Source organism: Mytilus edulis, chromosome 12, assembly GCF_963676685.1.
Source record: "Mytilus edulis chromosome 12, xbMytEdul2.2, whole genome shotgun sequence".
NCBI lineage: Eukaryota > Metazoa > Mollusca > Bivalvia > Mytilida > Mytilidae > Mytilus > Mytilus edulis.
This window is the reverse complement of record NC_092355.1, coordinates 62078949-62223127: the sequence shown is the minus strand read 5'-3', so window position 1 is coordinate 62223127 and position 144179 is coordinate 62078949. Positions and strand designations below refer to the sequence as shown.

The 144179-nt window shown below is 33.4% G+C and overlaps 1 protein-coding gene across 1 annotated transcript; it reads left to right on the top strand.

Moving 5' to 3' along the window:
• The first annotated feature begins 28671 nt into the window (after nucleotides 1-28671).
• On the top strand, nucleotides 28672-134131 carry LOC139498901 (uncharacterized). The gene is made up of 14 exons (XM_071287491.1): nucleotides 28672-28764; nucleotides 29098-29196; nucleotides 29818-29925; nucleotides 33103-33174; nucleotides 48667-48718; nucleotides 74002-74244; nucleotides 83266-83754; nucleotides 88951-89057; nucleotides 91303-91756; nucleotides 94342-95117; nucleotides 102806-102836; nucleotides 106130-106401; nucleotides 131695-131722; nucleotides 133152-134131. Exons 1-14 carry the CDS (start codon nucleotides 28687-28689, stop codon nucleotides 133568-133570), a joined length of 3228 nt encoding a protein of 1075 aa, XP_071143592.1. The 5' UTR covers nucleotides 28672-28686; the 3' UTR covers nucleotides 133571-134131.
• The last annotated feature ends 10048 nt before the right edge of the window (nucleotides 134132-144179 follow it).

Genomic DNA, 144179 nt, shown 5'->3' with positions numbered 1-144179 from the left:
TATGACTATATAACATTTTGAAAATTTTCACTATTCCGAATCAACATTTACATGATTTACTAGTCTGGGGCATAGGACTAGTAACTTACGGTGCAGACTGGCAGATAAATCTTTTTTGGTGATCCCAGTTAAATTGATGTAATGTTTATGAGACTTCGGTTTGCATACTTGTTTTTATACGCCCGTTTACAGGACGTATTATGGTATACCGTTGTCCGTCTGTCCGTCCGTCGTCAACATGTGGGACATTAACCAGGGATCTCCATGACCTGTTTAATGATGGCGCCCCGCCATCGTTCAAATGTCTTGCGCCATCGACAAATGACTTGCTCCATCGTTCAAATGTCTTGCGCCATCGTCAAATGACTTGCGCCATCGTTCAAAACTGTGATCGTTTTAATAGCCTGACACCATTTTTTTTTTAGCAATTATAATCAAATGCATTTAATTGCATAACCTTCAGGCTTTCTTTATTAGTATAATCCAGTTCTAACGCCTGAGGGATATCCGGATTAAGATTGCTAATCACTTGTACCTGAGCTTGTACAGGTAGATCAACAAAGCAGACAGGAGAATATTATCTGAAGATATACGATTCATTTGTCGAATTATTTAATTAAGTTTCCGCAAATGCTTATGATAATTCAGATTAAATAAATAAATTAATAGTCCAGTTACAAAGTTTAACAAGTAAAACACGTGCTTTTATTTTCACTTACGCAATCAGCATCCCCCTTTTTAAGAAGTACAAAATCAGACGTAGAACAGAAATTATTATTTCATCGCAAATAATTCGAGTACTGCTGTATTGTAACAATAATATAGAATTAGTTTAAAAGTTAAAAAGTAAAAACTTTTAATATTTCCTGTAAATAAATATCGAATCATAATTCCGAATTCATTTCGTAGTTTACAATCAAATTGATACATCCGCGTTTCCGGTTTCTATTCAGACTCAAAAGATGCATGTTGCATATAGCATCGATTTGCTAGTTAAAGTCATTAAAAACCTTTTCATTTGACAACGTTCGCTTTACAAATCTTTTTAACCTTTTACATAACTTGTACGACTTGTTTTGTCGTTGCTGCAAACCAGCCATATCTGTAATGGGTTCATGAATTCTGAATTTGACAATTTGACTATAGTATGTCCGTGAAAAATAACCTCCACATGAATTTTAACCCCCATTACAATTACCAAAAATAGCAAAAAAACTACATTGGGACCTTCTTGATAGCTATTGGTCATTCTCAACTAAGGGAAAGGGAGGGGGCATGAGGGCTTAGCCTTTGAAGGGTTACAAACGGCAATTATTGAAAATAAATATAATTATATATAGTATTTATAATGAAAATTCAAATAAATATAATTTAAATAAGCAATGAATTAGCATGTTCACCTATCCTTATGTGGAGGGATGAAATACTTTCGATCGCGCTACACTGTACGGCGTATATACGGTTTATGATGGTGAAAGTTCCTCCATCGTTCAATTTTCATCCATGGAGATCCCTGATTAACTCAAAAAAGCTTTAACCAATTTGCATAAAACTTGGGTGAATTGTTTATATCTATGGACGTGAGCTCCCTTTTGTTTTTTTTTAAATTTTAGATTTTACGTTTTCGAGTTATGGGGTTTTATTCATTAAAAAAAGGGGGATTTTCCAGTTTTCAGACAATAACTCAAGAATGCTTTCACCAACTTGCAAGAAATTGTGGTGAATAGTTTATATCTATTGACATGAGCTCCCATTCGATTTTTATAAATTTTAGATTTTAGGTTTCTGAGTTACAGGGTTTTATTGTCGAGCCTGCAACTTTTGTTGCAGAAAGCTCGACATAGGGATAGTGATCCGGCGGCGGCGGCGGCGGTGTTAGCTCACTTCTTAAAAGCTATATATTTTAGAAGGTGGAAGACCTGGATGCTTCATATTTTGTATATAGATGCCTCATGTTACGAAGTTTCCGTCAGTCACATGTCCATTGTCCTTGACCTCATTTTTATGGTTCAGTGACCACTTGAAAAAAAAGTTCAGATTTTTTGCAATGTTAAATTCTCTCTTACTGAAAGTAATAGGATAACTATATTTAGTATGTGCGTACCTTGCAAGGTCCTCATGCCCGTCAGACAGTTTTCACTTGACCTCAACCTCATTTCATGGATCAGTGAACAAGGTTAAGTTTTGGTGGTCAAGTCCATATCTCAGATACTATAAGCAATAGGTCTAGTATATTCGGTGTATGGAAGGACTGTAAGGTGTACATGTCCAACTGGCAGGTGTCATCTGACCTTGACCTCATTTTCATGGTTCAGTGGTTATAGTTAAGTTTTTGTGTTTTGGTCTGTTTCTCTCATACTTTATGCAATAGGTCTACTATATTTGTTGTATGGAATGATTGTAAGATGTACATGTCTAGCGGGCAGATGTCATCTGACCTTGACCTCATTTTCATGGTTCAGTTGTTATAGTTAAGTTTTTGTGTTTTGGTCTGTTTTTCTCATACTTTATGCACTAGGTTTACTATGTTTGTTGTATGGAATGATTGTAAGATGTACATGTTTAGCGGAAAGATGTCATCTGACCTTGACCTCATTTTCATGGTTCAGTGGTCAAAGTTAAGGTTTTGAGTTTTGGTCTTTTTATCTAATACTATATGTCATAGGTCAACTATATTTTGTGTATGGAAATATTTTATGAGCTATATGTCAGTTGTGCAGGTTTTATTTGACCTTGACCTGGTTTTCAAGGTTCATTGCTCAGTGTTAAGTTTTTGTGTTTTGGTCTATTTTTTAAACTATAAGCAATAGGTCAACTATATTTGTTGTATGGAAGCATTGTTAGCTGTACATGTCTGCTTGGCATATGGTTCAACTGACCTTGACCTCATTTTCATGATTCGTGTTATGTCTATGTGACAGTCGTAATAAAGCTTTAGATTTAGGAGTATCAACATAATATCAATGATTAGTAAAGAAGGCGAGACATTTCTGTGTGTGCACTCTTGTTCATAAAAAAAGTCTGATTTTCCAGTTTTCAGACAAAAACTAAAAAATGCTTTCAGCAGTTCTTATGAAACTTTGGTGAATTATTTATATCTATTAATGTAAGTTCCCTTTAGAATTTTATAAATTTTACATTTTACATTTCTGAGTTATGGGGTTTTATTCATTAAAAAAGGGGGGATTTTCCAGTTTTCGGACAATAACTCAGCAATTATCATGAAACTTTGGTGAATTGTTTATATCTATTGATGTAAGCTCACTTTTGATCTTCATAAATTTCTAATATGACTGAGATTTAATTGAACTTTATTTGTTTATAGTCTGACAACAGATTTACTAAGTATTGCGCAACAGCACATTGTATTGCACAACAGCAAAAAAATCTTTAATTGAATATAAATTCAATTCATATAACCAATTTCAAGTTCTTTGACTACATTTATTCTGAAACCTATAATATGTAAAATATTTAATTACATTCCAAATTCAGACCTGTATCAAGCTTGAATATTGTGTCCATTTTGCCCCGACTGTTAAGGGTTGGACCTCTGCAGGCGTATCCAGCTGGGCTCAACGAAGCAGTTTTATTAGTTCACCTTGACGTCTGTCATTGTCTGTTAACTTGTACAAAAATCTTCTCTGAAATTACTGGGCCAAATTTAACCAAACTTGGCCACAATCATCATTGGGGTATCTAATTTTAAAAAAATGTGTCCTATGACCCCAACTGCCAACCAAGGCGGGACGAAATGGCTAAAAATAGAACATAGGTTTTTTTTTTGTCTTTTATTTTGAAAACCATTTTCAATAGAGAAAATCTGACTGGAGTTAAAATGTACAAATTATTAAACCCTACCAATTGTTCATATATACATCAAAACTGTCAGACAACTTCTTACAGGAGTTACAGGGGTTCAGTTTAACAATTGGTACCGTACTGGAAGGTCCAGGACCTTTGACACTCCAAACTGAAAGGTCCACAATCTGAATTCCAGGCACAGGGACTTGTTTCTATCCATAGGAAGGTCGACTATCCATATAAATAGAATTTATATGGATAGTCGACCTTCCTATGGATAGAAACAAGTGCTTATATGGATAGTCGACCTTCCTATGGATAGAAACAAGTGCCTGTGATTCCAGGCCCTACTTTTACTTGAAATATTTCTTAACTCAAGGCCATAAAAAAGAATTGTGTTTGTTTGCCCTAACCCTACATTGTAATTTAAAGTATACCTACCCAGAAAAAAGGTGCCTTCTCAAAATCTTTTATTGTCCTGATGTGAAAAAGTTTTTTTTTTAATGATATAGGCATGAAGACTAACATGACTAAAGAACATCTGACACTTCATTTTATCTTTGCCGAAAAAAAAAAGCCTACCTACCTACCCACAGTCTCTACCTTGGGTAGGGTTTGGGCAAACCAAAATATTTTTTTTAAGTGTGGCCTTATAAGATACAAAATTAATGTGTTTTTGATGAAAGGTTAGCTTCATGGTTTCATGTCAGTGTCACTGTTGTACATGTTGTATAACATGTTTAATAATAAATGTAATTGTCTTGTATATTTTGAATTCACATAATTTTTTTTTTTGTAATGGGGAGGGTGTTGCTGTTGGTGTTGTAGTGTTTGTTGAGCCTGCGATTTTGTCACAGAAAGCTCTATATACGGATAGTGATCCGTAAAAAAAATTACTGTCTAATTTTATTGGATTTTGGAATGAAAATTTGTGAACTAAAAGTAATTTTGAGTTTCTGTATAAAATATTTCCTGCTTTGTCTTTCTTTTCCATATAACTTTTGGTTTTCATATTTGAATTATTATTTCATCATCAAAGATGAATTTTGTCACCTGCCTGGATTTTTTTTATTGTATTTGATCAGCAAATCCGGAATTAACCATTATCATGATTATCCAACCCTGGAATCTGATCCGGTATTGTAATTGTCTTCATTTCTGGTATATGCATCCATTGTTTTTGTCAAGCCTGCGACTTTTGTCGCAGAAAGCTCGACATAGGGATAGTGATCCGGCTGCGGCGGCGTTAGCTAACTTCTTAAAAGATTTATATTTTAGAAGATGGAAGACCTGGATGCTTCATACTTTGTTTATAGATGCCTCATGTAACGAAGTTTCCGTCAGTCACATGTCCAATGTCCTTGACCTCATTTTCATGGTTCAGTGACTACTTGAAAAAAAAGTTAAGATTTTTTGTAATGTTAAATTCTCTCTTATTATGAGTAATCATGGTAATAGGATAACTACATTTGGTATGTGCATACCTTGCAAGGTCCTCATACCCGTCAGACAGTTTTCATTTGACCTTGACCTCATTTCATGGATCAGTGAACAAGGTTAAGTTTTGGTGGTCAAGTCCATATTTCAGATACTATAAGCAATAGGTCTAGTACATGTATATTCAGTGTATGGAAGGACTGCAAGGTGTACATGTCCAACTGGCAGGTATCATTTGTCCTTGACCTCATTTTCATGGTTATAGTTAAGTTTTTGTGTTTTTGTGTTTTGTACTGTATGCAATAGGTCTTCTATATTTGGTGTATGGTATGATTGTAAGGTGTACATGTGTCATCTGACCTTGACCTCATTTTCATGATTTAGTTGTCAAAGTTAAGTTTTTGGGTTTTGGTCTATTTTTCTAATGCTATATGCATTTGGTCAACTATATTTGGTGTATGGAAATATTTTATGATTTATGTCAGTTTTGCATGTTTTATTTGACCGTGACCTCATTTTCACAGTTCATTCATTGCTCGTTGTTATAAAGTTTGTGTGTTTTGGTCTGTTTTTCTTAAACTATAAGCAATAGGTCAACTATATTTGTTGTATGAAAGAATTGTTAGCTGTACATTTCTGTCTGCCATGGTTCATCTGACCATGACCTCATTTTCATGGTTCATTGGTCAATGTTTAGTTTACACGTATGTGACAGTTGTAATAAAGGTTTATATTGAGGACTATCAACATAATATCAATGATCAGTAAAGATGGCGAGACATTTCAGAGTGTGCACTCTTGTTCAATGTTGTGTTTGTCAGTCAGATACGATTTTACTCGGATTTACACATTACTTATTGGCCATTTTCGGTTTAAAGCTAACGGTCGATTGAACAAAATGAACATCGCTGTCATGAATAATAACGATGAAAATAAAGTTTGAGATCGTTAGGAAATTTTGGTTTATTGAAAAGGTTGGCAAAGTTAATTTTTATTTTCTTTTAAATTGAAGGTCCATCGGGCGTAGCTAGTAACCAATACAAAAGTCCGATTGCAATAGTGAAAGGTCGCGGACCTCGGACCAATGCTAATTTAAACCCCTGAGTTATTGTCCTTAAATGACAAATTTTAACATTTCTTTTCTTTTTTATGCCCCACCTACGATAGTATAGGGGCATTATGTTTTCTGGTCTGCCTCCGTCCGTCCCTTCGTCCGTCCGTGTGTCTGTTAGCTTAAGGTTAAAGTTTTTGGTCAAGGTAGATTTTGATGAAGTTGAAGTCCAATCAACTTGAAACTTAGTACACATGTTCCCCATGATATGATCTTTCTAATTTTAATGCCAAATTATAGTTTTGACCCCAATTTCATGGTCCACTGAACATAGAAAATGATAGTGCGAAGTTCAGGTTAAAATTTCTGGTGGTGGCGGCAACAATGTACTAGTTTGTGAATAGGTCTAGTTTACCGTGAACCATTAGTGGTTACTTAAGGATATTTGGTATGCAGTTGTATTAGCATTGCCATTGGCACATTTCATTTCCATGCAGATTACTTGGCCATGCCCCCTCAGTAATGGTCTACGTACGGTGACCTATAGTTGTTAATGTCTGTGTCATTTTGGTCTTTTGTGGATAGTTGTCTCTTTGGCAATCATACCACATCTTCTTTTTTATATTGACGAAAACTTTTGCTTAGTTTAACTTTACATGTATCAGTTTGTGATTTGGTCAGTTCAAGAGGAACCATAAGTGGTAGGCCAATGTTTAATGGAATGCATATATATATATTATATAAGCCTTAGCACATCTCATTTACATTGAAAATATTTGGCCCTGTAACTTGTGTTAATCTTCTTGACTTGACACAGACACATGTCTAATGTGTTTATAAAGGGGGCAACTATTTTATTTTAGAATTGAAACTGGGACTAGATTTGTTATTTTTCAACACAAAAAGAATATTATTTAGATACTCTTTTTTTTTAGGTCTAAAACATAGTGATCGAATGCTGAAGAAAAGAGAACAGAAATATAAAAACAATAATGTCCTGTTAGATATATATATATGTGGCCTACATAGATCTGTTATATAGAAAGAAGGAAAGTGATTCAGGTAAATTGTGCAGTTAATTCAGAATATTATGAAACTTTAAATTATGTAAACAGTATTTATTTACATAAATAAATATATACATCAGTCAGGGGACTTACTGAAATAAGTGATTTTTAAATCACTTATTTGAGTAGCAAATTTGAAGTTTTGACACAAATTGTGATTTTGTATTTTTATCAAAACTTTAAAAACATATGTTTAAATAATACCTTTTTATTAATAAAATTGAATAAAAATGAACTTTTTGCTTCTTTTATGTAGCAAGGTTTATGCCTTTGATGCTATCATTTATCTGCAAATTATATTTTAGTTGAAAAAAATGCTATAATAATGTCTTTACATAATGAACTGATACTTTCTTAACAGATTTTTCCCAGCAGTGGGAGTATTTTTCCTGTAAAGTTCAAAGTTTCATCTTTCAGATTATGTAATAAAATTCTACTGTTCACGATAAAATTTTCACTGTTCAAATTTTCACTGTTCGGGGGTGTTGAAATTAGTGGGGGTTATTAAAATAATGATACTTAAATAAGTGATTTTCGGGAAGGAAATTGAGGTATGATACTTCAACAAGTGATTTTAATGTCATTATCCTAGATTCAGTACAAGGTCATCACCTGAAATGACCTGGTCATCCTAGACAACACAGATGTTGGTTCTGATAATTTTAGAATCATAATTAGTCTCTGGATCATTAGTATTCTATATTTAAAGCTATAATAAAATTAAATCACTTCTTTTAGTGATTGATTTGTTCTACTGAAATAGGTGATTATTAAAGAAAGACAACTCTTACTTCCAATCTTAATGGAAATAATGTTACTTAAATCAGTGATTTAGAAAATCACTCATTTAAGTAAGTCCCCTGACTGTACATATTAGCTATAATAGGGTTTTCTGTCTAGCATAAAGCAATACATTATTTCATATCCATGTTGTTGAAATATTCATACACTGTAGCTGTAAACTCATAGCAGAGAAACTGTAAATGTGATGAATTACTAAATGTAGTTTATTAGGCAATAGACAAATATCATATTAAATGTGATGAGTACATTCACTACAAACTAACAGCTCAGAGTCTGAAAAGTCCATTTTTTTGCTCAACCAGTAATGTTGAGTACAGATTTTAATTGACATACTAAATGCCCCAACTGTTCAGGGTTTGACCTCTGTGGTCGTATAAAGTTTAAAGGTGACTTGTGTTTAAATGTGTCAATCTCTCTGAAATTATACTGCAAGGTATCATAACAGGCAGGAATTGAGTTTGGGGGTAATTACTCCAAGGGGGGTTAAAAGAAAAAAAATTGGGGGGGGGGGGGGGGGTTTCTTCATAATTTTTGGACTTTTATACTGATCAGTCAGGGGCGTTACTTAAACAAGTTATTTTTTTTAGTTACTTATATAAGTAATTTTTGTTTTTAAAAATAATAAAATTTTTGTTTTTAAAAATAATAAAATTACTTAATAGAGTTATTTTAATTTTCAATAGAAACATAGACTAAATGTAGTTTTCATGATTTTAAACAACATTTTATATCATAAAATAAAGAATTTATCAGATTTGAGAGGAGTATAGAGATAAAGGGTTACTTTAAGAATAATGACAAAAATATTACTTGAATAAATTATTTTATACATTTTTGAAAAAAAATAGCAATGACACTTATCTAAGGCACATATGTAATTGATTTGGGTTACACATTATAAATAACTTCAGGTCTTAATTAATTCACAAGTATCTATCTATTTATATCAGTCTACCTTCAAGATTTTAGAAGAAAATGATAATTTGATAGTCCCAAGAGACCAATCTTTGTGTCAGAAAGTTAATTAGTGTTTAGGAAGAATTTGTTTTTATATATCAAGGGAAGAATAACCACATGACTGTGAAAATTATTTAAAGCTAGTAAAATCTGTATTATTGGACACCTATAAAAATAATATTCAGAAAAAATAACTTATATAAGTTATATTTAAATTAGCCTCTTGTATAGGTAATTTGAATTGTTACTTGTTTAAGTAATGCCCCTGACTGCTGATATGGCAGGAGATACACACCAAACAAGATGTGTAAATAATAAACTATTATATTATATTAAGTATTGTGCAATAGCATAGGATACAGAATGACTTCATGCTATAATGAATATATCCTAAAAACTTTTCCACTAATTAGCTTTGTATGGTACATGTACCTTTTCTTTTTTAATTCATGACAGGTACATAAAATTTCAGGGAAAGTTTTACCAATATTTATATAAACGTGAAACAAACTGAAATTGAGCTACATGTATTTTTTTATATTTTCAGTTTGAAGATCTACTATTAGTATTTATTGATTCAAGGTCCAGTCAAGTTATTGCTATCTATAGATCAGTGAACATTACATTGATATTGTATTGGAACGTTTAATGATTTTTTTATCAAATGAAAATCAGAAATATATTGAAATTGTAAATGTGAATTAAAGGGGAGATAATCCAGAGCTATAGGATTCATTCTAAATAGTACTAGACCAGTGTTTGTATTAAAGGGGAGATAATCCAGAGCTATAGGATTCATTCTAAATAGCACTAGACCAGTGTTTGTACTAAAGGGGAGATAATCCATAGCTATAGGATTCATTCTAAATAACATTAGACCAGTGTTTGTATTAAAGGGGAGATAATCCAGAGCTATAGGATTCATTCTAAATAGCATTAGACCAGTGTTTGTATTAAAGGGGAGATAATCCAGAGCTATAGGATTCATTCTAAATAACATTAGACCAGTGTTTGTATTAATTCTTTTAGAACAATGTTAAACTTTTGCACTTAGCAACTTTTGTGACTGGATACAAAAAATAAACTGACACAATAACAAAAATTCATGGAAGTTGAAACTTATTAAACATTGCAAGCATTACAAAAAGAGTTGTTAACTTAGAACATGTAGAAATCAAATTGTTCTTTATGATTGTAAGATGGGAGGTCTATGTCAATGAGACAGCAACCAATCAACAAAAGAGGTCAACATTTTATTTAAAAATAGATTAGTGTCTGTAATGTGTTGTTTTTATTTCATTTATATTTTCAGTTTGAACATCTATAATGTCTATTATCATGATTATTGTTTTTTATTTGATAATTGTCCAGTCCTTGTGTTCAATGTCCAGTCCTTGTGACCATTGTCCAGTCAATGTGATCCTTGCCAGTTGACTTCCTATTATAGGTAAGTTAAATTGTATGTGAACTAGATAGAATCATTTACTACTGAAATTTGTTTAAAAAAAGATGCGAATGTAGAATTTTAACTCTGACAGGGGGAGATAATTAACAGATATATTTTACATTCAAAATATCACAACACCAGATTTGTGTAATTTATTTATGTAATAAACAAAACCCTAAAACATCTTGTAAAAGTGAAGGTTTAAAGGTCTATATCAATGAGACAGCATCCAATCAATGAAAGAGGTCAAATTTGTATCAAACAATAGGCAATGATAGACAAGCATCTTTATAATATGTTATAATTATATTTAAACCTGAAATAGAAACATTTATTTTCTCATTTTAAACATATATCATCAGTATTTATTTGATCCCTGTCCAGTCAAGTCAATCCCTGTCCAGTCGATTTGATCTCTGTCCAGTCAAGTTGATCCTTGTCCAGTCAAGTTGATCCTTGTCCAGTGGAGTTGATCCCTGTCCAGTCAAGTTGATCCTTGTCCAGTGGAGTTGATCCCTGTCCAGTCAAGTTGATCCTTGTCCAGTCAAGTTGATCCTTGTCCAGTGGAGTTGATCCCTGTCCAGTCAAGTTGATCCTTGTCCAGTCAAGTTGAACCTTGTCCAGTGGATTTGATCCCTGTCCAGTCAGGCTGTTGTTATAGGTAAGTACATCATATGTGAACTACTACATAGGATCAATTTGATACTGAAATTTGTTTCTAATGTTAAATATTCAAACTCATAAAGGGGAGATAATCAACAAATAGTTTGAACATTCAAAATACCCAAGACCAATATTTTATAGTAAACAAGACACACAAATCAAATTGTATTAAAACGTTTAATGATTTATATTATCAAATGAAACTCAGAAATATATATATTGGAATTTTAATTGTGAAAATTCTTAAAGGTTAGATAATTTAGAACTTAGCTATTGGATTCATTTTTAATAGCATTAGACAAGTGCTTTTTAATCCTTTTAGAACAAAATTAACATTTTGCACTCAGCAACTTTTGTGACGGGATACAAAAAATAAAATGACACAATTACAAAATAAATTACATTTGGGAGTCGAAACTAATTAAACATTGCAAGCATACTTAAAAATAGAGTTGTTAACTAAGAAATCAACTTGTTCTGTATGAACGTAAGATGGGAGGTATATTTCAATGAGACAGCAACCAATCAACAAAAGAGGTCAACGTTGTTTTAAAAAAAAGACAAGTGTCTCTATAACGTGTTGTTTTTATTTCATTTATATTTTCAATTTGAACATCTATTATGTCTATTATTGATTTTTATTTGATAATTGTCCAGTCCTTGTGATCACTGTCCAGTCAATTTAATCATTGTCCAGTCAATTTAATCATTGTCCAGTCAATGTAATCATTGTCCAGTCAATTTAACCCCTGTCCAGTCAATTTGATCCTTGTCCAGTTGAGTTCCTATTAAAAGGTAAGTGTACATTGTATGTGAACTATATAGGCTCATTTACTACTGAAATTTATTTCAAAAGAGACCTGAATGTAGAATTTTAACTCTGACAAGGGGAGAAAATTAACAGATATTATTCACATTCAAAATATCACAAGACCTGTGTTTTTGTAGTAAATAAGACGGTAAAAACAAAGAATGCATCCTGTATGAGTAAAGGTTATGAGGTCACAATCAAAATATCACAAGACCTGTGGTTTTATGTAGTAAACAAGACACTAAAACAAAACATGCATCCTGTATGAGTAAAGGTTTAGAGGCCTATATCAATGACACAGCAACCAATTAATGAAAGAGGTCAAATTTGTATCAAACAATAAACAAGCATCTTTATAACATGTTACATGTCAACATCAAATAGAAACATTTATATTCTCATTTTAAGCATCTGTCATCAGTATTTACTTGATCCCTGTCCAGTCAAGTTGATCCCTGTCCAGCCAAGTTGATCCCTGTCTAGTCAAGTTGATACCTGTCCAGTCAAGTTGATCATTGACCAGTTGTTTTGATCACTGTCCAGTCAAGCTGGTGTTATAGGTAAGTGTTTATTATATGTGAACTATATTTTAATATACCGTAGATACTCGCCTATAAGTCGATCCGACTATAAGTCAGATGCCCTTTTCATCTCCAAATTCTGAGGATTTAGTCTTGACCCTCGTATAAGTCGGACAAAATTTGGACATTTTTTTTTGCAGCTGACAATAAAGATGTATTTATTCCTGTTGTTTTGTTCACTGTTTGATTACAGATTAGACATGTGTTGTTTACGTAATGCATCAATGATTTTGTAGGGTATGACTAACAACCTATTGTTTGAGAAAAGCGAACATAAACCAATATGAACCTGAAAAATTTTAAAGTCAATCAATATTTTCACAGCACTCATAAAGGAGCATGTGCACTTCATAATTCTTATTATATTGTGATGATTAAAGGATTGAAAAAATTAAGTGAAGCTAATCAACTTTATATTAAAATAACTCCCAACTCATTAGTGTCATCTGGTCACCTATCACTGATGTTTTTCACACCTTTAGTGAATACAACTCTTTGTCTCTTAATTAGGGGTTATCAATGGATTATATTGGCTTGCCAATCAATTTTGTAATCTTTGTGTTTACCTGAGACATTTTAATGAATAAAATATTTTGATCTTGGGAATGAATCTTAAAATTATTTTTGATTATTGTATGATTTATAAGTATTGAATTGATATCATGATATCACAATAATGACACAATAGTTCCGCTGAATGCATCCTTTTACATAGTTGGTACATTGTTATCTCGTTTTCATTTTTGGTTCTTGGCTCTTTCTTTTTGGATTTATGCACAAACCATTTGACCATCAATACACAAACCGGAAACAGTCGGAAATTCAACACAAATTGACAGAAAAAGGTTAACAGAGAATAAATAAAACACAAAAACAATATTGTAGTCATTTATTTTCAACAAAAACTTTTAATTTAGGGATTTATGTGGGTTTGGCAATCACCAACGTTGTTTTGACCAGGAAATTCACTCCTGACCACTTTTCTCAAGCTTGGATTTTTCCTCTGGTCGCTGGATCTCGCTAATAAGTCGGTACCCCTCTCTGGATTCTGAATTTTACTCCCAAACTTCCGACTTATAAGCGAGTATCTACAGTATATGATCATTTACTTCTGAAATTTGTTTCAAAAGAGAGACACTTGAAGAATTTTAACTCGACCAGGGGGAGGTAATTGACAGATATGTTTCACATTTTATACACCAAAGACACAAAAACAAAGAATGCATCCTGTGTAAGTGAAAGTTTAGAGGCCTATATCAATGACACAGCAACCAATCAATAAAAGAGGTAAAATTGGAATCAAACAACACACAAGCATCTTTATAACATATTATTATAATTTCAACCTGAAATAAAAACATGTATATTCTCATTTTAAACATCTATCATCAGTATTTATTTAATCCCTGTCCAGTCAAGTTGATCCCTGTCTAGTCAAGTTGACCATTGTCTAGTGGAGTTGATCCCTTTCCAGTCAGGCTTTTGTTAAAAGTTAGTACATCATACATGAACTATCATAGGCACTTGACTCAGAAAAAAAATCCAATATACCTTAAAATAACACAAGGTACTTAACTCAAATTTTTGAAAAATTTCACCTGGTTGTGAAATTCCGTTATATTTCAATTTCTCGGTTGTCAATCTCACTAAAATCTGTTATGCCTTAAATATAAATGGATTTATCTACACAATGATGTATAACACGCCTACCTTTGTTGTCTGAATCATTTTGAGCAGGCCTACCCAAGTATATCAACTGTAATTATTTCGTCTACCAACACCCGATCGGAAATATAAGACTCCAGGTAAAGGATTAATTATAAAAAGTATTTAAGAAAAAACTGTTTGTTTCTGTCTGAATCGAACTTAACATCCAGATAGTAAATTTGTAAAAGATTCTGTGAAAAAAATCCAAATAGTGTTATTTGAGGTATGTGTAATGAGTTACAAGTTTATTTTTTTAAGACTCAAATTTTCCCATTCCATCAATGTCGTTCAGACTCTCTCTGGACTTTACATATAAAATAATATAACTCCAAGAAATATTTATTTTTAGCAAGGGACCTTCCCAAAAAATTTGACTAATCAGAAACCGAGACATATAAAGAGGGTGGAAAGATACCTTTTCCTGCGAGTCAAGCTTCATTCATCTTTATGTCACTATCAACATAAGTAAATCATAAAAAGTGAAGCAGGCAGGACATTTCAGCATGTGCATTCTTGCATTATTAAGAGTAGTGTGTGTTTAAGGAGGGAAAGGGGTCAGTAGGGGGAGAGTCATTTATTGCATGAATTGATAATGTGATTCATATATGTATTCCTTTTTATGCTCCCACCTTAGCAGAGGGGGCATTAAGTTTTACCCTTGTCTGTCCGTCTGTCTGTCCGGCGTAAACATGTCGCACCGTAACTTGAGAATGACTCCTCCAAATTTCATGAAACTTAATATAGTTGTTTCTTATGATGGTCAAATGATCTGTATACTTTTTGGTGAAAATAAGATTAAAACTTTTTGAGTTACAGCACTTTGTAACTAAAACAGGGGTGTGTTTTTTTTCACATGTCGAACCGTATCTAAAAAACGATTCTTGATTATGGCTTAAAACTTTACACACTTCTTTGTTATATTAATCTAAAGATCTGTATACTTTTTGGTGATGATTAAAAATTTTATTTTTGAGTTCTTGAGTATTTTGTATAACAGGGGAGGTTTTTTTTACATGTCACGCGGTATCTCAAAAATAATTTATGATTGTTGTATTAAAACTTTACACACTTTTTTGTTATATTAATCTAAAGATCTGTATACTTTTTGGTTTTGATTCAAAATTTTATTTTAATGATATTTAGTTTAAAAAAAAAAAAAAAACAGGGTGGGGGGTTTCACATGTCCCGCCTTGTCTCAAAAACTATATATGGTTATTGCTTTAAACTTTCTCAGAAACTATTTATGATTATTGCATAAAACTTCCACACAAGACGTCGGCTTATCATGCGCTCATGGCGCAGCTGTTTATTGAATTTAGTATTGATTCAAAAACAAGAATATGTGGTATGATTGCCAATGAGACAACTTTCTAACAGAAAAGTGAATCTCAATGTATGATCTCGAGTCACCAAAATGAGGTAAAACATTACACTCACTTGATTCACAATTTGAAAGGACAATTACATTGTTTTAAATTAAGATATGTGATGAGCTTATGTCACTTATTCAAACTTGGGTTTAAAATTCTGGTATGATAGAAATTTGGTTTAACTATATCAATACTAAATGCTGTAGAAACTATTTCAATTTTTGTCAAGCCTGCGACTTTTGGCAGAGGCCGTGGCTACAGTGGCAGCGTTAGCTAACTTCTTAAAAGCTTTATATTTTAAAAGGTGGAAGATCTGGATACCTCATGTTACGAAGTTTCCATCAGTCACATGTCCAATGTCCTTGACCTCATTTTCATGGTTCAGTGACTACTTGAAAAAGTTAGCTTTTTTGTAATGTTAAATTCTCTCTTATTATAAGTAATAGGATAACTATATTTGGTATACATGTGCGTACCTTGCAAAATCCTCATGACTGACTTGACCTCGACCCCATTTCATGGATCAGTGAACAAGGTTAAGTTTTGGTGGTCAAGTTCATATCTCAAATACTAAAAGCAATAGGTCAAGTATATTCAGTGTATGGATGGACTGTAAGGTGTACATGTCCAACTGGCAGTTGTCATCTGACCTTGACCTCATTTATCATGTTTCAGTGGTCAAAGTATAGAATTTGAGTTTTGGTCTTTTTTCTAATACTATATGCAATAGGTCAACTATATTTGTTGTATGGAAATATTTTATGACCTATGTGTCAGTCACACAGGTTTTATTTGACCTTGACCTCATTTTCACGGTTCATTGGTCAGTTAAGTTTTTATACGACTGCAAAAATTAAAAAAAATTTGGTCGTGTTTATATTGGTATGACGTTGGCCTTTTCGGCGTCGTCGTTTGAAGACATTTGGTTTTCGCTCTATAACTTTAGTATAAGTAAATAGAAATCTATGAAATTTAAGCACAAGGTTTGTGACCACAAAAGGAAGGTTGGGATTGATTTTGGGAGTATTGGTCCCAACAATTTAGGAATTAGAGGCCAAAAGGTTCCAAAATTAAACTTTGTTTGATTTCATCAAAAATTGAATTATTGGGGTTCTTTGATATGCCAAATCTAACCATTTAGATTCTTTATTTTTGGTCCTGTTTTCAAATTGGTCTACATTAAGGTCCAAAAGGTTCAAAATTAAACTTAGTTTGATTTTAACAAAAATTGAATTCTTGGGGATCTTTGATATGTTGAATCTAAACATGTACTTAAATTTTTGATTATGGGCCCAGTTTTCAACTTGGTCCAAATTGGAGTCCAAAATTAAACTTTGTTCCATGTTAACAAAAATTGAATATATAGAGTTCTTTAATATGCTGAATCTAACCATGTATTTATATTTTTAATATTTGGGCCCGGTTATCAAATTGGTCAACATTGAGGTCTAAAGGGTCCAAAATTGAACATTATTTGATTTCATCAAAAATTGAATTCTTGGGGTTCTTTGATATGCTGAATCTAACCATGTATTTAGATTTTGGATATAGGACCATAATAGGTAAATGTCCAATTTAAGTTCATTCATTCTGTGTAAGAAACATATGTTGTGTCAACTATTTAATCACAATCCAAATTCAGAGCTGTATCAAGCTTGAATGTTGTGTCCATACTTGCCCCAACTGTTCAGTGTTTGACCTCTGCGGCCGTATAAAGCTGTGCCCTGCGGAGCATCTGGTTGTGTTTTGGACTTTTTTTTTTGTCTCGCCTTGAAAAAAAAGCGAGACATAAGTATGCAGTTTCCTGCGTCTTTGGTGGCGACGGCGTCAACAATGCATTAATTTGTGATTAGGTCTAGTTTATGGTGAACCACAAGTGGTAGGTCAATCATATTTGGTATGCAGTTGTATAAGCATTTGCACATCTCATTCCCATGGAGAATATTTGGCCCTGCCCCTTCAGTCATGGTCTATTGACTATGAAACTTTTGCTTATTTTACATGTATTAGTTGGTGATTAGGTCAGTTTATAGGGAACCACTAGTGGTAGGTCAATGATATTTGGTATGCAGTTGTATAAGCATTGGCATATCTCATTTCCATGGAGAATATTTGGCCTCACCCCTCAGTCACAGTCTAATGACTTTGAAACTATCTTAGTTTACATGTATTAGTTTATGATTAGATCAGTTTAAGACGAACTGCTAATGTTAAGTCAATGAAATCTAGTATGCAAATTTATTGGTATTTGCAAGTATTGTTTCCATGGAGATTATATAGCCCAAACACCTCTTCATGGTGCATTGACTTTGAAACTTTTACATAGTTTACAAGTTAATGTTTGTGTTTACATGTTCAAAAACAGTATTTGGTTTTCAGTTGCATGTAATAGTAACAATAATGACTCTGACAATAGTTTATAGATATTGTTTTTTTCTATTTTAGGAAATAATGGCAAGTTGGAACTATGTAAGATTTTTTCTTCTTTAAGTCAAAACATTCTAGTGCTTTTTGATAGATAATATAGCATGTGATAATTTGTAGGGATGTCAACTAGTACTCAAATACTCCACACTTCAAAATGATACTTGATTAATCGGTTTTCTGGACCAGCACTTTTGGCTAAAATAAAAAAGAAGATGTGGTATGATTGCCAATGAGACAACTCTTCACAAGAGACCAAATGACACAGAAATTAACATATATAGGTCATCGTACGTCCTTCAAAAAGCCCATACCGCATAGTCAACTATAAAAGGCCAAGAAATAACAAAAATAAAACAATTCAAATGAGGAAAAAAGCGGCTTAATTTATGCACAAAAAAATCAACGATACACAAATATGTAACAGATCAACAAACGACAACCACTGAATTACAGACTCCTGACTTGGGACAGGCACATACATACAGAATGTGGACGGGTTAAACATAAATATGTTTTGTACGTTTCCACAGCAAAGGTTAAATCAGAGCAAATAGTTCGGTTTGTATGGATGTTAATTACAAAGTTGCAAAACAGAATTTACCATAAAACTTTTTGAATACAAACAAATATGTTGCACTCTTCGATATCTCTCAGTGAATAATTGAAATATCAGTGACCAGTCTTTTGTTTACATTGAAAGTATATGTATAACATCTATAAGATTCAGCAGATTGGTGTTATTTCAAAAATTTCCTCTTCAAATTGTAAATTGAAAGTAATTAACTATGACGTCATATACATAACATCGTTTCAGTTATTAGAAAAAACAACAAAAGTGAAGCAAGATGTCTTTTTGATGTTGACAGACTATAAAAAGGTGTGAGGTCAAAATGTAGAACTTGAGCATTATCTTTAAAATTATTTATGTAAATTCAGTTTTTTTTCTTTTAAAATTATTGATGTTTGATTGGTCTGCACGAAAAAGTGACATTAAAAAAATGGTCTCCAGTTGAGCCATGGGATAGAGTAAAATGTCTCCCTTGTATTAACCAATAAAAATCTGTAATTTTAAAGTGTTTGATAAATATTGTCTGGTGTGAAAATCATTTCAGTTACTACACTCTTTACATTCTGTTAAATGTAAACTCTATTTCTTACTTACAGAAACTTATTAAAGCTGCTGAAAAAGGAAGAGTAGAAGAATTGAAGCTTTGCCTAGCGAATGGAGCAAACATTGATTATCAAGTAGGTAAACTTGTAACATTGATTATCAAGAGGTAAAATTGTAACATTGAATATTAAATAGGTAAACTTGTAACATTGAATATTAAATAGGTAAACTTGTAACATTGAATATCAAGAGGTAAAATTGTAACTGAATATTAAATAGGTAAACTTGTAACATTGAATATCAAGAGGGTAAACTTGTAACATTAATTATCAAATAGGTAAACTTGTAACATTGATTATCAAGAGGTAAAATTGTAACATTGAATATTAAATAGGTAAACTTGTAACATTGAATATCAAGTAGGTAAACTTGTAACATTGAATATCAAATAGGTAAACTTGAAACATTGAATATCAAATAGGTAAACTTGTAACATTGAACATCAAATAGGTAAACTTGTAACATTGAATATCAAGAGGGTAAACTTGTAACATTGAATATCAAGTTGGTAAACTTGTAACATTGAATATCAAGAGGGTAAACTTGTAACATTGAATATCAAGTAGGTAAACTTGTAACATTGACTATTAAGTAGGTAAACGTGTAACATTGACTATCAAATAGGTAAACTTATAACATTGAATATCAAGAGGGTAAACTTGTAACATTGAATATCAAATAGGTGAACTTATAACATTGAATATCAAGAGGGTAAACTTGTAACATTGAATATCAAATAGGTGAACTTGTAACATTGAATATCAAGAGGGTAAACTTGTCACATTGAATATCAAATAGGGAAACTTGTAACATTTAATATCAAGTTGGCTAACTTGTAACATTTAATATCAAGTAGGTAAACTGGTAACATTGAATATCAAATAGGTAAGCTTGTAACATTTAATATCAAGTTGGCTAACTTGTAACATTTAATATCAAGTAGGTAAACTGGTAACATTGAATATCAAATAGGTAAACTTGTAACATTGAATATCAAATAGGTAAGCTTGTAGCATTTAATATCAAGGTGGCTAACTTGTAACATTTAATATCAAGTAGGTAAACTGGTAACATTGAATATCAAATAGGTAAACTTGTAACATTGAATATCAAATAGGTAAGCTTGTAACATTGAATATCAAGGTGGCTAACTTGTAACATTGAATATCAAGTAGGTAAACTTGTTACATTGAATATCAAGTAGGTAAACTTGTAACATTGAATATCAAGTAGGTAAACTTGTAACATTCAAGATAACTTTGTTTTAGTACTACAGAACATCAGATAAAAACAAACAACAATACAAACATAGAAGAATGTACATAGGCAGTATAAAATATACAAATACAAGGTATTTCAAAACACAGCAGATTGTACATAACCTGTACAGGACACACAAATGCAGGATACTTAAATAAATAGCTAGGTTTGGTGAATGAGTTTTCTAAATAGTTCAACTACTGTACCACTTTCCTGCCAACACTGATCTTATGAGTTCGAGCATGCACGTGACAGGTATGTTCGACTCTGATTTTAATTGATTAGGATTTCCAGTTTTCTACCAAAAGTCATTGGTTCTCTCTGGGCACTCGACATATAACATGTCATGATGAAACACATCAACACACAGTATTGATGTTCAACAAAAAACACGAGACATGTTGACACAACACTGATGTTCAACACTGAACATGAGATACATCATTACACAACAGTAATGTTCAAAATCATAACACAACATTGATGCTCAACACAAACTATGAGGAACAATATGAGTCAAACACAATACACATCATGACACAACACTTATGTTCAACTCAGAGCTTGAGACACATCATGACACAACAATGAAACATACCTGTAATCAGTTTACAGCACTGAGAACAATACTGCATTTGAAACACCTTTAAATCTAAGCACAACACTGAATATGAAACCAACTTGCAACATAGCACATTAGTTATTGAATTTTAAAACACAAAAGTGGACCTGACTATTCATAGTAAATAGACAAACAAATACAACAACTAACAACACATGGTCTGGACCTGACTACTGAGAGTAAATAGACATACAGATACAACAACTAACAACACATGGTCTGGACCTGACTTCTCAGAGTAAATAGATATACACATACAACAACTAATGACATATTATCTGGACCTGACTAGTAAATAGACAAACAAATACAACTACACACAACACATGGTATGGACCTGATTACTCAGAGTAAATAGACAAACCAATACAACTACACACAACACATGGCCTGGACCTGATTACTCAGAGTAAATAGACAAACAAATACAACTACACACAACACATGGTATGGACCTGACCTGACTACTCAGAGTAAATAGACAAACAAATATAACAACACACAACACACGATCTGGACCTGACCTGACCACTCAGATTAAATAGACAAACAAATATGACAACACACAACACATTGTCTGGACCTGACTACTCAGAGTAAATAGATATACAAATATAACAACACACAACACATGGTCTGGACCTGACTACCCAAAGTAAATAGACAAACAAATACAACAACTAACAACACATGGTTTGGACCTGACTACTTATAGTAAATAGACAAGCAAATACAACAACACACAACACATGGTCTGGACCTGACCTGACTACTCAGAGGAAATAGACATACAAATACAACAACTAACAACACATGGTCTGGACCTGACTTCTTAGAGTAAATAGACAAATAAATACAACAACTAACAACACATGGCCTGGACCTGACCTGACTACTCATAGTAAATAGAAAAACAAATATCACAACTCATGGTCTGGACCTGACCTGACTACTCAGAGTAAATAGACAAACGATTACAACAACTAACAACACATGGTCTGGACCTGACTACTCAGAGTAAATAGACAAACAAATACAACAACTAACAACACATGGTCTGAACCTGACTACTCAGAGTAAATAGACAAACAAATATAACAACTAACAACACATGGTCTGAACCTGACTACTCAGAGTAAATAGACAAACAAATACAACAACTAACAACACACGGTCTGGACCTGACTACTCAGAGTAAATAGACAAACAAATACAACAACTAACAACACACGGTCTGGACCTGACCTGACTACTCAGAGTAAATAGACAAACAAATATAACAACAAACAACACACGGTCTGGACCTTACCTGACAACTCAGAGTAAAGAGATATACAAATATAACAACACACAACACATGGTCTGGACCTGACTACTCAAAGTAAATAGACAAACAAATACAACAACTAACATCACATGGTTTGGACCTGACTACTTATAGTAAATAGACAAGCAAATGCAACAACACACAACACATGGTCTGGACCTGACTTGACTACTCAAAGGAAATAGACAAACAAATACAACAACTAACAACACATGGTCTGGACCTGACTTCCTAGAGTAAATAGACACACCAATACAACAGCTTACAACGCATTGTCTGGATCGGACTACTCAGAGTAAATAGACATACAAATACAAAAACCAACTAACAACACATGGTCTGAACCTGACTTCTCAGAGTAAATAGACAAACAAATATAACAACTAACAACACATGGTCTGGACCTGACTACTCAGAATAAATAGACAAACAAATACAACAACTAACAACACATGGTCTGGACCTGACTACTCAAGAGGAAATAGACAAACACATACAACAACAAATGACACATGGTCCGGACCTGACTACTGAGAGTAAATAGACACAAATACAACAACTAACAACACATGCTTTTGACCTGAATTCTTAGAGTAAATAGACAAACAAATACAACAACACACGACACATGGTCTGGACCTGACCTGACTACTCAGAGGAAATAGACAAACAAATACAACAACTAACAACACATGGTCAGGACCTGACTACTCAAGAGGAAATAGACAGACAGATACAACAACTAACAACACATGCTTTTGACCTGAATTCTTAGAGTAAATAGACAAACAAATACAACAACACACAACACATGGTCTGGACCTGACTACTCAGAGTAAATAGACAAACAAATACAAAACTAACAACACATCGTCTGGACCTGACTACATAGAGTAAATAGACAATCAAATACAACAACCTACAACACATGGTCTGGACCTGACTACTCAGAGTAAATAGACAAACAAATACAACAACTAACAACACATGATCTGGACCTGACCTGACTTCTCAGAGTAAATAGACAAACAAATACAACAACCTACAACACATGGCCTGGACCTGACTACTCAGAGTAAATAGACAAACAAATACAACAACACACAACACATGGTCTGGACCTGACTACTCAGAGGAAATAGACATACAAATACAACAACTAACAACACATGGTCTGGACCTGACTTCCTAGAGTGAATAGACACACCAATACAACAGCTTACAACACATGGTCTGGATCGGACTACTCAGAGTAAATAGACAATTAATATAACAACACCCAACACATGGTCTGGACCTGACTACTCAGAGTAAATAGACTTACAAATACAACAACTAACAACACATTGCCTGGACCTGACTTCTCAGAGTAAATAGGCAAACAAATATAACAACTAACAACACATGATCAGGACCTGACTGCTCAGAGTAAATAGACAAACAAATACAACAACTAACAACACATTGTCTGGATCTGACTACTCAGAGTAAATAGACATACAAATACAACAACTAACAACACATGGCCTGGACCTGACTTCTCAGAGTAAATAGACAAACAAATATAACAACTAATAACACATGGTCTGGACCTAACTACTCAGAATAAATAGACAAACAAATACAACAACTAACAACACATGGTCTGGACCTGACTACTCAAGAGGAAATAGACAAACACAAACAACAACAAACGACACACGGTCTGGACTGACTACTGAGAGTAAATAGACACAGATACAACAACTAACAACACATGGCCTGGACCTGACTTCTCAGAGTAAATAGACAAACAAATATAACAACTAACAACACATGGTCTGGACCTGACTACTCAGAATAAATAGACAAACAAATACAACAACTAACAACACATGGTCAGGACCTGACTACTCAAGAGGACATAGACAGACACAAACAACAACAAACGACACACGGTCTGGACTAACTACTGAGAGTAAATAGACACAAATACAACAACTAACAACACATGCTTTTGACCTGAATTCTTTGAGTAAATAGACAAACAAATACAACAACACACAGCACATGGTCTGGTCCTGACTACTCAAAGTAAATAGACAAACAAATACAACAACTAACAACACATGGCCTGGACCTGACTTCTCAGAGTAAATAGACAAACAAATATAACAACTAACAACACTTGGTCTGGACCTGACTACTCAGAATAAATAGACAAACAAATACAACAACTAACAACACATGGTCTGGACCTGACTACTCAAGAGGAAATAGACAAACACAAACAACAACAAACGACACACGGTCTGGACTGACAACTGAGAGTAAATAGACACAAATACAACAACTAACAACACATGCTTTTGACCTGAATTCTTAGAGTAAATAGACAAACAAATACAACAACACACAACACATGTTCTGGACCTGACTACTCCGAGTAAATAGACAAACAAATACAACAACACACAACACATGGTCTGGACCTGACTACTCAGAGTAAATAGACAAACAAATATAACAACACACAACACATGGTCTGGACCTGACTACTCAGAGTAAATAGACAAACAAATACAACAACCTACAACACATGGTCTGGACCTGACCTGACTACTCAGAGTAATTAGACAAACAAATACAACAACACATGGTCTGGACCTGACCTGACTACTCAGAGTAAATAGACAATCAAATACAACAACCTACAACACATGGTCTGGACCTGACCTGACTACTCAGAGTAATTAGACAAACAAATACAACAACACACAACACATGGTCTGGACCTGACTACTCAGAGTAAATAGACAAACAAACATAACAACACACAACACATGGTCTGGACCTGACTACTCAGAGTAAATAGACAAACAAATACAACAACTAACAACACATTGTCTGGATCTGACTACTCAGAGTAATAGACATACAAACACAACAACTAACAGAACATGGTCTGAACCTGATTTCTCAGAGTAAATAGACATACAAATACAACAACTTACAAGACATGGTCTGGGCCTGACTACTCAGAGTAAATAGACAAACAAATATAACAACACACAACACATGGTCTGGATCTGACTACTCAGAGTAAATAGACAATTAATATAACAACACACAACACAAGGTCTGGACCTGACTACTCAGAGTAAATAGACAATTAATATAACAACACACAACACATGGTCTGGACCTGACTACTCAGAGTAAATATACAAACAAATATAACAACAAACAACACATGGTCTGGATCTGACTACTCACAATAAATAGACAATAAATATAACAACACACAACACATGATCTGGACCTGACTACTCAGAGTAAATAGACAAATAAATATAACAACAAACAACACATGGTCTGGATCTGACTACTCACAGTAAATAGACAATAAATATAACAACACACAACACATGATCTGGATCTGACTACTCAGAGTAAATAGACAAACAAATATAACAACACACAACACATGGTCTGGATCTGACTACTCAGAGTAAATAGACAATTAATATAACAACACACAACACATGGTCTGGACCTGATTACTCAAGAGAAAATATACAAACAAATGTAACAACACACAACACATGATCTGGACCTGACTACTCAGAGTAAATAGACAAACAAATATAACAGCACACAACACATGCTTTGGACCTCACTACTGAGAGTAAATAGACAAACAAATATAACAGCACACAACACATGGTCTTGACCTGACTACTCAGAATAAATAGACAATCAAATATAACAACAAACAACACATGATCTGGACCTGACTATTCACAGTAAATAGACAAATAAATATAACAGCACACAACACATGGTCTTGACATGACTACTCAGAGTAAATAGACAAACAAATATAACAGCAAACAACACATGGTCTGGATATGACTACTCACAGTAAATAGACAAACAAATATAACAGCACACAACACATGGTCTTGACCTGACTACTCAGAGTAAATAGACAAACAAATATAACAGCAAACAACACATGGTCTTGACCTGACTACTCACAGTAAATAGACAAACAAATATAACAGCACACAACAAATGGACCTGACCTGACTACTCAGAGTAAATAGACAATTAATATAACAACACACAACACATGGTCTGGACCTGACTACTCACAGTAAATAGACAAACAAATATAACAGCAAACAACACATGGTCTTGACCTGACTACTCACAGTAAATAGACAAACAAATATAACAGCACACAACACATGGACCTGACCTGACTACTCAGAGTAAATAGACAAACAAATATAACACCAAACAACACATGGTCTTGACCTGACTACTCACAGTAAATAGACAAACAAATATAACAGCACACAACACATGGTCTTGACCTGACTACTCAGAGTAAATAGACAAACAAATATAACAACAAACAACACATGGTCTGAATCTGACTACTCACAGTAAATAGACAATAAATATAACAACACACAACACATGATCTGGACCTGACTACTCAGAGTAAATAGAGAATTAATATAACAACACACAACACATGGTCTGGACCTGACTACTCAGAGTAAATAGAGAATTAATATAACAACACACAACACATGGTCTGGACCTGACTACTCATAGTATATAAACAAACAAATGTAACAACACACCCCACATGGTCTGGACCTGACTACTTATAGTAAATATACAAACAAATATAACAGCACACAAGACATGGTATGGACCTGACTACTCAGAGTAAATAGACACTAAATATAACAACACACATTACATGATCTGGACCTGACTACTCACAGTAAATAGGCAAACAAATATAACAACACACAACACATGGTCTGAATCTGACTACTCACAGTAAATAGGCAAACAAATATAACAGCAAACAACACATGGTCTTGACCTGACTACTCACAGTAAATAGACAATAAATATAACAGCACACAACACATGGTCTGGACCTGACTACTCAGAGTAAATAGAGAATTAATATAACAACACACAACACATGGTCTGGACCTGACTACTCATAGTAAATAGACAAACAAATATAACAACACACAACACATGGTCTTGACCTGACTACTCACAGTAAATAGACAAACAAATATAACAACACACAACACATGGTCTGGACCTGACTACTCAGTAAATAGACAAACAAATATAACAACAAACAACACATGGTCTGGACCTGACTACTCATAGTATATAAACAAACAAATGTAACAACACACAACACATGGTCTGGACCTGACTACTTATAGTAAATATACAAACAAATATAACAGCACACAACACATGGTATGGACCTGACTACTCAGTAAATAGACAAACAAATATAACAACAAACAACACATGGTCCAGATTGTCTGATTTGGTACACGCACAAAATGTGGAGGGGTTAACCCATATTTGCTTTTGTACCATTCTCCCTTGGCATATCTAGACCATTGGTATTAAAAACAAAACACACAATTATAAAACCTGCACTATTCTATTACCATTGGTCTGTATGTTAACTGATACTTAGTCATTATACTGAAACAAGATTAAATCAAAATTCTGAATTAAATTAGACAGTTTTAATGGAAAAATGCATGCATGGTTTGATTTTAAAATATTTCTCTTTTTATTTGAGTTATGGATGGTGAAATTCTTATTTTGCTTCTTGACATGAAACAATTTTTTACACTTATGTTTCACTTGATGTTGTGTTAACAACTTTGGTCAGGTAGTGATTGAATAATAATAATGATAATAATAATAATCTTTATTTAAACATGTTAAAGAGGATCTCAACTTCTTTATGTTGTACTAAATCAGAAAATAAAACTTTTTTCATGCTTTTTTGAATAATTTATTATTAATGGAATCTACACTAAATCCTGTTGTTAATTTATATAGGTTTAATGGACAACTACTATTTGTAATAATTATATAAAGTGGGGTCTCATTTTACTCATAGTATTGTTCTGAATCAGAAAATATAACTTTTTTCATTTTTCTTTGAAAAATTTCTGTTATAAAATTTATGATCATACTGAATCTACACTAAATCCTGTTGTTAATCAGACAGTTTTAATTAATGTGACTATTTATTTTTGTTTATATTTATTACACAACATTGTCCAGTTTATCAGACAAGTTTTGATGTCAGTTGTATTATTCCAGGTTAATGGAGAGACAGCATTAATGTTTGCAGCCAGGGAAGGACATGTGGAAGTGTCTCGACTACTTCTGAAGAACAGATGTAACAAAGATATCACAGATGTATGTTATCTACTAAATCTGATTACATTACTTTTTATCAACACAAAATCATGTTGTTAATTAGACAGGTTTAATGAACAAATATTTGTAAGAATCATATAAAGTGGGGTCTCATTTTACTCATAGTATTGTTCTGAATCAGAAAATATAACTTTTTTCATATTTCTTGGAAAAATTTACTTTTATAAAATTTATGATTTTACTGAATCTACACTAAATCCTGTTGTTAATCAGACAGTTTTAATTAATGTGACTGGTCATTTCTGTTTATATTTATTACACAACATTGTCCAGTTTATCAGACAAGTTTTGATGTCAGTTGTATTATTCCAGTTAGGTGGATGGACAGCATTAATGTTTGCAGCCAGGGAAGGACATGTGGAAGTGTCTCGACTACTTCTGGAGAACAGATGTAACAAAGATATCACAGATGTATGTTATCTACTAAATCTGATCACATTACTTTTAATCAACACTAAATCCTGTTGTTAATTAGACAGGTTTAATGAACAACAAATATTATTTGTTAGAATCATATAAAGTGGGGTCTCATTTTACTTGTCTCCTCGTACTAAATCAGGAAATGTAACTATTTTTCATATTTCTTTGAATTTTTTTTTTTTTAAATTGATCATTATTCTGAACCATGTTAATCAGACAATTTCATTATTATATCAACAAATACTTGCTAGAATTATATAAAGTGAGATCTCAATTATCTCAGTGCATTTTACTGAATCCCTTGATATAAATATTTTATGCATTTCTTGAAAAAAAGGTTAAAATGACATTTCTGATGGAAGTTCTGACATCCCACAAAAAAACTTGTTGTTTATTTGTTGTTTTTGTACAATATGAATACAAGTTTGACTGGTCATTTTGTTCAGTTTTGACCACTGATTCATGTGATATACATTTTGTTTTTATTTATTACACAACATTATCCTGTTTATCAGACAAGTTTTATATCAGTTGTAGGATATGTTGTATACTATTTATATTGGTAACAAAGTAGTATCCATAATATTTACATGTTATTTGGTATAATTATAGAGAGATGGTAAAACAGCTCTACATCTGGCTGCTGAGTTCGGAGAGCTACATGTCACAAGATATCTAGTAGAAGAAGGAGGCATCAGTCCCTTTGTTAAAACGCATAAGGTAATATATCATAGTAAAGGCTCAGTATTCAACTAGTAAATAATGCATCACTAAAATGATGTTTAAGATATTTTTGGTCAAATGGATTTTTTTTCTCAAGGTTATAGTTACACATATGTCATATGATCCTTTAAATTGAACTAAAAATATTAAAGTGTTTTATAGACTTGTATGGCTTAGTTTTACTATAAAACACATGAACATAGATGATCATATAAAAGAAATCCAGGATTTGTTTTCAAAATCTTCAAAAATAAAATGATTTTGTTTATAGACCACTAACACATTTTGGGTGATTAGTTATACTAAAAGGGGATAATTTTATTATTCCATAATTTGTTAGCCAAATTATATGAATATCTCAGTTTTAGGGAAAAGAAGCAATAGTAATAACCTATAAGTAAATGTATAAAATAGTTTTTGATATCAAAAATAATAATTTGTATTGATTCAGAATTAGACCTGGCAATATCATGAATATGGCACTTGTTGTCATTAAACAAAAAGTAAACAAACAAACTGTCAAAAGACCCATACACCAATCTGTTGTCGTGACAATGATAACAAAATTATTAGATAGTATCAAAATAGTCTTAAGCAATACATAAAATAAAGGCAACAGTAGTATACCGCTGTTTGAAATTCATAAATCGATAGAGAAAAAAACAAATCCGAGTTACAAACTAAAACTAAGAGAACTACGACACAACAGAAACACAACATTAAAATGTAACACACACAGCAACGAACTATAATATAACAATGGCAATTTCCCTTACTTGGTACAGAGCATTTTAAAATAAAAATGGTTTTGTGGCATGCCAAACTTCCCACTTTAATGGCGATGTTAATTTTAACATTGAACTGACAACATTACATGACAGGACCACAATACAAAAAAATGGAGAAAATATAGGAGAGAGAAACAAATAAATAATAGCCAACAGAAGATACTAGGTTAAAAATTGAATACGTCAGACGTACAAGTTCATCATATATTTATATATGATAGTTAAAAAAACATTCTATTGTAAAACTTTATCTAAGTTATCTCTCCTTATATCAGAGTAATCTCCTCTTATATGGCAAAGTTTAAAAAAAATAATAAATCTGGTTTTTTGTAAAATATAGCAGTAAATATGATAATTCACATTATTTTCTATATTAACATGAAAAGTCTTACACATAAATTGCAAACAACTTTCGAAATTTGCACATTTTATTATAAAGATCTCGACTGTTTATTGTCTGTTTTTTTCAAAATCCAATATGGAGGAAGACACCACAGCCTCCTTAAGACTGCAAATTTCTTCAAATTCTTGTTTTTAAGCTATAATATAGTTGAAATAGTTGCAGAAAAAACTCTCATCTGTGCCATAAATTATGTATTTCCTTATTTATACGATGTCAGTGATAACACTAAAAACTATGAAATCTGTAAAATAACAATATAGGCCAGCTGAAGGACGCCTCCGGGTGCGGGAATTTCTCGCTACATTGAAGACCTGTTGGTGACCCTCTGCTGTTGTTTTTTATTTGAGCGGGTTGTTGTCTCTTTGACACATTCCCCATTTCCATTCTCAATTTTATAGAAGGGTAATTGGATGTGGTATACAGAATAGAAAATCATGAATGATAGAAAGAAAACTTCAGGAATAGAGAGAATGGGGCAAACAGATGACAAATAGAAAATAATGGGGTGCAAAAATATAAAGAATAAAGAAAAATGGGGTGCTAAAATATATAAAAAAAAAACCTTGAGAATAATGTCCAAAAAATAAAAAATAAATAGTAAAAAAAAAACAAATCCTATAACCCTCATCTAGACATGAGGATTCCTTAACAGATTTTTATACGCCCGTCAAAATTTTGGCGGGACATATTATGGTATACAAATGTCCGGTGTCCGTCCGTCTGTCTGTCTGTCCGTCGTAAACATGTCGCACCGTAACTTGAGAACGACTTATCCAAATTTCATGAAACTTAATATAGTTGTTTCTTATGATGGTCAAATGATCTGTATACTTTTTGGTTAAAATAAGATTTAAACTTTTTGAGTTACGGCACTTTGTTACTAAAACAGGAGTGTTTTTTTTCACATGTCGCACCGTATCTCAAAAAGATTTCTTGATTATTGCTTAAAACTTTACACACTTCTTAGTTATATTAATCTTAATATCTGTATACTTTTTGGTGATGATTCAAAATTCCATTTTTGAGTTTTTTAGTATTTTGTAAAAAAGGGGGAGGTTTTTTTTACATGTCGCGCCGTATCTCAAAAACGATTTATGATTATTGGTTAAAACTTTACACACTTCTTTGTTATATTAATCTAAAGATCTGTATACTTTTTGGTGATGATTCAAAATTTCATTTTTGAGTTATTGAGTATTTTGTAAAAAAGGGGGAGGGGTTTTTTACATGTCGTGCCGTATCTCAAAAACCATTTATGATTATTGCTTAAAACTTTACACACTTCTTTGTTATATTAATCTAAAGATCTGTATACTTTTTGGTGATGACTCAAAATTTTATTTTTGAGTTATTGAGTATTTTGTAAAAAAGGGGAGGTTTTTTTTTACATGTCGCGCCGTATCTCAAAAACAATTTATGATTATTGCTTGAAACTGTACACACTTCTTTGTTATACTAATTTAAAGATCTGTATACTTTTTGGTTTGATTCAAAATTTTATTTTAGTGATATTTGTAAAAAAAAAACAGGGTGTGCGGGGGGGGGGAGGTTTCACATGTCCCGCCGTGTCTCAAAAACAATAAATGGTTATTGCTTAAAACTTCCTCAGAAACTATTTATGATTATTGCATTTAAAACTTCCACACAAGACGTCAGGCGTATCATGCGCTTATGGCGCAGCTGTTTATTTAAAAAAACGCGTAGAAAAAAATACAAAGACTAAATGCTGACAGATTGAGATTATTTCATATGCTTTTAAAAAAAAGTTAAAAGCCTTCTTAAAGGCTACAGAAAAAGTTATTAAAATATTCAGAATGTTGTTCATGAGTTATATTTTATAATTGAAAATAATATGGTTAACACCTGTAAAAACAAAATAACACACCACTCAGCTGCTACTGGTCTTGTTTATTGTATGATATGTGTAACAAAAGTCTTCTTTGTAATAATCAGATAAAGGCAATATAAAGATTTGTATTTCAGGGTAAGACTCCATACGATCTGGCAGCAACAGGATTTTACAGGCAGAATAAAGAAGTGATGGAATACTTACAGGTACAATTACTTTTAATTACAAATGCTTACACTTAGAATAAATCAGGTACAAAACCAGGATACTCTAGGGGACATTCTTTATGTCTTGAAATAAAAATTTCAAATTCTAATGCAATTTATTTGTTATTGCGATTTTGATTGGACAAAATCATATATTTGAGACGCTAAATTCAACGCTTTACCAGCCTTTCACAAAGCTAAGCCACCATTTTGAATTCAGGAAATTATTGGTTTGTGATTTCGTCAATATTAAACAAAATTAGTAGATGTCTTTTATTTCATTCAAGACAGTGGCGGATCCAGAACTTTTCCTAAGGGGGGGCCCGCTCCAGTCATGCTTCAATGATTCCCTATATAATTAACCAAATTTTCCCACGAAAGGGGGGGGCCCTGCCCCCCAGGGCCCCCCTAGATCCGCCTATGCAAGAGTGTTAAGGCGAAAACAAGTTTTGCAAAATTCTATTTGAGATTCTTACACCGACAGTCTGTCTATAACCTTCTTTTCATGTTTAACTAGTCTCATCTCAGATCAGGTTTGGAGTAATTGTAATTTTAATTATTAGTCAGCTATAATTGATTTTAATTTTTTAAGTAATCATTGTAATCATTAATCAACCAAAAATTACAAGTAATTTAATTTAATCAATTACTTTTCAAAACATGTTTTAATCCTGATTTTTTTAACAGTATTACATTCTGATTAAATTGACGAAAAATTCAAAAAAATGCCTTTATTTTCAATATGAAAAAAAAAATATTTCATGTCTTGGACATGTTGGATAAACCTTTTGTTATTCATTTTAAATAAATAGGATAAACTTTATTTAGTATGTGCATACATGTACCTTGTAAGGTCCCCTTGCCTGTCAGACAGTTTTCATGTGACCTCAATCTTATTTCATTGTTCAGTGATCAAGGTTAAGTTTTCATGGTCAAGTCCATATATCAGATACAATAAAAAAAAAATTATACTATAATTGGTGCATGAAATGATTGTAAGGTGTACATGTCCAACTGGCAGGTGTCATCTGACCTTCACCTCATTTTCATGGTTCAGTGGTGTAATTTGATTTTTTGTGTTGTTCTTTTCTTCTAATATTACCGTATATGCAATAGGTCATCTATATTTGGTGTATCGAAGTAAATTACGATTTACATGTCAGTCTTGCAAGTGTATTCGACTTTGACCTCATTTTCATAGTTCATTGCTCATTGTTAAGTTTTTGTGTTTTGGTCTATTTCTCTTGAACTATAATTAAAAGGTCAACTATATTTGGTGTATCGAATGATTGTAAGTTGTATATGTCTGTTTTGTAGGTATCACCTGACCTTGACCTCATGTTCATGGTTGATTGGTCAATATTAAGTTTTCATGGTTAAGTTTCTTTCTTGGATTGTATAGGCAATACTAGGACAACTATATTTGGTGTATCGAATGATTGTAAGTTGTATATGTCTGTTTTGTAAGTATCACCTGACCTTGACCTCATGTTCATGGTTGATTGGTCAATTTTAAGTTTTCATGGTTAAGTTTCTTTCTTGGATTCTATAGGCAATAGGACAACTATATTTCTTGTATCGAATGATTGTAAGTTGTATATGTCTGTTTTGTAGGTATCACCTGACCTTGACCTCATGTTCATGGTTGATTGGTCAATATTAAGTTTTCAAGGTTAAGTTTCTTTCTTGGATTCTATAGGCAATAGGACAACTATATTTGGTGTATCGAATGATTGTAAGTTGTATATGTCTGTTTTGTAGGTATCACCTGACCTTGACCTCATGTTCATGGTTGATTGGTCAATTTTAAGTTTTCATGGTTAAGTTTCTTTCTTGGATTCTATAGGCAATAGGACAACTATATTTGGTGTATCGAATGATTGTAAGTTGTATATGTCTGTTTTGTAGGTATCACCTGACCTTGACCTCATGTTCATGGTTGATTGGTCAATATTAAGTTTTCATGGTTAAGTTTCTTTCTTGGATTCTATAGGCAATAGGACAACTATATTTGGTGTATGGAATGATTGTAAGGTGTATATGTCTGTCTGGCAGGTATGATCTGACCTTGATCTCATTTTTATGGTTAATTAGTAAATGGTCAGGTTTTTTCTTATATACAAAAAGTAATAGGTCAACTATATTTAATGCATATATGCATATACCTATTGTAAGGTGTACATGTCTTGTATAGTTTATCTGACCTTGATCTTCTTTTCATTATTCATTGGTCATTGTTCAGTTTTCCTGATTGATATGTTTCTTAGAAACTATAAGCAATAGGTCAACTATATTTTGTGCCTGAAACGATTGTGATTAGTACATGTATTTTCGGTTTGGTTTATCTGTTCTTGACGAAATTTTCTTGGATCATGTAAAGTGTATGTGATACTTGAAGTAAAGCTTTATATTTAGGAAAAACAACATAAAATCAGTAGCCAGTTAAGGAGGTGAGACATTTCAGCGTGTGCCCTCTTGTTACGTTTTGGTCTGTTTTTCAAATAATTAAAGCAACATAAGCAATGTTAAGTTTTTGTGTTTTGGTCTGTTTTTCAATTACCAAAAATTGTAAGGTTTAAATGTCTGTCTGATAGGATTTATCTGACCTTGACCTCAATTTCATAGATCTTTTGAAATGTTAAGTTTGTGTAATACTTTTAGTTAAATTTTATCTTTTAGACTTTCAGTTAATCAATGGTCAGTAAGGCCACAGTTTTTTAATTTGTAGGTTTACGGATTTTCCCCATGAAAAAGTCGGGTCGGGAAAAAAAAAGAAAAAAAAATATCTTTCAAGACAGAAAAAATATGCAAACTAAACTTATATTTCACCTTTCTAACATTATGTTTGTCATGCTATTTTGTCATCATTTCTTAAATTTTAGTTCGATGAAATATTCTTGCTCAGCTGTAATAAATATCGCATGACATTGTCTAATAATTTCCTGTAAAAAAGGGGCGTGTGCACAGACAAAGACGAAATTAAATCGTCATTTCACAAACAAAAAAAACAAATTCGCGTAGCTCTCAGTCAATTTCAGAAAACTTGGTGAGTAATGATCTTCAAGCACGAATTCAAAACTGATAAAGAAAACAAGTTTCAACACACGTGTCAAAAACGTAATAGACTCCTCCACTGGAAAAACGAGAATATCGGGTTAATCTGGTGTCATGCATTCCTGTTTTTTTATCCAAATGGACGATATTTTTTTATATTATCTATGAAACAAGAAAATTCTAAATGATTTGTTGATATGCAGAACTTTTACTTGGTGTCTTCCACCTGTCCACATTTGGACAAGTCTATTTCTATGAGATTATGCATCTTACGGACTGATGACAAATAAGGGAAACGAACTTATTGTGTAATTGGTTTTAAACACCGATTTTTGTTCCGAAAAATTATTTGCGCAAACAACATTTCAAGCCAAGGTCAGTTATAATTGATTTGTCTATTTTTAGAAACGTAACCTGGAAGTTTTATTTTTCACAACAGAAAGTGTTATCAATTTTGTTAGTGATTAATGCATTTCATTTCTTAAAAAAAGAAGATTTTAATTATTTTTCAGGGATAATGTATTTGCTAGGGTCGGTGGAAATAAAAAAGCATGAAAATCAATTTTATTTTTATTCTGGAAGTCGGCAAAATCGGGTCGGTGGATCCGTAAACCAACAAATTAAAAAATCCTGGCGTAAAGGAGGCAAGACATTTCAGGGTGTGCACTCTTGTTATGTTTTGGTCTGTTTTTCAAATACTTTTAACAATATGAGCAATATGTCAGCTATATTTTGTATATTGAATAATTGTAAGGTTTGCATGTCTGTTTCGCAGGTATAATCTGACCTTGACCTAATTTTCATGCATGGTTTATTGGTCAATGTTAAGTTTGTGTTTTGGTCTGTTTTTCAATTACCATAAGCCAAAAGTCAACTATATTTGGTGTATAAAAAAATGTAAGGTGTATATGTCTGTCTGTTAGAATTTATCTGACCTTGACCTCAATGTCAGATCTTTAATGTTTAATTTGTGTAATACTTATAGTTAAACCTTTATCTGTAAGACTTTCAAGAAATCAATGGTCAGTAAAGGAGGCGAGACATTTCAGCGTGTACACTCTTGTTGAAGACATTTGACCTTTTATTTTTGGAAAAACTTTGTTTTGTTTAAAAGTGATAGATTATTTGCATTTGCGTCAACTCATGCAGCTACAGTCCTGATAATTCTTAATTGATGAGGAAATTGAAGATCTACAAAAAAGTTTTAGATAAATTAAATTATGTTGAGTCCTTTTTTTGTTTGTTTTAGCTATAATAAATAGAGCGATACACATATGATCAACTGCAAGTACTCTAAGATCTGTATTTAGTGTCTTTTTGTTGTTGGGATGTACAAGTACCCAGCCACGTCCACTCTATGTTTTTGTTAAATGCATTTATAATTGTATCCATTTGATGAGTTTAGCTTTTTTCAATTGATTTTTATAGTTCGTTTTTATGTTGAACTGTTACACCACTGTTCCAGGTTATGGGAGGGTTAGGATCAGCTAACATGTTTTACCCCGCCACGTTCTGTATGTATGTGCCTGTCCCAAGTCAGGAGCCTGTAATGCAGTGGTTGTTGTTTGTTGCTGTGTAACATATTTGTTTTTTTGTTTATTTTTTGTACATTAATTAGGCTGTTAGTTTTCTTGTTTGAATTGTTTTACATTTGTCATTTCGTGGCCTTTTATAGCTTACTATGCGGTATGGGCTTTGCTCATTGTTGAAGGCCTTACGTTGCCCTATAATTGTTGATTTATGTGTTCTTTGGTCTCTTGTGAAGAGTTGTCTCATTGGCAATCATACTACATCTTCTTTTTTATAATCATCATAGATACGAGGATAACAAATTTCTACAGCAGTTGCTTTTATCGTCTTCAAAAGACTCATCAGTGATGTTTGAATTAAAAAATATTTAAACAAAATAGATGGGGAATGTGTTCATTGGACACAGATGATGCCCCCTCTTGCATAACATATAAAGTTATAAAGGGACATAACTGAAGAACGGTAATGATGCTAGCTACCCATATTTGTACTTGATCTGAGTTTTGTTGTAATAAATATTGTGTATAAATTTCATATCACTTGGTTGAGGCAAAGTGTAGTTAGAGAACGAAAACGAAAAAATCAACAATTTTTATACGACCGCAAAAATTTTAATTTTTTGGTCGTATATTGCTATCACGTTGGCGTCGTCGTCGTCGTCGTCGTCCGAATACTTTTAGTTTTCGCATTCTAACTTTAGTAAAAGTGAATAGAAATCAATGAAATTTTAACACAAGGTTTATGACCACAAAAGGAAGGTTGGGATTGATTTTGGGAATTTTGGTCCCAACATTTTAGGAAAAAGGGGCCAAAAAGGGCCCAAATAAGCATTTTCTTGGTTTTCGCACTATAACTTTAGTTTATGTGAATAGAAATCTATGAATTTTGACACAAGGTTTATGACCACAAAAGGAAGGTTGGGATTGATTTTGGGAGTTTTGGTTCCAACAGTTTAGGAATTAAGGGCCAAAAAAGGGCCCAAATAAGCATTATTCTTGGTTTTCGCACAATAACTTTAGTATAAGTGAATAGAAATCAATGAAATTTTAACACAAGGTTTACGACCACAAAAGGAAGGTTGGGATTGATTTTTGGAGTAAAGGTCACAACAGTTTATGAATTAAGGGCCAAAAAGGGGCCCAAATAAGCATTATTTTTGGTTTTTGCACCATAACTTTAGTATAAGTAAATAGAAATCTATGAAATTTAAACACAAGGTTTATGACCATAAAAGGAAGTTTGGGAGTTTTGGTCCTAACAGTTTAGGAATAAGGGGCCCAAAGGGTCCAAAATTGAACTTTGTGTGATTTCATCAAAAATTGAATAATTGGGGTTCTTTGATATGCCGAATCTAACTATGTATGTAGATTCTTAATTTTTGGTCCCGTTTTCAAATTGGTCTACATTAAGGTCCAAAGGGTCCAAAATAAAACTTAATATGATTTTAACACCAATTGAATCTTTGGGGTTCTTTGATATGCTGAATTTAAAAATGAACTTAGATTTTTAATTATTGGCCTAGTTTCCAAATGGGGGTCCAAAATTAAACTTTGTTTGATTTCATCAAAAATTGAATAAATGGGTTCTTTGATATGCCAAATCTAACTGTGTATGTAGATTCTTAATTTTTGATCCAGTTTTCAAATTGGTCTACATTAAGGTCCAAAGGGTCCAAAATTAAACTAAGTTTGATTTTAACAAAAATTGAATTCTTTGGCTTATTTGATATGCTTTATCTAAATATGTACTTTGATTTTTGATTATGGGCCCAGTTTTCAAGTTGGTCCAAATCAGGATTCCATATCAAGTATTGTGCAATAGCAAGAAATTTTCAATTTCACAGTATTGCACAATAGGAAGAAATATCTAATTGCACAATATTGTGCAATAGCAATTAATTTTCAATTGGAGTTATCTTTCTTTGTATAGAATAGTAGTTGATAATATATGTTGGAAATTTGCCAGACATGACTATGATGTCATTTTCTATTTTTATTTGCCAATAACTTTATGTAAATAACTTCATTGGAAATTTGCCAATATAAAATGTTGCTGATGAAGCTTTTTTTCCTTATCTTATCTAAAATGTTTTTAGATAATGTATGTTGGACATTGGCCAGACATGACTATGATGTCATTTTCTATTTTTATTTGCCAATAACTTTATGTAAATAACTTCATTGGAAATTTGCCAATATAAAATGTTGCTGATGAAGTTTTTTTTATTGTTTTATACAATAAACAATGTATATTCACTTTTACTACCAACCAATCTTTACCATTCAGTGATAACAAGCACTTTATTTTACATTTTAATATTTTATGATGTATTTAAAAGAGTAGTTATTGTTGCAAACTCCATTAGAAATTTGAATTGATATCAGTTTTGGAAAAAGGGAAACGGGGATGTGAAAAAAAGGGGGGGTTAAATTTTTCTCATTTCAGATTTCATAAATAAAAAGAAAATTTTTTCAAACATTTTTTTTAGAGGATTAATATTCAACAGCATAGTGAATTGCTCAAAGGCAAAAAAAAAAATTCATTAGACCACATTCATTCTGTGTCAGAAACCTATGCTGTGTCAACTATTTAATTTTAGATTTAAATAAGTTTGAAGAAGAAATCTTTAATTGATTTGTAAAATCTTGACATTTGTTTTGTGTAAAAAAAAACATGTAATGTCAAAAATTTGATCACAATCCAAATTCAGAGCTGTATCACGCTTGAATGTTTTGTCCATACTTGACCCAACTGTTCAGGGTTCGACCTCTGCGGTCGTATAAAGCTGCGCCCTGCGGAGCACCTGGTTCCATTTGTAAAGGGGCATAACTCTAGAACAGTAAAAGTAATACCAAAACAATTCAAACTTGCTCTTTATTTTGTGGTACTAAGCATTGTGTATAAGTGTCATAACATTTGGTTCAGGCTAACTTTAGTTACATAACAGAAACGAAAAAAATCAGCAATTTTTACCATTTGCAAAGGGCCATACATGTAACTCTAGATCTATAATAGTGAAAGTGACTAACATTCAAACTTGATCTGTATTTTGTGGTAATAAGCATTCTGCATAAATTTCATAACATTTGGTTGAGGGAAACTAGTTACAGAATGGAAACGAAAAATTCAGCAATTTTTCCATTTGTAAAGGGGTATAACTCTTAATGTGACGCCACCAAAATTCAAACTTGATCTGTATATATTTTGTGGTAATAAGCATTGTGTATAAGTTTTATAACATTTGGTTGAGGCTGGAAACCAAATTTTGGATGTACGGGTGGACACACGGACTGACGAACCGATGAATGAACGGACGGACAAACGGACGAAACGACACACAGACAGATAAACACTTATATAAGTAAAAATTTGTCATTTTATAGGTCAATAACTCCTGTCATTTATTGCTTTTTGTCATATTGTCATATTTGTTACATTTTTGTAGATTATGTACAGCTGACAAGTTTATCAAGTGATTAGTAAGCACTTTTTGTTGACATGAATTATTATTGATATTATGATTATGGTCATAATACTCTAGTTCAGGGAAGCAATGCGCATGTGCAAGATCGATCGTGATTTTGCGTTATCGACTAATTAGATACGAGATTTGATAAACTGGGGGCATTATCAGTTTATTGATTTACCAGATCGGCATCGTTATTACTGTAGTCATATGCATAATTTATTTTCACATGCTATGGCAAACGAAAATATATACAACATATGACAAATAAAAGGCAGCAGAGAACAGAAGTTACAGAGTATATAATAATATTATGACATTATATGTGATCTAATTTTCCAAGCGGCTGCATTTGAATAAATGCATAGTTTTACTGTCAGAGATTTAGAATAAATTATCTAACTTGTGCCGATTTGGCCAAGAATAGTAGAATAAATATAAAATTCTATGCGCACAGATCTTTACGTTGGACATGATAAAACAAAATGATATTCGTCTTCCAAAACATTCATATTGCAACATGATACAAATTCTATTTTCTCTTTGAGTATTCAGATAACGACCAACTTCAACATTTAATCTAAGTGTGCCGCTACGCAATTTTGTTAATATAGATACATTACAATGAAAATCTAAGTATCTTTCAAAACCAAATACTACTTTATATCGTTTATAAATACAAAGTTTGTTACATTCTTCTAAAGCTGAAGATTCCACTGACATATTAAAACAGACTATTTTGACCGTTATGTTAATTAATCTTAATTACAAAACATTTTAAAAGGAACGGTTAGATATATGTCACCTGACTTTGAATGTTACCTTCACGCAAAAATGGACAGATTCATGCTGTGATGTTCACTTAGCAGATCGTCTGTATATTCAAGAAGGTACAGGTGCTATTTCATTACCATATCTGAGGAACTGAGCTTAGGTCATAAAAATAAAAGTCAATCAACACCTAGGCCATATGGTATCATAAAGTTTTACCTTAAACTATTAATCTCACCAGGCGACAGTTAGAGACAATTTATATACCCTTAATAATTGTAATCATGTTCTGACAGTTAGGTACCATTAAAATATATGTTCAAAATGCTAGCCCTGATTGCATGCATGTATTTACATAAATGTTTTGTGCTTAATCGGATATTGACAATTTTTGAAAGGAGGGGGAGATGGGTCGTTCAGCATTTTATTTTGATATATTGTGAAGCATACATAATATTGTATACAGAACATCTAGTTAATTCCAATATATATGTCAGAGTAAAGACATTTATATATCTTATAAGTGGGTGCGGCTTTTTTGCTAAGATTTTAATTCCATATGACGATCTGAAGCTGTTTGATTTTATGGGAACTTTATATTTTTATTATGGTTTGAACAAGGAACGTATATACTGTACCAAGGTTTAACGGTCAGATTATTTATACAATATTGAAAACATAACATTTATGAAGCCATGATGTTTATTTTTTATTGAATACATCGCATAATATCATTCATTACGACTATGTGTTATGACCAGCAACAACTTTTCAAAAAGCTCCGTCTTACATGACAATCATATGGTTTAGATTGTTTATCTATATTCTCCCGAAAAAAGGCTAAAAAAAATAAATTATGTAGTGTCAACATTGTATATGCTATACTGTTTTGGCAATTAATGCCATTACGCCAGCATGTTTTTGGAAATTATTCTCAATCAACAAAAAATTATATTTCTGCACATAAACTTCTTCAAAGATCTTCAAAGTTCTTAACAGCTTCCAGGGACTTAAAGGACCTCGTTCCTTCTTTAACAAACATTTTGTTTTGGCTTTTGCAAGCAGTAATTTCAATTTTCTTTTCCAATTTTCTCCCGTAATTTTTAAACACTATGTCCCGAAATTTTTCAAAATATTACTTATTTTACTTTATTACACATATACATAAACAAACAAAAAACAGATGACACTCAAAGACTTCACAGGTAAACGGGAAAGCGGCAGGCGTCCTAATAAACGCCTATTTAACACCGAATATTGATGTGTACCATATATGACTTTGCCCCCAGTTCAACCAAATCTCGTATATTCTCGCATGAGTTTTAATTAAACGCTTGACCCACTCAGAATTCTAGGTCGCGAACAAGCTTTCCCTGAACTACTGTATTACAAATTAACTGTTTACAAAACTTTCAGTTTTTATGAATACTAAGAATTTTCTACCACAGGAATATAGTTTTAGCTGTATTTGGCAAAAACTCTCGGAACTATGGGTCCTCTATATACTTTTCAACTTTGTACTTTATTTGGCCCTTGTTATGCCCCCTCTGTAGCAGAGGGGGCATTAAGTTTTAGCCTTGTCCGTCTGTATATACGTCCGTCTGTTCGTCCATTTGTTTCCTGCTTCAGATTAAAGTTTTTGGTCAAGGTAGTTTTTTATGAAGTTGAAATCCAATCAACTTGATACTTTTTACACGTTCCCTATGATATGATCTTTCTAATTTTAATGCCAAATAAGAGTTTTGACATAGAAAATGATAGTGCGAGTTGGACATCCGTGTACTATGGACACATTCTTGTTGTCTATTATCTTGAAAACTATTTTAGTTAGATAGAAAATGTTATTTGAAAAAAAAAAGTCAGGCATGCAAGATCAACAAAAACGTCAATACTAACAAAACAATTGGATAACTCCTTAAGCGGTAATAGCCTTAAACAATATTTCTTGACCTATTTTCTTTGTCCATCTAACAATTTTTCAAAGATCATCTCCTCTGAAAAGAATGTCTATCATATTTATTTAAGTTAGGCCTCCCATACAGAAAAAATGATCACTAGGCCAACTGCATTGCTCAACTGGCCGCCAGTTGAGCTATCAGTTGAGGGCCAGTTGAGGGCTAGCTGGCCATCAGTTGAGCAAATAGTTGAGGGCCAGTTGAGGGCAAGCTGGATTTTTGCCATGCAAATTAGGTAGCCCTCAACTATCAATGCTCAACTTTATGCAAATTAGTTGAGCAACGTTGAGAAAATATCATAGTTGAGGGCTAGGTGTCCAACAGTTGAGCAATTAGAGTTGAGGGCTACCTGGCCAACAGTTAAGGACCAGGTCATTAAAAGTTGAGGGCTAGGTGGCCAATAGATGAGGGCCAGGTCATTAAAAGTTGAGGGCTAGGTCTTTAAAAGTTGAGCATTGTGTGGTAATTGCACACTGATGACTACACATTGTAGAAAAAATAATTTTAAATTGTGTATTTTTATAACCAAAACACTGCTGAAAAACCTCAACTCACAACAGACTACATGAATGCTTTATCCTTGCATTTTAGAAGTAATCTAGCAAATAAGAATAGATGTCTAGTTTTATACCAAATTCATTATATTAGAATATTCTTATTTTATTAGTAATACTTTCTTAAACAAATTGTCTTAATAATAAGATAAACATGTCTCCTGTCTTACACATTTTGACAATACATGTACATAAATTAATGCATAAATACATTGTCTCATTTTTTTCTTCACTCTTTAAAGTTTATAAAGAAAACACTTTACATATCACTATTTTGAACTAAAAGAGCATAATTATACACTTATTCAAAATGGTGGAAATCAAATCTAATCCAACATTTTGTCCAATGTACTTACCAAAAGATGTTTCCAGAAATATGTGTTAAAACATCAATCTTCCTAAATCCAAGAGTCATGTCATCAGAAGAATACACTGCACTTATCAATGTCAATACAGTTATTTGTAACTTTTTTTATCTACATTCATTGTAAAATTCATATTTTATTCATGATAACTAGAAGACATCTTTGCTTGCCATGTGCATGCTCAAACCCAGTTCAAATTTTAAATGTTTGAGGTTCTTTTGGGTATTGTGACAGTGTGATCACTTTGAGATTTGCCCCTAATAATAACTGTTAATTACCTCAATCTTGAATATTTGATATCTTATAATAAAAGAAATACTGTTTGTTTTTTATCTTTATGTCAAAGATTTAGTTAAGTTAAAATACAGAAAAATGTATAAAAACATGTGCTTCCCTTAATTTTGCCTCAAACTTTGTGTACATTTATAATAATACTTCCTGTCCATTTGCACTAAAGACAGATAAAACAGATGGCACATAACATTTATATCACCAGGTCATATTTCTAATTGCTCAACTTTTGTTCAACTATAAAAAAAAAAATCAAAGTCTGAACGCTCAACTTTTCCTCAACTACAAAAATTTCAAAGTCTGAATGCTCAACTTTTGCTCAACTACAAAAATTTCAAAGTCTGAATGCTCAACTTTTGCTCAACTATATGAAAACCGAAGATCAATTGCTCAACTTTTCCTCAACTTAATGGCCAGCTTAAGTTGAGGGCCAGTTGAGCGACATCTATCCAACATACACTGCTTGGCCAGGTTTGAGTTGAGCTAAGATGCTCAACACCTAGCCCTCAACTATTTTCCTTAAAACAGCTAGCCCTCAACTGTCCGCCACATGGCCATCAAATGGCCCTCAACTTTTTTTTCTGTAGGGGGGTTGTTAGTTTTCTCAATTGAATATTTCATATTTTTCATGTTATGGCCCTAATTGTAGGTTGCACTTTGTAAATACAGCTGTTTCTCAAAATACGCCTCTTTTGGGGAGAACTTGAATATTCATAGACAATTAATTTTGTTTACATACTGGTTCCCAGTTATGCTCTCTTTGTTCCATCTCACAGAGACATAACTTCGGAATGTTACCAGTAAATTTACATGTGCATATTGTTTACACTGAAATCTGTGGTAACCTTTCTTTTGAGGTAGGGGTAGTTAAGAAAATTACTGTTAGTTTAAACTCTGAGAAGTTCAGGGCATATAAACGTTGAAAATATGCCGCACAGCCCTATATTTTGACCTTTGAAAAAAATTGGGGTTCATATGAAATTTCAATTCTAGGATAAGATTTTTTTCAAAACTTCATAGTAAAAGTGGTACAGTTTTAGCCTTAAAAGGTGTTCCTATGGGAAATTGCATTGTCCATATTTACAGAATTGCAACCTTTATAGCTCACTTTATCATGTTTATGGTACAGGTTTTTATACTACTGCATAAAATGGGTTCGTATAATACTATCATGTCCTGGTGGTTGTCCAAAGACACATTTGGTTTCAAGACAATAACCAGAGGTGGATTTAGAGGAATGCCTGGGGGGCCCAGGCCCCCCTTTTTTGGGAAAATTTTGGTTGATTATATAGGGAATCACTGAAGCATGAGCGGATCGGGCCCCCTCTTAAGCAGTCGGTGGGACCCCATTTATGAAAATTTCTGGGTCCACCACTAATAACTTTAGTTTAAGTAAATGGATCTATATGAAATTTTACCAGAAGATTCAATACCACAAAAGGAAAGTTGGGATTGCTTTTGGGGTTATATTACCGACAGTTTATAAGGAAAAAGGGGCAAAATAGGAGCCAAAAACAAGCATTTTTGTAGTTTTTGGACAATATCTTGTGTGTAAATGTATGGATCTCTCTGAAATTGTACCATAAGCTTCCATATAGCAAAGTGCATGCTGGGATTTAGATGTTTTAAAACACCAACAATCAATCAATCTAATTCTGTTTTGGCAAAGTGCCTAATTTTATTGTATAGTTTATGGGGCAAACATGACAGATGAGCGATATCCAGACACCTTTGAGCCTCTAGCTGGTTTATACCCTAAATACTACGTTAAAGGACAATTTTTATACCCCACGCAACGAAGTTGCGGAGGGTATAATGTTTTTGACCCGTCAGTCCGTCTGTCCGTCAGTCCGTCAGTCCTGTTTCTTGTCATCGCAACTCCTCTCAAACCACACAACAGAATTTCACGAAACCTTTTCAGATAATAAGGACATACTATGTAGTTGTGCATATCGACGGGAAATTGCGATTCAATTTTTTTTCTAGGAGTTACGCTCCTTTGAACTTATTTACTTTAATGTATTACTGCAACAGTTTGTCATCGCAACTCCTCTCAAACCACACAACAGAATTTCACGAAACCTTTTCAGATAATAAGGACATACTATGTAGTTGTGCATATCGACAGGAAATTGCGATTCAATTTTTTTTCTAGGAGTTACACCCCTTTGAACTTATTTACTTTAATGTACTACTGCAACAGTTTGTCATCGCAACTCCTCTCAAACCACACAACAGAATTTCACGAAACCTTTTCAGATAATAAGGACATACTATGTAGTTGTGCATATCGACGGGAAATTGCGATACAATTTTTTTTCTAGGAGTTACGCCCCTTTGAACTTATTTACTTTAATGTATTACTGCAACAGTTTGTCATCGCAACTCCTCTCAAACCACACAACAGAATTTCACGAAACCTTTTAAGATAATAATGACATACTATGTAGTTGTGCATATCGACGGGAAATTGCGATTCAATTTTTTTTCTAGGAGTTATGCCCCTTTGAACTTATTTACTTTAATGTATTACTGCAACAGTTTGTCATCGCAACTCCTCTCAAACCACACAACAGAATTTCATGAAACCTTTTCAGATAATAAGGACATACTATGTAGTTGTGCATATCGACGGGAAATTGCGATTCAATTTTTTTTCTAGGAGTTACGCCCCTTTGAACTTATTTACTTCAATGTACTACTGCAACAGTTTGTCATCGCAACTCCTCTCAAACCACACAACAGAATTTCACGAAACTTTGTAGATAATAAGGAAATACTATGTAGTTGTGCATATCGACGGGAAATTACGGTTCAATTTTTTTCTAGGAGTTATGCCCCTTTGAACTTATTTGCTTCAATGTACTTCTGCAACAGTTTGTCATCGCAACTCCTCTGAAAACACACAACAGAATTTCATGAAACTTTGTAGATAATAAGGACATACTATGTATATTGACAGGAAATTATTATTCAATATTTTTTCTTATACTTATTTAATTTCTCCAATGACAATGTGGGGACCTGGGGTATGTGAGCGTGCTCACTAAGGTTCTTTAATTTTATATGATGGAACATAGGTACTTGATTTACTCGATTTTACATATGCTTAAAATGGAGGTTATCCAAAAGTGAACGGATACATTGTATCAAGACAAATGATAAGTGTGAGATCACTGCAGAATATTGGAAAATTCTACAGTTGGAACAATTCAAAATGCATTCAAAATGCATTTGCAAATCAACATGAAGCAAGTTTATGTCTACAAGGGGATGTTCCAAATTCAAAAACCAACTTTACACTTTAAACTATATATCTCTATTAATGTCTCTTGCCTACCCTTTTTCCTGAAAAATATGAAAATTTGTTCGATATAAATATTATATAATGTGAAACATTTGTTTTATAAAGTATATTTTGGGGGGTTGATATTTTATAATTTTTATAGTGCAACAAGTGACATGAGTAAAGATATATTCACAGTGCATATTCCTAATTTTTTCAGACTGTCATGTCAGAGAAATCTTCAGGTGTGACTGCTGGACTAGGAATAGAAGGTAATTTCATTAGTTTATTATTACTCTAGGAATTGCAAAGTAACAACATTTTTGTCGAGCCTTCGACTTTAGTCGAAAAAGCGAGACTAAGCGATCCTACATTCCGTCGTCGTCGGCGGCGGCGGCGTCCACAAATATTCACTCTGTGGTTAAAGTTTTTGAAATTTTAATAACTTTCTTAAACTATACTGAATTTCTACCAAACTTGGAGAGAAGCTTGTTTATGATCATAAGAAAGTATCCAGAAGTAAATTTTGTAAAAATAAAATTCCATTTTTTCCGTATTTTACTTATTAATGGACTTAGTTTTTCTGCGAGGAAACATTACATTCACTCTGTGGTTAAAGTTTTTAAAATTTTAATAACTTTCATAAACTATCCTTGATTTGTACCAAACTTGGACAGAAGCTTGTTTATGATCATAAGATAGTATCAAGAAGAAAATTTTGTAAAAATAAATTTCCACTTTTCCGTATTTTACTTATAAATGGACTTAGTTTTTTTGCCAGAAACAAACCATTCACTCTGTGGTTTAAGTTTTTAAAATTTTTATAATGTTCTTAAACTATCCTGGATTTCTACCAAACTTAGACAAAAGCTTGTTTCTGATCATAAGATATTATTCGGAAGTAAATTTTGTAAAAAAAAAATCACTTTTTCCGTATTTTACTTATAAATGGACTTAGTTTTTCTTCCAGTTAACATTACATACAGTCTGCAGTTAAAAATTATAAAACATTTATTAGATTCATAAACTATCCTGGATTTTTTACCAAACTTGGAAGCTTCTTTCAATCAAAAGACAGTATCGAGAGGGAAATTTTTATTGATTTTTTTCCTCATTTTTGTTGAGTCTGCGATTAACAGCAAACGTAGGCGAGACACTGGGTTCCGTGGAACCCTTACAAATTTTTTTTTTGTAGGACGTCATGCAATTAACTGCAATGTATTGATGAGATTTATCACTATAAAATAGATAATAACAAACTATAAGCTATATAGTGTTAGCAGCTTTCCAATATATGAAATACACCACATTGTAAGTACCATCACATATATGGTCTTCTGTAGGAAGTTATAGAACATGTTTATCAGTACTTGCAGGCAATATTCTACCTTGCTAGAATTATTTCTCCAAGAAAAGGGGAAGCCATTATAGACTACAGTCTGACATAATATAATGTTAGAATCCATTTATATTTTTTTCTCACCTGTGACAAAAGTCCAATAATGTGAGACGTAGGGATGACAATCCATTCATGATCATGTCATGGATCACTGATCAAGGTACATTTTCCGTTGTCTAGTCAGTATCTCAGCTGCTATAAACAGTAGATCATTTATAAACTATATCCGATTTATATATTTTTTGTAAAGTGAACATGTCTGTTTGGCAGTTTTCACCTGATTTTGACCTGATTTTTATGGTGAATTAGTCAATGTTGAGTTTTTGTGTTTAGATATAAGAAGATGTGGTATGAGTGCCAATGAGACAACTCTCCATCCAAGTCACTATTTGTAAAAGTAAACCATTATACAGTCGTCCGCCATAAGTATTCGTAAAAACAAAATGGCCGCCAGTCAATGTAAATCTGCACCTGAAAAAACTTGGAACTATTTAACAAGTAACAAAATAAAAAAATCCTACCTCAATACTTTGTTATGTTTCCTTTGTTCCTCATTACTCGTAAAATCCTCCTTGGAATGCTGTTATACAACGATTTCAGGAAAGTAACAGTTAATTTCATGAATTTGTCCCATATGTCACGAATTTCACGTTCCAGGTCTTTGGTATTATTTATGTTCTGAGTTCGTTTTTGCAGTTCCCTTTTTAATACCCACCAACAATTCTCTATAATATTGAGGTTGGGACTCTGAGCTGGCCAGTTCATGCTTTTTAGACCCGTTTCCCTACGAAAATCTTGAACAGATCGGGCTCGATGGAGGAGGGCATTATCATCTTGAAAAACGAACTCAGAACATAAATAATACCAAAGACCTGGAACGTGAAATTCATCATTGGGGTATCTAGTTTAAAAAATGTGTGGCGTGACCCGGCCAACCAACCAATTGGTAATTTTAAGGAAATTTTGCTGTTTTTGGTTATTATCTTGAATATTATTATAGATAGAGATAAACTGTAAACAGCAATAATGTTCAGCAAAAAAAGATTTACAAATAAGTCAACATGACCAAAATTGTCAATTGACCCCTTAAGGGGTTATTGTCCTTTAATGGCAATTTTTCACAATTTGTTCATCATATTTGCTAACTTTAAAAAATCTTCTCCTCTGAAACTACTGAATGGATTTGGATGAAACTTAGCATGATTGTTCTTAAGATTATCCTGCACAAAGTGTGTGCTTAGATTTTTGATCCGTCAAAAAACATGGCCACCGTTACTTAAAATAGAACATAGGGGTCAAATGCAGTTTTTGGCTTATATCTCAAAAACGAAAGCATTTAGAGCAAATCTGACATGGGGTAAAAATGTTCATTAGGTCAAGATCTATCAGCCCTGAAATTTTCAGATGAATCAAACAAACCATTGTTGGGTTGCTGCCACTTAATTGGTAATTTTTAGGAAATTTTGCAGTTTTTGGTCATTATCTTGAATATTATTATAGATAAAGATAAACTGTAAACAGCAAAAATGATCAGCAAAGTAAGATCTACAAATAAGTCAATTTGACCAAAATTGTCAATTGACCTCTTAAGGAGTTATTGCCCTTTAAAAACTTTTTTCACAATTTGTTCATCATGTTGACTTACTTTAAAAAATCTTCTCCTTTGAAACTGCTGTATCAATTTCAGCCAAACTTAGGCTAAATGAGTTTCAGAATTTCAGAGTATCTAGTATAAATTTTATATTTCATTTCCTTGTATGTCAAGAAACATAGCTCCTATGGCTAAAATAGAACATAGGAGAATTTTTTTTTTTTTTTGGCTTTTGAAGAGAATAGGACGATTTCAAGAACATTTAAATAAATTGAAAAGCCAAAATAATCATTGATGAGAGATTAAACCAAAAAAATTCAGGTGAGCGATTCAGGCTCTTGAGAGCTTATTGGGTTGCTGCCCCTGAACTGGTAATTTTAGGGAATTTTTGCTGTTTTTGGCTATTATCTTGAATATTATTATAGAAAGAGATAAACTGTAAACAGCAATATTGTTCAGCAAAGTAAGATTTACAAATAAGTCAACATGACCAAAATGGTCAGTTGACCCCTTTAGGAGTTATTGACCTTTATAGTCAATTTTTAACCATTTTTCGTAAATCTTAGTAATCTTTTACAAAAATCTTCTCCTCTAAAACTACAGAGCCAAATTAATCCAAACTTGGCCACAATCATCTTTGGGATATCTAGTTTAAAAAATGTGTGGCGTAACCCGGCCAACCAACCAAGATGGCCGCCATGGCTAAAAATAGAACATAGGGGTAAAATGCAGTTTTTGGCTTATAACTCAGAAACCAAAGCATTTAGAGCAAATCTGATATGCAGTAAAAGTGTTTATCAGGTCAAGATCTATCTGTCCTGAAATTTTCAGATGAATTGGACAACCTGTTCTTGGGTTGCTGCCCCTGAATTGGTAATTTTAAGGAAATTTTGCTGTTTTTGGTTATTATCTTGAATATTATTATAGATAGAGATAAACTGTAAACAGCAATAATGTTCAGCAAAAAAAGATTTACAAATAAGTCAACATGACCAAAATGGTCAGTTGACCCCTGAAGGAGTTATTGCCCTATATAGTAAATTTTTAACCATTTTTTCGTAAATCTTAGTAATCTTTTACAAAAATCTTCTTCTCTGAAACTACTGGGCCAAATTAAACTAAACTTGGCCACAATCATCATTGGGGTAACTTGTTTAAAAAATGTGTGGCGTGACCTGGCCAATCAACCAAAATGGCTGCCACGGCTAATAATAGAACATAGGGGTAAAATGCAGTTTTTGGCTTACAACTCAAAAACCGAAGCATTAAGAGAAAATCTGACAGGGTTTAATTGTTTATCAGGTCAAGATCTATCTGCCCTAATGTTTTCAGATGAATTGGACAATCCGTTGTTGGGTTGCTGCCCCTGAATTGATAATTTTAAGGAAATTTTGCCGTTTTTGGTTATTATCTTGAATATTATTATAGATAGAGATAAACTGTAAACAGCAATAATGTTCAGCAAAAAAAGATTTACAAATAAGTCAACATGACCAAAATGGTCAGTTGACCCCTGAAGGAGTTATTGCCCTATATAGTCAATTTTTAACCATTTTTTCGTAAATCTTAGTAATCTTTTACAAATATCTTCTTCTCTGAAACTACTGGGTTGCTGCCCCTGAATTGATAATTTTAAGGAAATTTTGCCGTTTTTGGTTATTATCTTGAATATTATTATAGATAGAGATAAACTGTAGACAGCAATAATGTTCAGCAAAGTAAGATTTACAAATAAGTCAGCATGACCAAAATGGCCAGTTGACCCCTTAAGGAGTTATTGCCCTTTATAGTTAATTTTTAACATTTTTCATAAATTTTTGTAAATTTTTAGAAAATATTTTCCACTGTAATTACTGGGCCAAGTTCATTATAGATAGAGATAATTGTAGCAACAAGAATGTTCAGTAAAGTAGGATCTACAAACACATCACTATCACCAAAACACAATTATGTCATGAATTTATCCGTGTCCATTGTTTAATATGCACAAGACCAAGGTGAGCGACACAGGCTCTTTAGAGCCTCTAGTTTTTCTTAGTTGTTAGTGGCTTTGAACTAGCTGTCAGTAACTGCGAGTACTCTCAGATCAGTACTTATAGTGTCTTTTTGTTGTTCGGATATACAAGTACCCGCTCACGTCCACTCTATTTTTAGCTCACCTGGCCGAAAGGCCAAGTGAGCTTTTCTCATCACTTGGCGTCCGGCGTCGTCCAGCGTCGTCCGGCGTTAACTTTTACAAAAATCTTTCCTCTGAAACTACTGGGCCAAATTTAACCAAACTTGGCCACAATCATCATTGGGGTATCTAGTTTAAAAAATGTGTGGCGTGACCCGGCCAACCAACCAATTGGTAATTTTAAGGAAATTTTGCTGTTTTTGGTTATTATCTTGAATATTATTATAGATAGAGATAAACTGTAAACAGCAATAATGTTCAGCAAAAAAAGATTTACAAATAAGTCAACATGACCAAAATGGTCAGTTGACCCCTGAAGGAGTTATTGCCCTATATAGTCAATTTTTAACCATTTTTAGCTCACCTGGCCTAAAAGGCCATGTAAGCTTTCTTATCACTTGGCGTCCGTCGTCGTCGTCGTCGTCGTCTGTTGTCGTTAACAATTTTTCAAACATCTTCTCCTCTGAAACTACTGAATGGATTTGAATGAAACTTAGCATGATTGTTTCTTAGAGTATCCTGCACAAAGTGTGCGCTTCGATTTTTGATCCGTCAAAAAACATGGCCGCCGTTACCTAAAATAGAACATAGGGGTCAAATGCAGTTTTTGGCTTATTTCTCGAAAACGAAAGCATTTAGAGCAAATCTGACATGCGGTAAAAATGTTCATTAGGTCAAGATCTATCAGCCCTGAAATTTTCAGATGAATCAAACAAACCATTGTTCGGTTGCTGCCACTTAATTGGTAATTTTAAGGAAATTTTGCAGTTTTTGGTCATTATCTTGATTATTATTGTAGATAAAGATAAACTGTAAACAGCAAAAATGATCAGCAAAGTAAGATCTACAAATAAGTTAATATGACCAAAATTGTCAATTGACCCCTTAAGGGGTTATTGTCCTTTAATGGCAATTTTTCACAATTTGTTCATCATATTTGCTAACTTTAAAAAATCTTCTCCTCTGAAACTACTGAATGGATTTAAATGAAACTTAGCATGATTGTTCCTTAGAGTATCCTGCACAAAGTGTGCGCTTCGATTTTTGATCCGTCAAAAAACATGGCCGCAGTTACCTAAAATAGAACATAGGGGTCAAATGCAGTTTTTGGCTTATATCTCGAAAACGAAAGCATTTAGAGCAAATCTGACATGGGGTAAAAATGTTCATTAGGTCAAGATCTATCAGCCCTGAAATTTTCAGATGAATCAAACCATTGTTGGGTTGCTGCCACTTAATTCGTAATTTTTAGGAAATTTTGCAGTTTTTGGTCATTATCTTGAATATTATTATAGATAAAGATAAACTGTAAACAGCAAAAATGATCAGCAAAGTAAGATCTACAAATAAGTCAATTTGACCAAAATTGTCAATTGACCTCTTAAGGAGTTATTGCCCTTTAAAAACTTTTTTCACAATTTGTTCATCATGTTGACTTACTTTAAAAAATCTTCTCCTTTGAAACTGCTGTATCAATTTCAGCCAAACTTAGGCTAAATGAGTTTCAGAGTTTCAGAGTATCTAGTATAAATTTTATATTTCATTTCCTTGTATGTCAAGAAACATAGCTCCTATGGCTAAAATAGAACATAGGAGAAATTTTTTTTTTTGGCTTTTGAAGAGAATAGGAGGTCCGTGTAACACTTATCAATTCAAAGTTTTAAAAAGTTTTGAAATTTTACATTTTTGGAATTTTGATCAAAGTTTCAAAATATCAAAATTTCAAATTGTGTTAAAGTTTTGAAATTTTGAAATTTTAACCAAAATATTAAAATATTAAAATTCTAAATATCGTTTTTATATTTGATAGTTGAGGAATTTGATCAAATTTTTAAAATACTAAACTAAACGTGCAATTTTGATTATTTCACTTTTTGAAAATTTGATTTTTTAAATTTTTGATTAAAATATCAAAAGTATAAAAGGGGCAAAAAGAGGGATACCTGTAAAAAGAGAAACGAAATAAAAGCGGAACGAAACGAAACAATATGAATTGAAAACATACGTACTGATACTTAAAAGCTTATGTATGAAATAAAACCACAGATGGACAGTTGTAAGTGGTGAAAAATTAGATGACAAAATTAATATTTCTCAAAAGAAGAGAATTCATTTAAAAACCAGACTAACGGCTCTGATATTGACCATTTTACTTGCTGGTTTTACTAGCACCCATATTTTAGGAAAAACAGGAGTTACAGTAAAACCTAAACAACTCGCAGTAGGTCAAATAGTATGGTTAGGTTGAGCATGTATATATATATTTTCTTCTAAACTCTAAGCAATAAAAAGGCTCAATACACGGTGTATTATCTCTTTTGATTTATTTTTTTCTGTTTTGCTCTACGACTTCTTTCTTTCTGCAATCATTTTGGCTAAAGAATATATCATTCCATGTACACTTTGAACGATCATCTTAAACGTTTTAATCTGTTCTTTACATAAGTTGTTGGTCCTAAATATTCAGCTTTGAGCTCGAATGTCGATTAAGAAAAGCGCTTCATGATACTGAATGCATGGTGTCCCAATTAAGGTTGTGCTAGTCCACAATGTGGGAGGTTTTTAATATATATATATATATCTTATTTACGCTGAAATTAAGAGTACTAAGATCCAATATTAGTAAATTGGAGCCAAGATACTGTCACAAGGTATCTACAAAAACTCATCATAGATGGATACCAGGATATAAATTTTGCCGGTTTTTGCGCCAGACGCGCGTTTCGTCTACAAAAGACTTATCACTGACACTCGAACCAAATTAAGTTAAAAAGGCAAATAAAGTATAATAAAATTGAAAAGGCCAAATAAAGTAAACGTTTAAATCCAACTTATAGCTTTGGTTTTGTAAAAGTTGAAACCTTTCATATCATATATAAACGTTATTTTCACGAGTATTCATATTTATGTAATAGTTACCGTTGTACTACATTAAGCGCCCAACTTGCATTCATTTTTATGTAATAGTTGCCGCTATACTACATTAAGCGCACATCTATCTATTTGTAGGTGTCAGCATTTTGAAAGTTGAGAATTGTTTCAAAAGTTTATATCAGCGATAAATGGTAGTCTTCTGGGGAATCCAATATTTAGATAGTCACTTTTTTACTTGATACTACCACTAGGGGCTTCTAAATAAGTACATTAAAATATTCTGATCCCCAATTTGATGATATAATATTATGTACCAGCAGAGGACGAAATTCTCCGCGCCTTAATTTTAGTGTTAAATTTTGAACCAGACAAGTTGATTAATAGCGATGAAAAATTAACTTAATAAAATTGTTAGCGCTTCGACAAAACAACCACACCCCACTTTTAAAGTTAAATGGTTGCTCCCTTATAGACAACGTTTGGACTGGTTATATATCATACACGTAGCTCCATTATGGGTTCTAAATCAACCACTGTTTTTAAATAGTAAATAAAAGGAATAGATTTTTTTGTATTAAGGGATATTATTGTTCCGTATTTGCATTTTGTTATTTGGGCATATTTAAGTTATCGTACGACAATCGACTTTGAGCAAACTAAAAGAACACATGTACATCCAGTCAGAATGGGGCGTGCAAAGAGAAGCCACACTGTCAGCTGCATGATGGATTTTTCCATTTTTGGCCATACACCAATGTTGCTCTCGAAACACCAGTACAATGTAAAACGCTGAATTTTAAGTAAAGAATTCACCTAAGGAACGCTGAAATTTGAAATTCAAGGAAAATAAGAACCGAAACAATTGAAGAGGTGTTTGGCCAAAGTGAAGTTAAAACATATCAAAATCCATCTATAAGAGCTACTTTGTCCTATAGGAAGTTGAATCCTACGTTTCTTCGTAATTTGCATGTAAACAACCTATTTTAAATTATCGATTCTTTTGTTGCCAGTGACAAATATTTCATGAATGTTCCGGAACAAATAAGCAATAAATGCAACAGGGGGAGAGTGTGCATAGATAGTGAAGACATATAACACCTTTCAATAAGTTAAATTAAGGTCTAGAGCTGGCCAATGGCAGTAACTGCTAGACTCATATATAGTGTTAATTTATTATCATTGTCATTTTGATTAGTTTTTTTTATTTCCTATACTGACATAGGACTTGTATTTCATATTCAAGTGCGTTTTACTGTTCGTATTACTGTGTGTTTTTCGTTCTTTATTGGCTAGAGGTATAGAGGAGGGTTGTGATCTCACGAAATATGTTAAACCCCGCCGCATTTGTGCGCCTGTCCCAATCCAGGATCCTCTGTCCTTTTAAGTCTTGTATGGTTTTAATTTGAGTTCATTGTTATATTTCGGAGTTTAGTATTACGTCTATAATCACTGAACCAGTACACTTTTTTGTCTAGAGGCCAGATGAAGCACGCCTAGGCTAGCACAACGTTCATTGCATGCGACGCTATACATTAAGTATTCCTTCTGTATCATTTCTTGGAACTGAAATAAATCATAAATAAAGGCAACATATTATCGTCATGCAATCGATAAAGAAGAAAACAAAACGTTTTAAGTTGCATGCGACCGAAGCGCTTTTTCTGGATCTACCTTCATCCGGAATGTCAAAAAGGCGAATAATACTATTTGGTTTACTGCGAGTTGGTCATTTTTCACTGATACTTCTAAATGTTGGGCACTGGGAACACCAAATAGCTCTGAATTATTCATCTCAAACGCTAACCTTATATAAGAGACTTAAATCAACTTAGTTGATTCCGGTTTGAATAGGTTTAGTTAATTTTTTTTTGATAGATGCACAACCTTAAAATTTCAGGATACTGTTAACCCATGTGATGTCTATTATATGTTTAAAAAAAACCCGACTTTTTCTTTTCATTATTTATTTTGTTATCAAAATTGATTTGAAATATTTCATGCTATTTATTTCTAACTAAGAATGATTCTTACCAGAGCCGTGTTTAAATCAGTGTTTTCAGGTACCCCTCTTTTCGCCCCTTTTCTATTTTTGATATTTTAATCAAAAATTTAAAAATCAAACTTTCAAAAAGTGAAATAATCAAAATTGCACGTTAGGTTTAGTATTTTAAAAGTTTGATCAAATTCCTAAACTATCAAATTTATAAACGATATTTAGAATTTTGAAATTTCAAAATTTCAAAATTTCAAAACTTAAACACAATTTGAAATTTTGATAATTTAAAACTTTGATCAAAATTCCAAAAATGTAAAATTTCAAAACTTTTTAAAACTTTGAATTGATAAGTGTTACACGGACCATAGGACGATTTCAAGAACATTTAAATAAATTGAAAAGCCAAAATAATCATTGATGAGAGATTAAACCAAAAAAATTCAGGTGAGCGATTCAGGCTCTTGAGAGCCTCTTGTTTCGTAAATCTTAGTAATCTTTTACAAAAATCTTCTTCTCTGAAACTACTGGGCCAAATTAAACTAAACTTGGCCACAATCATCATTGGGGTAACTTGTTTAAAAAATGTGTGGCGTGACCTGGCCAATCAACCAAAATGGCTGCCACGGCTAATAATAGAACATAGGGGTAAAATGCAGTTTTGTGGCTTATAACTCAAAAATCAAAGCATTAAGAGCAAATCTGACAGGAAGTAAAATTGTTGATCAGGTCACGATCTATCTGCCCTGGAATTTTCAGATGAATCGGATAATCAGTTGTTAGGTTGCTGCCCCTGAATTGGTAATTTTGAGGAAATTTTGATGTTTTTTTGTTATTATCTTGAATATTATTATAGATAGAGATAAACTGTAAACAGCAATAATGTACAGCAAAGTAAGAACTAAAAATAAGTCAGTATGACCAAAATAGTCAATTGACCCCCTAAGGAGTTATTGCCCTTCATAGTCAATTTTTAACAATTTTCTTAAAATTTGAAGATTTTCAATAACATTTTCCACAGAAAGTACTGTTATAGATAGAGATAATTATAAGCAGCAAGAATGTTTAGTAAAGTAAGATCTGCAAACACATCACCATCACCAAAACACAATTTTGTCATGAATCCATCCGTGTCCATTGTTTAATATTCACATAGACCAAGGTGAGCGACACAGGCTCTTTAGAGCCTCTAGTTTTGTTAGATGTATTTATATTTGTATCCTTCTGATGAGGTAAGCCTTTTACAACTGATTTTCATAGTTCGTTCTTATGTTGTTCTGTTACGCCACTGTCCCAGGTTAGAGGGAGGGTTGATATCCCGCTAACATGTTGAAACCCGTTTTTCAATCGTTTGTCTGTACATAAATTAAGAATGTTTTACGTTTATCATTTCGGGGCCTTCTATAGCTGACTATGGGGTTTTGGCTCTGCTTATTGTTGATGGCCGTTTAGTTGTTAATTTCTGTGGTGTCAGTTTGTCTCTTGTGGAAAGTAGTTTCATTGACAAGCATACCACTTTTTTATATATATATTAACCATGCAGACTGCCAAACAAAGGTAGTAAACGTTTTATTCACCCCCACATAAACTCAGTTTTCATAAGAGATGATAACTTTAAATGAAAATGTTAAACTGGGTCTTGAAAGGGTAAATTTTTCTTATGAAAGTTTATATCTCTATATAAGACTGCTGATCATATTTAGAAGACAAACTAATTGGCGTGCTAAAAAGCTTGTAAAAAAATTGGAATAATTGATGTAAAGTTATGTTAAACACCTACAATGAATTGCTTTAAACTGCATTTTCCATATCTGTTAGATACTTATACATGTAAAATTGCCAAATTCTGAAAATCGATGCCAAAAATGACTCTTACATGACATATATAAGCTAGTGTAGTATATGGCATTTAGGTGTTATAGAAAGCTGACTATTTTATTTTAAAGGTAATTAAGCTTTTTAAAACTGATTATGGACTATAAAGTGGCACCTTGCTAAAGTTCTTCAGTAGGAAATGAACTCGAGGAATATATCATACAAATTTTCCTTTGGTATTTCATTAAATAAACTTTTTATTATTTAACTTACATTTTGCCATTCGCATTTCTTACGACGAACAGAACTAGTTCATTCATTTACCTCTTAGTTTCATCTTTTCCTTACTTATTTCAATTCGTTTTAAATATTGTATACTGCCTTAATGATAACATGACTTTAATTGTTAGCTGGGCATTACTAATTTTGGATTCGGTAATTTCCACCATCAAATCATCACCTTCATCAACAAAAAACGTATAATGTTGTGACCACTTCATATAATGTTGTGAGCACTTCATATAATGTTGTGACCACTGCGTATAATGTTGTGAGCACTTAATATAATGTTGTGAGCACTTAATATAATGTTGTGAGCACTTAATAATGTCTTGATATAATGTTGTGAGCACTTAATATAATGTTGTGAGCACTTAATATAATGTTGTGAGCACTTAATAATGTCTTGATATATTGTGGTGAGCACTTAATATAATGTTGTGAGCACTTAATATAATGTTGTGAGCACTGCGTATAATGTTGTGAGCACTTAATATAATGTTGTGAGCACTTAATATAATGTTGTGAGCACTTAATAATGTCTTGATATAATGTTGTGAGCACTTAATAATGTCTTGATATAATGTGGTGAGCACTTAATATAATGTTGTGAGCACTTAATATAATGTTGTGAGCACTGAGTATAATGTTGTGAGCACTTAATATAATGTTGTGAGCACTTAATAATGTCTTGATATAATGTGGTGAGCACTTAATAATGTCTTGATATAATGTGGTGAGCACTTAATATAATGTTGTGAGCACTTAATATAATGTTGTGAGCACTGCGTATAATGTTGTGAGCACTTAATATAATGTTGTGAGCACTTAATATAATGTTGTGAGCACTTAATCATGTCTTGATATAATGTTGTGAGCACTTAATAATGTCTTGATATAATGTGGTGAGCACTTAATATAATGTTGTGAGCACTTAATATAATGTTGTGAGCACTGCGTATAATGTTGTGAGCACTTAATATAATGTTGTGACCACTGCGTATAATGTTGTGAGCACTTAATATAATGTTGTGAGCACTTAATATAATGTTGTGAGCACTGCATATAATGGTGTGAGCACTGCATATAATGTTGTGAGCACTGCATATAATGCTGATCATTAACATAAGGCAGTCATGGCGTTCCATAATATTTAGTTAATGGAATGAATTTAGGATGTATATACTAACTGTTTGCAGATAGTTGATATTTTCTCTCAAATACTGCAAAACAGAATAACTTCATATTTGGTCAGCAGCTTGTTTTGATAAGTTGTAACATGTTTACACTTTGATTATCTATCAGACACCTACTTCTTGCTTTCCAGTATTTGAATTACGAGCGGAGGTATGCTTAGCACAACAAATCATGTTTTCTTGTTTCATTTTTTAAATATATGGTTTTGTAGAAATGTAAATTGTTTATGGTAATACCAGATTCACATTCAGCTTTTGATTAGAAAATATTTAAGATGATATTTACTTTTTGTCTGGCCTTGACAAATTCATTGAGACAAGACTCTGGCCTGCTTTTGGTGGTGTCAACAATTTGTTAAACTTTGTGATAAGTTCAGGTAATGGTGAACCATAAACGGAAGTTCAGTGATACTTGGAATGCAGTTGTTTCAGCATTGTCACATCAAATTTCCATTGAGTCAATTTGGCCTGCCCCCTCAGTCATGGTCTATTGACTTTGAAATTTGAAATTAGTTTAAAAGTTTAAAGTTTGTGATAAATGTCACTTTAAGAGGGACCCCGTATGGTAAGTAAATGATAATTGGTAATCAGTTTTATTTTGAAAATATTGCTTTTATCCGTTTGGCCAATACACAAATCATGCAAATACAAAGGTCTGACAAAAATATGCCATACTGATGATTCATTTATTTTCGTGGGTACCAAATTTTGTGGATTAAGGAAAACTTCGTGGATATTTTATTTCATGGTTTTGCTGAGGTATGCATACACGCCTATAAAAAAATTGTTATTCGTTGCACATTTAATTTTGTGGTTCACCTGTACCCATGAAATCAACGAAAATTGGTATCCAACGAATAATAAGGAATCCACAGTATATCATATCGGTTAAGGTTTTGATATTAAAATTCCTGCGATCTTACTATTGTGCAGGTATTTAGGTTCATTCCCAGTACAGATTGCGATATTAGTATCACTAAGGCCTAAAAAAAATAATGTTGTGTTTCCAATCACCCCCTTGAAATTTTGAAGGGACGGTAGGTAGGGATTATTTTTTTTTTTTTTTTTTTTTTTGTTTTTTTTTGTTATAATATTATGAAATAAGCTTAAGTTATATAAAACTCAATTTCCAGTTACCAGACAAAAGTTTGGGATTTAATAGAAAGAGATTGATTACCCACTTTAAAAATCTCCCCGAGATAACTTTTAGTTTACCCCTTTTAGAATCCCCTGAAATAAACTTTTAGTTTACCCCCTTTTAAAATACCCCTGAAAAAGTCCAAACCTAAAAAAAAATTGGGCAGCACTTCCCCTAGGAAATTAGCTTTTTAAACCCAATTCCCCTATTTTAGGACCAAAAGTTTGGGATTGTCAGAGAAAGAAATTGAGAAGATGTGGGGCAGATTCATTTATAGGAACATGAACCAAACATCATCCCAAACCTACAGATAGACAAATATATTATATACACTGTTCCCTGGCAGGACACTTTCTTTTGGCAAAGCATCTGTGGCTTTTCATCAGAATGTCTAAAGCGTTGATTGGCTGACCAGTTTCAGATGGATTAATATCAGGTTCATTTTGAAGAAGGGTCTGGCATGAAAATTTGATAAATTTAATTCCAAAAGATTGCATTGTTCCAACAGTTGTGTTATTGTCATCAATCTCGGTCCAGTCATTTTTGCCGGTGGCTGAGCACAAAATTTGTGTTGTGTATTTTTTTTCACCGATGTTAGACATTGGATGAATTTCATTGCTAATGTCAAAAAAGGTGTTACTTTCTGTACAATTAAGAAATATTTTTTTTCTCTGCGAAATGGTCACACTTTCCGCGTTGAACATTGAATAGGACGCGTTATGTTGCCATGTTCAAACACTGACAAACGAAAATAACTACTGCGCATGCTCCTGCATATATAATTAGCCAAGAAGATTTCACTTTCCAGTACATTCTAAAAATAAGCCTCGAGTTTAAAATTAGCGTTGTTTTCTTTTGGGGCGATAAAAAGATCAAGGGACTTAGAATTTTTTATTTTCTTTCAGAAAAAACGGTCGGTAGGTATACAAATATTTTTTTTTCCCACATCAGCTTTAAAAACTTTTGAGTCGGGTTCTGAAGGACGGTCGGTCTAGTGACCGGAAACACAACATTTTTTTTTTAGGCCTAATATGAAATAAATAACACCAACTCCAGCCGGACAAGAGCAGTACTTATAACCTTACTTTTAATATTCGTTTGGACTTTTCTTTGAATTGCTTATAAGGGATACCCAAGCTGAACTTTCAGCAAAATTAGCCGGAATCCTCCTCAAATTTATTTAAATTAGCAGAGGTCAAATCTATAAAGTCCAGCTGGACTTTTACAAAAATTCGTCTAAAAAAATCAAGCTGGCATTATATGGGCTCTAAATAGTCAAGCTGGTCTTTGCATAGGCTGGCTGAATATATTAAGTCCTGCTGGACTTTTGACAGATGATCTCACTTTTTCTTCATATGGTTTATTCTTCTGATTTAATTTGCAGCATCAATCCCCTGGCATACATGTTATCTGAAAATACAAAAAAAATAAATATTGCATTATATATATTAAGTATTCATATATTCTGGTTATTTCTTGTTTCATTAAGTTTTACCCTTGTCCGTACGTCTGTACGTCTCTAAATTGGTTTTCGTTCTATAACTTTAGTTTGCCTCAACCAAATGTTATGAAACTTATGCACAATGCTTATTACCACTAAACACAGATTGAATTTTGGGGGCATCACTTTTACCATTCGAGTCCTTTCAGTTTTTCTTCAGATGGTTTATTCCTCTGATTTAATTAGCAGCTTCCCCTGGCATACATGTTATTTATAAATACAAAAAAAAAACGATTGCATTATGCATAAATCTTGTTTTTTAGTTTTTTTTATGACTCGCTGTGGCGGATTGGGGCCATTAAGTTTTACCCTATTCCGTCGGTCCGTCTGTCGGTAAATCAGTGCATCTCTAAATTGTTTTCCATTCTCTAACTTTAGTGTGCCTCAACCAAATGTTATGAAACTTATACACAACGCTTACTACCATAAAACACAAATCATGATATAATTTTGGTGGCGTCACTTTTACCGTTCTAAAATTATGCCCTTTACAAATTGAAAAAATGTTGAATTTTTCCTTTCCGTTCTCTAACTTTAGTTTGCCTCAACCAAACGTTATGAAACTTCTGCACAATGCTTATTATTACAAAACACAGATCAAGTTTGAATTTTGTAGGCGTCAATTTTACTGTTCTAAAGTTATGCCCCTTTACAAATTGAAAAAAAATGTTGAATTTTTCGTTTCCGTTCTCTAACTTTAGTTTGCCTCAACCAAACGTTATGAAACATCTGCACAATTAATGCTTAATATTACAAAACACAGATCAAGTTTGAATTTTGGTGGCGTCACTTTTACTGTTCTTAAGTTATGCCCCTTTACAAATTGAAAAAATGTTGAATTTTTCGTTTCCGTTCTCTAACTTTAGTTTGCCTCAACTAAATGTTATGAAACTCATAAACAATGCTTATTCCCACAAAACACAGATCAGTTACAAATTTAGATAGATTCTCTTTTACATTTCTTGAGTTATGTCCCTTTATAACGTTAAGGGCATACGATACAGTTACAGGTGAGGTAATGACGTTGCTAACGTAAAATGTTATTTTCGCGACGTCAAACTGTGACATATCGGGAAAAGATGCATTTTTCGACTGATTTTTATCAATCAAACTGATTTAATTTGAAAACAAGTGCATGGACCCCTTTTTTTTTAAACAACATTTTGTTTCATTTTGCAGGGAGATTATGTGGACCAAATTTTATAAAACTGTAAATAGTGCAATTTTTTTTAATTTTGATAAATGTACAGCAAAAAAATATGTTTTTTTTCTCAATCCATGACCATTTGATAAACTTGATAAATATAAGTTATTTCTGAATGAAAAAAAAGCATAAATTTTTAGGAGACTTATAAAATACAGAAATTACAAATTATTTAACAAAAAACAATTTGGGTTTATCTTTTAAAACAAAGAAGTTATATGTCTTTCTTTCGAAAAAAAAAATATGGCCACACATCCGAAATTTTAGCAAATATACAAAATTTCGACCTCATTTAACTAAAAAAATAGCACATGCAGGTATATTTTTTATTACATATTTGTTTTAATCAGGCAAAAAATAGCCTCTATGAAAATTTTCAACAAACTGTAAATACAGGATCAAAACTGTATCGTATGCCCTGAAATGCAAGCGGGGGCATCATCTGTGTCCCATGGACACATTCCCCGTTTATTTTTTACTGAGTTAATAGCAGAAATAGGAGATGGTTAATTGAGATTTGAAATGCAAAAGTATGTTTAGCCTAATTCGAATAACTTTTTTTTTTAACATTAACAAGAAGTTACATCTGTAAATCACTTCCACTATTACTTAACCAAAGTAAACATAAAAATCATTTATTGATGAAGAGGAAAGCTTAAGAGAAAATATAAAACGACAAATGTATATGCATTTGAAATCCAAAATTAGAATTGACTGTGACAGGGCAGGCAAGATGAAACTACATAAGTATATCATTTTAGTTTATATGCCCCAACTAAGATAGTAGAGGGGCATTATGTTTTCTGGTCTGCTTCCGTTCGTCTGTTCGTTCGTTCGTTCGTCTGTCTGTGCATCCGGTCGCTTCAGGTTAAAGATTTTGGTCGAGGTAGTTATTGATGAAGCTGAAGTCCAATCAATTTGAAACTTAATACACATGTTCCCCATGATATGATCTTTCTAATTTTAATGCCAAATTATAGTTTTGACCCCAATTTCATGGTCAACTGAACATAGAAAATGATAGTGCAAAGTTCAGGTTAAAGTTTTTGGTCAAGGTAGTTTTGATGAAGTTAAAGTTACATCAACTTGAAACTTAGTACACATGTTCCCTATGATATGATCTTTCTAATTTTAATTCCAAATTAAAGTTTTGACCCCAATTTCACGGTCCACTGAACATAGAAAATGATAGTGGGAGTGGGGCATCTGTGTACTATGGACACATTCTTGTTCTTTTCAAAATAAGAATTCAGCTAAATATATTTGTCAATATTTTATTATAATATCGAATAAAAAGAGCATGAACATAATCGAAATGGTAACATCCAGTTTATTGTACTTACCAGAAGATGTAATCTAGTACATGCAAATAAACATCAATTTTCAAAAATTGTCAATGCATGATCGAAGATCTATAAAAGATTTTAATCTGGTAAATGCAAATAACATCAATCTTCAGTGTCATTGCATGCCAGACTGACAGGAAGATCCATCTTCACTGCACTATTAAATGTGGAAAAACTATTTCCATATTTTATATTCCATGGTAATTTTTTTTGTTAAAGAAAGAAGACACATCTTTTCTTGTTGTCTGCCTGTTTTATTCCAAATTCAAAAGTTATTGTATTGCAAACAATGGGGCTGTTTAATGAGTTGTTTGATTCTGTTAAAATGTTTCCTTCATGACTACTAGCAATTGCCTAAATCTTGAAAAAAAATGTCCATTTATTGTTTAATTGAGATATTGTTATTAAAACATTTGTAAAATTGATAGTTAATACAGAACATTTTATTTTTAATTTCTTTTTATAGTTTATACTTACAATGAACTTTCACTTTCAGTACGTTGCTATTAATAACGTTACTTACCGTTGTAACATTGTGACGTTTAAATTTTAACAACCCGATTTTTTACTTCAACATGATTTTATGTATTGTTTTTATCCTGATGACGGTGCCCTAGGCACCGAAACATGTCGATCAATAAATTTTCTACAGCAGTCCCTAAAGTGTTGTTGTTATAAGACTCTCTACATTTTATGTTTTTATCATAACGACCCTGCATACCCTCGGGTATCCACTTTATGGACTCTACCGTACTACAGACTCACCAGGCGTTGGTTCACTTTCGTTTGTAATTAATACAGAATAGTTATTGCAGAACAGTGTATCAAGATAGGTGTTCTCCTTCATATTGTCACAAACACTGTGTTTATAGTTCTTCCTGCCCACTACACCAGGATCATATATATTGACGGGACGTGACATTACCTAATTATATTGTCGAATACATAAATCAGGCTGAGCCCAAACTTGTCCTCCTTGATATGCTTCTCTTTGGATGTGCTCCGGAAAAAACTCTTGTAGGCGGAACTCCATCACAATGCCGCTGCTTCCTGGCTAACAATTTACATCGTGCCTCGTTAACAGCAAATGTTGTTCTGTCATACATTATGCAAACACATGCTTCTATGCTGTCCATGTATGTGTCTTTATACTTTAGCGAAGAAAAAAAACCTCCCTTAATTATATCTTGAAATACTTCCCATGTCATCCAAACTGACTTATTCCCTTTCCCACGAAAATCCGACAAAGTGTCACATCCACTGAATGCTTGTGCATGGACGACAAGAAGAGTAGCTACACAAGGTCGATCAAACGCATTTAATATGTCACGTACAGGAAGTCATCAAAAGTCTGCCGAAACCTATCCACAGTTTGTTCCACCATATTTTGCGAGTGCTGCAAATCTTAATACAACTACATCTGTCTCAGTGCTACCTAAAATTACGTTTTACAACAATTTTCATAATCATGCCGTACTGTGGACAAACATTCGTGTATCTGCTTCTCCATGCTTACAAGGTGGTAGCTGGAAAGTATCCTTATTGGAATTGCAAAGAATATGTTCACCATGAGTAAAATGCACATTTTTATTAGTCTCTAAAGAAGCAATTATGTCGGCAAGAAACTTGAAAATTTCGTTTCGTTGTCATCTTCACATAGAAAACTTCTCCCAACCCCTGGTGTTCTACCAGAATGAACACCTTTCCGTCTAGCACAAGAACCTTGCCTTTGTCTAGTCACAGCTAGCCTTATAAATTATTCATTTAGTAAACAACAAATACAATGTCTACTCTTGAATACTGGCAGTATGACATCATTAGCAAAATCATGAAATATTTTTGCTCAACAAGTTGGCCTTCAATTAACCAATGCTGCCCAACCAAAGATAAATATGTCAGAATTTGGATCAGCAACTCGCAAAATGTTTCAAGTATACCCATTTGCACCGATTTAATACCACTGTTTAAAGTGACATATCCTGAGACAAAAATGGAGGAGCAGTTTGTTTTTTATGGATAAAGAATTATTCCAAGTCAATTTGTCTACTATGACAAGAAATAAAAGTCTAGAAAAGATATCGCAATCACTTTTAATGTTCTCTAGCTTTGTTTTTGACAAAAACGTTTACAGTTTTTATTTTACAGACTTAATAGGAAGTTGTTCTTTTTGATCAGGTTATAAAAAGCAGGTTCTCCTTCGTTTTGAATTTGCTTCAAAAGATCTTCATATTGTTTGCCTTTGATCTTTTTAAAGATATCCTTTTGTGTTTTTCGTGAGTCTTCATTAAGTCGTCCGTCTGTTATAGAATGCCTCAAACCAATAGATCTTTCAAATTCATCTGATAGTCTATTGACTTCTGGTCCAGCTACCATCCATATGTCTAAAAGAGATCTTCGGTTAAACTTATGACAACAACATCGCCCTTCACAATTGCATTATTCTGTTTTTTTGTCTGATCAATTGTACAAATGAAAAATATTTGCTGGTCTTACGTACAGTGAAATTATCATTTTTAAAATCAATTTCCACCTGTGGGTGATGTTATAGAAGGGAGGTCATATCTCGGAGAAGGTCAGTAACGATCGAGAATAATTTACACGATCAAGACCTAGATAAATACGGTATCATGCTTTATATTGACTGTTTGTACAAAATCTGACTTATGAAATGAGCATACTGCCAAATTCATAACAAGTTCTTAATTGAATGCCAGGAATTAAACTGTGGTCGAGCTAACTATATTTCCTTACACCAGTCTATCAAATCATTGAACGTCACAGAGTCATGACATGATTATAATTTCTGTGTTTAGCTTTTTTAAGCCGATATATACAATTCAAGCAAAACACATACAGTTGTCTGATGCGCATGTCTAGTCCTAGGTACATTTGAACATACATAAAAAGAATCTGCAGTTCTAAGTGTTGCAATATTGGTTTTAGTGAGGAAACATGTTCATCCACTATCACGTAATATATCACCCAGAATTTTATAACAAATCATTTAAATGTGCAATCCACCTCACATGACGATAAACTTATCTTCTCCGTACAAATCTGAGGCCATTCCGACTGAATAGCCATTACGAAAAGTGGCTGATCTGCCGTTACTTTTTATATTTCTCTCGTATTAACCATAATTTACGTCTTATCCAACGAACACCTGATCATTGTAACTGAATGGGCTTTGTTGCCGCTTTGACACGTTCCCCATTTCCCTTCTCAATTTTATTGTTTTTAAACAGTGGCATCATAGATGTTACACCTACTTAAACAGCTGTACAAGAGTCTCAATTTTTAAAGTAACGAGATGAACTACGATTTATACCTGTATGCCCTGGTTGTGCATACATTGTCTATAAATAGTTTGCGCATGCGCAACATTGTTAAATCATGTGCATCATAACATTGAAAAATGTTATCAAACCAAATCATAATATCATAATACCAAGATGACCGCCAGCGGGGGACTTAGTTTAACATAGTACCCTATGGGAAATACATACAAGTTTCTTCTTATAAAAAACCACTGAATGGAATGAAACCAAACATAGCATAAATGTTCCTTATGAGGTGCTAACCAAGTGTTGTTACTTTGCAGCCGATCCATCATCCAAGCAGTGATATTGTTTTCCTCAAATTACAGCCGAAATTCAGCCTTTTCCCCTAGAGAAAATTCCCAATTACTAACAAAAATTGCTTAAAATTCATCCCAAAAAGTTTTACATTTTCCCCAAACAGTGATGGCATTGGTAGTAATGTTTGTAAATATCGTATTCATGTTATTATTTTGATATTAGAAAGCACTTTTGAGATCCGGTTTTCTGATCAGAATCATCATGGTGTTTGTAACACATGTAGTTTTCAATGCATTAAGTACCATCATTGCTTTGGTTTCTTTCCCCTCTCCGAAAAGTACCTTTCAGACTGAAAATGTCTGACAACCAAAATATACATGAAAAAACAGTGCTAAAAAGACAGCTAAGGTCAGCAAAAAATCGGAGATGAGTTTAGAATAAAATATACAAATTTCCATACTTCAATAAAAATATGCATTTTTCCCAATAAAAAACGATGGAGGTAGTTTTGAAAAAAGACAACAATATCACTGCCAAGATGGCCGCCAGCGGGGGACTTAGTTTAACATAGGACCCTATGGGAAATACATACAAATGTCTTCTTTTAGTGAACCACTGAATGGAATGAAACCAAACAAAGCATGAATGTTCCTAATGAGATGCTGACCAAGTGTTGTTACTTAGTTGTCATTGCAACATCCAAGATGGCCGCCAGTGGGGGGACTTAGTTTAATATAGGATCCTATGGGAAATGCATACAAAAGTCTTCTAGCATGTCTAGCATGTCTAGAGAACCACTGAATTGAATGAAATCAAACATAGCATGAATGTTCCTTTTCTTATGAGGTCCTGGCCAAGTTTTGTTACTTTTAGCCAAATTTTATATTTTTACTTCACCTGGCCTAAAAGGCCAAGTGAGCTTTTCTCATCACTTGTCGTCCGTCGTCGTTAACTTTTACAAAAATCTTCTCCTCTGAAACTACTGGGCCAAATTAAACCAAACTTGGCCAAAATCAATATTGGGGTATCTTGTTTAAAAAATGTGTCCGGTGACCAACCAACCAAGATGGCCGCCATGGCTAAAAATAGAACATAGGGGTAAAATGCAGTTTTTGGCTTATAACTCAAAATCCAAAGCATTTAGAGCAAATCTGACAGGGGGTAAAATTGTGCAGTAGGTGAAGATCTATCTGCCCTTAAATTTTCAGATGAATCGGACAAACTGTTGTTGGGTTGCTGCCCTGAATTTGTAATTTTAAGGAAATTTTGCTGTTTTTGGTAATTATCTTGAATACTATTATAGATAGAGATAAACTGTGAAAAGCAATAATGTTCAGCAAAGTAAGATCTACAAGTAAGTCAACATGATCAACATGGTCAGTTGACCCTTTTAGGAGTTTTTGCCCTTTGTAGTCAATTTTTAACCATTTTTCGTAAAACTTAGTTATCTTTTACAAAAATCTTCTCCTCTGAAACTACTGGGCCAAATTAATCCAAACTTAGCCAAAATCATCTTTGGGGTGTCTAGTTTGAAAAATGTGTCCGGTGACCTGGCCATCCAACCAAGATGGCCGCCATGGCTAAAAATAGAACATAGGTGTAAAATGCAGTTTTTGGCTTATAACTCAAAAACCAAAGTATTAAAAGCAAATCTGACAGAGGGTAAAATTATTGTGTAGTAGGTCAAGATCTATCTGTCCTGAAATTTTCAGATGAATCGTACAACCTGTTGTTAGGTTGCTGCCCCTGAATTGGTAATTTTAATGAAATTTTGCTGTTTTTGGTTATTATCTTGAATATTTTTATAGATAGAGATAAACTGTAAAAAGCAATAATGTTCAGCAAAGTAAGATTTACAAGTAAGTCAACATGACCGAAATGGTCAGTTGACCCCTTTAGGAGTTATTGTCCTTTATAGTCAATTTTTAACCCTTTTTCGTAAATCTTGGTTATCTTTTACAAAAATCTTCTTCTCTGAAACTACTGTGCCAAATTAATCCAAACTCGGCCAAAATCATCTTTGGGGTATTTTATTTAAAAAATGTATCCAGTGACCTGGCCATCCAACCAAGATGGCCGCCATGGCTAAAACTAGAACATTTGGGTAAAATGCAGTTTTTGGCTTATAACTCAAAAACCAAAGCATTTAGAGCAAATCTGACAGGGGGTAAAATTTTGTAGTAGGTCAAGATCTATCTGTCCTGAAATTTTCAAATGAATCGTACAACCTGTTGTTAGGTTGCTGCCCCTGAATTGGTAATTTTAAGAAATTTTGCTGTTTTTGATTATTATCTTGAATATTATTATAGATAAAGATAAACTGTAAAAAGCACTAATGTTCAGCAAAGTAAGATTTTCAAGTAAGTCAACATGACCGAAATGGTCAGTTGACCCCTTTAGAAGTTATTGCCCTTTATAGTCAATTTTTAACCATTTTTCAAAAATCTTAGCTATCTTTTACAAAAATCTTCTCCTGAAACTACTGGGCCAAATTATTCCAAACTTGGCCACAATCATCATTAGGGTAATTAGTTTAAAAAATGTGTCCGGTGACCCGGCCAATTAACCAAGATGGCCGCCATGGCTAAAAATAGAACATAGGTGTAAAATGCAGTTTTTGGCTTAAAACTCAAAAACCAAAGCATTTAGAGCAAATCTGACAATGATTAAAATTGTTTATCAGGTAAAGATCTATCTGCCATGAAATTTTCAGATGTATCGGACAACCCGTTGATGGGTTTCTGCCCCTGAATTGGTAATTTTAAGGAAATTTTGCCGTTTTTGGTTATTATCTTGAATATTTATATAGATAGAGATAAACTGTAAACAGCAATAATGTTCAGCAAAATAAGATCTACAAATAAGGCAACATGACCAAAATTGTCAATTGACCCCTTAAGTAGTTATTGCCCTTTATAGTCAATTTTTAACATTTTTCATAAATTTTGGTAAATTTAAAAAAAAAAAATTCCACTGTAATTACTGGGCCAAGATCATTATAAATAGAGATAATTGTAGCAACAAGAATGTTCAGTACAGTAAGATATACATACACGTCACCATCACCAAAACACAATTTTGTCGTGAATTTATCTGTGTCCATTGTTTAATATGCACAAAGACCAAAGTGAGCGACACAGGCTCTTGAGAGCCTCTAGTTTTATATGATTTCAAAAACCCAGGTAGAATCAGGTGAGCGATACAGGCTCTTGAGAGCCTCTAGTTATAGCTAGAGAAGTATAAAAAAGTTTCCTGTTCATGATTTCATCTGATCTTCAATATGACTTTCATAGATTTCTTTTAGATAACTGGACGTTACACAAGCAACAATCAATCAATCCATGTTTGACATAGAATTTTAATGATTTGTTAATGAAAAATATTAATAACAAACTTAAATCAGTGAACAAATCTTTATTGAACTTCGACTAAATGACCTTTTTATAGAAACCGTTATAATTACAGATCCAATCCACACACAGACAAAGTCTGCTATGTTAAACAGGTTACTTGGCAGTGGAACGTATGCTTCCTATGACATGCGCTGTATGGTAACAGGCCAGTTCGGGGTCGGAAAATCAAGTCTTGTCAAGCTCTTAGCTGGTGATATCATCCCAGAAGGAAGATATCCCACCGATGGGATTTCCCTTATAGAAGGTCGCTGTGGCCTCGATGTAGAGACTAGAAGCTGGATTTATATTGATCCAGGTAGGGATATCTACAACATTAAAACTTTTCTATTAAATTTGAATACTTCTTTGGTATCTTCCACCTCTCTACATGCTCTATTAGGTCATCTTTATAACTTGAAAAGTAAAGAGTATAAAATACTGTACTAAATTATGTCTATAGAGTATACAGTAAGTATCTCCCAGTACATCCAGGTTATTGTACGGGGAGGCCATAGATGTTTAGAGTATACAGTAAGTATCTCCCAGTACATCCAGATTATTGTACGGGGAGACCATAGATGTATAGAGTATACAGTATGTATCTCCCAGTACATCCAGGTTATTGTACGGGGAGGCCATAGATGTTTAGAGTATACAGTAAGTATCTCCCAGTACATCCAGGTTATTGTACGGGGAAACCAAAGATGTATAGAGTATACAACATGTATCTCACAGTCATCCAGGTTATTGTACGGGGAGACCATAGATGTATAGAGTATACAGTATGTATCTCCCAGTTCATCCAGGTTATTGTACGGGGAAACCATAGATGTATAGAGTATACAACATGTATCTCACAGTCATCCAGGTTATTGTACGGGGAGGCCATAGATGTTTAGAGTATACAGTATGTATCTCCCAGTACATCCAGGTTATAGTACAGGGAGACCACAGATATTTAGAGTAAACAGTAAGTATCTCCCAGTACATCCAGGTTATTGTACAGGGAAACCATAGATGTATAGAGTATACAACATATATCTCACAGTCATCCAGGTTATTGTACGGGGAAACCATAGATGTATAGAGTATACAGTATGTATCTCCCAGTACATCCAGGTTATTGTACGGGGAGGCCATAAATGTTTAGAGTATACAACATATATCTCACAGTCATCCAGGTTATTGTACGGGGAGACCATAGATGTATAGAGTATACAGTATGTATCTCCCAGTACACCCAGGTTATAGTACAGGGAGACCACAGATATTTAGAGTAAACAGTAAGTATCTCCCAGTACATCCAGGTTATTGTACGGGTAGACCATAGATGGTTAGAGTATACAGTATGTATCTCCCAGTACATCCAGATTATTGTACGGGGAGGCCATAGATGTTTAGAGTATACAGTAAGTATCTCCCAGTACATCCAGATTATTGTACGGGGAGGCCATAGATGTATAGAGTATACAGTATGTATCTCCCAGTACATCCAGGTTATAGTACAGGGAGACCACAGATGTATAGAGAATACAGTAAGTATCTCCCAGTACATCCAGGTTATTGTACGGGTAGACCATAGATGTTTAGAGTATACAGTAAGTATCTCCCAGTGCATCCAGATTATTGTACGGGGAGGCCATAGATGTTTAGAGTATACAGTAAGTATCTCCCAGTACATCCAGGTTATTGTACGGGGAAACCATAGATGTATAGAGTATACAGTATGTATCTCCCAGTTCATCCAGGTTATTGTACGGGTAGACCATAGATGTATAGAGTATACAGTATGTATCTCCCAGTACATCCAGGTTATTGTACGGGGAAACCATAGATGTATAGAGTATACAGTATGTATCTCCCAGTTCATCCAGGTTATTGTACGGGTAGACCATAGATGTTTAGAGTATACAGTAAGTATCTCCCGGTACATCCAGGTTATTGTATGGGGAAACCATAGATATATAGAGTATACAACATGTAATCTCACAGTCATCCAGGTTATTGTACGGGGAGACCATAGATGTATAGAGTATACAGTAAGTATCTCCCAGTACATCCAGGTTATTGTACGGGGAAACCATAGATGTATAGAGTATACAACATGTATCTCACAGTCATCCAGGTTATTGTACGGGGAGGCCATAGACGTATAGAGTATATCACATGTATCTCCCAGTACATCCAGGTTATTGTACGGGGATACCATAGATGTATAGAGTATACAGTATGTATCTCCCAGTTCATCTAGGTTATTGTACGGGGAGGCCATAGATGTATATAGGATACCACATGTATCTCCCAGTTCATCCAGGTTATTGTACGGGGATACCATAGATGTATAGAGTATACAGCATGTATCTCACAGTCATCCAGGTTATTGTACGGGGAGGCATGATAGACGTATAGAGTATATCACATGTATCTTCCAGTACATCCAGGTTATTGTACGGGGATACCATAGATGTATAGAGTATACAGTATGTATCTCCCAGTACATCCAGGTTATTGTACGGGGAGACCATAGATGTATAGAGTATACAACATGTATCTCACAGTCATCCAGGTTATTGTACAGGGAGACCATAGATGTATAGAGTATACAGTAAGTATCTCCCAGTACATCCAGGTTATTGTACGGGGAAACCATAGATGTATAGAGTATACAACATGTATCTCACAGTCATCCAGGTTATTGTACAGGGAGGCCATAGACGTATAGAGTATATCACATGTATCTCCCAGTACATCCAGGTTATTGTACGGGGAGGCCATAGATATATAGAGTATACAGTATGTATCTCCCAGTACATCCAGGTTATTGTACGGGGAGGCCATAGATGTTTAGAGTATACAGTAAGTATCTCCCAGTACATCCAGGTTATTGTACGGGGAAACCAAAGATGTATAGAGTATACAACATGTATCTCACAGTCATCCAGGTTATTGTACGGGGAGACCATAGATGTATAGAGTATACAGTATGTATCTCCCAGTTCATCCAGGTTATTGTACGGGGAAACCATAGATGTATAGAGTATACAACATGTATCTCACAGTCATCCAGGTTATTGTACGGGGAGGCCATAGATGTTTAGAGTATACAGTATGTATCTCCCAGTACATCCAGGTTATAGTACAGGGAGACCACAGATATTTAGAGTAAACAGTAAGTATCTCCCAGTACATCCAGGTTATTGTACAGGGAAACCATAGATGTATAGAGTATACAACATATATCTCACAGTCATCCAGGTTATTGTACGGGGAAACCATAGATGTATAGAGTATACAGTATGTATCTCCCAGTACATCCAGGTTATTGTACGGGGAGGCCATAAATGTTTAGAGTATACAACATATATCTCACAGTCATCCAGGTTATTGTACGGGGAGACCATAGATGTATAGAGTATACAGTATGTATCTCCCAGTACATCCAGGTTATAGTACAGGGAGACCACAGATATTTAGAGTAAACAGTAAGTATCTCCCAGTACATCCAGGTTATTGTACGGGTAGACCATAGATGGTTAGAGTATACAGTATGTATCTCCCAGTACATCCAGATTATTGTACGGGGAGGCCATAGATGTTTAGAGTATACAGTAAGTATCTCCCAGTACATCCAGATTATTGTACGGGGAGGCCATAGATGTATAGAGTATACAGTATGTATCTCCCAGTACATCCAGGTTATAGTACAGGGAGACCACAGATGTTTAGAGAATACAGTAAGTATCTCCCAGTACATCCAGGTTATTGTACGGGTAGACCATAGATGTTTAGAGTATACAGTAAGTATCTCCCAGTACATCCAGATTATTGTACGGGGAGGCCATAGATGTTTAGAGTATACAGTAAGTATCTCCCAGTACATCCAGGTTATTGTACGGGGAAACCATAGATGTATAGAGTATACAGTATGTATCTCCCAGTTCATCCAGGTTATTGTACGGGTAGACCATAGATGTATAGAGTATACAGTATGTATCTCCCAGTACATCCAGGTTATTGTACGGGGAAACCATAAATGTATAGAGTATACAGTATGTATCTCCCAGTTCATCCAGATTATTGTACGGGTAGACCATAGATGTTTAGAGTATACAGTAAGTATCTCCCGGTACATCCAGGTTATTGTATGGGGAAACCATAGATATATAGAGTATACAACATGTAATCTCACAGTCATCCAGGTTATTGTACGGGGAGACCATAGATGTATAGAGTATACAGTAAGTATCTCCCAGTACATCCAGGTTATTGTACGGGGAAACCATAGATGTATAGAGTATACAACATGTATCTCACAGTCATCCAGGTTATTGTACGGGGAGGCCATAGACGTATAGAGTATATCACATGTATCTCCCAGTACATCCAGGTTATTGTACGGGGATACCATAGATGTATAGAGTATACAGTATGTATCTCCCAGTTCATCTAGGTTATTGTACGGGGAGGCCATAGATGTATATAGGATACCACATGTATCTCCCAGTTCATCCAGGTTATTGTACGGGGATACCATAGATGTATAGAGTATACAGCATGTATCTCACAGTCATCCAGGTTATTGTACGGGGAGGCATGATAGACGTATAGAGTATATCACATGTATCTCCCAGTACATCCAGGTTATTGTACGGGGATACCATAGATGTATAGAGTATACAGTATGTATCTCCCAGTACATCCAGGTTATTGTACGGGGAGACCATAGATGTATAGAGTATACAACATGTATCTCACAGTCATCCAGGTTATTGTACAGGGAGACCATAGATGTATAGAGTATACAGTAAGTATCTCCCAGTACATCCAGGTTATTGTACGGGGAAACCATAGATGTATAGAGTATACAACATGTATCTCACAGTCATCCAGGTTATTGTACAGGGAGGCCATAGACGTATAGAGTATATCACATGTATCTCCCAGTACATCCAGGTTATTGTACGGGGAGGCCATAGATGTATAGAGTATACAGTATGTATCCCCCAGTTCATCTAGGTTATTGTACGGGGAGGCCATAGATGTTTAGAGTATACAGTAAGTATCTCCCAGTACATCCAGGTTATTGTATGGGGAGACCATAGATGTATAGAGTATACAGTATGTATCTCCCAATACATCCAGGTTATTGTACTGGGAGACTATAGATGTATAGAGTATACAGTATGTATCTCCCAGTTCATCCAGGTTATTGTACAGGGAGACTATAGATGTATAGAGTATACAGTGTGTATCTCCCAGTTCATCCAGGTTATTGTACTGGGAGACCATAGATGTATAGAGTAGACAGTATGTATCTCCCAGTACATCCAGATTATTGTACAGGGAGACCATAGATGTACAGAGTATACAGTATGTATCTCCCAGTTCATCCAGGTTATTGTACTGGGAGACCATAGATGTATAGAGTATACAGTAAGTATCTCCCAGTACATCCAGGTTATTGTATGGGGAGGCCATAGATGTATAGAGTATACAGTATGTATCTCCCAGTTCATCCAGGTTATTGTATGGGGAGACCATAGATGTATAGAGTATACAGTATGTATCTCCCGGTTCATCCAGGTTATTGTATGGGGAGACCATAGATGTATAGAGTATACAGTATGTATCTCCCAGTACATCCAGGTTATTGTACGGGTAGACCATAGATGTATAGAGTATACAGTATGTATCTCCCAGTACATCCAGGTTATTGTACTGGGAGACCATAGATGTATAGAGTATACAGTATGTATCTCCCAGTTCATCCAGGTTATTGTACTGGGAGACCATAGATGTATAGAGTATACAGTATGTATCTATCAGTTCATCCAGGTTATTGTACGGGGAGACCATAGATGTATAGAGTATACAGTATGTATCTATCAGTTCATCCAGGTTATTGTACTGGGATACCATAGATGTATAGAGTATACAGTATGTATCTCCCAGTACATCCAGGTTATTGTACGGGGAGGCCATAGATGTATAGAGTATACAGTATGTATCTCCCAGTTCATCCAGGTTATTGTACTGGGAGACCATAGATGTATAGAGTATACAGTATGTATCTTCCAGTTCATCCAGGTTATTGTACAGGGATACCATAGATATATAGAGTATACAGTATGTATCTCCCAGTACATCCAGGTTATTGTACGGGGAGGCCATAGATGTATAGAGTATACAGTATGTATCTCCCAGTTCATCCAGGTTATTGTACTTGGAGACCAAAGATGTATAGAGTATACAGTATGTATCTCCCAGTACATCCAGGTTATTGTACGGGTAGACCATAGATGTATAGAGTATACAGTATGTATCTCCCAGTTCATCCAGGTTATTGTACAGGGATACCATAGATGTATAGAGTATACATCATGTATCTCACAGTCATCCAGGTTATTGTACGGGGAGGCATGATAGACGTATAGAGTATATCACATGTATCTCCCAGTACATCCAGGTTATTGTACGGGGATACCATAGATGTATAGAGTATACAGTATGTATCTCCCAGTACATCCAGGTTATTGTACGGGTAGACCATAGATGTATAGAGTATACAACATGTATCTCACAGTCATCCAGGTTATTGTACGGGGAGACCATAGATGTATAGAGTATACAGTAAGTATCTCCCAGTACATCCAGGTTATTGTACGGGGAAACCATAGATGTATAGAGTATACAACATGTATCTCACAGTCATCCAGGTTATTGTACAGGGAGGCCATAGACGTATAGAGTATATCACATGTATCTCCCAGTACATCCAGGTTATTGTACGGGGAGGCCATAGATGTTTAGAGTATACAGTAAGTATCTCCCAGTACATCCAGGTTATTGTATGGGGAGACCATAGATGTATAGAGTATACAGTATGTATCTCCCAGTACATCCAGGTTATTGTACTGGGAGACCATAGATGTATAGAGTATACAGTATGTATCTCCCAGTTCATCCAGGTTATTGTACAGGGAGACCATAGATGTATAGAGTATACAGTATGTATCTCCCAGTTCATCCAGGTTATTGTACAGGGAGACCATAGATGTATAGAGTATACAGTATGTATATCCCAGTTCATCAAGGTTATTGTACTGGGAGACCATAGATGTATAGAGTATACAGTATGTATCTCCCAGTTCATCCAGGTTATTGTACTGGGAGACCATAGATGTATAGAGTATACAGTATGTATCTCCCAGTACATCCAGGTAATTGTACGGGTAGACCATAGATGTATAGAGTATACAGTATGTATCTCCCAGTTCATCCAGGTTATTGTACAGGGAGACCATAGATGTATAGAGTATACAGTATGTATCTCCCAGTTCATCCAGGTTATTGTACGGGGAGACCATAGATGTATAGAGTATACAGTATGTATCTCCCAGTACATCCAGGTTATTGTACGGGTAGACCATAGATGTATAGAGTATACAGTATGTATCTCCCAGTTCATCCAGGTTATTGTACGGGGAGACCATAGATGTATAGAGTATACAGTATGTATCTCCCAGTACATCCAGATTATTGTACAGGGATACCATAGATGTATAGAGTATACAGTATGTATCTCCCAGTTCATCCAGATTATTGTACTGGGAGACCATAGATGTATAGAGTATACAGTATGTATCTCCCAGTTCATCCAGGTTATTGTACTGGGAGACCATAGATGTATAGAGTATACAGTATGTATCTATCAGTTCATCCAGGTTATTGTACGGGGAGACCATAGATGTTTAGAGTATACAGTAAGTATCTCCCAGTACATCCAGATTATTGTACTGGGAGACCATAGATGTATAGAGTATACAGTATGTATCTCCCAGTTCATCCAGGTTATTGTACAGGGAGACCATAGATGTATAGAGTATACAACATGTATCTCCCAGTACATCCAGGTTATTGTACAGGGAGACCATAGATGTATAGAGTATACAACATGTATCTCACAGTCATCCAGATTATTGTACAGGGAGACTATAGATGTATAGAGTATACAGTAAGTACAATCATATCCCCTGGGACATTAACTCTCAGATTAAACGGCAGTTTTTCAAAAAAATGGCACACCTTCTAGGGTATGCGTAAATAGTATGGTTTTTTTTTTAAATTTGGTTCATTTATCATGTTTATATGTTTAGGAGTTTAGTCTGTCATCCATTATCGCTGAACTGGTATAAATTTTTTAAGGGGTCAGCTGAAGCCCGTCTCTGGATTGGGGATTTTTTCGCTGTGTTGAAGACCCATTGGTGGCCTTCGGCTGTCTTCTGCTCTTTGGTTGGTTGTTTTATCTTTGAAATATTTCCCGTTTCCATTTTCGATTTTAATAAATAGATTTACTGAAAACTTTACGTTGTCATATATGTTAATGGTTCACATATCAGGCACTAGATTTAAGTATGCTTTGAACTAATTGATACAAACTTTGCACTCTTGCTTGGATTGATGAATGTAGTCTCTCTTATGATTTAAACAAATTCTGGTCTGATGAACCAGAGAAAATGACATGTTACCATGATAACTTAAACAGTCATATTTTGTGGCAATATTTATATGCCTTAAGATTTCCTAGGAGAAATACTTTCTATAGAACCGTTTTACTGACTACTGATGAAAACCTTCTGCATATTATATTTACAGCACTAGTTCACTTTGTTAAAGGATATACTATAATGTATTAGCTATCAACTTGGAGTTTATCGTCTTTTATATACCTATATTAGTTCACTTTGTTAAAGGATATACTATAATGTATTAGCTATCAACTTGGAGTTTATCGTCTTTTATATACCTATATTAGTTCACTTTGTTAAAGGATATACTATAATGTATTAGCTATCAACTTGGAGTTTATCGTCTATTATATACCTATATTAGTTCACTTTGTTAAGAATATACTATAATGTATTAGCTATTAACTTGGAGTGTATTGCCTATTCAGTTATTGCCATTGCTTTCTATCTATAAACGTTTAGAAATTATCCTGATTCTAAAACCTAACTTAAATCATTCATGAGGTCTCTAGTTTCAAATATATTCCGGAGTCTTTGCTGATCACCCAAAGTAAGAACACGGCAATAAAACAGATACATGGTAGTTTTATTCTTTGTAAAAACAAAATATGACAAAACGGGCCTTATTAATTCCCTTGAGATATGTTTAGTTTGTGTTAACAATCATTAAATGCATTTGACCATGATCATGCCTGTTGATGATTATTTTAAACAAAATGGTACCAGTATAACATTTGCTAATTATTTAACAGAAATAGATCTTTATTGAAAATAAATTATCTATTCAAGTGATATATAATATTTTACAGAAACGTATAATGCCTTGGATGTTGTGTACAATAAGGTGTTAATGACTTCAGTAGAAGAGGTTGAAAGACAAGAATCAGAGAAGCCATTTGAACAGCTACCAGAGTCCAATCCTGTTAGAAGTGATGATAACATCATGACAAGTGGTCCTTCTCAAAAGCCTCTAGCAGTCAAATCTTTGTCACCTCAAATGTCTGACAGTGAGTCCCAGAGAAGACCAGAGTTGAAAACACGCATGCAATCGAAAATGACAAGAGAAGAAATAAGAAAGAAAATGGAAAAAGTCCTTAAAAGTGGAAACTACAAGATGAAAGTTGGAAGACTCATTTTTTGGGACTTCGGTGGACAGTATGTCTATTATACGACACACCAAACCTTCATGACGTTCAGGGCTTTGTTTCTCGTGGTATTTGATGGAAGTAAGCTGTTGCATGAAATAGTCCCAGATGTTCTGTGTTTTCCAGGACAGCACATGACACCAACTCCAGCAGGTACGTACACATATACAGCAAGTTGGTTACAATACAAAGATTCACATCGTTTTCTATATATAAAAAAAAATCAATCCATTTTCAACAATAAAAACCAGGCTTCAAGTTTACTGTGAAAATTGTTACATATTGGGAAGGTAATCAAACAGATGTTGCTCTCTTTGAAGTTCATTCGATGGGAACTTTACATGTATAAATATCTCATTTGGTAGTACATGTGACTGGACACAAAAATAGACTAGTGATTAAAAAAACAAGTGAAAAACCAACAAATATTGTCAGAGCAAGAAATAATAAGTAAGAATCATGTCAATTATATACTTTTAATGATGCATCGTTATTGTTTTTGGTCTGTACAGAAAAATAAAACTTGCAACAAATAAGAAGATGATGCTTAAAAGACAATTTAAAAATAAAACTAGCATTCAAAAATACTATTCAATATCAACTTACTTGTTTCTTCTGTAATAATAGTCTGTTTGTAGTGGGTAACAGGAATTGTATGAGGAAATGTTAAACTGCGTTAAGCATATTAAGTTTGATAACAAACCGAAAAAAACTAATATCATTTATTTGCAATATGCACCATTTAAAACAAAAATTGTCATGAGCAGCTTCTTTTAACTTTTTATGGTTTTATTTTCTAAATTGTTTGTGAAAATTTGTGACATTGGAAAACAGTTATTGTAAAAACGTAGCTTTTGTTTAATTTAAAGGGAAACTTCGCAAAAAAATCAAAAATTGATATTATGTTCATTCTGTATAAAAATGCTCAAATTCATAGATATTAAAGTTTTATTCCGCTAGATAAGCGATCACCATCGATTTTAAATTTAGAGTATCAATTATCTGCATTGCCGCCATTTTGTGTTCTTTCCCGATTAATGAAACGATATGTCTATAAACCACAAAGAAACAAAACTACAGTAACCGATGTAGTCGTAATTGCGTGTCGATATCTTGTCAATCGTACGGTTGTTTTATCCGACTAACTAACTTGATACGGACAATATTCTTTAAATTACCATGGTCTGTTGTTTCTAAACTTGATATTGGAATTAGGTGAAAAGTTAAAGTTGAAATCATAAATAAGTGTTCCGTGATAATTGTTTTCGAAAATCTAATTTGTTCATAATTCTTTAAAGTAATAAACTGTTTTCAAATAGATTTTGATCTTCCCTCTTCTGATCACCAGCATGGCTAAAGGTATTACTTCCAAAGGTATTGTGAGGGGTGTGAGGTGACACGTCCAGGTATTCAAGCGATTTCCTGTCGGGCTTGCAAGTTCACGCATCGTTTCACTTCTGCAGGTATTGATCAGTGTACACGGCTGAACATTTAACTTTCCATTTTGAACTATCAGATGTATAATACACAACTCTGTCTTACTTGTCATTACCAAACTCATACGCCTGTTTATAAATAACATTTCTGGTGTAAAGAATATTATTCATAAAAATATAAATAATGCCCAAAAAATAAGATTTGATGAAATTAAAATCTATTTAAATATTTTTTCCAAGGGTGAATTTGGGAAAATATAATATATACTCATTGTCAAAAGTGAAGGACAGATTGGAACATACCAGAAATATTGATTTAAAAAAATGTACGTACTTGCCGACGATTCGTTTATACGACTGGATAGAAAGTTACGGTACTATAGCGCAATTTAAAATATATACATGTACCTGATATTCATATGATGAAGACATAATCTTTTAATCAGTTTAATTTAGGTCTGGAGCTTGCATGTCAGTTAACTGCTAGTAGTCTGTTGTTATTTATGTATTATTGTCATTTTATTTATTTTCTTTTGTTACATCTTTGACATCGGACTCGGACTTCTCTTGAACTGAATTTAGATGTGCGTATTGTTATTCTTTTACGTTTCTACATTGGCTAGAGGTATAGGGGGAGGGTTGAGATCTCATAAACATGTTTAACCCCGCCTCAATTTTGCGCCTGTCCCAAGTCAGGAGCCTCTGGCCTTTGTTAGTCTTGTATGCTTTTAAATTTTAGTTTCTTGTGTATAATTCGGAGTTTAGTATGACGTCCATTATCACTGTACTATTATGCATATTTTTAGGGGCCAGCTGAAGGACACCTATGGGTGCGGGAATTCTCGCTACATTGAAGACCCATTGGTTGCCTTCGGTTGTTGTTTGCTCTATGGTCGGGTGGTTGTCGCTGACATATTCACCATTTCCTTTCTCAATTTTATGTATACATTGAACATAAGAAAAAAAATATATTTTGAATAAATAGGGGTAAAAGTGTTGTAAATAGACTAGTCCACGTATGCCAACAGTATGTAATCATCGAATGTCAATAGACTATTGTATACCAGAAGAAGAAGAGAACCAATTTAATTTAAATACAGGTCGATGTATAACTTTTGCTTTGGTTCATTGAAGTTGTGGGCATATTAAAATCACAGATTTATAATTCAATAAGATTGTTCCCGAACAAAGGAAGGAATTCGTCATCACAATTGTTATATATGCCACTGGACAAAGACTAGTTATCCCGAAGGGATGTGAATATATTGCTGGGAAAGTTTTGAGTATCAAAGTTTCAAATTAATTTCGGGATTTTTTTCTTTCTTGGTATTCAATAACAGAAAAAAGAATAAATTACTTGTCCGCTAAATAGGGGTATTCTTTTCAGATGAAAGACTTTTAGTTATATTTAAAAAATAGGGAAATATGACATTAAATTGGTTCGGTCTTTTTTTTAAACATCGTTAAAAAGATGTGTGTCTAAGGTGAACGCCACAAGAACCCTGTAATACTAACTGTGTACGAGAGTATAACATGTAAACATTCCTTCTCAATAATATGGTTGTATTGGAAATCTTTTCATACAGATTGACAACTCATTGTCCGATATGCATGTAATATTTACCACATGACGCCCATAGTTCTTTCTACCATCATCATCTTATTCTTTGATATTGCTGTCAACATCGATGGTTCATACCCAAACAAAATGGGAGTAATGGACCTTCGGAGCTTCTCCGTGTTATACACTTGTGAAATATATAGACGAAATTTCTGTATTGAAATGAATATACATCTCACAAACAGGATTTTCAAATAACGATTTTGAGTAATCACCTTACAAACCAATATAAACGTATGGCAAGATATAACCATGAAGGAATTTAGTTTTTGTCAGACACAAGAACTCATCACTATCATACACGTATACGTATATATGCATACAATTTCAAATATCAAGAGCGGTCGATGTCGATAGTCCGTTTTCTAACTGTTCAAGTTAGACATATCACTTGTTCATTCTTGAAAGCCTTCATATTCCCCGTCTAACGATGGGAACTGTTTCTGATTGTGTTGACTATAAATGCTTGTATGGTAATTCTGTCGTTTATCTGTACAAGCGGTTGCATTTCCTCTCCTTTCCCAACAAACAAATGAACGAAACGCTACTAGTCTGCTTACTCTGGAGCTCATCCTCAATGGCTATATACGTCAGGAAACTTACATGTATACTAATAATGATTGTTTCAAGAACAACAATGTATGGACGAACTATTCTAAATTCGTCAATATCAGTTATGCATGACTAAAATATAACTTTTATTACAACTACTGTATTACTTATTTGGATTCATGACGGCTATCATGTTCAACATTGCACAAATATTATCATAGAATTAAAAAAAATAATCCTCAAAAATCCTTAAAAAAAGATAATGCCTTAGCTTAGATAATTGTTGTTTTTTCACAAAAAGTTCGTGTAAATGATTGTCAAATGAATTTAATTATGTAAGAATAAAATGTTAAAAAGAAACTAAAAAAAGATCATGTATGTGGTATTCTTTTGTCAATTAAAAACTTTAAAATTGCAATAGTTTTATTAGCATTTAAACACAGCCAGATTTGAATACAAGATAAGAAATTCCGGTAAAGTCAATGATATCAAACAGATGTACAAATCAATGGTATATCAAATTAGGTAATATTGCATTTAATTTTTATTAAAGATTAAAACTACTATTTGTTACTTCATATTTGAATCTTTATGCCAATTGCCGCTAAGAAAGTAATCAGAAATTGTTTCCTTTTATTTTTATACATTTTCGGATTTACGAATCTGAATTTTATTTTCAATTAATTTACACAATTTAATTATTGAAACTTTGTTCTCATCGTGTATTAAATCTTAGTGTATTAACATCGTGACATCAAACTCTTTCTTATCCTTTCTGTTTATCCTTTCCAAATAACAACATTTATACCTGTGTACGCTAGAACTCACACCTGCGGCTAAATAGCTACAAGGTAAACGAATTGACCTCAAGCCGAGAAATATACAGTGACCTTTACAAAATAATATACACACTCTGCTCACACATTAGTTGCATTGAAATGATTATCAAAACAATAAGGGTAAATAGAACTGAAATATTTTCACTTCAATATCAGTAAAAATGTTCAATAAATATTTTATGAATAAAATCTCAACAATAATTAATTAATTTTATTCAAAAACATTTACTAGAGATAATTTTATAGGAGTTTAATTCAATCAATACAAAACGGTATATGCATATTCATTTTCGTTCATTATTATATTGTGGTTAATAACTACGACCATTCGTCAGCTGTGCGCTTTTAATTACGTATATTGTCGATAAGCTATAAGAGTTAAACAGATTTTATTTTTTCCCAGAATTCAATAAATCGGGCTAATACGTCACGACCCACTCGAGAATTCAACAAAAAAAGTTACAAATACTTGATTTTCTCCGTTATTAGATGAAATATAAATTTAAAACTTTGCAAATGTGTTTTTTATGTTAAGATGAACATAATAAGATGATAAGTAAAAAATCGCGGAATTTCCCTTTAAATCATAACTTTATAGGGACATCTATTTGATATAGAATTTCAAAGAAATTTAAGTATTATATTTTATTTCAAATTGATTCTCAATGTCAAAAATTATCTGTCAGCCACCATTTTTTGAAATGGTTGACAAAATACACAGAATAGTCAGCTTGCTTGGATTTTAAAGGAATTTCGTATTTACTTTGCACAAATACTGAAGTTTCAAAAGTACGAACGTTATAACCCAATTAAACAGATTTCATTTGTTTTCATCAATATCAATTATATGACATGTCAGTGAGCTTATTAAACTTATATTGTATTTTCTTTATATTTTCAGTATTTCTGCAACATTGGGTGAACTCAATCCTGACATATTGTAAGGTTGTATATGTAGGCATTCCGAAAATCTTGTTTGTTGCCACCCATAAAGACAAAGTACTCATGGTAAGTTACCTTGATATTAATGGGAGGCTGATCAATTCAATCTGTTCTGGTCCAGTTATTTATTCATATTTGTATTATGTAACCATTAATCATTTAGGTTGTCTTTTATTCATTTAATATAACATGAGAAAATTTTAACTTAAGAGAAAATCCTGGTAAAATGGATCATAATTGTTTCATATCAATAATTCATATGATTAAAACAGATATTCCTTAGGGTTACTTAGACAGCAGCCCAAAGAATATCTAGTGGTCAACATATGGCAATCAACAACAGATAATTGTCTTTACAATAGACCAAGCTCTAAATAATTGGATTGTTATGATTGTGAATAAATTTCACAAAACTATCAAAGATCTGGAATATTTTTTTTAAATTAAATTGTGTACAAATAATGTCTGACCCTTTATGTTTTTAAGAAGAACTTAAATTAAGATAAGCCATTGACTTTGGCATTTATCAGCTTGTTTAACCTTTGAATATAGTATATGATTGTGAATAAATTTCACAAAAAACATGTAATCAATTTTTATTAAATTTTGAACAAATAATCTCCATACCCTTATGTTAATATAAGTATTTTAACTACGATAGACCATTGATATTTGGCATTTATTAGTTCGTGGATCCTTTTTATATATTTTACTCAATTGAGTTAAAATCAACAATTAGTAAGATTATGAACAACTTATGTACAAGTGCATGCTAAAATCAACAATTGGTAAGATTATGAACAACTTATGTACAGGTGCATGCTATCAAGCGAGATAAAGGCTAAATCTAACTATTAATCTTATGTTATGAAAATAGGGACCCACCCTTCCCCCCTTTGCCAATGGTGATAAACACTGCCTCTTTTCAGCCTCCCTGCCAACGCTTGATATGGTATGACTTATATAACGTCCCAAATCAAGTTTGGATACACCGGAAGGATTCAGCGGCCGAATAGAACATAAGGCAGTGTTGGTTATATATTTAAACAAAGACAGGTTTGGGAAAACTAACCACAGTTTATTAAGTATGCATGTAATTATTTCAATTATACAATAATTGAACATAATGCTAAATGAATTAAGGCAAATACAAAATGTAAGTAATGCATGAATACAAAAGATAAATGATGTGTAATAAAAACTGTGGTTCTCAAACATCAAGACTAAACTACACATGAAAATACAATGAATACAATATACATGGTAAACAGTACAAAAAAAAATAAACCAAACATGACAATACAAACTTAAAAGACAGTTCATGAACTGATTTTCATGACATATATATATACATGAATGAGGGTCGGGAGGTTGGGAATAAAAATCTTTAGCCTTAGTTTAAACAAGGTGTTCGCTGCTGCAAGTTATTATTTTGAATGCTGAAACTGCTGATGATGCCAGACGATGATAATTTACTTAAATCTGATTGGCTAATTAATGAGGCGGGAAATATGAATACTAGCTCTTGATTGGTTGATATGAAATGCCAGACACATCAAGGGTACCTATGCTGCATCCTGATTGGTCAATATGAATAACGTTATGATATAGAGGCGCAGGAGATATAAACAATGTACCTAGTTACCAGATAAGATTGCAATGCAATCACTGCCCTGCGATTTCAACCATGATTAATAATATATTTAAATAAAATATTCACGATAGTGTGTTGATTGTTGATTGTTGTTAGGAAGGTATGGAAACTTGGGTACCTTAACTATGAAATCAACTATGTTTTCAACCCAGATTTCTTTAACTTAACAGAACAATTCTTCGTATGTTAAAGGCATACGCCTGTCTTTGTTTGAGGATTTGATTTCAATTTTGCTACCTTTTTGTCCCTGTCGAAGTTCATTTATCCACAAGTCTTTAAAAAAAAGCTTGACAGAGTTAAACTAGACTTGCACAAATTTGAAAACAGGACATGACGGTTGATTCCCATACCACATGAAACGCTTATCCACTCTTGCTTACACCGAGGTCTGAATGAGCAACTCCTTGAAGTAATCCACCGTAATTATTTATTGGGGGGAGGGGTTTTCCATTGATTCCTCCCTTTCTGTTTATATTATTAGTAGACAACACATAACACTTCAAAATACATAACTATTGGTGTGTATTAAATCTTTTTAGTAAATAAAAAGCATGAACTGTTTTGTAATGTTCTTTAATGTTTACTATGACCATTCATTTTAGGAAAAAAATCATTTTTAAAAGATCATAGATAATGTCTTTAATTATCACCTTTCAGGAGGATGTTGAGTCCAAGCGTGAACAGTTGTACAATGGAGTAGAGGAGTTGTTCAAGGATCATGAGGGAAGAAACCACCTAATCCTTACACAACGGATATTTGTTAATGCAAGGGATAAAACAGACCCAGAAATTGAAGTCCTCAAAAAGACCATTACAGATCTTACGTTTGAACATCCGTGCTGGGGCGAACAAATGCCAAATGCATGTGTCCCCCTTGAGCTTGAGATTGCAGAACTGGTGGCCGAAGGAAAACAAATCTTGTCATTAGAGGATGTTGAAGAATTAAATGCTATAAGCAAGGTGTCAGTATTGTCTCCAGACCAACTCAAAGATTTCCTGCATTTCAACCACTCACTGGGGAAGATTGTATACTTTGAGACTCCACAGCTAGGAAATTACGTCATCATCAACCCACTTCTTATGGTGGAAGTTATGAGATCCTTTGTGACAGGTATTCATATCAATACTTATTATGGAGGTACTGCCAGTCTTTGTGACAGGTTTTCATGTCAATACTTATTTTGGAGGTAATAAGGTTCTTAATGACAGGTATTTAAGTCAATACTTACTATGGAGGTTATGAGGTCCTTAGTGACAGGTATTTATATCAATACTTATTATGGAGGTACTGAGGGTCTTAATGACAGGTATTTATGTCAATACTTATTATGGAGGTACTGAGGGTCTTTGTGACAGGTATTTATGTCCATACGTATTATGGATGCTATGAAATTCTTTGTGACATGTATTTATGTCAATACTTAATATGGAGGTTATGCAAGTCTTTGTGACAGATATTTATATCAGTTTTATTATGGAGGTTAGGAGATCCTTAGTGACGGGTAAGTATGTCAATACTTATTATAGAGGTAATTAGTTCCTTAGTGACGGGCATGTATGTCAATACTTATTTTGGAGGTACTTAAGGTCCTTAGTGACACATATTTATGTCAATACTAATAATTGAGGAAATGTGTTTTTTGTGACAGGTATTTATTTCCATACTTATTATGGAGGTTATGGGGTCGTTTATGACATGTATTCATGTCAATACCTATTATAGAGATCATGAGGTCCTTTGTGACAGGTATTTATGTCAGTTCATGTTGTGTTTTCAATACTCATGAAATATATATTTGTGTCAATGCTATTGGTTGGAGCTTTTCCATTCTTGTTTGACAGTTGAGTGTTCTTTTTATGTGTTTGTGACAGATACAAATATATTTATATTACAACTAATATTGGAACTCTGACCTTTAACATATGTTTAAAAGAATAATTTATGAATTCCGTTGTTTGAAATGAGTCAGAGTACATATTTTTATATGTTATATATATGTGATATTGAGCAATGATTGTTATGTTCTTAGTGCTTTTTAAAGAATGATTATATAATTAGCAGACAGTTTTTCAATACCAGGGTTTTCACTCGTATTATTCATCCTGTTAAAAACCAATTAAAGCTGAAATGAATTTGCTTACTTTCTGTGTATGCGATAATATGTATCTTTTAATTGATCTTTGTTTCATCTTACAATTTATATTAATGTTACATGTGTAATGCAATGATCTACAGGGTCTTTACTTAATTTCTTAGCACTTATTGCGAAAGTAACGTAGATCAAAACCTAAAATTAGTCCATTTGGTTTTCAAACTTGTACATTAAACATAAACCAACCCATTCCTATGCCCCTGCAATAGTACAGCTAGGGTCATTAGGATTTACCAATGTCCGTACGTTTGTCCCCAAATTTTTCAACACAATTTCATGAAAACTTATACAAAATGCTTATGGTGTAATACCACCATTGATTTTTCCCTATTAGTCTTTGTTAAATTGGCACTTTTAAAAAAATCGTACAGTATTTACCTTTATTTCAACCAAAGAAATACTTTGCATGTGTAAAGTTCAATCCTTTCCAGTGATACAGTGAAAATTTCACACTACATTTCATTGCATATAAGAAAGTAACCACCGCCGAGGGTAGACAACCCAATTTTTACACTGTTATGTACTGGTTACCTGCTTTGGTAACTATGTAACCTTAACGTTCCAAAATATTTTATAAGACCACCAATTAAAAAAAGAATGATGCTTTCAGACACCCAACATACATATTTACGACTCAGAAAAATTTAAGTGCATTGAAATGCAGGGTTAATTTTCTACAACTGTCAAATTCAAGGGAATATTTTTTTAGGCCTACTTTCGTATGCAACCGGATGTGACGTACCATGATTTGGTGGTATTACACCTAAATAGGTGTAATACCACCATTGATTTTTCCCTATTAGTCTTTGTTAAAATGGCACTTTTAAAAAAATCGTACAGTATTTACCTTTATTTCAACCAAAGAAATACTTTGCACGTGTAAAGTTCAATCCTTTCCAGTGATACAGTGAAAATTTCACACTACATTTCATTGCATATAAGAAAGTTACCACCGCCGAGGGTAGACAACCCAATTTTTACACTGTTATTTACTGGTTACCTGCTTTGGTAACTATGTAACCTTAACGTTCCAAAATATTTTATAAGACCACCAATTAGAAAAAGAATGATGCTTTCAGACACCCAACATACATATTTACGACTCAGAAAAATTTAAGTGCATTGAAATGCAGGGTTCATTTTCTACAACTGTCAAATTCAAGGGAATATTTTTTTAGGCCTACTTTCGTATGCAACCGGATGTGACGTACCATGATTTGGTGGTATTACACCTTATGACAGTAGCTTATCTTGGAGTTGTGGTCATATGGAGTTGAAACTTAATACACTTGGTCAATATAATGTGAAAGTTGTAAAATATAATGACAAGGTAAAGTTTTGAACCCAATTACTAGTTCACAAAACTCATATAATTCTCTGGTCAAATACTTCTGTAGGATTTCAAGGGAACTTTAATTAGTTACAAACATGTTTAACCCTACCTTGATATACCAATCGGTTTGTTTTGTGTTGACAAGTTGTTAGCAATTAACACCACATTTTGTTCTATTTTTATAAGATTTTATTTTGTTATATTTTGCAGATAAAGTATTTTGGCCCAAAGAAACAAGAATGCAGAAAACTTTCAAGCGGATGTCAGAAAGGGGGACCATAAGACGGGAGGACCTCTATTTTATTTGGGAACAAAAAGATTTCAGTGCAATTCTGCCATACAAAGAGTTTATATTTAACATTCTTATTTATTTGGACATCTTGGCAGAGCAGCGAAGATATGATACAATTACAGGAAGTCGGTTACCAGTGGAAAACTTTTTTGTTCCCTGCATGGTTATAGAGCGAAACACCACCAGCTTCATGGACAAAGAGTGTACACCAGAGAGAGCTATTTGTTTAGCATTTCTTTTCAAAGGAACTATCATACCACCAGCCCTACCAAATCGTCTCATCAGTGCATGTCTGAGCATGTGGACCCTCAAGCAGTACAAGGGAAGAACACTCCTGTTTTCAGGATTTATTGGTTTATCTTTTGACAAGTCACATGATATTGTTGTATGTGTTGAAGGCAACAAGATTCTTCTTTACATCGTCCACAAAACCTCCTCCGGGTTAATTGTACCTGATATAGCTACAGGTGTTAAGGAATGCTTGGTTATCACAATGGAAAGAATTTCAGATTTCTATCAGTCCACAATCCATGCAAAACGCAGCCAACAATCACCTTTTCACATTGAATATTCATGTTCTCAGATGCAATGTTTCATCAGTGAAACGGAAGCTGTGCAGACCAGTGAATGGATGTGTGACAAACATAAACTAACACACAATGCAGGAAACTGGCTGGTTTGGAACCAAGATAAGGTATATATTTTGTGTTAAAAATGATCAGTGCAATAAAATATGACAAAATCTCGTAAAAAAATATAATAACAATATGTCATAATAAATAACAGTGACAATATTGTTAACTTAGATTTTTTCAGGAGCATGTTTTGATTATACACATGATCAATCTATTTTATAACTAACATAAACATGATAAAGATAGGATGATTATAAACATGATCAATCTATTTTATTACTAACATAAACATGATAAAGATAGGAAGATGTGGCCAATTCTTAACCAGATGCATTGCATATATCAAAGCCTGCAGGAATCTTCATGGATGAAAACTGAACGATAGAGGAACTTTCACCATGACAAAATCCCTTGTCTATGCATGGCGTGTCGTGATCGAAAACATTTTATTGCTTAATTTCCATGAAAGGAATGGTGAGAAGGCTGATATAACTTGATTGCTTATTAAGTCTCCCAAACAAAGTTTGGAGACTTATTGTTTTTGGTCAGTTCTTATTATTTTTATTATTCTTCTTCTTCCTCTTCCTCTTCCTCTTCCTCTTCCGCCACTTTAAAAAATGAACTTGTCCGCAGCTTTTCTCCAAAACCGCTTTTCAGATTGACTTAGGATTTCGTAAAATGGTAGACTTATATGTCTAGGTGAGCCATCAATCTTTCGTTTGTGCATTGGGGTCTATTAAGGGCTATTTTGGGGGGTAGAAAGAAGGGAGGGTTTTACTATAGAACCCTATGGGATTTTATTTTCTAAAAATTTCAAATGAATATAATTTGAAAACTGTAAGTGGTAGATACATGCAGTCTTCAGAAATGATTATAGGACAAGAAAACAAATCACATGAAATAGAGGGGGAGTCCCTGGGAGTTCATCCCCACCCCCTTCAATTTGAGAATATGCTTATATCTTGTAACCGATCCAGATCCCCACCCCTAAACCATATATATTCCTGATTGGGACAATAAAACAAATCAAATGCAATTAAAGGGAGGTCCCCGGTGGTCATCCTCACCCCGTTCAATTTCTAATGTGCTATTATCTTGTAAATGGTCCAGATCCCCACCCCTAAACCATATATATTCTTGTAGGGGACAATAAAACAAATGAAATGAAGTTAAAGGGAAGTCCCTGGGGGGTCACCCCACCCCCTCTTGTTTGAAAACTTGTAAACGGTCAACATCCCCACCCCTAAACCATATATATTCTTGTAGGGGACAATAAAACAAATGAAATGAAATAAAAGGGAAGTCCCTAGGGGGTCACCCCACCCCCTCTTGTTTGAAAACTGGTAAACGGTCAACATCCCCATCCCTAAACCATACATATTCTTGTATGGGACAATAAAACAAATCACATGAAATTAAATGGAAGTTCCTGGGGGTCACCCCCACCCCGTTCAATTTGAGAATGTACTATTATCTTTTAAGCGGTCCAGATCCCCACCCCTAAACCATATATATTCTTGTAGGGGACAATAAAACAAATGAAATGAAATAAAAGGGAAGTCTGGAGGGGGTCACCCCACCCCCTCTTGTTTGAAAACTTGTGAACGGTCAACATCCCCACCCCTAAACCATATATATTCTTGTAGGGGACAATAAAACAAATGAAATGAAATTAAAGGGAAGTTCCTGGGGGTCGCCCCACCCTGTTCAATTTGAGAATTTGCTATTATCTTGTAAACGGTCCAGATCCCCACCCTAAAACCATATATATTCTTGTAGGGGACAATAAAACAAATCAAATGAAATGTAGGTAACTTCCCTGGGGGGTCACCACCACCCCCTCCTGTTTGAATACTTGTAAATGGTGGAGATTCCTACTCGTAAGCCATATATATTCTTGGGACAAAAAATCAAATCAAATGAACATATGAATGGCGAGTTATGGGAGCTTTGTTTGGGAGACTTCGTAACAGCATCCTGTTACAATTACTTCTTGTTTTATTTATTTCAGCATAGAATAACAAATATTTTCATTTAATGTCATTTGTAACAATTCCAATGCCAAGCCTGCATTGCTCCCCCTTTGTCAAGAATAATGTGCTGTCCCACTTCGTATTCTTGCTATTTTGGTAATTGAATAGGGCTTAAAAATCGGTTGGATATTTTTTTATTTTTTTTTTCACTGTCAAAGGCAGAACTGGAATCGACGATTTGCAGCATCAAATACCAGAAGTTTCGTAATCGTTTTGTAAAACACTGAAGAAAAGATTTGAAGGACAAACGTTTACAACTGAATTTTTTTTAATGACTTTAAATAGCTTATTTCATAGTAATATATTTACTATGCAACATTTATCTTTCGATACTGAATGAAAACTGGAAGACTGGATGTATCAATTTGATTGTAAATTACAGAATGAATTCGGAATTACGATACAAGATTTCTTCAGATATAATCAAGTTATAGTTAATAATTGTGTATTTACTTTTGAACTTGTAAAGATATTAAATATTATCGATAATTGCTATGCTCGTGTTATATGGCATGAATAATGTTCAGTTTAATGTCTTATTTTGTACTTGTTTAAAAAGGGGGGATGCTGATTGCGTAAGTCGTCAATATAAGCACGTGTTCGACTTGAACTTTTTTTTCTTTATTACTGGATTTAAAATTTAATTTTTAATCTAAATTTCCATTTGCTGAAAATTGTTATTAAATAATGCAATCAGTCATCTATCTTGTTCTCATGCAAGGTGTGTTGATCTACCTGTACGAGTGATTAGTGATCTTTGGCCGGATATACCTCAGGGCATTAAAACTGTAATCAAGGGGGACCCTTTGGATTATAATACAATAACCTAAGGGTTAATTGATTATAATTGCTAACAAAAATGGCGACTGCTAGAAAAACGAAAACAATTTTTGACAATGCGGGTTTCATTTGACTATGGCAGAAGATAATTTAATGATGGCGGGCATCTTTTGACGATGGCGCATGATATTTTAACGATGGAAGGCCGCCATCGTTTAACAGGCCATGGAGATCCCTTTTTGGCCAGATGTATAAAATGTATAGTAGTAAATTGCTTACTATTTATACGCAAAAGAGCATTAGTTAGGTATTGTGTGTTTAAGATAAGGTTCACATTTTTGGTCAGTTCTTATTATTTTTATTATTCTTCTTCTTCCTCTTCCTCTTCCTCTTCCTCTTCCGCCACTTTAAAAAATGAACTTGTCCGCAGCGTTTCTCCAAAACCGCTTTTCAGATTGACTTAGGATTTCGTAAAATGGTAGACTTATATGTCTAGGTGAGCCATCAATCTTTCGTTTGTGCATTGGGGTCTATTAAGGGCTATTTTGGGGGGTAGAAAGAAGGGAGGGTTTTACTATAGAACCCTATGGGATTTTATTTTCTAAAAATTTCAAATGAATATAATTTGAAAACTGTAAGTGGTAGATACATGCAGTCTTCAGAAATGATTATAGGACAAGAAAACAAATCACATGAAATAGAGGGGGAGTCCCTGGGAGTTCATCCCCACCCCCTTCAATTTGAGAATATGCTTATATCTTGTAACCGATCCAGATCCCCACCCCTAAACCATATATATTCCTGATTGGGACAATAAAACAAATCAAATGCAATTAAAGGGAGGTCCCCGGTGGTCATCCCCACCCCGTTCAATTTCATAATGTGCTATTATCTTGTAAATGGTCCAGATCCCCACCCCTAAACCATATATATTCTTGTAGGGGACAATAAAACAAATGAAATGAAGTTAAAGGGAAGTCCCTGGGGGGTCACCCCACCCCCTCTTGTTTGAAAACTTGTAAACGGTCAACATCCCCACCCCTAAACCATATATATTCTTGTATGGGACAATAAAACAAATCACATGAAATTAAATGGAAGTTCCTGGGGGTCACCCCCACCCCGTTCAATTTGAGAATGTACTATTATCTTTTAAGCGGTCCAGATCCCCACCCCTAAACCATATATATTCTTGTAGGGGACAATAAAACAAATGAAATGAAATAAAAGGGAAGTCTGGAGGGGGTCACCCCACCCCCTCTTGTTTGAAAACTTGTGAACGGTCAACATCCCCACCCCTAAACCATATATATTCTTGTAGGGGACAATAAAACAAATGAAATGAAATTAAAGGGAAGTTCCTGGGGGTCGCCCCACCCTGTTCAATTTGAGAATTTGCTATTATCTTGTAAACGGTCCAGATCCCCACCCTAAAACCATATATATTCTTGTAGGGGACAATAAAACAAATCAAATGAAATGTAGGTAACTTCCCTGGGGGGTCACCACCACCCCCTCCTGTTTGAATACTTGTAAATGGTGGAGATTCCTACTCGTAAGCCATATATATTCTTGGGACAAAAAATCAAATCAAATGAACATATGAATGGAGAGTTATGGGAGCTTTGTTTGGGAGACTTCGTAACAGCATCCTGTTACAATTACTTCTTGTTTTATTTATTTCAGCATAGAATAACAAATATTTTCATTTAATGTCATTTGTAACAATTCCAATGCCAAGCCTGCATTGCTCCCCCTTTGTCAAGAATAATGTGCTGTCCCACTTCGTATTCTTGCTATTTTGGTAATTGAATAGGGCTTAAAAATCGGTTGGGTATTTTTTTATTTTTTTTTTTCACTGTCAAAGGCAGAACTGGAATCGACGATTTGCAGCATCAAATACCAGAAGTTTCGTAATCGTTTTGTAAAACACTGAAGAAAAGATTTGAAGGACAAACGTTTACAACTGAATTTTTTTTAATGACTTTAAATAGCTTATTTCATAGTAATATATTTACTATGCAACATTTATCTTTCGATACTGAATGAAAACTGGAAGACTGGATGTATCAATTTGATTGTAAATTACAGAATGAATTCGGAATTACGATACAAGATTTCTTCAGATATAATCAAGTTATAGTTAATAATTGTGTATTTACTTTTGAACTTGTAAAGATATTAAATATTATCGATAATTGCTATGCTCGTGTTATATGGCATGAATAATGTTCAGTTTAATGTCTTATTTTGTACTTGTTTAAAAAGGGGGGATGCTGATTGCGTAAGTCGTCAATATAAGCACGTGTTCGACTTGAACTTTTTTTTCTTTATTACTGGATTTAAAATTTAATTTTTAATCTAAATTTCCATTTGCTGAAAATTGTTATTAAATAATGCAATCAGCATCCTGTTACAATTACCCCATGTTCTATTTTTACATTCTACAAGAACCAAGATGGCCGCCATGGCTAAAAATAGAACATGGGGTAAAATGCAGTTTTTGGCTTATAACTCAAAACCCAAAGCATTTAGAGCAAATCTGACATGGGGTAAAATTGTTTATCAGTTCAAGATCTATCTGCCTTTCAAATTTTCAGATGAATCAGACAACCCGTTGTTGGGTTGCTGGCCCTGAATTAGTAATTTTAAGGACATTTGGTCTTTTTGGTTATTATCTTGAATTTTATTATAGATAGAGATAAACTATAAACAGCAATAATGTTCATCAAAGAAAGATTAACAAATAAGTCAACATGACTGAAATGGTCAGTTGACCCCTTTAGGAGTTATTGCCCTTTATAGTCAATTTTTGACCATTTTTCGTAAAGATTAGTAATCTTTTACAAAAATCTTCTCCTCTGAAACTACTGGGCCAAATTAATCCAAACTTGGCCACAATCATCTTTTGGGTTAGTAGTTTGAAAAATGTGTCCAGTGACCCGGCCATCCAACCAAGATGGCCGTCATGGCTAAAAATAGAACATGGGGTAAAATGAGTTTTTGGCTTATAACTCAAAAACCAAAGCATTTAAAGCAAATCTGACAAGGGGTAAAATTGTTGATCAGGTCAACATTTATCAGCTCTGAAATTTTTAGATGAATAGGACAACCTGTTATTGGGTTGCTGACCCTGAATTGTTAGTTTTAAGGAAATTTTGCTGTTTTTGGTCATTATCTTGAATGTTATTATTGATAGAGATAAACTGTAAACAACAATAATGTTCAGCAAAGTAAGATTTACAAATAAGTCAACATGACCGAAATGGTCAATTGACTCCATTAGGAGTTATTGTTCTTTATACAGTAAATTTTTAACAATTTTTAACAATTTTCATAAAATTTGTAAATTTTTACTGACATTTTCCACTGAAACTAATGGGCCAAGTTCAGTATAGATAGAGATAATTTTAAGCAGCAGTGTTCAGTAAAGTAAGATGTACAAACACATCACCATCACCAAAACACAATTTTGTCATGAATCCATCTGCTTCCTTTAATATTCACATAGACCAAGGTGAGTTTGACAATAAAAATGCATTTGAATGGGGACATATAGATGGAACTCTCAACGTTATCCTGGGTTGGGCACCCCCTGGTCATGATTCATTGACTCTGAATGCTGTTCAGTGAAAAAACAGATATTGAGACATAGCTTTTTAATTTCAACATCAGCATTGTGATATTAACATAAAATACAGGTGAGACATGTATCTGTATAGAAAGTTTATTTAGGAATATTTAACAAAAAAAACATCTACTATTTTTAGAATAACTAATCAAATGAGTCAGATATACATAAATATTCAAGTAGTGACCAAACAATACATTAATCATGTGTAGTGTAGTGCACACGTTAATTATCAGTGTTGTTCGGCCACATTGAATGTGAACACAGCCTTTATCATGTATGCGTAGATCTGATACAGTTCAAAACTGTCTGTAAGACCCTGTTCACATGAGACTTAAGTACTGTAGATAACTGAGTTAGCATAGATAAATAACTACCCAGCTATAGAGTCAGAATAGGATACTAATTTGTATATATTGGTAAATAATCCAATCTTTTAAATTAATGTGCAGATATATTATGTTGAAATTTTCAAATTTTAAGTTCTCTAATCATCTTGTATAAGAATAGGAACATTTTTAAACATTAGCTATAGCTCCTTACATGATTTGCTATGTTAGCATATCACCTCTTCAAATGAAGCCTACTGTGTCTACATCCTTGGTATTTTATTGATGTTGGACGAATATTTCAAAAATATAATCAAAGCTCCTTGTTTATAATATACTAAAGAAAACATGCAGTGCAAAGATTAAATTGAAACATGTTGGTTGTTATATGTGACCCACCATGACATTTACAGGCTTATGGCGGTAAACGTAAAAATGGAAAAATGTCAATGTCACTTAGTGTACATTTAATTGAGGCACCTGCTATTGAATGTCTATTTATATCATGGGGTAAAAAAAGGTTTCATTCCTTCTTGACTTGAGGAATTTGAATATTATATCAAGATATACAAAACAATTAGATTTTTAACATAAAATATATAATTTAGGTCAAAATGCTAAAATTCCTATTTAGAACCAAGTAATTTCACACCATTTATCTTTAAGATCTTATTGTGTAATCACTTTCTCTATTAGTTTTCTGTTAGTGTTAAATGAACTTGTCTGTTTGTAAAATGTAGTCTATTATCGTGTTTATAATATTCTTGATTTCTGCCTTATATGTATTTTGGGGCCCTTTATAGCTTGTTGTTCGGTGTGAGCTAAGGCTCCGTGTTGAAGGCCGTACTTTAACCTATAATGGTTTACTTTTTAAATTGTTATTTGTATGGAGAGTTGTCTCATTGGCACTCACACCACATCTTCCTATATCTATATTCAAGTAATTAGTATTATATATTCTACTATTTTTACAGAAGAAGGAAGAGTGTGAGCAGAATTGTCCAGGTAATTAGTTGTGTGGATTCAAAATCTGTGTCAACATGTGAAATTGTGAATGTTAATAAAAAATGTGATGATTTTCTTCTAGTGGATTAACAATTGACAAAGTGGAGTGTCAAGACAATTTTAAGGTCATGTCATGGTCATCACTTATAAAAACAGTGATGATCAATTATTTTGAAAGAAGTTATGAAATGAAACTATATGAAAAAAATGCACTGTAATATCTTTAAAAGAGAGCTGAAGGATACCAAAGGGACATTCAAACTTATAAGTAGAAAATAAACTGACAAAGTCATGGCTAGAAAGAAAAATACAAACAAAAACAGCACACAAAACACAACATAGAAAACCAAAGACATAGGAACGAGAACCCCACTAAAACTGGTGGTGATCAAAGGTGCTCTGGAAGGATAATCAGATTCTGCTCCACATGTGATCCCGTCTTGTTACTCCTTTAAAATATGTTGATAAGTTATATCAAGTCAGACATCACATAATAGCAGATGGTAATTGACGCTGGATCACTCTTTTCTAATCGTAAGACATCACCAAATTCTAGACCATCGATCATGTAAAATTTTTTAGCCATGAAACTCGACCGAATGTGAAATCTTTATATTTAATCATGTTTTTCATGACATAGGATAGAAGAGACTGATCAGCATATAACTCTTTTTTTATAAAATTTATATATAAGCAATATCATGCTGAAGTTTAAAAATCAGTATTGATATATTAATTTTTAAAAATGGATGCAAGGATTTTTTTTGTTAAATTGAAAATGCATTGTAAGCTCTGGGAAGCTTTAATTTCTTCTCAGATATTTATAAAATTTACATAAAAGTTTCATATCAGTAAAGAATTGTACGAGATTTAAAAATCAATGGCGATAAATTATTTTTTCAAAGGATTTATGTTGCTAGCTTAAGCTTAGATAAAGTTAATTATTTGGCTAATTGCATTGTAAGCATTAGTACTCTCTCCCATACAGTAAGTGTCATTTTATAACTTTACATTAAAGGTTGATATGAGCAAAGCCTTTGAAAAATTTGATTAAAGGAGTAGTTCTCATTGAAAATATTTGGACAATTGCATTACCGATAATTTAGTGATCTACACCTATAGCATGTACAACACCTACATTTCTGAATTCACCTGATATTTATGAAAATGTTTAAAACAACCAAAAAGCAATATATATCTGGTCTGGTGTACAAAAAAATATTGACACCTTGTGTTTGTGGCATATCATCTAGGCCACAAATTTATTGTTTTCTGTTTAGTATTAACTTTATATTAAGATCCATTTTGTTACATTTCGTGATTAATTTTATTTGGCAATCGCCAATGGCAGTCAGCAGAGTTAAAGAACATCAGTTGTTCGGGCCTGTTAGTCAAATGCGTATTGTTTAAATATACTTTTTTCACCGTTTTTTTGTCGAGCCTGCAACTTTTGTTGCAGAAAGCTCGATATAGGGATAGTGATCCGGCGGCAGCAGTGTTAGCTCACTTCTTAAAAGCTTTATATTTTAGAAGGTGGAAGACCTGGATGCTTCATACTTTGTATATAGATGCTTCATGTTACGAAGTTTCCGTCAGTTACATATCCAATGTCCTTGACCTCATTTTCATGGTTCAGTGACCACTTGAAAAAAAGGTTCAAATTTTTTGTAATGTTGAATTCTCTCTTATTATAAGTAATAGGATAGCTATATTTGATATGTGCATACCTTGCAAGGTCCTCATGTCTGTCAGACAGTTTTCACTTGACCTAGACCTCATTTCATGGATTAGTGAACAAGGTTAAGTTTTGGTGGTCAAGTCTATATCTCAGATACTATAAGCAATAAGGCTAGTATATTCGGTGTATGGAAGGACTGTAAGGTGTACATGTCCAACTGGCAGGTGTCATCTGACCTTGGCCTCATTTTCATGGTTCAGTAGTTATAGTTAAATTTTTGTGTTTTGGTCTGTTTTTCTCATACTTTATGCAATAGGTCTACTATATTTGTTGTATGGAATGATTGTAAGGTGTACATGTCTAGCGGACAGATGTCATGTGACCTTGACCTCATTTTCATTGTTCAGTGGTCAAAGTTAAGTTTTTGAGTTTTGGTCTTTTTATCTAATACTATATGCCATAGGTCAACTATATTTGGTGTATGGAAATATTTTATGATCTTTATGTCAGTCGCGTGGGTTTTATTTGACCGTGACCTCATTTTCACGGTGTTAAGTTTTTGGGTTTTTGTCTATTTTTCTTAAACTATATGTAATGGGTCAACTATATATGTTGTATAGAAGCATTGTTAGCTGTACATGTCTGCCTGGCATGGTTCATGTGACCTTGACCTCATTTTCAAGGTTCATTGGTCTTTGTTTAGTTATCTTGGTTAATGTTAAGTTTATGTGACAGTTGTAATAAACCTTAGCTTTATACTTCGGACTATAAACATAATATCAATGATTAGTATAGAAGGCGAGACATTTCAGCGTGTGCACTCTTGTTGGTCTTTTGGAAAATGTTGTTCGTGCTGTATTTAGACCCTTCTACAACGAAATTTGTTTTACATGCACAAGTATTAAAATTGCGGTTTTTATCCAACGTAATCATAGGTTATTGAACGAAGTTTTCAATTTAGACTTGTTTATATATATATAAAGTACGTCTGAGCCAGTGACTAGTTATGTGAATGATCAACAAAACAGAGATCTTTGTCATGAATTCTATTTTCGTCTACAATGTTGGAGAGTGTCCTTTGTCAATTTCGTATTTTATTTGGCCTTTTTAACATTTTTTTATTCGAGCTTCACTGATGAGTCTTTTAATTTGTAGACGAAATGTGCGTCTGGCGCGAATATAAAATTTCAATCCTGGTATTTATGATGAGTTTGTTGTTGAATATGCACATACTCAATATCCTTTTATTTTCTACACATACCAAGGTGAGCGACATCATTTAAGCATTTGATAGACATGATGTTGCCTGTTCTTCTTCGATCTATGGTTTTGATTTGCCCCTATGACAACTTGTTTCCCTTTCATTTGCCCAAAGGTCCATCAATACTTTTCTCATCATTTCGATTACGCCGTCCATCGTTTGATCACTTTTACATTTGGAGTAGACACAACCTATTGGCTCTTATATTTGTTCAGCCCAATTCTTGCTATGTATTTACTTTTAAAAATATTGTAACTGAACATATGGAATTCCTTGAAAGATACTACCTAAAGTAAACATTTAACTACAATGAAGATTTAACATGTTTAATTGTTATATCAATGTTTTTTACAGGTTTAAGCGATGATGCTTTAAGCCAGATACCAAGTGATATTGAATTACTGCGTTTCTCAACCAACTGTGTATCAAACCAAATGCATGAATTAGTGTCATATCTAGAAATGTCGAAGAAATGGGATAGTATCACACACAACTATCCAAATGATATAGAGGTTGCGAAGTATTTGGTATTATCAAAATGGAAAGAGATAAAAGATCAAAGCAATTTCAAAACCTTGGCAGAAGCTCTGATAAAAATGGATATATCAACACATTTTTTGTGCCAAGTGAGTTTGTATTATTTAAATATCAAGATATGTTTTCCCCTTTGTGTCCTGCATGATAGCATTTCCTCCTTTAGATATATATAGTTACATTGGGAAATAGTAAATTACAAATGTAGCCCATGTCTGTCTAGTCCTGTTCTCTTCATATGACATGTACATTTATCTTTATGTAAGAATGGAACTATTCTCGCCTGAATATATATAGGTGAGCCACTTAGAAAGAAACAAAATATATCAAAGGGACATTCAAACTCACAAGTCGAAAATAAAACGAGTACCTATGGCTAAAAAAAGAAAAAGACCAACATACAAACAACAGTACATTACACACAACATAGAAAAGTAAAGACTGAGCAAGAGGAAGGGTAAGCAGATCCTGCTCCACATGTGTCATCCATTGTGTTGCTCGTGTTAGTACAAACCCCGTGATAAGTGTAAATAGGTAGGTCACATTCTGGGAAAATGGAACGATTGTAGAAACGACAATTGGAACATATATATATATATATATATATATCCCTTGTCATTAGTAAAACTGATATTGCATAACGGTCAAGCAACTCGTGATGGCGTCCGTAAAATTTATGAAGGGATGATTTTAACTTCACCACTAAATGTATACAAACTTATATCATTCATACTATTAACTTCACATTGATGCATAAATATGGGCAATTCAGCAGAGAAAAGTTTGTAGAGCAATATTTTCAGGTTGCATTTCTGTAAATATAAACAATGCAATTTCCCATAGGAACTCGCTTTGTGGGTAAAACTGTGCCACTTTTACTATGAAGTTTTGTAAAATATTATATCCACTGTAAATATTATAAAACTTTACCTGGATGCTTCTTAGGAAATCTAGTTTGAATATTGTATATAAGGCTTTGGTCCATCACAAATCATGGCCACTGCATGATGCTAAAAATAAAAATATTGGGATAAAATGTAGCTTACGGCTTATTTTAAAAAATTCAAGCAGATTTTGAAATAGGTGAAAAAAAGCTAGAATTTTCAGTTCAAACTTAAGTCAGATATTTACCTTTAAAGGCTTATTTAAAAAAATTCAAGTAGATTTTAAGATAAATGAAACAAGAATGTTTCCCTAGTACATGGATGCCCCATATGCACTATCATTTTCTATGTTCAGTGGACCGTTAAAATGGGGTAAAAACTATAATTTGGCATTAAAATTAGAAAGATCATATCAGTAGGGAACATATGTACTAAGTTTGAAGTTGATTGGACTTCAACTTAATCAAAAACTACCTCGACCAAAAACTTTAACCTGAAGCAGGACAGACGGACGAACAGACGTACTAACGAACGGACGCACAGATCAGAATATATAATACCCATAAATGGGGTATATAAAAGCTAGAATTTTCAGTTCGGACTAAATTTCAGATATTTACCTTTAAAAATTTCTATAACATTTTGAAATTTCATAAAACTGCACAGTTATCTCAATTATACATTGATCTTACAAGATGTAAGGTTATTTGTTAGTTTAGTTTATTGCCTTAGAATTAAACGATTTAGGTAAAAAGAAGTTAATACTTTCAGTTCACATTTTTATATGTACGCAAAAATTGAAAAATGTTTGGTCGTATATTGGTATCACGTTGGCGTCAGTGTCATCGTCGTCCAAATATTTTGGTTTTCGCACTATAACTTTAGTTTAAGTAAATAGAAATGTATGAAATTTAAACACAAGGTTTATGACCATAAAAGGAAGGTTTGGATAGATTTTGGAAGTTTTGGTCCCAACAGTTTAGGAATTAGGGGCCAAAAAGGGCCCAAATAAGCATTTTCTTGGTTTTCGCACTATAACTTTAGTTTAAGTAAATAAAAATCTATGAAATTTTGACACAAGGTTTATGACCACATAAGGAAGGTTAGGATTGATTTTGGGAGTTTTGGTTCCAACTGTTTAGGAATTAGGGGTAAAAAAAGGGCCCAAATAAGCGTTATTCCTGGTTTTCGCACAATAACTTTAGTACAAGTAAACAGAAATCAATGAAATTTAAACACAAGGTTTATTGTCGAGCCTGCAACTTTTGTTGCAGAAAGCTCGACATAGGGATAGTGATCTGGCGGCGGTGGCTACGGCGGCGGCTACGGCGGCGGCGTTAGCTCACTTCTTAAAAGCTTTATATTTTAGAAGGTGGAAGACCTGGATGCTTCATACTTTGTATATAGATGTTTCATGTTACGAAGTTTCCGTCAGTCACATGTCCAATGTCCTTGACCTCATTTTCATGGTTCAGTGACCACTTGAAAAAAAAGTTCAAATTTTTTGTAATGTTGAATTCTCTCTTATTATAAGTAATAGGATAACTATATTTGATATGTGCGTACCTTGCAATGTCCTCGTGTCTGTCAGACAGTTTTCACTTGACCTCGACCTCATTTCATGGATCAGTGAACAAGGTTAAGTTTTGGTGGTGAAGTCCATATCTCAGATACTATAAGCAATAGGGCTAGTATATTCGGTGTATGGAAGGACTGTAAGGTGTACATGGCAGGTGTCATCTGACCTTGACCTCAATTTCATGGTTCAGTGGTTATAGTTAAATTTTTGTGTTTTGGTCTGTTTTTCTCATACCATATGCAATAGGTCTACTATATTTGTTGTATGGAATGATTGTTAAGTGTACATGTCTAGCGGGCAGATGTCATGTGACCTTGACCTCATTTTCATGTTTCAGTGGTCAAAGTTAAGTTTTTGAGTTTTTGTCTTTTTATCTAATGCTATATGCCATAGGTCAACTATATTTGGTGTATGGAAATATTTTATGATCTTTATGTCAGTCGAGCAGGTTTTATTTAACCGTGACCTCATTTTCACGGTTCATTGCACAGTGTTAAGTTTTTGTGTTTTGGTCTATTTTTCTTAAACTATAAGTAATATATGTCAACTATATATAATACATGATATATGTTGTATAGAAGCATTGTTAGCTGTACCTGTCTGCCTGGCATGGTTCATCTGACCTGGACCTCTTTTTCAAGGTTCATTGGTCTTTGTTTAGTTATCTTGGTTAATGTTAAGTTTATGTGACAGTTGTAATAAAGCTTAGCTTTATACTTAGGACTATCAACATAATATCAATGATTAGTATAGAAGGCGAGACATTTCAGCATGTGCACTCTTGTGAACACAAAAGGAAGGTTGGGATTGATTTTGGGAGTTCAGATCCAAAAAGGGGCCCAAATAAGCATTTTTCTTGGTTTTCACACCATAACTTTAGTAGAAGTAAATAGAAATCTATGAAATTTAAACACAAGGTGTATGACCATAAAAGGAAGGTTGGGATTGATTTTGGAAGTTTTGGTCCCAACAGTTTAGGAATAAGGGGCCCAAAGGGTCCAATATTAAACTTTGTTTGATTTCATCAAAAATTGAATTATTTGGGTTCTTTGATATACCAAATCTAACTGTGTATGTAGATTCTTAATTTTTAGTCCCGTTTTCAAATTGGTCTACATTAAGGTCCAAAGGGTCCAAAATTAAACTTAGTTTGATTTTAACAAAAATTGAATCCTTTGGGTTCTTTGATATGCTGATTCTAAAAATGTACTTAGATTTTTTGTCGAGCCTTCGACTTTAGTTGAAAAAGCGAGACTAAGCGATCCTACATTCCGTCGGCGGCGACGGCGGCGTCCACAAATATTCACTCTGTGGTTAAAGTTTTTGAAATTTTAATAACTTTCTTAAACTATACTGGATTTCTACCAAACTTGGATAGAACCTTGTTTATGATCATAAGATAGTATCCAGAAGTAAATTTTGTAAAAAAATAAATCCATTTTTTCCATATTTTACTTTTAAATGGACTTACTTTTTCTGCGGGGAAACATTACATTCACTCTGTGGTTAAAGTTTTTAGAATTTTAATAACTTTCTTAAACTATTCTGGGTTTGTACCAAACTTGGACAGAAGCTTGTTTATGATCATAAGATAGTATCCAGAAGTAAATTTTGTAAAAAAATAAATCCATTTTTTCCGTATTTTACTTTTAAATGGACTTAGTTTTTCTGCGGGGAAACATTACATTCACTCTGTGGTTAAAGTTTTTTAAAATTTTAATAACTTTCTTAAACTATCCTGGGTTTGTGCCAAACTTTGACAGAAGCTTATTTATGATCATAAGATTATATCCAGAAGTAAATTTTGTAAAAAGATAAATCCATTTTTTCTGTATTTTACTTTTAAATGGACTTAGATTTTCTTCCAGTTAACATTACATACAGTCTGCAGTTAAAGTTTTCAAAAACATTTATTAGATTCATTAACTATCCTCGATTTTTACCAAACTTAATTGGACAGAAGCTTCTTACAATCATAAGATAGTATCAAGAGGTTTTTTTCCTCATTTTTGTTGAGCCTGCGATTTACGGCAAAAGTAGGCGAGACACTGGGTTCCGCGGAACCCTTACAAATTTTTATTATTGGCCCAGTTTTCAAACTGGTCCAAATTGGGGTCTAAACTTAAACATTGTTTGATTTCATCAAAAATTTAATAATTGGGGTTCTTTGATTTGCCAAATCTAACTGTGTATGTAGATTCTTAATTTCTGGTCCTGTTTTCAAATTGGTCTACATTAAAGTCCAAAGGGTCCAAAAATAATATAAGTTTGATTTTAATAAAAATTGAATTCTTGGGCTGCTTTGATATGCTGAATCTAAACATGTACTTAGATTTTTATACGACCGCAAAATTTGAAAAAATTTTCGTCGTATATTGCTATCACGTTGGCGTCGTCGTCGTCGTCGTCGTCCAATACTTTTAGTTTTCGCACTCTAACTTTAGTAAAAGTGAATGCAAATCTATGAAATTTTAACACAAGGTTTATGACCACAAAAGGAAGGTTGGTATTGATTTTGGGAGTTTTGGTCCCAACATTTTAGGAATTAGGGGCCAAAAAGGGCCCAAATAAGCATTATTCTTGGTTTTCGCACAATAACTTTAGTTTAAGTAAATAGAAATCAATGAAATTTAAACACAATGTTAATGACTACAAAAGGAAGGTTGGTATTGATTTTGGGAGTTAAGGTCCCAACAGTTTAGGAATAAGGGGCCAAAAAGGGACCCAAATAAGCATTTTTCTTGGTTTTCGCACCATAACGTTAGTATAAGTAAATAGAAATCTATGAAATTTAAACACAAGGTTTATGACCATAAAAGGAAGGTTGGTATTGATTTTGGGAGTTTTGGTCCCAACATAATAAGGGACCCAAAGGGTCCAAAATTAAACTTTGTTTGATTTCATCAAAATTGAATAATTGGGGTTCTTTGATATGCCGAATCTAACTGTCATGACTGTGTATGTAGATTCTTAACTTTTGGTCCCGTTTTCAAATTGGTCTACATTAAGGTCCAAAGGGTCCAAATTTAAACTTAGTTTGATTTTGACAAAAAATGAATCAGTTAGGTTCTTTGATATGCTGAATCTAAAAATGTACTTAGATTCTTGATTATTGGCCCAGTTTTCAAGTTGGTCCAAATCGGGGTCCAAAATTAAACTTTGTTTGATTTCATCAAAAATTGAATAAATGGGGTTCTTTGATATACCAAATCTAACTGTTTATGTAGATTCTTCATTTTTGGTCCTGTTTTCAAATTGGTCTACACTAAAGTCCAAAGGGTCCAAAATTAAACTTAGTCTGATTTTAACAAAAATTGAAATCTTGGGGTTCTTTGATATGCTGAATCCAAAAATGTACTTAGATTTTTTATTATGGGCCCAGTTTTCAAGTTGGTCCAAATCAGGATCTAAAATTATTATATTAAGTATTGTGCAATAGCAAGTCTTTTCAATTGCACAGTATTGCGCAATGGCAAGAAATATCTAATTGCACAATATTGTCAAATAGCAATTTTTTTTTTAATTAGAGTTATCTTTCTTTGTCCAGAATAGTAAGCAAGAAATATCTAATTGCAAAATATTGTGCAATAGCAAGATTTTTTTTTAATTGGAGTTATCTTTCTTTGTCCAGAATCAACTTAAATCTTTGTTATATACAATATACAATGTATATTCACTTTTTACTACCAACTGATAAATTAAAATAATCTTTACCATGCATTCAGTGATAACAAGCAGTTTTTTTACATCTTAATATTTTATGATGTATTTAAATGAGTAGTTATTGTTGCAAACTCCATTAGAAATTTTAATTGAGATTAGTTTTGGAATAAGGGAAAGGGGGATGTGATTAAAAAAATTGGGTTCAATTTTTCTCATTTGAAATTTCATAAATAAAAAAGAAAATTTCTTCAAATATTTTTTTGAGAGGATTAATATTCAACAGCATAGTGAATTGCTCTAAGAGAAAACAAAAATTTTAAGTTCATTAGAATACATTCATTCTGTGTCAGAAACCTATGCTGTGTCAACTATTTAATCACAATCCAAATTTAGAGCTGAATCCACCTTGAATGTTGTGTCCATACTTGCCCCAACCGTTCAGGGTTCAACCTCTGCGGTCGTATAAAGCTACGCCCTGCGGAGCATCTGGTTTATTATGGGCCCAGTTTTCAAGTTGGTCCAAATCAGGATCCAAAATTATTATATTAAGTATTGTGCAATAGCAAGAAATGTTCAATTGCACAGTATTCAGCAATAGCAAGAAATGTTCAATTGCACAGTATTGTGCAATAGCAAGAAATATTCAATTGCACAGTATTGCGCAATAGCAAGAAATCTTCAATTGCACAGTATTGTGCAATAGCAAGTATTTTCAATTGCACAATATTTCGCAATAGCAAGAAATATTGAATTGCACAATATTGCGCAATAGCAAGAAATTTTCAATTGGAGTTATCTTTCTTTGTCCAGAATAGTAGTTGAATCAACTTAAATCATTGTATAAAACAACATGCAATGTATATTCACTTTTACTACCAACTGATAAATTAAAACAATCTTTACCATTCAGTGATAACAAGCACTTTTTTTACATTTTGATATTTTTTTATGTATTTAAATGAGTAGTTATTGTTGCAAACTCCATTAGAAATTTGAATTGAGATTAGTTTTGGAATAAGGGAAAGGGGATGTAAAAAAAATTGGGGGGGGGGGGGTTCAATTTTTCTCATTTCAGATTTCATAAATAAAAAGAAAATTTCTTCAAACATTTTTTTGAGAGGATTAATATTCAACAGCAAAGTGAATTGCTCAAAGGCAAAAAACAAATTTTAAGTTTATTAGACCACATTCATTCTGTGTCAGAAACCTATGCTGTGTCAACTATTTAATCACAATCCAAATTTAGAGCTGAATTCAGCTTGAATGTTGTGTCCATACTTGCCCCAACCGTTCAGGGTTCAACCTCTGCGGTCGAATAAAGCTGCGCCCTGCGGAGCATCTGGTTTCAAATCAACTTGAATTTTAATAAAACTGTATAGCTATCTCAATTACACATTGATCTTACAAATGCTAGGTTTTTTGGTAATTTGTTTAATGCTGTCCAATTTAAGGATTTGATTTATTACAAATGCTAGGTTTTTTGTAGTTTGTTTATTGCTGTCAAATTTAAGAATTTGATTAGAAAGGGAAAAAAGTCAAAATTTTCAGATCGGACTAAATTCAGATACAAATTTCTATTACTTTGTCCTGGGGCATTAAATTGCTAGGATAATAGTCACCGCTTTTTCAAATTTACTTAGATTTTCATAAAATTCTAAATCTATCTCAATTATATATTGAACTTAAAAAATGTCATGTTATTTATTTTAAAAGGATTTGATTAATATCTAAAAATAAAAATAAAAAAAACCAAGAATTTTCAGTTCAGACTAAATTCAGATAGTCACCTTTAAAAATTTCTATAATTTTTAAATCAAGTTGGGTTTTCTTATTATTATACAGCAATCTCCATAATATATTGATCTTACAAAATACCATGTGATTTGGTAGTTTGGTTTATTGCTGTCAAATTAAATTTAGATACTAGTAGTATGTCAAAAAGCTAGATTTTCAGTTTGACTAAATTCAGATAGTCACCTTTAAAAATTTTATTCACTTGTTCCTGGAACAGACAGAGTAAAAAACTGTAAACTAAATTTATAGTCAAGACTGGTCCAGTCTAAGTCTAGACTGGTTGATACTGATTGAACATTGGTCAAAACTGGTCCAGCACTTGTCCATATTCAGATTATACCAAGATTATCAAGTACCCAATCAGACGTATTAAGTAAATTTAGACCAAAGTCACGTACAGTTATATACAGTTGAATACTGTCAAGATTGTGTTGAGTCTTGTCAAGTAACATCTGAGCTCGACCTTACTCGTTGACTATTAGGTTTGGTCTTTTCAAACTCTTCACTCTGAACAGTTTATAGTGTGTACAGTTAAGGTCAAGCTTGCTCTGCCATATATTTTGCTCATACATTGACCTATAGGTGCTTACATTTACATCATTTTGTCTCTTGAAAGTCGTCTCTACGGAAAGCACATGTTCTTATCTTATCATGGTATAAAGATGAATTAACTTACCTCCTGAAGGTGAATAATGAAACTTTGCACAATTAGTTGCCTCTTTCAGAAGACGTGTTGCATACAAGAGCAGAGACAGATACCAAAGGAACTCTAAAATAAACTTGCAACGCCATGGTAAAAAATGAAAAAAGACAAACAAAAGTCAACGAAACACAACATAGAAAACTGGGCAACAGGAACCCCACCAAAAACTGTGGCTGTTCATGAGTTATGTTATAACTGTAAAGATTTCTTTTGTCCACACTCTGATTGTTGAATGTATTGATCAAAAGTTTAATTTCACAAAAATTTGCATTAGTATATTGACTCTTGAATATATTTACAAGTCGGGGCATCTAGTCCCATGGACACATTCTCCTTTTATTTTATATCTATGGGGTGTATGTTTTTCATTATTAAGGTCTTTCCTTTTTCTATAAGGAAAGACCTTACTGTATTTCTTCTGATTATTATTATTATTATTAGGTCTTTCCACTTTTCCGTGGAAAGACCTATTGGTTTTCTTCTGATTATTATTTTTTTTCTTCCGCCAACTTTTTGTTCCTTCGCAATTTTTTTGTTTCGCAAGATGTCGCTTAGACATATGGTATATGATATCGAACAGTTATTATGCTTTTGTAACTGACACCGCGTAACCAAAATCTTTCCCATATAAGAGTTATCTCCCCGAACACTGTTTTTCTTGTTATCTCTTAATCTTCGCAACCGTACAAGAAACCGACAAATTTATTTTACCAAATTGCTCATTATATCCTCAGGATGTGCTGTTTTATTTTGACCGAAGCCGTATAGAGATTCCATATGAGAGTTATTCCCCCTTTTGTATATGATATAAATGAAATGCATTTCTAACTGGTAAACCATAAGTGATAGAGACCTAGGGTCTTTTGAATTAAGATCCTTGGTCCCAAAAAATGAAAATTAGGTCAAGGTCAAAGGTCAAGGTCATTTTCTTAATTTTGATTTTGGCTTATTTTCACTCATTTTCATTAACCTTGTAAGATATCGACAAATTATTTTTACTAAATTGTTGGTTGGGACATGTCGTAACAAAATAATTTTCGTTGAAAGGGTGCGTAGACAATAAATGGGAGTTTTAGCCCCTATCATATCTAAAATTATGTGTAAAGTGATATAACTTATTAACCATACATATTAGAGACCTAGGGTCTTTTGATTTGAGATCCTTCGTCCAAAAAAATGAAAATTAGGTCAAGGTCAAAGGTCAAGGTCATATTCTAACTTTTGCTATTTCCACTCATTTCCAAAAACAGTATAAGATATCGACAAATTATTTTGACTAAATTGTTAGTTGCGACATAATTTTAACTTGATATTTTAGACTGATTTTTAATATTTTAATATCAAAATTGATATTAACTGGTGGAAAGACCTTCAATTGTTCTCTGAACAATTGGTTTTTAATTAAGGTCTTTCCTTTTTCTATATCGAAAGACCTTACTGTATTTCTTCTGATTATTATTATTAGGTCTTTCCACTTTTCCGTGGAAAGACCTATTGGTTTTCTTCTGATTATTATTATTAGGTCTTTCCACTTTTCCGTGGAAAGACCTATTGGTTTTCTTCTGATTATTATTATTTTTTTTCTTCCGCCTAATTTTCTTTCCTTCGCAGTTTTTTTGTTTCGCAAGATGTCGCTTAGATATATGGTATATGATATCGAACAATTAATACGCTTTTGAAACTGACAGCTCGTAACCAAAATCTTATCTATGTAAGAGTTATCTCCCCGAACACTGTTTTTCTTGTTATCTCTTAATCTTCGCAACCGTATAAGAAACCGACAAATTTATTTTACCAAATTGCTCGTTATATCCTCAGGATGATTTGATTCATTTTGACCGAAGCTATCCGGAGACTCCATATGAGAGTTATTTCCCCTTTTATATTTGATATAAGTGATATGCATTTTTAACTAGAAAACCATAAGTGGTAGAGGCCTAGGGTCTTTTGATTTGAGGTCCTTGGTCCCAAAAAATGAAAATGAGGTCAAGGTCAAAGGTCAAGGTCATGATTAAAATTTTGATTTTGGCTTGTTATCTCTTATTTTCAGTAATCATACAAGATATCGACAAAATATTTTCACACAATTGTTAGTTACGACATGTCGTAACACATAAATTTTTGTCGAAAGGGTACGTAGACATTTGACGCGAGTTTTCCCCCTTTTTATATCTAATATCATACGTATGGTAATATAACTCATTAACAATATAAAGTAGAGGACTAGAGTCTTTTGATTTGAGGTCCTTGGTTTATAACCTTGAAATTGAGCTCAAGGTCATATGCTAATTAAACGTTCTAGATTTTGACCTTTGCTTTTACCTCATATGTACACATGATAAAGCCATGGGACTTTTTGCATTAAGTTGAAAGCAATGTGATCTTAAAAAAACACAACCCGGAAGTGACCTTTTTTAAACCGGAAGTAGCTATTTTTTGTACTAAATCAATGTAAAAGTATATAGAACCATATATTTTTGGAATCAGTGTCAAGTTAACTATCAAACAATACCGGAAGTAAATTTTTTAAACCGGAAGTAAAAGATTATCTCCCTTTTCGATATATTTTTTTTATAGAAACCATATATTTTTTGAATAAGCGTTCAATAAGCTGTCATTTGGCGCTAAAATTGACATTTTAAACCAAATTTTAATATTTTTATATAAAAAAGGTCTTAACTGGTGGAAAGACCATCAATGGTTCTCTGAACAATTGGTTTTTAATTATTATTATTTTTTTTCTTCCGCCAACTTTTTGTTCCTTCGCAATTTTTTTGTTTCGCAAGATGTCACTAAGATATATGGTATATGATATCGAACAATTAATACGCTTTTGAAACTGACACCGCGTAACCAAAATCTTATCCATGTAAGAGTTATCTCCCCGAACACTGTTTTTCTTGTTATCGCTTAATCTTCCCAACCGTATAAGAAACCGACAAATTTATTTTACCAAATTGCTCGTTATATCCTCAGGATGATTTGATTTATTTTGACCGAAGCTATCCGGAGACTCCATATGAGAGTTATTTCCCCTTTTATATTTGATATAAGTGATATGCATTTTTAACTGGAAAACCATAAGTGGTAGAGGCCTAGGGTCTTTTGATTTGAGGTCCTTGGTCCAAAAAAATGAAAATGAGGTCAAGGTCAAAGGTCAAGGTCATGATTAAAATTTTGATTTTGGCTTGTTATCTCTTATTTTCAGAAATCATACAAGATATCGACAAAATAATTTCACACAATTGTTGGTTACGACATTTTGTAACACATAAATTTTAGTCGAAAGGGTACGTAGACATTTGACGCAAGTTTTCCCCCTTTTTATATCTAATATCATACGTATGGTAATATAACTCATTAACAATATAAAGTAGAGGACTAGAGTCTTTTGATTTGAGGTCCTTGGTTTATAACCTTGAAATTGAGCTCAAGGTCATATGCTAATTAAACGTTCTAGATTTTTACCTTTGCTTTTACCTCATATGTACACATGATAAAGCCATGGGACTTTTTGCATTAAGTTGTAAGCAATGTGACCTTAAAAAACACAACCGGAAGTGACCTTTTGTAAACCGGAAGTAGCTTTTTTTTGTACTAAATCAATGTAAAAGTATATAGAACCATATATTTTTGGAATCAGTGTCAAGTAAACTATCAAACAATACCGGAAGTAAACTTTTTAAACCGGAAGTAAAAGATTATCTCCCTTTTCGATATATTTTTTTTATAGAAACCATATATTTTTTTGAATAAGCGTTCAATAAGCTGTCATTTGGCGCTAAAATTGACATTTTAAACCAAATTGTAATATTTTTATATAAAAAAGGTCTTAACTGGTGGAAAGACCATCAATGGTTCTCTGAACAATTGGTTTTTAATTAAGGTCTTTCCTTTTACTAAAGGGAAAGACCTTACTGTATTTCTTCTGTTTATTAAGGTCTTTCCTTTTACAAAAGGGAAAGACCTTACTGTATTTCTTCTGTTTATTATTATTAAGGTCTTTCCTTTTTCTATAAGGAAAGACCTTACTGTATTTCTTCTGTTTATTATTATTCTTTTTCCGCCAAACTTTGACGAAGTTAGCAGCCTAAACCGTAAGACGTGTCGCTTTCATGTTCTCACTTTGTATCGGTGTCATGAATACCTATCCGGAACTCACCCTGTTAGTCGAAATATTTTGTCGGTTCGGAGTAATCCCTCCGAAACCAAAAAACCTTGTTATCGTTCCAACACCGTAACCGTAATAGATAGAAAAAAAACGAAGGGTGAAATTTGTTCAGGACCAGACCCCGGTTCTTCGTTACATTTGATTCGAAAAGATTCAACGACTCATTGGTAGGGTTATGCCCCTTTGAAAATTAACCGGTGTCGGTGGACCACCAAAACTCAGAAACCGTAAATCGTAGAGACCTAGGATCTTCACCATTCATCAACAATTCATGAGACTTTCAAAAATACCTCAAGGTCAAATTTGTATGTTGACCTTGACCTTTGACCTAACACCTTGTTATGGGATAATCTCAGAAACCATTATACTTACAGAAGTTTTAAATGGTGGAAAATGTTTGGGTCATTATGGCGCAACTTTGTTACATTTTGACCGAAGAGATTTGACCTTTCTATAAGGGGCATAACCCCTGTTTTAGGTTTTTGAAAAGACAAAATCAGCTTTTACTATATAACCAAAGGTCCTAGACCCTTGGGGTCTTCAGTAATGGCATTGGGGACCAATGACCTTGACAAAGGTCAAAAGGTCAAAGGTCAAGGTCATGTCCCAGATAGTGAATTTAGTGTTTTTAACCTTATTTAAAGGATTTTTAATGTGTTTTCGAGCTTTTTAAGGTTGACCTTGACCTTTTCAATACATTCTACGTCTGTTGAAACATGTATTTTACATTACGAAAAGGAAAGACCTCTCAATTGTTCAAGAACAATTGACAGTTTAATTATTATTATTATTATTAAGGTCTTTCCTTTTACTAAAGGGAAAGACCTTACTGTATTTCTTTTGTTTATTATTATTCTTTTTCCGCCAAACTTTGACGAAGTTAGCAGCCTAAACCGTAAGACGTGTCGCTTTCATGTTCTTACTTTGTATCGGTGTCATGAATACCTATCCGGAACTCACCCTGTTAGTCGAAATATTTTGTCGGTTCGGAGTAATCCCTCCGAAACCAAAAAACCTTGTTATCGTTCCAACACCGTAACCGTAATAGATAGAAAAAAAACGAAGGGTGAAATTTGTTCAGGACCAGACCCCGGTTCTTCGTTACATTTGATTCGAAAAGATTCAACGACTCATTGGTAGGGTTATGCCCCTTTGAAAATTAACCGGTGTCGGTGGACCACCAAAACTCAGAAACCGTAAATCGTAGAGACCTAGGATCTTCACCATTCATCAACAATTCATGAGACTTTCAAAAATACCTCAAGGTCAAATGTGTATGTTGACCTTGACCTTTGACCTAACACCTTGTTATCAGAACATCTCAAAAACCATTATACTTACAGAAGTTTTAAATAGTGGAAAATGTTTGGGTCATTACGGCGCAACTTTGTTATATTTTGACAGAAGAGATTTGACCTTTTTTTAAGGGGCATAAATCCTGTTTTAGGTTTCTGAAAAGACAAAATCAGCTTTTACTATATAACCAAAGGTCCTAGACCCATGGGGTCTTCAGCAATGACATTGGGGACTAATGACCTTGACAAAGGTCAAAAGGTCAAAGGTCAAGGTCATGTCCTACATAGCGAATTATGTGTTTTTGACCTAATTTAAAGGATTTTCAGTGTGTTTTAAAGCTTTTCAGTACATTCTACGTCTATTGGAACATGTATTTTACATTACAAAAGGAAAGACCTCTCAATTGTTCAAGAACAATTGACATTTTAATTAAGGTCTTTCCTTTTACAAAAGGGAAAGACCTTACTGTATTTCTTCTGTTTATTATTATTAAGGTCTTTCCTTTTACTAAAGGGAAAGACCTTACTGTATTTCTTCTGATTATTATTATTATTATTCTTCTTGTTCCGCCAAACTTTGACAAAATTTCCCTCCGTAACCGTAAGGCGTGTCGCTTTCATGTTCACACTTTGTATCGGTGTCATGAATACCTATCCTGAACTCACCCTGCGAGTCGAAATATTTTGTCGGTTCGGAGTAATCCCTCCGAAACCCAAAAACCTTGTTATCGTTCCAACACCGTAACCGTAATAGGTAGAAAAAAAATGAAGGGTGAAATTTGTTCAGGACCAGACCCCGGTTCTTCGTTACATTTGGATCGAAAAGATTCAACGACTCATTGGTAGGGTTATGCCCCTATGAAAATTAACCGGTGTCGGTTGGCCACCAAAACTCAGAAACCGTAAGTCGTAGACACATAGGATCTTCACCAATCATCATCATTTCATGTATCTTTAAAAAATACCTCAAGGTCAAATTTGTATGTTGACCTTGACCTTTGACCTAACACCTTGTTATGGGATAATCTCAGAAACCATTATACTTACAGAAGTTTTAAATGGTGGAAAATGTTTGGGTCATTATGGCGCAACTTTGTTACATTTTGACCAAAGAGATTTGACCTTTCTATAAGGGGCATAACCCCTGTTTTAGGTTTTTGAAAAGACAAAATCAGCTTTTACTATATAACCAAAGGTCCTAGACCCTTGGGGTCTTCAGTAATGGCATTCGGGACCAATGACCTTGACAAAGGTCAAAAGGTCAAAGGTCAAGGTCATGTCCCAGATAGCGAATTTAGTGTTTTTAACCTTATTTAAAGAATTTTTAGTGTTTTTTCGAGCTTTTTAAGGTTGACCTTGACCTTTTCAATACATTCTACGTCTGTTGGAACATGTATTTTACATTAAAAAAGGAAAGACCTCTCAATTGTTCAAGAACAATTGACAGTTTAATTATTATTATTATTCTTCCGCCAAACTTTGACGAAGTTAGCAGCCTAAACCGTAAGACGTGTCGCTTTCATGTTCACACTTTGTATCGGTGTCATGAATACCTATCTGGAACTCACCCTGTTAGTCGAAATATTTTGTCGGTTCGGAGTAATCCCTCCGAAACCAAAAAACCTTGTTATCGTTCCAACACCGTAACCATAATAGGTAGAAAAAAAACAAAGGGTGAAATTTGTTCAGGACCAGACCCCCGTTCTTCGTTACATTTGGATCGAAAAGATTCAACGACTCATTGGTAGGGTTATGCCCCTATGAAAATTAACCGGTGTCGGTTGACCACCAAAACTCAGAAACCGTAAGTCGTAGACACCTAGGATCTTCACCATTCATCATCAATTGATGTATCTTTGTAAAATACCTCAAGGTCAAATTTGTATATTGACCTTGACCTTTGACCTAACACCTTGTTATGGGATAATCTCAGAAACCATTATACTTACAGAAGTTTTAAATAGTGGAAAATGTTTGGGTCATTACGGCGCAACTTTGTTACATTTTGACCGAAGAGATTTGACCTTTTTTTAAGGGGCATAACCCCTGTTTTAGGTTTCTGGTAAGACAAAATCAGGTTTTACTATATAACCACAGGTCCTAGACACATGGGGTCTTCAGCAATAACATTGGGGACTAATGACCTTGACAAAGGTCAAAAGGTCAAAGGTCAAGGTCATGTCCCAGATAGCGAATTTAGTGTTTTAAACCTTATATAAAGGATTTTTAGTGTGTTTTAAAGCTTTTTAAGGTTGACCTTGACCTTTGACCTTTCACTTTTTATTGGATATCTCAAAAACTATTATACTTACAGAAATAGTAAATAGTGCAAAATGTTCAGGACATTGGGGACTATTGACCTTGATAAAGGTCAACAGGTCAAAGGTCAAGGTCATGTCCCAAATAGCGGATTATGTGTTTTTGACCTTATTGAAAGGGTTTTTAGTGTGTAATAAAGCTTTTCAATACATTCTACGTCTATTTGAACATGTATTTTACATTACAAAAGGAAAGACCTCTCAATTGTTCAAGAACAATTGACAGTTTAATTAAGGTCTTTCCTTTTACAAAAGGGAAAGACCTTACTGTATTTCTTCTGTTTATTATTATTATTATTATTCTTCCGCCAAACTTTGACGAAGTTAGCAGCCTAAACCGTAAGACGTGTCGCTTTCATGTTCACACTTTGTATCGGTGTCATGAATACCTATCTGGAACTCACCCTGTTAGTCGAAATATTTTGTCGGTTCGGAGTAATCCCTCCGAAACCAAAAAACCTTGTTATCGTTCCAACACCGTAACCATAATAGGTAGAAAAAAAACAAAGGGTGAAATTTGTTCAGGACCAGACCTTGGTTCTTCGTTACATTTGGATCGAAAAGATTCAACGACTCATTGGTAGGGTTATGCCCCTATGAAAATTAACCGGTGTCGGTGGACCACCAAAACTCAGAAACCGTAAGTCGTAGAGACCTAGGATCTTCACCATTCATCATCAATTCATGTATCTTTGAAAAATATCTCAAGGTCAAATTTGTATGTTGACCTTGACCTTTGACCTAACACCTTGTTATGGAAAAATCTCAGAAACCATTATACTTACAGAAGTTTTAAATAGTGGAAAATGTTTGGGTCATTACGGCGCAACTTTGTTACATTTTGACCAAAGAGATTTGACCTTTCTATAAGGGGCATAACCCCTGTTTTAGGTTTCTGAAAAGACAAAATCAGCTTTTACTATATAACCAAAGGTCCTAGACCCTTGGGGTCTTCTGTAATGGCATTGGGGACTAATGACCTTGACAAAGGTCAAAAGGTCAAAGGTCAAGGTCATGTCCCAGATAGCGAATTTAGTGTTTTTAACCTTATAGAAAGGATTTTTAGTGTGTTTTCGAGCGTTTTAAGGTTGACGTTGACCTTTTCAATACATTCTACGTCTGTTGGAACATGTATTTTACATTACAAAAGGAAAGACCTCTCAATTGTTCAAGAACAATTGACAGTTTAATTATTATTATTATTCTTCCGCCAAACTTTGACGAAGTTAGCAGCCTTAACCGTAAGACGTGTCGCTTTCATGTTCACACTTTGTATCGGTGTCATGAATACCTATCTGGAACTCACCCTGTTAGTCGAAATATTTTGTCGGTTCGGAGTAATCCCTCCAAAACCCAAAAACCTTGTTATCGTTCCAACACCGTAACCGTAATAGGTAGAAAAAAACCGAAGGGTGAAATTTGTTCAGGACCAGACCCCGGTTCTTTGTTACATTTGGATCGAAAAGATTCAACGACTCATTGGTAGGGTTATGCCCCTCTGAAAATTAACCGGTGTCAGTTGACCACCAAAACTCAGAAACCATAAGTCGTAGACACCTAGGATCTTCACCAATCATCATCAATTCATGTATCTTTGAAAAATACCTCAAGGTCAAATTTGTATGTTGACCTTGACCTTTGACCTAACACCTTGTTATGGGATAATCTAAGAAACCATTATACTTACAGAAGTTTTAAATAGTGGAAAATGCTTGGGTCATTATGGCGCAACTTTGTTACATTTTGACCGAAGAGATTTGACCTTTCTGTAAGGGGCATAACCCCTGATTTAGGTTTCTGAAAAGACAAAATCAGCTTTTACTATATAACCAAAGGTCCTAGACCCATGGGATCTTCAGCAATGACATTTGGGACTAATGACCTTGACAAAGGTCACAAGGTCAAAGGTCAAGGTCAAGTCCCAGATAGCGAATTATGTGTTTTTGACCTTATTTTAAGTATTTGTAGTGTGTTTTAAAGCTTTTTAAGGTTGACCTTGACCTTTGACCTTTCAACTTTTTAGTCGATATCTCAAAAACGGTTACTCTTACAGAAATAGTAAACAGTGAAAAATGTTTGGGTGACTAAGGCACAACTTTTCTACATTTTGACCGAAAGGATTTGACATATTCTTAAGGGGCATAACCCCCGTTAACGGTTTCTGAAAAGGTAAAATTAGCTTTAACTCTTGAACGAAAAGTCCTAGACCCATGGGGTCTTTTATAATGACATTGTGGACCAATGACCTTCACAAAAGTTACAAGGTCAAAAGTCAAGGTCATGTCCAAATTATCGAATTTGTTGTTTTTGTCATTTTTTAACGGTTTTGTGTGTGTTTGAGAGCTTTTCAATGCATTCTACGACTATTGGAACATGTACTTTACATTTCGAAAAGGAAAGACCTCTCAATTGTTCAAGAACAATTGACATTTTAATTATTATTATTATTCTTCCGCCAAACTTTGACGAAGTTAGCAGCCTTAACCGTAAGACGTGTCGCTTTCATGTTCACACTTTGTATCGGTGTCATGAATATCTATCTGGAACTCACCCTGTTAGTCGAAATATTTTGTCGGTTCGGAGTAATCCCTCCGAAACCCAAAAACCTTGTTATCGTTCCAACACCATAACCGTAATAGGTAGAAAAAAACCGAAGGGTGAAATTTGTTCAGGACCAGACCCCGGTTCTTCGTTACATTTGGATCGAAAAGATTCAACGACTCATTGGTAGGGTTATGCCCCTCTGAAAATTAACCGGTGTCGGTTGACCACCAAAACTCAGAAACCGTAAGTCGTAGACACCTAGGATCTTCACCAATCATCATCAATTCATGTATCTTTGAAAAATACCTCAAGGTCAAATTTGTATGTTGACCTTGACCTTTGACCTAACACCTTGTTATGGAAAAATCTCAGAAACCATTATACTTACAGAAGTTTTAAATAGTGGAAAATGTTTGGGTCATTACGGCACAACTTTGTTACATTTTGACCGAAGAGATTTGACCTTTTTTTAAGGGGCATAACACCTGTTTTAGGTTTCTGGAAAGACAAAATCATCTTTTACTATATAACCAAAGGACCTAGACCCATGGAGTCTTCGGCAATGACATTGGGGACTAATGACCTTGACAAAGGTCAAAAGGTCAAAGGTCAAGGTCATGTCCCATATAACGAATTTGGTGTTTTTAACCTTATTTAAAGGTTTTTCAGTGTGTTTTAAAGCTTTTCAATACATTCTACGTCTATTTGAACATGTATTTTACATTACAAAAGGAAAGACCTCTCAATTGTTCAAGAACAATTGACAGTTTAATTAAGGTCTTTCCTTTTTCTATAAGGAAAGACCTTACTGTATTTCTTCTGTTTATTATTATTATTCTTTTTCCGCCAAACTTTGACGAAGTTAGCAGCCTAAACCGTAAGACGTGTCGCTTTCATGTTCTCACTTTGTATCGGTGTCATGAATACCTATCCGGAACTCACCCTGTTAGTCGAAATATTTTGTCGGTTCGGAGTAATCCCTCCGAAACCAAAAAACCTTGTTATCGTTCCAACACCGTAACCGTAATAGATAGAAAAAAAACGAAGGGTGAAATTTGTTCAGGACCAGACCCCGGTTCTTCGTTACATTTGATTCGAAAAGATTCAACGACTCATTGGTAGGGTTATGCCCCTTTGAAAATTAACCGGTGTCGGTGGACCACCAAAACTCAGAAACCGTAAATCGTAGAGACCTAGGATCTTCACCATTCATCAACAATTCATGAGACTTTCAAAAATACCTCAAGGTCAAATGTGTATGTTGACCTTGACCTTTGACCTAACACCTTGTTATCAGAACAACTCAAAAACCATTATACTTACAGAAGTTTTAAATAGTGGAAAATGTTTGGGTCATTACGGCGCAACTTTGTTATATTTTGACAGAAGAGATTTGACCTTTTTTTAAGGGGCATAAATCCTGTTTTAGGTTTCTGAAAAGACAAAATCAGCTTTTACTATATAACCAAAGGTCCTAGACCCATGGGGTCTTCAGCAATGACATTGGTGACTAATGACCTTGACAAAGGTCACAAGGTCAAAGGTCAAGGTCATGTCCCAGATAGCGAATTATGTGTTTTTGACCTTATTTTGATGATTTTTAGTGTGTTTTAAATATTTTTAAGGTTGACCTTGACCTTTGACCTTTCAACTTGTTAGTCGATATCTCAAAAACGGTTAATCTTACAGAAATAGTAAACAGTGAAAAATGTTTAGGTGACTGAGGCACAACTTTTTTACATTTTGACCGAAAGGATTTGACATATTCTTAAGGGGCATAACCCCCGTTAACGGTTTCTGAAAAGGTAAAATTAGCTTTAACACTTGAACGAAAAGTCCTAGACCCATGGGGTCTTTTACAATGACGTTGTTGAGCAATGACCATCACAAAGGTTACAAGGTCAAAAGTCAAGGTCATGTCCAAATTATCGAATTTGTTGTTTTTGTCATATTTTAACGGTTTTGTGTGTGTTTGAGAGCTTTTCAATGCATTCTACGCCTATTGGAACATGTACTTTACATTTCGAAAAGGAAAGACCTCTCAATTGTTCAAGAACAATTGACATTTTAATTATTATTATTATTCTTCCGCCAAACTTTGACGAAGTTAGCAGCCTAAACCGTAAGACGTGTCGCTTTCATGTTCACACTTTGTATCGGTTTCATGAATACCTATCTGGAACTCACCCTGTTAGTCGAAATATTTTGTCGGTTCGGAGTAATCCCTCCGAAACCAAAAAACCTTGTTATCGTTCCAACACCGTAACCATAATAGGTAGAAAAAAAACAAAGGGTGAAATTTGTTCAGGACCAGACCTCGGTTCTTCGTTACATTTGGATCGAAAAGATTCAACGACTCATTGGTAGGGTTATGCCCCTATGAAAATTAACCGGTGTCGGTGGACCACCAAAACTCAGAAACCGTAAGTCGTAGAGACCTAGGATCTTCACCAATCATCATTAATTCATGTATCTTTGAAAAAAACCTCAAGGTCAAATTTGTATGTTGACCTTGACCTTTGACCTAACACCTTGTTATGGGATAATCTCAGAAACCATTATACTTACAGAAGTTTTAAATAGTGGAAAATGTTTGGGTCATCATGGCGCAACTTTGTTACATTTTGACCAAAGAGATTTGACCTTTCTATAAGGGGCATAACCCCTGTTTTAGGTGTCTGAAAAGACAAAATCAGCTTTTACTATATAACCAAAGGTCCTAGACCCTTGGGGTCTTCAGTAATGGCATAAGGGACTAATGACCTTGACAAAGGTCAAAGGTCAAGGTCATGTCCCAGATAGCGAATTTAGTGTTTTTAACCTTATATAAAGGATTTTTAGTGTGTTTTGGAGCTTTTTAAGGTTGACCTTGACCTTTTCAATACATTCTACGTCTGTTGGAACGTGTATTTTACATTACAAAAGGAAAGACCTCTCAATTGTTCAAGAACAATTGACAGTTTAATTATTATTATTATTCTTTCCGCCAAACTTTAACGACATTTCCCAAAAAAAGTACGCGACATGTTGAAATGATATTAGGTATCTAGTATCGGTTGACCAAAAGCTATCTTGTGGTGAGGGCACGACCCCGTAACATTTCCTTTATAGGAGTTATCTCCCCTAACACCGAAAAACTTGTTATCATTCTAACTCCATAACCATAATAGGTAGAAAAAAAACAAAGGGTGGAATTTGTTCAGGAACAGACCCTGGTGCTTCGTTACATTTGAATCGAAAAGATTCAACGACTCATTGGTAGGGTTATGCCCCTTTGAAAATTAAAAAATGTCGGTTGGCCACTAAAACTCAAAAACTGTAAGTTGTAGGCACCTAGGATCATCACCAATGATCATCAATTCACATGAACATGAAAATTGACCTAAGGTCAAAGGTCAAGGTCATGACCTAGATTTTGACCTTAGCTTGTTATCGGATTTACTAAATAACCGTAAAAGATGGCTGATAAAATGTAACGGAGAAAATATGTGTCTTGTCGAGATCTACATTTGTTATGTTGGGTTAAAAATCATTGGACCAACTGTTATGGAACTAGGGCACCAAAACTGTTTTTGGGGTCCGAAATGATGATTGTTTGCTTATAACTCAAAAGTGGTTAGAGATAGAAAGAAACTTTGAATTGCAAAAATGATCAGCATAATAAGATCTACAAAGTTAGGTCAAGGTCAGAGGTCATGTCCCTAGCAACGACTTAAAACACCATAGCAACCATATATTTTTGAACTTAAAAGGCTATGAATAATATAAATATGACATTTTTATTACTGGAAATGACATTTTTGTCCCTAACAACGACATACAAGTCCTTAGCAATCACTTATTTTTTTAACTTTAAATACTATGAATAGTACATATGACATTTTTAATAACTTATTTTAATATATTTATCCTTAGGAATGATTTTTGCCCTAAGCAACCATATATTTTTTAACTAAGAAGGCAATTAATAAAAGAAAAAAGGAAAGACCATTCAATTGTTCATGAACAATTGACTTTTTAATTAAGGTCTTTCCTTTCTTAAATGGAAAGACCTTACTGTATTTCGTTTGTTTATTATTATTATTCTTTTTCTTCCGCCGTTTTCAAAGTCAATCCCCAAGAAAAGTACGCAAGATATCAAAATAATCTTTGGTACCAAGTATCGGGTCAATAAAAGCTATCTTGTATTAAGGGCACCGAAGTGTACTATTTACGTTATAGGAGTTATCTCCCCAATTACAAAAAACATTGTTATCGCTATAACTCATGAACTATAAGACTTAGCGGCAAATGGTTTTTTTTTAAATGTTCCTTGCCAAATGATACAAGTTCAAATAATTTTAACCGAAGCGATCCAGTGACTTATTATAGGAGTTATTTCCCCTTGAATATTTTAATTTTCGATATGCATATAAATCTCATGAACCGTAAGTCGTAAAGACTGCGGGTCTTCAGATTTGAGTTCATTGGACCAAAACTTAAAAATATAGGTCAAGGTCAAAGGTCAAGGTCATATTTTAGATTTTCAAAAGTTTTTCATTTCCCTATAACTATTGAACGGTTATAGATACAGAAAATTTAAGCAGTGAAAAATGATTGGTACTTTAAGGGGCAACTTTTTTACATTATGACTATATTGATTTTACCATCATGTAAGGGACATAACTCCCACTAATGGTTTTTAAAAAGCAATTTTTAGGCAAAACTCTTAAACAAAAGGTCCTTGACCCATAGGGTCTTTTGCAATGACCTTGTGGAGCAATGACCTTGACGAAGGTCACAAGGTCAAAGGTCAAGGTCATCAAATTATGTGGTTTTTGGCACTATTTAAACAGTTTTATGTGTGTTCGAATCCAAACCAACCAACCAACCAACCAACCAACCAATCAATCATTTAATCAATTAATCAATCAATCAATCAATCAATCAATCAATCAATCAATGTTTCCGTTTAATGTGTTTCATAAGGGATCCAAGGTGGTTTTTTTTTTGCTTGTTTTAATTGAGCCTATTAAACGTGTTTAACCAACCAACGTGTTTAACCAGCATATTTAACCGACGTGTTTAACCAACCAACCAATCAATCAATCAATCATTCAATACATGTTTCCGTTTCATGTGTTTAATACGGAATCCAAGGTCTCTTTTTTTCGCTTGTTGCAAGAGACCCTGTATCAAGTGTTTAACTAATAAACCAACCAACCAACCAACCAACTAATCAATAAATTTATCAATCAATATATATATGATATATTTATTTATGACAGTATAATTGAAAGAAAATGGAAGGAAAGACCTATCAATTATTCAAGAAGAATTGAACTTTAATTATTATTATTATTCTTTCCGCCAAACTTTAAAGAAATTTCCCAAGAAAAGTACGCGAGATGTTGAAATGATATTAGGTATCTAGTATCGGTTGACCAAAAGCTATCTTGTGGTGAGGGCACAACCCCGTAACATTTCCTTTATAGGGGTTATCTCCCCTAACACCGAAAAACTTGTTATCATTCTAACTCCATAACCATAATAGGTAGAAAAAAAACAAAGGGTGGAATTTGTTCAGGAACAGACTCTGGTGCTTCGTTACATTTGAATCGAAAAGATTCAACGACTCATTGGTAGGGTTATGCCCCTTTGAAAATTAACAAATGTCGGTTGGCCACTAAAACTCAAAAACTGTAAGTAGTAGCCTCCTGGGATTATCACCAATGATCATCAAATCACATGAACATGAAAATTGACCTAAGGTCAAAGGTCAAGGTCATGACCTAGATTTTGACCTTAGCTTGTTATCGGATTTATTAAATAACCGTAAAAGATTGCTGATAAAATGTAACGAGGAAAATATGTGTCTTGTCGAGATCTACATTTGTTATGTTGGGTTGAAAATCATTGGACCAACTGTTATGGAACTAGGGCACCAAAACTGTTTTTTGGGTCCGAAATGATGATTGTTTGCTTATAACTCAAAAGTGGTTACAGATAGAAAGAAACTTTGAATTGCAAAAATGATCAGCATAATAAGATCTACAAAGTTAGGTCAAGGTCAGAGGTCAAGTCCCTAGCAACGACATAAAACACCATAGCAACCATATATTTTTGAACTTAGAAGGCTATGAATAATATAAATATAACATTTTTTTTACTGGAAATGACATTTTTGTCCCTAGCAACGACATACAAGTCCTTAGCAATCACTTATTTTTTTACTTTATAAGCTATGAATAGTACATATGACAGTTTTAATAACTTATTTTAATATATTTATCCTTAGGAATGATTTTTGCCCTAATCAACCACTTAAAACATAAAAGTCCTTAGAAACCATATATTTTTTAACTAAGAAGGCAATTAATAAAAGAAAAAAGGAAAGACCATTCAATTGTTCATGAACAATTGACTTTTTAATTATATTTGTTTTTTTTTTGTAGGTAAGAAGAGAAAGAAGAGCAGAGACAGGTATGTTATAATGATAGTTAACATAGTACAGATTCTATTTTTACACATTGCTGAGGGTGTACTCCTTTACCCCTAGATATAATGATATATTGCTTGTCTTGTTGACATGTTATGACTTAGTGTATGTGATGATAATGGAGAGAGATAGAAGTACTCTTCAAAGTATTATACAAAATGTAACAAGAAGTTACTTCTAACGACTGTTTAAAGTTATAAAAATGTTTTTATCGTGTCAACATAATATGGTTTTTTTATCACAAAAAACCTCATTGACCTCTAGGAATATAGTGTTCTCAGTCAGGCTGTCCTTCTGAAATCAGTTGATAAGACGTTTGTTTCCCCTTATTGATTTTACTGTAGGTGTATAATAATTACTGACAGTTTTAGTTTTATTCTGTTTCTTTACCTTTTGTGAATTTATGTCCAAACTGTGTGTTATAACATGCAAATAGGACAGAACTACAGCTATGGCCTATTTCACTTTTCAAATGAATTTTGAGAATTTGTAAATTCGATAATCATTCAATAGGCAAGGACATTCAGTTGTACAGACAAGTAAAATATTACCCAAACAACATCCGAATCATACAGAATCCGTGGAGAACAAATAGGCAACAATAATCACTATCTATAGAATTAGTGGGGAAATAGGCAACAATAAGTAATATCTGTAGAATTAGTAACAAATAAGCAACAATAAGTACTATCTATAGAAGAAGAGGAGAACAAATAGGCAACAATAAGTACTATTTATAGAATTAGTGGAGAATAGGCAACAATAAGTACTATCTATAGAATTAGTGGAAAACAAATAGGCAACAATAAGTACTATCTATAGAATTAGTGGAGAACAAATAGGCAACAATTAGTACTATTTATAGAATTAGTAGAGAACAAATAGGCAACAATAAGTACTATTTATAAAATTAGTGGAGAACAAATAGGCAACAATAAGTACTATCTATAGAATTAGTGGAGAACAAATAGGCAACAATAAATATTAATACTATTTATAATTGTAATTATAAAACATGTATGTAATTATTCACTGATGCTTTTATATTTGTATACATGTAAATTCTATAAGCTGTATTGCTTCTGAATAAAAGACTATTATTATTATTATTATTATTATAATATTAGTGGAGAACAAATAGGCAACAATAAGTACTATTTATAGAATTAGTAGAGAACAAATAGGCAACAATAAGTACTATTCATAGAATTAGTGGAGAATAAATAGGCATGATAATTGTAGAATAAAATACAACAAATTATAATCAGTTCATTTGAGTGATGATTTAAATTTTTATGAAGAAATTAAATACTCTTTATGTTACCTGAAAACTACAGGAAAAGAGTTGTTTTCCTACTTTCAGATATGCAATATATCACAACAATTATGTATTAATTCATTTTGACATTTCAGACCTTCCTTTGGAATATCTAGATTGTATACCGACGGATGAGATACTAGATAAATTAGCACCCCAAATTGGTCAAGTATATTTTCAACTTGGCGCTGTAATTGGGTTGTCAATTGGAACCCTGGAAACTATTCAGAGCAATAATCCAAGAGATTTAGCAGCTCAGAACAGAGAGGTTTTATTCGCATGGAGAAAAGACAGAACAGTGAAACCTACAATAATGGTACTTATACAGGCTTTAGTTAACATTGGGAAAGGAGCACGTTGTTTACAGGAAGTTCTAAAGAATGTGGATTTAAAAACTCTTAAAGAATCAGAAGAAGTTAGAGGTGAAGGAGCAATTTCAAAAGAACCAAAGAACACATCAGAACAAAAGCCGCATGGTAAAAAGAAGAAGTTAAAGAAATGTTCAATAGCTTAAAAGGATGCATTACAAAGTATGACAAGAACATCTTTGCAAATTGGAGGACATGTAAACTATAAAAAAGACAACAATTGGAAAACTATAAAGCCTCATCAACTCTCATTGTTTCTAAGATGTATATATAATTATACTGTTAAAATTGTTTGTATATTATTTGTTTCATATGTTTTGTTTTTATTTGAATAGAGAAGGTCGTTTTTTTTGTCACTACAATAATTATTAAATATCTGTGCATTGACATTTTCATCATTTGGTTATTTTCTTTAAAGTTTTGGTTTATAATAAGCTTTTACAACATTTTTCTCTGAAATTACAAAACAAATTATCTTTTAACAACTTTTCCAAAACGGATATAAAATTACCAATGATGTCTCCCAGTCAATCAGCATGTGACGTCTCCCAGCCAATCAGCATTGTTATTGTAACTATAATTACAACAGATGTAGACTTGCATATGTTTTCAAGGAAGTCACATTAAATTAAATGATTATTGTTGGAAATTATTTGTATGATGATTATTAGAATATCTATTTTTGTTTCGCCTGATAAGACGATATGCTAGACTCGTAAATTATTTTTACAAAGTTTTATGTCAGAGGGTTAAAGATCTGGATACTTCATACCTTGTATGCAGATGCCTTATATTAAAACAATTTCATCTGTCATATTTCCATTGTCCTTGACCTCATTTTCAAACTTCAATGAATAAATGTTTAGTTTTCAGGGTTGTATTATGGTATACCGTTTCCATTGTCAACCAAGTAGAAAAATAACTCAAAAACGCTTCCAGCGATGTTCATGAGACTGTAGTGAATAGTTTATGTCTATTGACGTAAGCTTCCTTTTAACTTTTATAGATTTTAATTTTTTTAGAATTTCCAAATTATGCGCTTTTATTCTTAAAGAATGAGTGTTTTTACAGTTTCTGACTAAAACTTAAAAAGGCTTTGATCAATGTTTATGAAATGTTTGTAATTTGTTCTGACACAAGTTTCATTTCAATTTTTAATAATTTCTGATTACTTTTGGAGTATTGTAAGTTAATTCATAAAAAGAGGGAATTTTCAAGTATTTCGGCTATAACTCAAATACATTTTAGCAGTTATCATCAACTTTTAGTGAGCTGCTTATATCTCTTGAAATAAGCTCCCTTTTTTATGCCAACACCGTAGTGGAGGAGGCATAAATTTTAACCCGTGTCCGTCACTATGTTCACGTACTTCCCACAGTTGGTTTCCGTTCTCTAACTTTAACTTGCCTCAACCAAATGTTATAATGTTACAAATGTCAATTACCACAAAACATAGATAAGGTGTGAATTTTGGTGGCGTCACTTTAACTGTTCTAGAGTAATGCCCCTTTACAAATGGAAAACAAAATAATTGTTTCGTTTCCATTTTGCCTTAACTAATATTATGAAACTTGTATCCCTTTCTAGTCCACCTTGAGGCGATTAAATTTGGCATCAATTTTCTACTCTCAAAAGTCGCTAAAATAAATTGCTCGTGAAATTTAGTTGATATACAGCAGTTTGAAAAACTAGCAAAATCGGTTTGAAGGGCTTACTTATTATAAGAAGCATCATAGCAAAATCATTATGCATTGAAGCTGTAATAATCCCCGACATGACAGAATGATATATGAGAAAACCAATTCCTTGATTTTTTGCTTAAACAATTAACAAAAAACAAAACTGATAGACAGCAACCAACTACCATCATTTTTGTTTTGATTTCAACTTCAAAAAATGATGACGCTCTATGCAGGGATGCAGATAAAAATAAAAAATTATTTGTTGATACAGAAATTGTTGTTTCATAAAATAACTTTGTATGTTTTACCATATTGTTAACATATTAGGATTCTCACACAAGTTATTTTGACCATATTGAGTGCATTCTATACTTCCTGTTATATTATGTATTACATACAGTTGTGTATAAATTAAAACTTTCAACATGTGAGCAGAATTTTCTTTCATGAAGGTATCACCAATATGCCTGTATTTTTACTGACAAGACTACATTTCTTTGAGGAAATCCCTTCAAATATATGATATTAAAAATAGAATATTAACAAAACATTGGAAAACGTATTGTGCTTATTATTATCTAAAAGACAAACCAAATGTAATAAATAAATAATTATTCTTAAACTAAAAAAGGAGCAGAACATACAAAGGGGATATTAAATAATTATGTTCAGAAAAAAACAGAAAATACAATGGCAAAATAAAGGCAACAGTAGTATACCATGTATACCGCTGTTCAAAACTCACAAATCCATGGACAAAAAACTAAATCGGGGTAACAAACTAAAACCGAGGAAAACTCATTAAATATAAGAAGAGAACGACACAACATGTAACACACACAGAAACGGACTGGGCATTAGACAAAATCCTATGAGAATAACAAATATAACATCAAAACCAAATACATGAATTTGGGATAGATAAGTACCGTGACACGTCTTATAGTAATGTGAATTCACACTCAAATTTAAGAGAAAACAAACGACACAACGGAAACACAACGTCAAACTGTTACACACACAGACACGAACTATAATATAACAATGGCCATATTCCTGAAAAAAAAGAGAAATAGAGAAAACAAAATACACGACACTCTGACTCACTGTACACACAACTCTACACAGAAAGTTAAAGCAACAACCCAATCAAAAATGTGTAATACCAGATGCTATGTAAGGGAAAGCAGATCCTGGTCCTCTAGTGGCACATGGCATGTTTTTGGCAAGCAATACTTAAGCGATAAGTACTTTTATGTCGTTCTTTACGGAAAAAAGGTGGAATAGAGGTATCAAAATGGGTGTTGATAAATGGCGGAAAAGGAAAACGGAAAGATTTTTTTATATATAGACGGAATTTAAGGGGGGGGGGGGGGGGATAAAGAACTACGAAAATTAATAGATCTTGTCTTGCTGGTAAGTTTTTCTATTTAAAGTTTTTATCTATTTATTATATATATCAATATAACAGGGGAACATGCAAGTGAGAAAATTCGACATTAGTAAGGTCGATATAAACTCCTATAAGGAGTCATTTGGCTGTTTTAGTTTAAACAGTATTTATTAATGAAAAATGTCAAGACAAATATTACAATGTTACATAAAGTTCAAATATGGGATTCGGAAACAAGTTTGGAAAAACTTTTATAAATCCGTCCGAAAAGAGCAGACTACATCCGAAGTCCAACAATGTTTAATGCAGCGAGAAAATCCAGCACCCGGAGATGGTATCAGCTGGCCCTTAAAAAGCTCAGTGAAAATGGGCGTCACACTAAACTCTAAAACATATAAATGAGATTAAATAAAAAATATATACAAGACTAACAAAGGCTAGTGATACTGAACTGGGACAGGCGCAAAAAATGCGACGGGTTAAACTTTTTTTGTGAGATCCCAACCCACCCCTATACCTTTAGCCACACATATGAAGCAATACACACAGAAAAACTCATTTTTATACGCCCGTCTTTTAGACGAGACGTATTATGGTATACCGTTGTCCGTCCGTCGTCCACACTTCGGACAATAACTCAGAAACACTTTCACCAATTTCAAAGAAACTTAAGTGAATTGTTTATATCTATTGACGTAAGCTCCCTTTCGTTTTTTTAAATTTCAGATTTTAAGTTTTGGATTTATGGGGCTTTATTCATAAAAAGGGGGGGATTTTCAACACTTCGGACAATAACTCAAAAAGGCTTTCACCAATGTCCATGAAACTTTGGTGAATTGTTTATATCTATTGATGTAAGCTCCCTTTCAATTTTTATAAATTTCAGATTTTAAGTTTTGGATTTATGGGGCTTTATTCATAAAAAAAGGGGGATTTTCAACACTTCGGACAATAACTCAAAAAGGCTTTCACCAATGTCCATGAAAGTTTGGTGAATTGTATATATCTATTGATGTAAGCTCCCTTTCAATTTTTATAAATTTCAGATTTTACATTTCCGTGTTATGAATTTTTATGCTTAAAAAAGGGGGGATTTTCCATATTTGGGACAATAACAAACACTTTCACAAAATGTTATGCAACTTTGATAAATTGTTTATATCTATTGACATAAGCTCCCTTTCCATTTTTATAAATTTTAGATTTGACGTTTTCTTAAGTAATGAATTTTTATACTTAAAAAAGGGGGATTTTATGAAACTTTTGGTGAATATATTAATGTAACATCCCTTTTGATTTGTATATATATTTCTAGTTGATCATATAAATTCATTTAAAGCATAAAAGACAAGTTAAAAGAGCAACGGGCGTATCATGCGCTAAAGCGCAGCCCTTTATTTTAAAAGTCGTTGTCCGATGTCAGATTAGACATGTTTTTCAAATCAGGTTTTCGTTATTCATATCGTTTTTAATAAACAATATTTTCACTTTATCTCTATTTTAAATTTCGCCAATTAACAAAAACTTGTGTCTAATCCATTTGTAATTTTTGAACAATAAATTATGTTTAAACTAGCTTTCCTTTTAATATACATATTGGATAAAATCAAATCAATCAAAACAAATTTAACTAATTTTGTTCTTTTTATTATCATAAAACTTTTAATTTTTCCAAATTTGCATACAGTTAATATATTTTTCATGCATAGCATTATGGTACAAAATAGACAAAAATGTAACCAATTAAAACAAAGTAACGTCTTCTCCAAAAAGGAAAGCTGTTCCAATAATAAATATGGCTTTTAAATATAACTTGCATCTTAAAGAAAATAAAGGAGGAAAAGAAAGAAAACAAGAGAGACAATTGCTTCAACAGGATTGTACTGTCATAATCAAAGTCACATTTCCTGTTTACACAAAGAATTGAGTGTAATATAACGCCTGAATTGGACTTGGTATTGTATCTTAGCATATGTGAAAGGATTTTTTATTAAATGATAACTTTACTATTTTAACCAAGTAAAACTAGATCAGGATACTTTCTGTGTGAATTATATGGGTTTCTAAGAAATGGTCTACACGTATACATGTATGTATTGTCTGTGATTCTTAGATATATTCAGTATGTTATGTCTGGTTCCAAGATCTAGTCTAAATGTTTTTTCCAATATTCAAACATACGGTGTGTATGCTGTTTCTGTGGTTATTAGATACAGTCCATGCAATATGTAATGGTTTTAAATTATGATAAATGACCATAAGTTTATCATGTTACAGGATATTTTTTTCTGAAATGTAAAGTTTATATTTCAAAGGTTAGACGACCTGGATGCTACGATTTTTTTTCTGTCAAATGTCCATGTCTTCAACCTCATTTTAATGGTTCAGCATCTGCTTAAAGAAAAAATAAATGTTTGTCATTTAAATTTATTATATACTATGAGTAATAGGATAACTATATTTGGTATATTGGTTCCTGGCAATGTATACATTTCAGTTAGACAGGGTTCTTCTGACCTTCACCTCATTTTATGTTAAAAGTTATGTGATTAGATCCATTTCTAAAATGCTGGAAGTAGTAGGTCAACTATATGTTGTAAATGTAATGATTGAAAGGGGTATATATCAGTCTGGCAGGTTTTATCCAACCTTGATCTAATTTCCATGATTCATGAGTGTCCGACAGAATTTATCTGAAATATGAATTGTCTGTGATACTTGTAGTGAAACCTTAATCTATAAAACTCATAAAATCAATGGTCAGTAAAAGAGGGACGAAAGATACCAAAGGGACAGTCAAGCTCATAAATCGAAAAATAAAGCAGGTGAGACATTTCAGTGTGTTCACTCTTGTGTGTTTTTAGAAGTCAAATATGATTTTTCTGCCTATGAAATGTACTTTTACGTTATCTATACAAGCAGATAATAAAAGGTGTTAGTCTAATTTAGTTTAATATAGATTATGAAAGATGTAAGGCAAATGTACATGAGACCATTAGTAAAATATATATAATGAAATATATAAGGCATGTATATGAGACATTGAGTTAACTATTGATGGTAAAATATATAAGACAAATGAGGTTCCAAGAAACAGTCTATAAGTATTGTATATGGTTCCTAGATGCAGTCTGTAAGTATTGTCTGTGGTTCTTAGATATAGTCTGTAAGTATTGTCTGTGGTTCTTAGATGTAGTCTGTAAGTATTGTCTGGTTCTTAGATTAAGTCTCTGAGTATTGTCTGTGGTTCTTAGATACAGTCTGTAAGTATTTTCTGTGGTTCTTAGTTAAAGTCTGTAAGTATTGTCTGGTTCTTAGATGTTGTCTGTAAGTATTGTCCGTGGTTCTTAGATACAGTCTGTAAGTATTGTCCGTGGTTCTTAGATACAGTCTGTAAGTATTGTCTGTGGTTCTTAGATATAGTCTGTAAATATTGTCTGTGGTTCTTATATGTAGTCTGTAAGTATTGTCTGTGGTTCTTAGATACAGAGGCTGTAAGTATTGTCTGTGGTTCTTAGATATAGTCTGTAAATATTGTCTGTGGTTCTTATATGTAGTCTGTAAGTATTGTCTGTGGTTCTTAGATACAGAGGCTGTAAGTATTGTCTGTGGTTCTTAGATACAGTCTGTAAGTATTGTCTGGTTCTTAGATGTAGTCTCTAAGTATTGTCTGTGGTTCTTAGATACAGTCTGCCTTATATATTTTAACATTTATTGTCTGTGGTTCTTAGATACAGTCTGTAAGTATTGTCTGTGGTTCTTAGATGTAGTCTGTAAGTATTGTCTGTGGTTCTTAGATATAGTCTGTAAGTATTGTCTGTGATTCTTAGATACAGTCTGTAAGTATTGTCTGTGGTTCTTAGATGTAGTCTGTAAGAATTGTCTGTGGTTCTTAGATAAAGTCTGTAAGTATTGTCTGTAATTCTTAGATGTAGTCTCTAAGTATTGTCTGTGGTTCTTAGATACAGTCTGCCTTATATATTTTAACATCTATTGTCTGTGGTTTTTAGATACAGTCTGTAAGTATTGTCTGTGGTTCTTAGATGTAGTCTGTAAGTATTGTCTGTGATTCTTAGATACAGTCTGTAAATGTTGTCTGTGGTTCTTAGATATAGTCTGTAAGTATTGTCTGTGGTTCTTAGATGTAGTCTGTAAGTATTGTCTGTGGTTCTTAGATACAGAGGCTGTAAGTATTGTCTGTGGTTCTTAGATGTAGTCTGTAAGTTTTGTCTGTGGTTCTTAGATACAGTCTGTAAGTATTGTCTGTGGTTCTTAGATACAGAGGCTATAAGTATTGTCTGTGGTTATAATATACAGTCTGTAGGTATTGTCTGTGGTTCTTAGATACAGTCTGTAAGTATTGTCTGTGGTTCTTAGATACAGTCTGTAAGTATTGTCTGTGGTTCTTAGATACAGTCTGTAAGTATTGTCTGTGGTTCTTAGATACAGTCTATAAGTATTTTCTGTGGTTCTTAGATAAAGTCTGTAAGTATTGTCTGTGGTTCTTAGATGTAGTCTCTAAATATTGTCTGTGGTTCTTAGATACAGTCTGCCTTATATATTTTAACATCTATTGTCTGTGGTTTTTAGATACAGTCTCTAAGTATTGTCTGTGGTTCTTAGATGTAGTCTGTAAGTATTGTCTGTGATTCTTAGATACAGTCTGTAAATATTGTCTGTGATTCTTAGATACAGTCTGTAAGTATTGTTTGTGGTTCTTAGGTGTAGTCTGTAAGTATTGTCTGTGGTTCTTAGATATAGTCTGTAAGTATTGTCTGTGGTTCTTAGATGTAGTCTGTAAGTATTGTCTGTGGTTCTTAGATACAGAGGCTGTAAGTATTGTCTGTGGTTCTTAGATGTAGTCTGTAAGTATTGTCTGCGGTTCTTAGATACAGTCTGTAAGTATTGTCTGTGGTTCTTAGATACAGTCAGTAAGTATTGTCTGTGGTTCTTAGATACAGAGGCTATAAGTATTGTCTGTGGTTATAATATACAGTGTGTAGGTATTGTCTGTAGTTCTTAGATACAGTCTGTAAGTATTGTCTGGTTCTTAGGTGTTGTCTGTAAGTATTGTCCGTGGTTCTTAGATACAGTCTGTAAGTATTGTCCGTGGTTCTTAGATACAGTCTGTAAGTATTGTCTGTGGTTCTTAGATATAGTCTGTAAATATTGTCTGTGGTTCTTATATGTAGTCTGTAAGTATTGTCTGTGGTTCTTAGATACAGAGGCTGTAAGTATTGTCTGTGGTTCTTAGATACAGTCTGTAAGTATTGTCTGGTTCTTAGATGTAGTCTCTAGGTATTGTCTGTGGTTCTTAGATACAGTCTGCCTTATATATTTTAACATCTATTGTCTGTGGTTCTTAGATACAGTCTGTAAGTATTGTCTGTGGTTATTAGATGTAGTCTGTAAGTATTGTCTGTGGTTCTTAGATATAGTCTGTAAGTATTGTCTGTGATTCTTAGATACAGTCTGTAAGTATTGTCTGTGGTTCTTAGATGTAGTCTGTAAGAATTGTCTGTGGTTCTTAGATATAGTCTGTAAGTATTGTCTGTGGTTCTTAGATGTAGTCTCTAAATATTGTCTGTGGTTCTTAGATACAGTCTGCCTTATATATTTTAACATCTATTGTCTGTGGTTTTTAGATACAGTCTGTAAGTATTGTCTGTGGTTCTTAGATGTAGTCTGTAAGTATTGTCTGTGATTCTTAGATACAGTCTGTAAATATTGTCTGTGGTTCTTAGATATAGTCTGTAAGTATTGTCTGTGGTTCTTAGATATAGTCTGTAAGTATTGTCTGTGGTTCTTAGATACAGTCTGTAAGTATTGTCTGTGGTTCTTAGATATAGTCTGTAAGTATTGTCTGTGGTTCTTAGATGTAGTATGTAAGTATTGTCTGGTTCTTAGATTTAGTCTGTAAGTATTGTCTGTGGTTCTTAGATACAGTCTGTAAGTATTGTCTGTGGTTCTTAGATGTAGTCTGTAAGTATTGTCTGTTGTTCTTAGATACAGTCTGTAAGTATTGTCTGTGGTTCTTAGATAGTCTATAAGTATTGTCTATGGTTCTTAGATGTAGTCTGTAAGTATTGTGTATGGTTCTTAGATACAGTCTGTAAGTATAGGCTTTGGGTCTTAAAGTATAGTCTGTTGTTCTTAGATAGCCTGTTAGTATTGTCTGTGGCTCTTATATACAGTCGAAGTATTATCTGGTTCTTAGATGTTGTCTGTAAGTATTGTCCGTGGTTCTTAGATACAGTCTGTAAGTATTGTCTGTGGTTCTTAGATATAGTCTTTAGGTATAGCCTGTTGTTTTTACGTACAGTATGTAAGTATAGTCTGTTCTAACGTACAGTCTGTAAGTATTGTCTGCGGTTCATAGGTTTATACATAATTGTTCTTAAACACAATTTATAAGCATGAATGAAATATTTGCCACTGGATTTAAATCGTTTATTGAACGGACAGAGACTAGCGGTAGAATAACCTAACTATTGTAATCATCGATAATATGATTCGTCCTAAACATGAATGAAATATTTGTCACTGGACGTAAAACAAACTTCAATCAATCAATCTAGCTTTAACTAGAAGATGAATGCTCTATATAACGTTCATACACCTATGAGACAGAGTTATTAGATGGATATAGACCCTATACAACGAGACAGAGTTAATCGATAGATATGAACCCGATATAACATGCATACACTAATGATACAGAGTTATTCGATGGGTATGGACCCTATATAACGTTCATACACTGATGAGACAAAGTTATTCGATGGGTGTAGACCCTATATAACGTTCATACACTAATGAGACAGAGTTGTTCGATAGGTATGAACCCTATATAAAGTTCATACACTAATGAGACAGAGTTTTTCGGTGGGTATGAACCCTATATAACGTTCATACACTAATGAGACAGAGTTTTTCGATGGGTATGGACCCTATATAACGTTCATACACTAATGAGACGGAGTTTTTCGATGAGTGTGGACCCTATATAACATGCATACACGAATGAGACAGAGTTGTTCGATGGGTATAGACCCTATATAACGTTCATACACTAATGAGACAAAGTTATTCGATGGGTATGAACCCTATATAACGTTCATACACTAATGAGACAGAGTTTTGCGATGGGTATGGACCCTATATAACGTTCATGCACTAATGAGACAGAGTTTTTCGATGGGTATGAATCCTATATAACGTTCATACACTAATGAGACAGAGTTATTCGATGGGTATGAACCCTATAACTTTCATACACTGATGAGACAAAGTTATTCGATGGGTATGAACCCTATATAACGTTCATACACTAACGAAACAGAGTAATTCGATGGGTATGAACCCTATATAACGTTCATACACTAATGAGACAGAGTTTTTCGATGGGTATGGACCCTATATAACGTGCATACACTAATGAGACAGAGTTATTCGATGGGTATAGACCCTATATAACATGCATACACTAATGATACAGAGTTGTTCGATGGGTGTAGACCCTATATAACGTTCATACACTAATGAGACTGAGTTTTTCGATGGGTTTGGACCCTGTATTACGTTCATACACCATTGAGACAGAGTTTTTTTCGATGGGTTTGGACCCTATATTACGTTCATACACTAATGAAACAGAGTTTTTCGATGGGTGTGGACCAT

Coding starts and splice junctions, on each gene's coding strand:
- LOC139498901 (XM_071287491.1), top strand. CDS start 28,687: ATGTTTGCAGCCAGGGAAGGACATGTGGAAGTGTCTCGACTACTTCTG. Junction 83,755..88,950: donor CATGACACCAACTCCAGCAG/GTACGTACACAT, acceptor TTATATTTTCAG/TATTTCTGCAACATTGGGTG. Junction 91,757..94,341: donor TATGAGATCCTTTGTGACAG/GTATTCATATCA, acceptor TATATTTTGCAG/ATAAAGTATTTTGGCCCAAA.